The following is a 144,179-nucleotide window of genomic DNA, read 5'->3' as shown; positions in this document are numbered from 1 at the left end:
GGTCTGGGAACCATCCTGCGTATCGTGGATTCTAATTAGCCAGCCGGCCACTCCCAGCCACAGGCTCCCAAACAAAAACAACGGCGCTTTTCCCTGGAAAACAAAACTCGCCTGCCAACTTTTTGATGGCAGATTGCAGGAGCCACTTGGTACTATCAAACCAGCCCAACTTGGCACTGCTGCCACCATGGGTCTGGTCACCATCCTGCCTATCGTAGCTTTTCAGGAGCCAGCCGGTCACTCCCAGCCATAGGCCCCCAGACACAAACCTCGGCCCGTTTCCCTGGCAAACAAAAGTAAGCTGCCCCGCTTCTGGATGGCAGATTGCAGGAGCCACTTGGTACTATCAAACCAGCCTAACTTGGCAATGGTGCCACCTCTGGTCTGGGAACCAACCTGCGTATCGTGGATTCTAAGGAGCCAGCCGGCCACTCCCAGCCACAGGTCCCAAAACACAAACAATGGCGCTTTTCCCTGGAAAATGAAACTCGCCTGCCAATTTTTTGATGGCAGATTGCAGGAGCCACTTGGTACTATCAAACCAGCCCAACTTGGCACTGGTGCCACCATGGGTCTGGTCACCATCCTGTCTATCGTAGCTTTTCAGGAGCCAGCCGGTCACTCCCAGCCATAGGCCCCCAGACACAAATCTCGGCCCCTTTAACTGGCAAACAAAAGTAATCTGCCCCGTTCAGGATGGCAGATTGCAGGGGCCACTTGGTATTATCAAACCAGCCCAACTTGGCACTGGTGCCACCTCTGGTCTGGGAACCATGCTGCGTAACGTAGATTCTAAGGAGCCAGCCGGCCACTCCCAGCCACAGGCCCCCAAACACAAACAACGGCGCTTTTCCCTGGAAAACAAAAGTCGCCTGCCAACTTTTTGATGGCAGATTGCAGGAGCCACTTGGTACTATCAAACCAGCCCAACTTGGCACTGGTGCCGCCATGGGTCTGGTCACCATCCTGCCTATCGTAGCTTTTCAGGAGCCAGCCGGTCACTCCCAGCCATAGGCCCCCAGACAAAAACCTCGGCCTGTTTCCCTGGCAAACAAAAGTAAGCTACCCCGCTTCTGGATGGCAGATTGCAGGAGCCACTTTGCACCATCAAACTAGCCCGACTTGGCACTGCTGCCACCTCTGGTCTGGGTACCATCCTGCGTATCGTGGATTCTAAGGAGCCAGCCGGCCACTCCCAGCCACAGGCCCCCAAACAAAAACAACTGCGCTTTTCCCTGGAAAACAAAACTGGCCTGCACACTTTTTGATGGCAGATTGCAGGAGCCACTTGGTACTATCAAACCAGCCCAACTTGGCACTGGTGCCACCATGGGTCTGGTCACCATCCTGCCTAATGTAGCTTTTCAGGAGCTAGCCGGTCACTCCCAGCCATAGGCCCCGAGACAAAATCTCGGCCCGTTTAACTGGCAAACAAAAGTAATCTGCCCCGTTCAGGATGGCAGATTGCAGGAGCCACTTGGTATTATCAAACCAGCCCAACTTGGCACTGGTGCCACCTCTGGTCTGGGAACCATGCTGCGTAACGTAGATTCTAAGGAGCCAGCCGGCCACTCCCAGCCACAGGCCCCCAAACACAAACAACGGCGCTTTTCCCTGGAAAACAAAACTCGCCTGCCAACTTTTGGATGGCAGATTGCAGGAGCCACTTGGTACTATCAAACCAGCCCAACTTGGCACTGGTGCCAACATGGGTCTGGTAACCATCCTACCTATCGTAGCTTTTCAGGAGCCAGCCGGTCACTCCCAGCCATAGGCCCCCAGACACAAACCTCGGCCCGTTTCCCTGGCAAACAAAAGTAAGCTGCCCCGCTTCTGGATGGCAGATTGCAGGAACCACTTGGTAGTATCAAACCAGCCTGACTTGGCACTGGTGCCACCTCTGGTCTGGGAACCATCCTGCGTATCGTGGATTCTAAGGAGCCAGCCGGCCACTCCCACCCACAGGCCCCCAAACACAAACAATGGCGCTTTTCCCTGGAAAATAAAACTCGCCTGCCAACTTTTTGATGGCAGATTGCAGGAGCCACTTGGTACTATCAAATCAGCCCAACTTGGCACTGGTGCCACCATGGGTCTGGTAACCATCCTGCCTATCGTAGCTTTTCAGGAGCCAGACGGTCACTCCCAGCCATAGGCCCCCAGACACAAACCTCGGCCCGTTTCCCTTGCAAACAAAAGTAAGCTACCCCGCTTCTGGATGGCAGATTGCAGGAGCCACTTTGCACCATCAAACTGGCCCGACTTGGCACTGGTGCCACCTCTGGTCTGGGAACCGTCCTGTGTATCGTGGATTCGAATTAGCCAGCCGGCCACTCCCAGCCACAGGCCCCCAAACACAAACAATGGCGCTTTTCCCTGGAAAAAAAAACTCGCCTGCGAACTTTTTGATGGCAGATTGCAGGAGCCACTTGGTACTATCAAATCAGCCCAACTTGGCACTGGTGCCACCATGGGTCTGGTCACCATCCTGCCTATCGTAGCTTTTCACGACCGAGCCGGTCACTCCCAGCCATAGGCCCCCAGACAAAATCCTCGGCCCGTTTCACTGGCAAACAAAAGTAAGCTACACCGCTTCTGGATGGCAGATTGCAGGAGCCACTTTACACCATCAAACTGGCCCGACTTGGCTCTGGTGCCACCTCTGGTCTGGGAACCATCCCGCGTATCGTGGATTCTAAGGAGCCAGCCGGCCACTCCCAGCCACTGGCCCCCAAACACAAACAACGGTGCTTTTCCCCGGAAAACAAAACTCGCCTGCCAACATTTTGATGGCAGATTGCAGGAGCCACTTGGTACTATCAAACCAGCCCAACTTGACACTGGTGCCACCATGGGTCTGGTCACCATCCTACCTATCGTAGCTTTTCAGGAGCCAGACGGTCACTCCCAGCCATAGGCCCCCAGACACAAACCTCGGCCCGTTTCCCTGGCAAACAAAAGTAAGCTGCCCCGCTTCTGGATGGCAGATTGCAGGAGCCACTTGGTACTATCAAACCGGCCCAACTTGGCACTGGTGCCACCTCTGGTCTGGGAACCATCCTGCCTATCGTGGATTCTAAGGAGCCAGCCGGCCACTCCCAGCCACAGGCTCCCAAACACAAACAAGGGCGCTTTTCCCTGGAAAACAAAACTGGCCTGCCAAATTTTGATGGCAGATTGCAGGAGCCACTTGGTACTATCAAACCAGCCCAACTTGGCAATGGTGCCACCATGAGTCTGGTCACCATCCTGCCTATCGTAGCTTTTCAGGAGCCAGCCGTCACTCCCAGCCATAGGCCCCCAGACAAAATACTCGGCCCGTTTCCCTGGCAAACATAAGTAGGCTACCCCGCTTCTGGATGGCAGATTGCAGGAGCCACTTTACAACATCAAACTGGCCCGACTTAGCACTGGTGCCACCTCTGGTCTGGGAACCATCCTGCGTATCGTGGATTCTAAGGAGCCAGCCGGCCACTCCCAGCCACAGGACCCCAAACAAAAACAACGGCGCTTTTCCCCGGAAAACAAAACACGCCTGCCAAATTTTGATGGCAGATTGCAGGAGCCACTTGGTACTATCAAACCAGCCCAACTTGGCACTGGTGCCACCATGGGTCTGGTCACCATCCTACCTATCGTAGCTTTTCAGGACCTATCCGTTCACTCCTAGCCATAGGCCCCCAGACACAAACCTCGGCCCGTTTCCCTGGCAAAAAAAAGTAAGCTGCCCCGATTCTGGATGGCAGATTGCAGGAACCACTTGGTAGTATCAAACCAGCCCAACCTGGCACTGGTGCCACCTCTGGTCTGGGAACCATCCCGCGTATCGTGGATTCTAAGGAGCCAGCCGGCCACTCCCAGCCACAGGCTCCCAAACACAAAAAACGGTGCTTTTCCCTGGAAAACAAAAGTCGCCTGCCAACATTTTGATGGCAGATTGCAGGAGCCACTTGGTACTATCAAACCAGCCCAACTTGGCACTGGTGCCACCATGGGTCTGGTCACCATCCTGCCTATCGTAGCTTTTCAGGAGCCAGCCGGTCACTCCCAGCCATAGGCCCCCAGACAAAAACCTCGGCCCCTTTCCCTGGCAAACAAAAGTAAGCTGCCCCGCTTCTGGATGGCAGATTGCAGGACGCACTTGGTACTATCAAACCACCCTACCTTGGCGCTGGTGCCACCTCTGGTCTGGGAACCATCCTGCGTATCGTGGATTCTAAGGAGCCAGCCGGCCACTCCCAGCCACAGGCCCCCAAACACAAACAACGGCGCTTTTCCCTGGAAAACAAAACTCGCCTGACAACTTTTTGATGGCAGATTGCAGGAGCCACTTGGTACTATCAAATCAGCCCAACTTGGCACTGGTGCCACCATGGGTCTGGTCACCATCCTGCCTATCGTAGCTTTTCAGGAGCCAGCCGGTCACTCCCAGCCATAGGCCCCCATAAACAAACCTCGGCCCGTTTCCCTGGAAAACAAAAGTAAGCTGCCCCGCTTCTGGATGGGAGATTGCAGGAGCCACTTTGCACCATCAAACTGGCCCGACTTGGCACTGGTGCCACCTCTGGTCTGGGAACCGTCCTGCGTATCGTGGATTCTAATTAGCCAGCCGGCCACTCCCAGCCACAGGCCCCCAAACACAAACAACGGCGCTTTTCCCTGGAATTACAAAACTCGCCTGCCAAATTTTTGATGGCAGATTGCAGGAGCCACTTGGTACTATCAAACCAGCCCAACTTGGCACTGGTGCCACCTTGGGTCTGGTCACCATCCTGCCTATTGTAGCTTATCAGGAGCCAGCCGGTCAGTCCCAGCCATAGGCCCCCAGACACAAACCTCGGCCCGTTTCCCTGGCAAACAAAAGTAAGCTGCCCCGCTTCTGGATGGCAGATTGCAGGAGCCACTTGGTACTATCAAACTGGCCCAACTTGGCACTGATGCCACCTCTGGTCTGGGAACCATCCTGCATATCGTGGATTCTAAGGAGCCAGCCGGCCACTCCCAGCCACAGGCCCCCAAACACAAAAAACGGTGCTTTTCCCTGGAAAACAAAAGTCGCCTGCCAACATTTTGATGGCAGATTGCAGGAGCCACTTGGTACTATCAAACCAGCCCAACTTGGCACTGGTGCCACCATGGGTCTGGTCACCATCCTGCCTATCGTAGCTTTTCAGGAGCCAGCCGGTCACTCCCAGCCATAGGCCCCCAGACACAAACCTCGGCCCGTTTCCCTGGCAAACAAAAGTAAGCAGCCCGCTTCTGGATGGCAGATTGCAGGACGCACTTGGTACTATCAAACCAGCACGACTTGGCACTGGTGCCACCTCTGGTCTGGGAACCATCCTGCCTATCGTGGATTCTAAGAAGCCAGCCGGCCACTCCCAGCCACAGGCTCCCAAACACAAACAACGGCGCTTTTCCCTGGAAAACAAAACTCGCCTGCCAACTTTTTGATGGCAGATTGCATTAGCCACTTGGTACTATCAAACCAGCCCAACTTGGCACTGGTGCCACCATGGGTCTGGTCACCATCCTGCCTATCGTAGCTTTTCAGGAGCCAGCCGGTCAGTCCCAGCCATAGGCCCCCAGACACAAACCTCGGCCCCTTTCCCTGGCAAACAAAAGTAAGCTGCCCCGCTTCTGGATGGCAGATTGCAGGAGCCACTTGGTACTATCAAACCGGCCCAACTTGGCACTGATGCCACCTCTGGTCTGGGAACCATCCTGCATATCGTGGATTCTAAGGAGCCAGCCGGCCACTCCCAGCCACAGGCCCCCAAACACAAACAACGGTGCTTTTCCCTGGAAAACAAAAGTCGCCTGCCAACATTTTGATGGCAGATTGCAGGAGCCACTTGGTACTATCAAACCAGCCCAACTTGGCACTGGTGCCACCATGGGTCTGGTCACCATCCTGCCTATCGTAGCTTTTCAGGAGCCAGCCGGTCACTCCCAGCCATAGGCCCCCAGACACAAAGCTCAGCCCGTTTCCCTGGCAAACAAAAGTAAGCTGCCCCGCTTCTGGATGGCAGATTGCAGGACGCACTTTGTACTATCAAACCAGCCTACCTTGGCAATGGTGCCACCTCTGGTCTGGGAACCATCCTGCGTATCGTGGATTCTAAGGAGCCAGCCGGCCACTCCCACCCACAGGCCCCCAAACACAAACAATGGCGCTTTTCCCTGGAAAATAAACTCGCCTGCCAACTTTTTGATGGCAGATTGCAGGAGCCACTTGGTACTATCAAATCAGCCCAACTTGGCACTGGTGCCACCATGGGTCTGGTAACCATCCTGCCTATCGTAGCTTTTCAGGAGCCAGACGGTCACTCCCAGCCATAGGCCCCCAGACACAAACCTCGGCCCGTTTCCCTTGCAAACAAAAGTAAGCTACCCCGCTTCTGGATGGCAGATTGCAGGAGCCACTTTGCACCATCAAACTGGCCCGACTTGGCACTGGTGCCACCTCTGGTCTGGGAACCATCCCACGTATCGTGGATTCTAAGGAGCCAGCCGGCCACTCCCAGCCACTGGCCCCCAAACACAAACAACGGTGCTTTTCCCCGGAAAACAAAACTCGCCTGCCAACATTTTGATGGCAGATTGCAGGAGCCACTTGGTACTATCAAACCAGCCCAACTTGGCACTGGTGCCACCATGGGTCTGGTCACCATCCTGCCTATCGTAGCTTTTCAGGAGCCAGACGGTCACTCCCAGCCATAGGCCCCCAGACACAAAGCTCGGCCCGTTTCCCTGGCAAACAAAAGTAAGCTGCCCCGCTTCTGGATGGCAGATTGCAGGAGCCACTTGGTACTATCAAACCAGCCCAACTTGGCACTGGTGCCACCTCTGGTCTGGGAACCATCCTGCCTATCGTGGATTCTAAGGAGCCAGCCGGCCACTCCCAGCCACAGGCTCCCAAACACAAACAACGGCGCTTTTCCCTGGAAAACAAAACTCGCCTGCCAACTTTTTGATGGCAGATTGCAGGAGCCACTTGGTACTATCAAACCAGCCCAACTTGGCAATGGTGCCACCATGGGTCTGGTCACCATCCTGCCTATCGTAGCTTTTCAGGAGCCAGCCGGTCACTCCCAGCCATAGGCCCCCAGACAAAATACTCGGCCCGTTTCCCTGGCAAACATAAGTAGGCTACCCCGCTTCTGGATGGCAGATTGCAGGAGCCACTTTACAACATCAAACTGGCCCGACTTAGCACTGGTGCCACCTCTGGTCTGGGAACCATCCTGCGTATCGTGGATTCTAAGGAGCCAGCCGGCCACTCCCAGCCACAGGACCCCAAACAAAAACAACGGCGCTTTTCCCCGGAAAACAAAACATGCCTGCCAAATTTTGATGGCAGATTGCAGGAGCCACTTGGTACTATCAAACCAGCCCAACTTGGCACTGGTGCCACCATGGGTCTGGTCACCATCCTACCTATCGTAGCTTTTCAGGACCTATCCGTTCACTCCTAGCCATAGGCCCCCAGACACAAACCTCGGCCCGTTTCCCTGGCAAAAAAAAGTAAGCTGCCCCGCTTCTGGATGGCAGATTGCAGGAACCACTTGGTAGTATCAAACCAGCCCAACCTGGCACTGGTGCCACCTCTGGTCTGGGAACCATCCCGCGTATCGTGGATTCTAAGGAGCCAGCCGGCCACTCCCAGCCACAGGCTCCCAAACACAAAAAACGGTGCTTTTCCCTGGAAAACAAAAGTCGCCTGGCAACATTTTGATGGCAGATTGCAGGAGCCACTTGGTACTATCAAACCAGCCCAACTTGGCACTGGTGCCACCATGGGTCTGGTCACCATCCTGCCTATCGTAGCTTTTCAGGAGCCAGCCGGTCACTCCCAGCCATAGGCCCCCAGACAAAAACCTCGGCCCCTTTCCCTGGCAAACAAAAGTAAGCTGCCCCGCTTCTGGATGGGAGATTGCAGGAGCCACTTTGCACCATCAAACTGGCCCGACTTGGCACTGGTGCCACCTCTGGTCTGGGAACCGTCCTGCGTATCGTGGATTCTAATTAGCCAGCCGGCCACTCCCAGCCACAGGCCCCCAAACACAAACAACGGCGCTTTTCCCTGGAATTACAAAACTCGCCTGCCAACTTTTTGATGGCAGATTGCAGGAGCCACTTGGTACTATCAAACCAGCCCAACTTGGCACTGGTGCCACCTTGGGTCTGGTCACCATCCTGCCTATTGTAGCTTATCAGGTGCCAGCCGGTCACTCCCAGCCATAGGCCCCCAGACACAAACCTTGGCCCGTTTCCCTGGCAAACAAAAGTAAGCAGCCCGCTTCTGGATGGCAGATTGTAGGACGCACTTGGTACTATCAAACCAGCACGACTTGGCACTGGTGCCACCTCTGGTCTGGGAACCATCCTGCCTATCGTGGATTCTAAGAAGCCAGCCGGCCACTCCCAGCCACAGGCTCCCAAACACAAACAACGGCGCTTTTCCCTGGAAAACAAAACTCGCCTGCCAACTTTTTGATGGCAGATTGCATTAGCCACTTGGTACTATCAAATCAGCCCAACTTGGCACTGGTGCCACCATGGGTCTGGTCACCATCCTGCCTATCGTAGCTTTTCACGACCGAGCCTGTCACTCCCAGCCATAGGCCCCCAGACACAAAGCTCGGCCCGTTTCCCTGGCAAACAAAAGTAAGCTGCCCCGCTTCTGGATGGCAGATTGCAGGAACCACTTGGTACTATCAAACCAGCCCGACTTGGCACTGGTGCCACCTCTGGTCTGGGAACCATGCTGCGTATTGTGGATGCTAAGGAGCCAGCCGGCCACTCCCCGCCACAGGCCCCCAAACACAAACAATGGCGCTTTTCCCTGGAAAACCAAACTCGCATGCCAACTTTTTGATGGCAGATTGCAGGAGCCACTTGGTACTATCAAACCAGCCCAACTTGGCACTGGTGCCACCATGGGTCTGGTCACCATCCTGCCCATCGTAGCTTTTCACGACCGAGCCTGTCACTCCCAGCCTTACGCCCCCAGACAGAAATCTCGGCCCGTTTCCCTGGCAAACAAAAGTAAGCTACCCCGCTTCTGGATGGCAGATTGCAGGACGCACTTGGTACTATCAAACCAGCCCAACGTGGCACTGGTGCCACCTCTGGTCTGGGAACCATCCTGCGTATCGTGGATTCTAATTAGCCAGCCGGCCACTCCCAGCCACAGGCCCCCAAACACAATCAACGACGCTTTTCCCTGGAAAACAAAACTCGTCTGCCAACTTTTTGATGGCAGATTGCAGGAGCCACTTGGTACTATCAAATCAGCCCAACTTGGCACTGGTGCCACCATGGGTCTGGTCACCATCCTGCCTATCGTAGCTTTTCAGGAGCCAGCCGGTCACTCCCAGCCATAGGCCCCCAGACACAAACCTCAGCCTGTTTCCCTGGCAAACAAAAGTAAGCTGCCCCGCTTCTGGATGGCAGATTGCAGGATGCACTTGGTACTATCAAACCAGCACAACTTGGCACTGGTGCCACCTCTGGTCTGGGAACCATCCTGCGTATCGTGGATTCTAAGGACCCAGCCGGCCACTCCCAGCCACAGGCCCCCAAACACAAACAACGGCGCTTTTCCCTGGAAAACAAAACTCGTCTGCCAACTTTTGATGGCAGATTGCAGGAGCCACTTGGTACTATCAAACCAGCCCAACTTGGCACTGGTGCCACCATGGGTCTGGTCACCATCCTGCCTATCGTAGCTTTTCAGGAGCCAGCCGGTCACTCCCAGCCATAGGCCCCCAGACACAAACCTCGGCCCCTTTCCCTGGCAAACAGAAGTAAGCTGCCCCGCTTCTGGATGGCAGATTGCAGGAGCCACTTGGTACTATCAAACTGGCCCAACTTGGCACTGCTGCCACCTCTGGTCTGGGAACCATCCTGCATATCGTGGATTCTAAGGAGCCAGCCGGCCACTCCCAGCCACAGGCCCCCAAACACAAAAAACGGTGCTTTTCCCTGGAAAACAAAAGTCGCCTGCCAACATTTTGATGGCAGATTGCAGGAGCCACTTGGTACTATCAAACCAGCCCAACTTGGCACTGGTGCCACCATGGGTCTGGTCACCATCCTGCCTATCGTAGCTTTTCAGGAGCCAGCCGGTCACTCCCAGCCATAGGCCCCCAGACAAAAACCTAGGCCCGTTTCCCTGGCAAACAAAAGTAAGCTGCCCCGCTTCTGGATGGCAGATTGCAGGACGCACTTGGTACTATCAAACCAGCCTACCTTGGCACTGGTGCCACCTCTGGTCTGGGAACCATCCTGCGTATCGTGGATTCTAAGGAGCCAGCCGGCCTCTCCCAGCCACAGGCCCCCAAACACAAACAACGGCGCTTTTCCCTGGAAAACAAAACTCGCCTGCCAACTTTTTGATGGCAGATTGCAGGAGCCACTTGGTACTATCAAATCAGCCCAACTTGGCACTGGTGCCACCATGGGTCTGGTAACCATCCTGCCTATCGTAGCTTTTCAGGAGCCAGCCGGTCACTCCCAGCCATAGGCCCCCAGACACAAACCTCGGCCCGTTTCCCTGGCAAACAAAAGTAAGCTACCCCGCTTCTGGATGGCAGATTGCAGGAGCCACTTTCACCATCAAACTAGCCTGACTTGGCAGTGGTGCCACCTCTGGTCTGGGAACCATCCTGCGTATCGTGGATTCTAAGGAGCCAGCCGGCCACTCCCAGCCACAGGCCCCCAAACACAAACAACGGCGCTTTTCCCTGGAAAACAAAACTCGCCTGCCAACTTTTTGATGGCAGATTGCAGGAGCCACTTGGTACTATCAAACCAGCCCAACTTGGCACTGGTGCCACCATGGGTCTGGTCACCATCCTGCCTATCGTAGCTTTTCAGGAGCCAGCCGGTCACTCCCAGCCATAGGCCCCCAGACACAAAGCTCGGCCCGTTTCCCTGGCAAACAAAAGTAAGCTGCCCCGCTTCTGGATGGCAGATTGCAGGAGCCACTTGGTACAATCAAACCAGCCCAACTTGGCACTGGTGCCACCTCTGGTCTGGGAACCATGCTGCGTATCGTGGATGCTAAGGAGCCAGCCGGCCACTCCCAGACACAGGCCCCCAAACACAAACAACGGCGCTTTTCCCTGGAAAACAAAACTCGCCTGCCAACTTTTGGATGGCAGATTGCAGGAGCCACTTGGTACTATCAAACCAGCCCAACTTGGCACTGGTGCCACCATGGGTCTGGTCACCATCCTGCCCATCGTAGCTTTTCACGACCGAGCCTGTCACTCCCAGCCCTACGCCCCGAGACAGAAATGTCGGCCCGTTTCCCTGGCAAACAAAAGTAAGATGCCCCGCTTCTGGATGGCAGATTGCGGAAGCACTTGGTACTATCAAACCAGCCCAACGTGGCACTGGTGCCACCTCTGGTCTGGGAACCATCCTGCATATCGTGGATTCTAAGGAGCCAGCCGGCCACTCCCAGCCACAGGAGCCCAAACACAAACAACAGCGCTTTTCCCTGGAAAACAAAACTCGCCTGCCAACATTTTTATGGCAGATTGCAGGAGCCACTTGGTACTATCAAACCAGCCCAACTTGGCACTGGTGCCACCATGGGTCTCGTAACCATCCTGCCTATCGTAGCTTTTCAGGAGCCAGCCGGTCACTCCCAGCCATAGGCCCCCAGACACAAACCTCGGCCCGTTTCCCTGGCAAACAAAAGTAAGCTGCCCGCTTCTGGATGGCAGATTGCAGGACGCACTTGGTACTATCAAACCAGCCTACCTTGGCAATGGTGCCACCTCTGGTCTGGGAACCGTCCTGCGTATCGTGGATTCTAATTAGCCAGCCGGCCACTCCCAGCCACAGGCTCCCAAACACAAACAACGGCGCTTTTCCCTGGAAAACAAAACTCGCCTGACAACTTTTTGATGGCAGATTGCAGGAGCCACTTGGTACTATCAAACCAGCCCAACTTGGCACTGGTGCCACCATGGGTCTGGTCACCATCCTGCCTATCGTAGCTTTTCAGGAGCCAGCCGGTCACTCCCAGCCATAGGCCCCCAGACACAAAGCTCAGCCCGTTTCCCTGGCAAACAAAAATAAGCTGCCCCGCTTCTGGATGGCAGATTGCAGGAGCCACTTTGTACTATCAAACCAGCCTACCTTGGCAATGGTGCCACCTCTGGTCTGGGAACCATCCTGCGTATCGTGGATTCTAAGGAGCCAGCCGGCCACTCCCACCCACAGGCCCCCAAACACAAACAATGGCGCTTTTCCCTGGAAAATCAAACTCGCCTGCCAAATTTTTGATGGCAGATTGCAGGAGCCACTTGGTACTATCAAATCAGCCCAACTTGGCACTGGTGCCACCATGGGTCTGGTCACCATCCTGCCTATCGTAGCTTTTCAGGAGCCAGCCGGTCACTCCCAGCCATAGGTCCCCAGACACAATCCTCGGCCCGTTTCCCTTGCAAACAAAAGTAAGATAACCCGCTTCTGGATGGCAGATTTCAGGAGCCACTTTGCACCATCAAACTGGCCCGACTTGGGACTGGTGCCACCTCTGGTCTGGGAACCGTCCTGTGTATCGTGGATTCGAATTAGCCAGCCGGCCACTCCCAGCCATAGGCCCCCAGACACAAACCTCGGCCCGTTTCCCTGGCAAACAAAAGTAAGCAGCCCGCTTCTGGATGGCAGATTGCAGGACGCACTTGGTACTATCAAACCAGCACGACTTGGCACTGGTGCCACCTCTGGTCTGGGAACCATCCTGCCTATCGTGGATTCTAAGAAGCCAGCCGGCCACTCCCAGCCACAGGCTCCCAAACACAAACAACGGCGCTTTTCCCTGGAAAACAAAACTCGCCTGCCAACTTTTTGATGGCAGATTGCATTAGCCACTTGGTACTATCAAACCAGCCCAACTTGGCACTGGTGCCACCATGGGTCTGGTCACCATCCTGCCTATCGTAGCTTTTCAGGAGCCAGCCGGTCAGTCCCAGCCATAGGCCCCCAGACACAAACCTCGGCCCCTTTCCCTGGCAAACAAAAGTAAGCTGCCCCGCTTCTGGATGGCAGATTGCAGGAGCCACTTGGTACTATCAAACTGGCCCAACTTGGCACTGGTGCCACCTTGGGTCTGGTCACCATCCTGCCTATTGTAGCTTATCAGGAGCCAGCCGGTCAGTCCCAGCCATAGGCCCCCAGACACAAACCTCGGCCCCTTTCCCTGGCAAACAAAAGTAAGCTGCCCCGCTTCTGGATGGCAGATTGCAGGAGCCTCTTGGTACTATCAAACTGGCCCAACTTGGCACTGATGCCACCTCTGGTCTGGGAACCATCCTGCATATCGTGGATTCTAAGGAGCCAGCCGGCCACTCCCAGCCACAGGCCCCCAAACACAAAAAACGGTGCTTTTCCCTGGAAAACAAAAGTCGCCTGCCAACATTTTGATGGCAGATTGCAGGAGCCACTTGGTACTATCAAACCAGCCCAACTTGGCACTGGTGCCACCATGGGTCTGGTCACCATCCTGCCTATCGTAGCTTTTCAGGAGCCAGCCGGTCACTCCCAGCCATAGGCCCCCAGACACAAACCTCGGCCCGTTTCCCTGGCAAACAAAAGTAAGCAGCCCGCTTCTGGATGGCAGATTGCAGGACGCACTTGGTACTATCAAACCAGCACGACTTGGCACTGGTGCCACCTCTGGTCTGGGAACCATCCTGCCTATCGTGGATTCTAAGAAGCCAGCCGGCCACTCCCAGCCACAGGCTCCCAAACACAAACAACGGCGCTTTTCCCTGGAAAACAAAACTCGCCTGCCAACTTTTTGATGGCAGATTGCATTAGCCACTTGGTACTATCAAACCAGCCCAACTTGGCACTGGTGCCACCATGGGTCTGGTCACCATCCTGCCTATCGTAGCTTTTCAGGAGCCAGCCGGTCAGTCCCAGCCATAGGCCCCCAGACACAATCCTCGGCCCGTTTCCCTTGCAAACAAAAGTAAGATACCCCGCTTCTGGATGGCAGATTTCAGGAGCCACTTTGCACCATCAAACTGGCCCGACTTGGGACTGGTGCCACCTCTGGTCTGGGAACCGTCCTGTGTATCGTGGATTCGAATTAGCCAGCCGGCCACTCCCAGCCACAGGCCCCCAAACACAAACAACGGCGCTTTTCCCTGGAAAAAAAAACTCGCCTGCGAACTTTTTGATGGCAGATTGCAGGAGCCACTTGGTACTATCAAATCAGCCCAACTTGGCACTGGTGCCACCATGGGTCTGGTCACCATCCTGCCTATCGTAGCTTTTCACGACCGAGCCAGTCACTCCCAGCCATAGGCCCCCAGACAAAATCCTCGGCCCGTTTCACTGGCAAACAAAAAAAAGCTACACCGCTTCTGGATGGCAGATTGCAGGAGCCACTTTACACCATCAAACTGGCCCGACATGGCTCTGGTGCCACCTCTGGTCTGGGAACCATCCTGCGTATCGTGGATTCTAAGGAGCCAGCCGGCCACTCCCAGCCACAGGCCCCCAAACACAAACAACGGTGCTTTTCCCCGGAAAACAAAACTCGCCTGCCAACATTTTGATGGCAGATTGCAGGAGCCACTTGGTACTATCAAACCAGCCCAACTTGGCACTGGTGCCACCATGGGTCTGGTCACCATCCTACCTATCGTAGCTTTTCAGGAGCCAGACGGTCACTCCCAGCCATAGGCCCCCAGACACAAACCTCGGCCCGTTTCCCTGGCAAACAAAAGTAAGCTGCCCCGCTTCTGGATGGCAGATTGCAGGAGCCACTTGGTACTATCAAACCAGCCCAACTTGGCACTGGTGCCACCTCTGGTCTGGGAACCATCCTGCCTATCGTGGATTCTAAGGAGCCAGCCGGCCACTCCCAGCCACAGGCTCCCAAACACAAACAACGGCGCTTTCCCCTGGAAAACAAAACTCGCCTGCCAACTTTTTGATGGCAGATTGCAGGAGCCACTTGGTACTATCAAACCAGCCCAACTTGGCAATGGTGCCACCATGGGTCTGGTCACCATCCTGCCTATCGTAGCTTTTCAGGAGCCAGCCGGTCACTCCCAGCCATAGGCCCCCAGACAAAATCCTCGGCCCGTTTCCCTGGCAAACAAAAGTAGGCTACCCCGCTTCTGGATGGCAGATTGCAGGAGCCACTTTACAACATCAAACTGGCCCGACTTAGCACTGGTGCCACCTCTGGTCTGGGAACCATCCTGCGTATCGTGGATTCTAAGGAGCCAGCCGGCCACTCCCAGCCACAGGCTCCCAAACAAAAACAACGGCGCTTTTCCCTGGAAAACAAAACTCGCCTGCCAACTTTTTGATGGCAGATTGCAGGAGCCACTTGGTACTATCAAACCAGCCCAACTTGGCACTGCTGCCACCATGGGTCTGGTCACCATCCTGCCTATCGTAGCTTTTCAGGAGCCAGCCGGTCACTCCCAGCCATAGGCCCCCAGACACAAACCTCGGCCCGTTTCCCTGGCAAACAAAAGTAAGCTGCCCCGCTTCTGGATGGCAGATTGCAGGAGCCACTTGGTACTATCAAACCAGCCTAACTTGGCAATGGTGCCACCTCTGGTCTGGGAACCAACCTGCGTATCGTGGATTCTAAGGAGCCAGCCGGCCACTCCCAGCCACAGGTCCCAAAACACAAACAATGGCGCTTTTCCCTGGAAAATGAAACTCGCCTGCCAATTTTTTGATGGCAGATTGCAGGAGCCACTTGGTACTATCAAACCAGCCCAACTTGGCACTGGTGCCACCATGGGTCTGGTCACCATCCTGTCTATCGTAGCTTTTCAGGACCTAGCCGGTCACTCCCAGCCATAGGCCCCCAGACACAAATCTCTGCCCGTTTAACTGGCAAACAAAAGTAATCTGCCCCGTTCAGGATGGCAGATTGCAGGGGCCACTTGGTATTATCAAACCAGCCCAACTTGGCACTGGTGCCACCTCTGGTCTGGGAACCATGCTGCGTAACGTAGATTCTAAGGAGCCAGCCGGCCACTCCCAGCCACAGGCCCCCAAACACAAACAACGGCGCTTTTCCCTGGAAAATAAAACTCGCCTGCCAACTTTTTGATGGCAGATTGCAGGAGCCACTTGGTACTATCAAACCAGCCCAACTTGGCACTGGTGCCGCCATGGGTCTGGTCACCATCCTGCCTATCGTAGCTTTTCAGGAGCCAGCCGGTCACTCCCAGCCATAGGCCCCCAGACAAAAACCTCGGCCTGTTTCCCTGGCAAACAAAAGTAAGCTACCCCGCTTCTGGATGGCAGATTGCAGGAGCCACTTTGCACCATCAAACTAGCCCGACTTGGCACTGCTGCCACCTCTGGTCTGGGTACCATCCTGCGTATCGTGGATTCTAAGGAGCCAGCCGGCCACTCCCAGCCACAGGCCCCCAAACAAAAACAACTGCGCTTTTCCCTGGAAAACAAAACTGGCCTGCACACTTTTTGATGGCAGATTGCAGGAGCCACTTGGTACTATCAAACCAGCCCAACTTGGCACTGGTGCCACCATGGGTCTGGTCACCATCCTGCCTAATGTAGCTTTTCAGGAGCTAGCCGGTCACTCCCAGCCATAGGCCCCGAGACAAAATCTCGGCCCGTTTAACTGGCAAACAAAAGTAATCTGCCCCGTTCAGGATGGCAGATTGCAGGGGCCACTTGGTATTATCAAACCAGCCCAACTTGGCACTGGTGCCACCTCTGGTCTGGGAACCATGCTGCGTAACGTAGATTCTAAGGAGCCAGCCGGCCACTCCCAGCCACAGGCCCCCAAACACAAACAACGGCGCTTTTCCCTGGAAAACAAAACTCGCCTGCCAACTTTTGGATGGCAGATTGCAGGAGCCACTTGGTACTATCAAACCAGCCCAACTTGGCACTGGTGCCAACATGGGTCTGGTAACCATCCTACCTATCGTAGCTTTTCAGGAGCCAGCCGGTCACTCCCAGCCATAGGCCCCCAGACACAAACCTCGGCCCGTTTCCCTGGCAAACAAAAGTAAGCTGCCCCGCTTCTGGATGGCAGATTGCAGGAACCACTTGGTAGTATCAAACCAGCCTGACTTGGCACTGGTGCCACCTTGGGTCTGGTAACCATCCTGCGTATCGTGGATTCTAAGGAGCCAGCCGGTCACTCCCAGCCACAGGCCACCAAACACAAACAACGGCGCTTTTCCCTGGAAAACAAAACTCGCCTGCCAACTTTTTGATGGCAGATTGCAGGAGCCACTTGGTACTATCAAACCAGCCCAACTTGGCACTGGTGCCACCATGGGTCTGGTCACCATCCTGCCTATCGTAGCTTTTCAGGAGCCAGCCGGTCACTCCCAGCCATAGGCCCCCAGACACAAAGCTCAGCCCGTTTCCCTGGCAAACAAAAGTAAGCTGCCCCGCTTCTGGATGGCAGATTGCAGGACGCACTTTGTACTATCAAACCAGCCTACCTTGGCAATGGTGCCACCTCTGGTCTGGGAACCATCCTGCGTATCGTGGATTCTAAGGAGCCAGCCGGCCACTCCCACCCACAGGCCCCCAAACACAAACAATGGCGCTTTTCCCTGGAAAATAAAACTCGCCTGCCAACTTTTTGATGGCAGATTGCAGGAGCCACTTGGTACTATCAAATCAGCCCAACTTGGCACTGGTGCCACCATGGGTCTGGTAACCATCCTGCCTATCGTAGCTTTTCAGGAGCCAGACGGTCACTCCCAGCCATAGGCCCCCAGACACAAACCTCGGCCCGTTTCCCTTGCAAACAAAAGTAAGCTACCCCGCTTCTGGATGGCAGATTGCAGGAGCCACTTTGCACCATCAAACTGGCCCGACTTGGCACTGGTGCCACCTCTGGTCTGGGAACCGTCCTGTGTATCGTGGATTCGAATTAGCCAGCCGGCCACTCCCAGCCACAGGCCCCCAAACACAAACAATGGCGCTTTTCCCTGGAAAAAAAAACTCGCCTGCGAACTTTTTGATGGCAGATTGCAGGAGCCACTTGGTACTATCAAATCAGCCCAACTTGGCACTGGTGCCACCATGGGTCTGGTCACCATCCTGCCTATCGTAGCTTTTCACGACCGAGCCGGTCACTCCCAGCCATAGGCCCCCAGACAAAATCCTCGGCCCGTTTCACTGGCAAACAAAAGTAAGCTACACCGCTTCTGGATGGCAGATTGCAGGAGCCACTTTACACCATCAAACTGGCCCGACTTGGCTCTGGTGCCACCTCTGGTCTGGGAACCATCCCGCGTATCGTGGATTCTAAGGAGCCAGCCGGCCACTCCCAGCCACTGGCCCCCAAACACAAACAACGGTGCTTTTCCCCGGAAAACAAAACTCGCCTGCCAACATTTTGATGGCAGATTGCAGGAGCCACTTGGTACTATCAAACCAGCCCAACTTGGCACTGGTGCCACCATGGGTCTGGTCACCATCCTACCTATCGTAGCTTTTCAGGAGCCAGACGGTCACTCCCAGCCATAGGCCCCCAGACACAAACCTCGGCCCGTTTCCCTGGCAAACAAAAGTAAGCTGCCCCGCTTCTGGATGGCAGATTGCAGGAGCCACTTGGTACTATCAAACCAGCCCAACTTGGCACTGGTGCCACCTCTGGTCTGGGAACCATCCTGCCTATCGTGGATTCTAAGGAGCCAGCCGGCCACTCCCAGCCACAGGCTCCCAAACACAAACAACGGCGCTTTTCCCTGGAAAACAAAACTCGCCTGCCAACTTTTTGATGGCAGATTGCAGGAGCCACTTGGTACTATCAAACCAGCCCAACTTGGCAATGGTGCCACCATGGGTCTGGTCACCATCCTGCCTATCGTAGCTTTTCAGGAGCCAGCCGTCACTCCCAGCCATACGCCCCCAGACAAAATACTCGGCCCGTTTCCCTGGCAAACATAAGTAGGCTACCCCGCTTCTGGATGGCAGATTGCAGGAGCCACTTTACAACATCAAACTGGCCCGACTTAGCACTGGTGCCACCTCTGGTCTGGGAACCATCCTGCGTATCGTGGATTCTAAGGAGCCAGCCGGCCACTCCCAGCCACAGGACCCCAAACAAAAACAACGGCGCTTTTCCCCGGAAAACAAAACACGCCTGCCAACATTTTGATGGCAGATTGCAGGAGCCACTTGGTACTATCAAACCAGCCCAACTTGGCACTGGTGCCACCATGGGTCTGGTCACCATCCTACCTATCGTAGCTTTTCAGGACCTATCTGTTCACTCCTAGCCATAGGCCCCCAGACACAAACCTCGGCCCGTTTCCCTGGCAAAAAAAAGTAAGCTGCCCCGATTCTGGATGGCAGATTGCAGGAACCACTTGGTAGTATCAAACCAGCCCAACCTGGCACTGGTGCCACCTCTGGTCTGGGAACCATCCCGCGTATCGTGGATTCTAAGGAGCCAGCCGGCCACTCCCAGCCACAGGCTCCCAAACACAAAAAACGGTGCTTTTCCCTGGAAAACAAAAGTCGCCTGCCAACATTTTGATGGCAGATTGCAGGAGCCACTTGGTACTATCAAACCAGCCCAACTTGGCACTGGTGCCACCATGGGTCTGGTCACCATCCTGCCTATCGTAGCTTTTCAGGAGCCAGCCGGTCACTCCCAGCCATAGGCCCCCAGACAAAATCCTCGGCCCCTTTCCCTGGCAAACAAAAGTAAGCTGCCCCGCTTCTGGATGGCAGATTGCAGGACGCACTTGGTACTATCAAACCACCCTACCTTGGCGCTGGTGCCACCTCTGGTCTGGGAACCATCCTGCGTATCGTGGATTCTAAGGAGCCAGCCGGCCACTCCCAGCCACAGGCCCCCAAACACAAACAACGGCGCTTTTCCCTGGAAAACAAAACTCGCCTGACAACTTTTTGATGGCAGATTGCAGGAGCCACTTGGTACTATCAAATCAGCCCAACTTGGCACTGGTGCCACCATGGGTCTGGTCACCATCCTGCCTATCGTAGCTTTTCAGGAGCCAGCCGGTCACTCCCAGCCATAGGCCCCCATAAACAAACCTCGGCCCGTTTCCCTGGAAAACAAAAGTAAGCTGCCCCGCTTATGGATGGGAGATTGCAGGAGCCACTTTGCACCATCAAACTGGCCCGACTTGGCACTGGTGCCACCTCTGGTCTGGGAACCGTCCTGCGTATCGTGGATTCTAATTAGCCAGCCGGCCACTCCCAGCCACAGGCCCCCAAACACAAACAACGGCGCTTTTCCCTGGAATTACAAAACTCGCCTGCCAAATTTTTGATGGCAGATTGCAGGAGCCACTTGGTACTATCAAACCAGCCCAACTTGGCACTGGTGCCACCTTGGGTCTGGTCACCATCCTGCCTATTGTAGCTTATCAGGAGCCAGCCGGTCAGTCCCAGCCATAGGCCCCCAGACACAAACCTCGGCCCCTTTCCCTGGCAAACAAAAGTAAGCTGCCCCGCTTCTGGATGGCAGATTGCAGGAGCCTCTTGGTACTATCAAACTGGCCCAACTTGGCACTGATGCCACCTCTGGTCTGGGAACCATCCTGCATATCGTGGATTCTAAGGAGCCAGCCGGCCACTCCCAGCCACAGGCCCCCAAACACAAACAACGGTGCTTTTCCCTGGAAAACAAAAGTCGCCTGCCAACATTTTGATGGCAGATTGCAGGAGCCACTTGGTACTATCAAACCAGCCCAACTTGGCACTGGTGCCACCATGGGTCTGGTCACCATCCTGCCTATCGTAGCTTTTCAGGAGCCAGCCGGTCACTCCCAGCCATAGGCCCCCAGACACAAACCTCGGCCCGTTTCCCTGGCAAACAAAAGTAAGCAGCCCGCTTCTGGATGGCAGATTGCAGGACGCACTTGGTACTATCAAACCAGCACGACTTGGCACTGGTGCCACCTCTGGTCTGGGAACCATCCTGCCTATCGTGGATTCTAAGAAGCCAGCCGGCCACTCCCAGCCACAGGCTCCCAAACACAAACAACGGCGCTTTTCCCTGGAAAACAAAACTCGCCTGCCAACTTTTTGATGGCAGATTGCATTAGCCACTTGGTACTATCAAACCAGCCCAACTTGGCACTGGTGCCACCATGGGTCTGGTCACCATCCTGCCTATCGTAGCTTTTCAGGAGCCAGCCGGTCAGTCCCAGCCATAGGCCCCCAGACACAAACCTCGGCCCCTTTCCCTGGCAAACAAAAGTAAGCTGCCCCGCTTCTGGATGGCAGATTGCAGGAGCCACTTGGTACTATCAAACTGGCCCAACTTGGCACTGATGCCACCTCTGGTCTGGGAACCATCCTGCATATCGTGGATTCTAAGGAGCCAGCCGGCCACTCCCAGCCACAGGCCCCCAAACACAAAAAACGGTGCTTTTCCCTGGAAAACAAAAGTCGCCTGCCAACATTTTGATGGCAGATTGCAGGAGCCACTTGGTACTATCAAACCAGCCCAACTTGGCACTGGTGCCACCATGGGTCTGGTCACCATCCTGCCTATCGTAGCTTTTCAGGAGCCAGCCGGTCACTCCCAGCCATAGGCCCCCAGACACAAAGCTCAGCCCGTTTCCCTGGCAAACAAAAGTAAGCTGCCCCGCTTCTGGATGGCAGATTGCAGGACGCACTTTGTACTATCAAACCAGCCTACCTTGGCAATGGTGCCACCTCTGGTCTGGGAACCATCCTGCGTATCGTGGATTCTAAGGAGCCAGCCGGCCACTCCCACCCACAGGCCCCCAAACACAAACAATGGCGCTTTTCCCTGGAAAATAAACTCGCCTGCCAACTTTTTGATGGCAGATTGCAGGAGCCACTTGGTACTATCAAATCAGCCCAACTTGGCACTGGTGCCACCATGGGTCTGGTCACCATCCTGCCTATCGTAGCTTTTCAGGAGCCAGACGGTCACTCCCAGCCATAGGCCCCCAGACACAAACCTCGGCCCGTTTCCCTTGCAAACAAAAGTAAGCTACCCCGCTTCTGGATGGCAGATTGCAGGAGCCACTTTGCACCATCAAACTGGCCCGACTTGGCACTGGTGCCACCTCTGGTCTGGGAACCGTCCTGTGTATCGTGGATTCGAATTAGCCAGCCGGCCACTCCCAGCCACAGGCCCCCAAACACAAACAATGGCGCTTTTCCCTGGAAAAAAAAACTCGCCTGCGAACTTTTTGATGGCAGATTGCAGGAGCCACTTGGTACTATCAAATCAGCCCAACTTGGCACTGGTGCCACCATGGGTCTGGTCACCATCCTGCCTATCGTAGCTTTTCACGACCGAGCCGGTCACTCCCAGCCATAGGCCCCCAGACAAAATCCTCGGCCCGTTTCACTGGCAAACAAAAGTAAGCTACACCGCTTCTGGATGGCAGATTGCAGGAGCCACTTTACACCATCAAACTGGCCCGACTTGGCTCTGGTGCCACCTCTGGTCTGGGAACCATCCCACGTATCGTGGATTCTAAGGAGCCAGCCGGCCACTCCCAGCCACTGGCCCCCAAACACAAACAACGGTGCTTTTCCCCGGAAAACAAAACTCGCCTGCCAACATTTTGATGGCAGATTGCAGGAGCCACTTGGTACTATCAAACCAGCCCAACTTGGCACTGGTGCCACCATGGGTCTGGTCACCATCCTACCTATCGTAGCTTTTCAGGAGCCAGCCGGTCACTCCCAGCCATAGGCCCCCAGACAAAAACCTCGGCCCGTTTCCCTGGCAAACAAAAGTAAGCTGCCCCGCTTCTGGATGGCAGATTGCAGGAGCCACTTGGTACTATCAAACCAGCCCAACTTGGCACTGGTGCCACCTCTGGTCTGGGAACCATCCTGCCTATCGTGGATTCTAAGGAGCCAGCCGGCCACTCCCAGCCACAGGCTCCCAAACACAAACAACGGCGCTTTTCCCTGGAAAACAAAACTCGCCTGCCAACTTTTTGATGGCAGATTGCAGGAGCCACTTGGTACTATCAAACCAGCCCAACTTGGCAATGGTGCCACCATGGGTCTGGTCACCATCCTGCCTATCGTAGCTTTTCAGGAGCCAGCCGGTCACTCCCAGCCATAGGCCTCCAGACAAAATACTCGGCCCGTTTCCCTGGCAAACATAAGTAGGCTACCCCGCTTCTGGATGGCAGATTGCAGGAGCCACTTTACAACATCAAACTGGCCCGACTTAGCACTGGTGCCACCTCTGGTCTGGGAACCATCCTGCGTATCGTGGATTCTAAGGAGCCAGCCGGCCACTCCCAGCCACAGGACCCCAAACAAAAACAACGGCGCTTTTCCCCGGAAAACAAAACATGCCTGCCAAATTTTGATGGCAGATTGCAGGAGCCACTTGGTACTATCAAACCAGCCCAACTTGGCACTGGTGCCACCATGGGTCTGGTCACCATCCTACCTATCGTAGCTTTTCAGGACCTATCCGTTCACTCCTAGCCATAGGCCCCCAGACACAAACCTCGGCCCGTTTCCCTGGCAAAAAAAAGTAAGCTGCCCCGCTTCTGGATGGCAGATTGCAGGAACCACTTGGTAGTATCAAACCAGCCCAACCTGGCACTGGTGCCACCTCTGGTCTGGGAACCATCCCGCGTATCGTGGATTCTAAGGAGCCAGCCGGCCACTCCCAGCCACAGGCTCCCAAACACAAAAAACGGTGCTTTTCCCTGGAAAACAAAAGTCGCCTGCCAACATTTTGATGGCAGATTGCAGGAGCCACTTGGTACTATCAAACCAGCCCAACTTGGCACTGGTGCCACCATGGGTCTGGTCACCATCCTGCCTATCGTAGCTTTTCAGGAGCCAGCCGGTCACTCCCAGCCATAGGCCCCCAGACAAAATCCTCGGCCCGTTTCACTGGCAAACAAAAGTAAGCTACACCGCTTCTGGATGGCAGATTGCAGGAGCCACTTTACACCATCAAACTGGCCCGACTTGGCTCTGGTGCCACCTCTGGTCTGGGAACCATCCCGCGTATCGTGGATTCTAAGGAGCCAGCCGGCCACTCCCAGCCACTGGCCCCCAAACACAAACAACGGTGCTTTTCCCCGGAAAACAAAACTCGCCTGCCAACATTTTGATGGCAGATTGCAGGAGCCACTTGGTACTATCAAACCAGCCCAACTTGGCAATGGTGCCACCATGGGTCTGGTCACCATCCTGCCTATCGTAGCTTTTCAGGAGCCAGCCGTCACTCCCAGCCATACGCCCCCAGACAAAATACTCGGCCCGTTTCCCTGGCAAACATAAGTAGGCTACCCCGCTTCTGGATGGCAGATTGCAGGAGCCACTTTACAACATCAAACTGGCCCGACTTAGCACTGGTGCCACCTCTGGTCTGGGAACCATCCTGCGTATCGTGGATTCTAAGGAGCCAGCCGGCCACTCCCAGCCACAGGACCCCAAACAAAAACAACGGCGCTTTTCCCCGGAAAACAAAACACGCCTGCCAAATTTTGATGGCAGATTGCAGGAGCCACTTGGTACTATCAAACCAGCCCAACTTGGCACTGGTGCCACCATGGGTCTGGTCACCATCCTACCTATCGTAGCTTTTCAGGACCTATCCGTTCACTCCTAGCCATAGGCCCCCAGACACAAACCTCGGCCCGTTTCCCTGGCAAAAAAAAGTAAGCTGCCCCGCTTCTGGATGGCAGATTGCAGGAACCACTTGGTAGTATCAAACAAGCCCAACCTGGCACTGGTGCCACCTCTGGTCTGGGAACCATCCCGCGTATCGTGGATTCTAAGGAGCCAGCCGGCCACTCCCAGCCACAGGCTCCCAAACACAAAAAACGGTGCTTTTCCCTGGAAAACAAAAGTCGCCTGCCAACATTTTGATGGCAGATTGCAGGAGCCACTTGGTACTATCAAACCAGCCCAACTTGGCACTGGTGCCACCATGGGTCTGGTCACCATCCTGCCTATCGTAGCTTTTCAGGAGCCAGCCGGTCACTCCCAGCCATAGGCCCCCAGACAAAAACCTCGGCCCCTTTCCCTGGCAAACAAAAGTAAGCTGCCCCGCTTCTGGATGGCAGATTGAAGGACGCACTTGGTACTATCAAACCACCCTACCTTGGCGCTGGTGCCACCTCTGGTCTGGGAACCATCCTGCGTATCGTGGATTCTAAGGAGCCAGCCGGCCACTCCCAGCCACAGGCCCCCAAACACAAACAACGGCGCTTTTCCCTGGAAAACAAAACTCGCCTGACAACTTTTTGATGGCAGATTGCAGGAGCCACTTGGTACTATCAAATCAGCCCAACTTGGCACTGGTGCCACCATGGGTCTGGTCACCATCCTGCCTATCGTAGCTTTTCAGGAGCCAGCCGGTCACTCCCAGCCATAGGCCCCCATAAACAAACCTCGGCCCGTTTCCCTGGAAAACAAAAGTAAGCTGCCCCGCTTCTGGATGGGAGATTGCAGGAGCCACTTTGCACCATCAAACTGGCCCGACTTGGCACTGGTGCCACCTCTGGTCTGGGAACCGTCCTGCGTATCGTGGATTCTAATTAGCCAGCCGGCCACTCCCAGCCACAGGCCCCCAAACACAAACAACGGCGCTTTTCCCTGGAATTACAAAACTCGCCTGCCAACTTTTTGATGGCAGATTGCAGGAGCCACTTGGTACTATCAAACCAGCCCAACTTGGCACTGGTGCCACCTTGGGTCTGGTCACCATCCTACCTATCGTAGCTTATCAGGAGCCAGCCGGTCAGTCCCAGCCATAGGCCCCCAGACACAAACCTCGGCCCGTTTCCCTGGCAAACAAAAGTAAGCAGCCCGCTTCTGGATGGCAGATTGTAGGACGCACTTGGTACTATCAAACCAGCACGACTTGGCACTGGTGCCACCTCTGGTCTGGGAACCATCCTGCCTATCGTGGATTCTAAGAAGCCAGCCGGCCACTCCCAGCCACAGGCTCCCAAACACAAACAACGGCGCTTTTCCCTGGAAAACAAAACTCGCCTGCCAACTTTTTGATGGCAGATTGCATTAGCCACTTGGTACTATCAAATCAGCCCAACTTGGCACTGGTGCCACCATGGGTCTGGTCACCATCCTGCCTATCGTAGCTTTTCACGACCTAGCCTGTCACTCCCAGCCATAGGCCCCCAGACACAAAGCTCCGCCCGTTTCCCTGGCAAACAAAAGTAAGCTGCCCCGCTTCTGGATGGCAGATTGCAGGAACCACTTGGTACTATCAAACCAGCCCGACTTGGCACTGGTGCCACCTCTGGTCTGGGAACCATGCTGCGTATTGTGGATGCTAAGGAGCCAGCCGGCCACTCCCCGCCACAGGCCCCCAAACACAAACAATGGCGCTTTTCCCTGGAAAACCAAACTCGCATGCCAACTTTTTGATGGCAGATTGCAGGAGCCACTTGGTACTATCAAACCAGCCCAACTTGGCACTGGTGCCACCATGGGTCTGGTCACCATCCTGCCCATCGTAGCTTTTCACGACCGAGCCTGTCACTCCCAGCCTTACGCCCCCAGACAGAAATCTCGGCCCGTTTCCCTGGCAAACAAAAGTAAGCTACCCCGCTTCTGGATGGCAGATTGCAGGACACACTTGGTACTATCAAACCAGCCCAACGTGGCACTGGTGCCACCTCTGGTCTGGGAACCATCCTGCGTATCGTGGATTCTAATTAGCCAGCCGGCCACTCCCAGCCACAGGCCCCCAAACACAATCAACGACGCTTTTCCCTGGAAAACAAAACTCGTCTGCCAACTTTTTGATGGCAGATTGCAGGAGCCACTTGGTACTATCAAATCAGCCCAACTTGGCACTGGTGCCACCATGGGTCTGGTCACCATCCTGCCTATCGTAGCTTTTCAGGAGCCAGCCGGTCACTCCCAGCCATAGGCCCCCAGACACAAACCTCAGCCTGTTTCCCTGGCAAACAAAAGTAAGCTGCCCCGCTTCTGGATGGCAGATTGCAGGATGCACTTGGTACTATCAAACCAGCACAACTTGGCACTGGTGCCACCTCTGGTCTGGGAACCATCCTGCGTATCGTGGATTCTAAGGACCCAGCCGGCCACTCCCAGGCACAGGCCCCCAAACACAAACAACAGCGCTTTTCCCTGGAAAACAAAACTCGTCTGCCAACTTTTGATGGCAGATTGCAGGAGCCACTTGGTACTATCAAACCAGCCCAACTTGGCACTGGTGCCACCATGGGTCTGGTCACCATCCTGCCTATCGTAGCTTTTCAGGAGCCAGCCGGTCACTCCCAGCCATAGGCCCCCAGACACAAACCTCGGCCCCTTTCCCTGGCAAACAGAAGTAAGCTGCCCCGCTTCTGGATGGCAGATTGCAGGAGGCACTTGGTACTATCAAACTGGCCCAACTTGGCACTGCTGCCACCTCTGGTCTGGGAACCATCCTGCATATCGTGGATTCTAAGGAGCCAGCCGGCCACTCCCAGCCACAGGCCCCCAAACACAAAAAACGGTGCTTTTCCCTGGAAAACAAAAGTCGCCTGCCAACATTTTGATGGCAGATTGCAGGAGCCACTTGGTACTATCAAACCAGCCCAACTTGGCACTGGTGCCGCCATGGGTCTGGTCACCATCCTGCCTATCGTAGCTTTTCAGGAGCCAGCCGGTCACTCCCAGCCATAGGCCCCCAGACAAAAACCTCGGCCTGTTTCCCTGGCAAACAAAAGTAAGCTACCCCGCTTCTGGATGGCAGATTGCAGGAGCCACTTTGCACCATCAAACTAGCCCGACTTGGCACTGCTGCCACCTCTGGTCTGGGTACCATCCTGCGTATCGTGGATTCTAAGGAGCCAGCCGGCCACTCCCAGCCACAGGCCCCCAAACAAAAACAACTGCACTTTTCCCTGGAAAACAAAACTGGCCTGCACACTTTTTGATGGCAGATTGCAGGAGCCACTTGGTACTATCAAACCAGCCCAACTTGGCACTGGTGCCACCATGGGTCTGGTCACCATCCTGCCTAATGTAGCTTTTCAGGAGCTAGCCGGTCACTCCCAGCCATAGGCCCCGAGACAAAATCTCGGCCCGTTTATCTGGCAAACAAAAGTAATCTGCCCCGTTCAGGATGGCAGATTGCAGGGGCCACTTGGTATTATCAAACCAGCCCAACTTGGCACTGGTGCCACCTCTGGTCTGGGAACCATGCTGCGTAACGTAGATTCTAAGGAGCCAGCCGGCCACTCCCAGCCACAGGCCCCCAAACACAAACAACGGCGCTTTTCCCTGGAAAACAAAACTCGCCTGCCAACTTTTGGATGGCAGATTGCAGGAGCCACTTGGTACTATCAAACCAGCCCAACTTGGCACTGGTGCCAACATGGGTCTGGTAACCATCCTACCTATCGTAGCTTTTCAGGAGCCAGCCGGTCACTCCCAGCCATAGGCCCCCAGACACAAACCTCGGCCCGTTTCCCTGGCAAACAAAAGTAAGCTGCCCCGCTTCTGGATGGCAGATTGCAGGAACCACTTGGTAGTATCAAACCAGCCTGACTTGGCACTGGTGCCACCTTGGGTCTGGTAACCATCCTGCGTATCGTGGATTCTAAGGAGCCAGCCGGTCACTCCCAGCCACAGGCCACCAAACAGAAACAACGGCGCTTTTCCCTGGAAAACAAAACTCGCCTGCCAACATTTTGATGGCAGATTGCAGGAGCCACTTGGTACTATCAAACCAGCCCAACTTGGCACTGGTGCCACCATGGGTCTGGTCACCATCCTGCCTATCGTAGCTTTTCAGGAGCCAGCCGGTCACTCCCAGCCATAGGCCCCCAGACACAAAGCTCAGCCCGTTTCCCTGGCAAACAAAAGTAAGCTGCCCCGCTTCTGGATGGCAGATTGCAGGACGCACTTTGTACTATCAAACCAGCCTACCTTGGCAATGGTGCCACCTCTGGTCTGGGAACCATCCTGCGTATCGTGGATTCTAAGGAGCCAGCCGGCCACTCCCACCCACAGGCCCCCAAACACAAACAATGGCGCTTTTCCCTGGAAAATAAAACTCGCCTGCCAACTTTTTGATGGCAGATTGCAGGAGCCACTTGGTACTATCAAATCAGCCCAACTTGGCACTGGTGCCACCATGGGTCTGGTAACCATCCTGCCTATCGTAGCTTTTCAGGAGCCAGACGGTCACTCCCAGCCATAGGCCCCCAGACACAAACCTCGGCCCGTTTCCCTTGCAAACAAAAGTAAGCTACCCCGCTTCTGGATGGCAGATTGCAGGAGCCACTTTGCACCATCAAACTGGCCCGACTTGGCACTGGTGCCACCTCTGGTCTGGGAACCGTCCTGTGTATCGTGGATTCGAATTAGCCAGCCGGCCACTCCCAGCCACAGGCCCCCAAACACAAACAATGGCGCTTTTCCCTGGAAAAAAAAACTCGCCTGCGAACTTTTTGATGGCAGATTGCAGGAGCCACTTGGTACTATCAAATCAGCCCAACTTGGCACTGGTGCCACCATGGGTCTGGTCACCATCCTGCCTATCGTAGCTTTTCACGACCGAGCCGGTCACTCCCAGCCATAGGCCCCCAGACAAAATCCTCGGCCCGTTTCACTGGCAAACAAAAGTAAGCTACACCGCTTCTGGATGGCAGATTGCAGGAGCCACTTTACACCATCAAACTGGCCCGACTTGGCTCTGGTGCCACCTCTGGTCTGGGAACCATCCCGCGTATCGTGGATTCTAAGGAGCCAGCCGGCCACTCCCAGCCACTGGCCCCCAAACACAAACAACGGTGCTTTTCCCCGGAAAACAAAACTCGCCTGCCAACATTTTGATGGCAGATTGCAGGAGCCACTTGGTACTATCAAACCAGCCCAACTTGGCACTGGTGCCACCATGGGTCTGGTCACCATCCTACCTATCGTAGCTTTTCAGGAGCCAGACGGTCACTCCCAGCCATAGGCCCCCAGACACAAACCTCGGCCCGTTTCCCTGGCAAACAAAAGTAAGCTGCCCCGATTCTGGATGGCAGATTGCAGGAGCCACTTGGTACTATCAAACCGGCCCAACTTGGCACTGGTGCCACCTCTGGTCTGGGAACCATCCTGCCTATCGTGGATTCTAAGGAGCCAGCCGGCCACTCCCAGCCACAGGCTCCCAAACACAAACAACGGCGCTTTTCCCTGGAAAACAAAACTCGCCTGCCAACTTTTTGATGGCAGATTGCAGGAGCCACTTGGTACTATCAAACCAGCCCAACTTGGCAATGGTGCCACCATGGGTCTGGTCACCATCCTGCCTATCGTAGCTTTTCAGGAGCCAGCCGTCACTCCCAGCCATACGCCCCCAGACAAAATACTCGGCCCGTTTCCCTGGCAAACATAAGTAGGCTACCCCGCTTCTGGATGGCAGATTGCAGGAGCCACTTTACAACATCAAACTGGCCCGACTTAGCACTGGTGCCACCTCTGGTCTGGGAGCCATCCTGCGTATCGTGGATTCTAAGGAGCCAGCCGGCCACTCCCAGCCACAGGACCCCAAACAAAAACAACGGCGCTTTTCCCCGGAAAACAAAACACGCCTGCCAAATTTTGATGGCAGATTGCAGGAGCCACTTGGTACTATCAAACCAGCCCAACTTGGCACTGGTGCCACCATGGGTCTGGTCACCATCCTACCTATCGTAGCTTTTCAGGACCTATCCGTTCACTCCTAGCCATAGGCCCCCAGACACAAACCTCGGCCCGTTTCCCTGGCAAAAAAAAGTAAGCTGCCCCGATTCTGGATGGCAGATTGCAGGAACCACTTGGTAGTATCAAACCAGCCCAACCTGGCACTGGTGCCACCTCTGGTCTGGGAACCATCCCGCGTATCGTGGATTCTAAGGAGCCAGCCGGCCACTCCCAGCCACAGGCTCCCAAACACAAAAAACGGTGCTTTTCCCTGGAAAACAAAAGTCGCCTGCCAACATTTTGATGGCAGATTGCAGGAGCCACTTGGTACTATCAAACCAGCCCAACTTGGCACTGGTGCCACCATGGGTCTGGTCACCATCCTGCCTATCGTAGCTTTTCAGGAGCCAGCCGGTCACTCCCAGCCATAGGCCCCCAGACAAAAACCTCGGCCCCTTTCCCTGGCAAACAAAAGTAAGCTGCCCCGCTACTGGATGGCAGATTGCAGGACGCACTTGGTACTATCAAACCACCCTACCTTGGCGCTGGTGCCACCTCTGGTCTGGGAACCATCCTGCGTATCGTGGATTCTAAGGAGCCAGCCGGTCACTCCCAGCCATAGGCCCCCATAAACAAACCTCGGCCCGTTTCCCTGGAAAACAAAAGTAAGCTGCCCCGCTTCTGGATGGGAGATTGCAGGAGCCACTTTGCACCATCAAACTGGCCCGACTTGGCACTGGTGCCACCTCTGGTCTGGGAACCGTCCTGCGTATCGTGGATTCTAATTAGCCAGCCGGCCACTCCCAGCCACAGGCCCCCAAACACAAACAACAGCGCTTTTCCCTGGAATTACAAAACTCGCCTGCCAAATTTTTGATGGCAGATTGCAGGAGCCACTTGGTACTATCAAACCAGCCCAACTTGGCACTGGTGCCACCTTGGGTCTGGTCACCATCCTGCCTATTGTAGCTTATCAGGAGCCAGCCGGTCAGTCCCAGCCATAGGCCCCCAGACACAAACCTCGGCCCCTTTCCCTGGCAAACAAAAGTAAGCTGCCCCGCTTCTGGATGGCAGATTGCAGGAGCCTCTTGGTACTATCAAACTGGCCCAACTTGGCACTGATGCCACCTCTGGTCTGGGAACCATCCTGCATATCGTGGATTCTAAGGAGCCAGCCGGCCACTCCCAGCCACAGGCCCCCAAACACAAAAAACGGTGCTTTTCCCTGGAAAACAAAAGTCGCCTGCCAACATTTTGATGGCAGATTGCAGGAGCCACTTGGTACTATCAAACCAGCCCAACTTGGCACTGGTGCCACCATGGGTCTGGTCACCATCCTGCCTATCGTAGCTTTTCAGGAGCCAGCCGGTCACTCCCAGCCATAGGCCCCCAGACACAAACCTCGGCCCGTTTCCCTGGCAAACAAAAGTAAGCAGCCCGCTTCTGGATGGCAGATTGCAGGACGCACTTGGTACTATCAAACCAGCCCGACTTGGCACTGGTGCCACCTCTGGTCTGGGAACCATCCTGCCTATCGTGGATTCTAAGAAGCCAGCCGGCCACTCCCAGCCACAGGCTCCCAAACACAAACAACGGCGCTTTTCCCTGGAAAACAAAACTCGCCTGCCAACTTTTTGATGGCAGATTGCATTAGCCACTTGGTACTATCAAACCAGCCCAACTTGGCACTGGTGCCACCATGGGTCTGGTCACCATCCTGCCTATCGTAGCTTTTCAGGAGCCAGCCGGTCAGTCCCAGCCATAGGCCCCCAGACACAAACCTCGGCCCCTTTCCCTGGCAAACAAAAGTAAGCTGCCCCGCTTCTGGATGGCAGATTGCAGGAGCCACTTGGTACTATCAAACTGGCCCAACTTGGCACTGATGCCACCTCTGGTCTGGGAACCATCCTGCATATCGTGGATTCTAAGGAGCCAGCCGGCCACTCCCAGCCACAGGCCCCCAAACACAAAAAACGGTGCTTTTCCCTGGAAAACAAAAGTCGCCTGCCAACATTTTGATGGCAGATTGCAGGAGCCACTTGGTACTATCAAACCAGCCCAACTTGGCACTGGTGCCACCATGGGTCTGGTCACCATCCTGCCTATCGTAGCTTTTCAGGAGCCAGCCGGTCACTCCCAGCCATAGGCCCCCAGACACAAAGCTCAGCCCGTTTCCCTGGCAAACAAAAGTAAGCTGCCCCGCTTCTGGATGGCAGATTGCAGGACGCACTTTGTACTATCAAACCAGCCTACCTTGGCAATGGTGCCACCTCTGGTCTGGGAACCATCCTGCGTATCGTGGATTCTAAGGAGCCAGCCGGCCACTCCCACCCACAGGCCCCCAAACACAAACAATGGCGCTTTTCCCTGGAAAATAAACTCGCCTGCCAACTTTTTGATGGCAGATTGCAGGAGCCACTTGGTACTATCAAATCAGCCCAACTTGGCACTGGTGCCACCATGGGTCTGGTAACCATCCTGCCTATCGTAGCTTTTCAGGAGCCAGACGGTCACTCCCAGCCATAGGCCCCCAGACACAAACCTCGGCCCGTTTCCCTTGCAAACAAAAGTAAGCTACCCCGCTTCTGGATGGCAGATTGCAGGAGCCACTTTGCACCATCAAACTGGCCCGACTTGGCACTGGTGCCACCTCTGGTCTGGGAACCGTCCTGTGTATCGTGGATTCGAATTAGCCAGCCGGCCACTCCCAGCCACAGGCCCCCAAACACAAACAATGGCGCTTTTCCCTGGAAAAAAAAACTCGCCTGCGAACTTTTTGATGGCAGATTGCAGGAGCCACTTGGTACTATCAAATCAGCCCAACTTGGCACTGGTGCCACCATGGGTCTGGTCACCATCCTGCCTATCGTAGCTTTTCACGACCGAGCCGGTCACTCCCAGCCATAGGCCCCCAGACAAAATCCTCGGCCCGTTTCACTGGCAAACAAAAGTAAGCTACACCGCTTCTGGATGGCAGATTGCAGGAGCCACTTTACACCATCAAACTGGCCCGACTTGGCTCTGGTGCCACCTCTGGTCTGGGAACCATCCCACGTATCGTGGATTCTAAGGAGCCAGCCGGCCACTCCCAGCCACTGGCCCCCAAACACAAACAACGGTGCTTTTCCCTGGAAAACAAAACTCGCCTGCCAACATTTTGATGGCAGATTGCAGGAGCCACTTGGTACTATCAAACCAGCCCAACTTGGCACTGGTGCCACCATGGGTCTGGTCACCATCCTACCTATCGTAGCTTTTCAGGAGCCAGACGGTCACTCCCAGCCATAGGCCCCCAGACACAAACCTCGGCCCGTTTCCCTGGCAAACAAAAGTAAGCTGCCCCGCTTCTGGATGGCAGATTGCAGGAGCCACTTGGTACTATCAAACCAGCCCAACTTGGCACTGGTGCCACCTCTGGTCTGGGAACCATCCTGCCTATCATGGATTCTAAGGAGCCAGCCGGCCACTCCCAGCCACAGGCTCCCAAACACAAACAACGGCGCTTTTCCCTGGAAAACAAAACTCGCCTGCCAACTTTTTGATGGCAGATTGCAGGAGCCACTTGGTACTATCAAACCAGCCCAACTTGGCAATGGTGCCACCATGGGTCTGGTCACCATCCTGCCTATCGTAGCTTTTCAGGAGCCAGCCGGTCACTCCCAGCCATAGGCCCCCAGACAAAATACTCGGCCCGTTTCCCTGGCAAACATAAGTAGGCTGCCCCGCTTCTGGATGGCAGATTGCAGGAGCCACTTTACAACATCAAACTGGCCCGACTTAGCACTGGTGCCACCTCTGGTCTGGGAACCATCCTGCGTATCGTGGATTCTAAGGAGCCAGCCGGCCACTCCCAGCCACAGGCCCCCAAACAAAAACAACGGCGCTTTTCCCCGGAAAACAAAACATGCCTGCCAAATTTTGATGGCAGATTGCAGGAGCCACTTGGTACTATCAAACCAGCCCAACTTGGCACTGGTGCCACCATGGGTCTGGTCACCATCCTACCTATCGTAGCTTTTCAGGACCTATCCGTTCACTCCTAGCCATAGGCCCCCAGACACAAACCTCGGCCCATTTCCCTGGCAAAAAAAAGTAAGCTGCCCCGCTTCTGGATGGCAGATTGCAGGAACCACTTGGTAGTATCAAACCAGCCCAACCTGGCACTGGTGCCACCTCTGGTCTGGGAACCATCCCGCGTATCGTGGATTCTAAGGAGCCAGCCGGCCACTCCCAGCCACAGGCTCCCAAACACAAAAAACGGTGCTTTTCCCTGGAAAACAAAAGTCGCCTGCCAACATTTTGATGGCAGATTGCAGGAGCCACTTGGTACTATCAAACCAGCCCAACTTGGCACTGGTGCCACCATGGGTCTGGTCACCATCCTGCCTATCGTAGCTTTTCAGGAGCCAGCCGGTCACTCCCAGCCATAGGCCCCCAGACAAAAACCTCGGCCCCTTTCCCTGGCAAACAAAAGTAAGCTGCCCCGCTTCTGGATGGCAGATTGCAGGACGCACTTGGTACTATCAAACCACCCTACCTTGGCGCTGGTGCCGCCTCTGGTCTGGGAACCATCCTGCGTATCGTGGATTCTAAGGAGCCAGCCGGCCACTCCCAGCCACAGGCCCCCAAACACAAACAACGGCGCTTTTCCCTGGAAAACAAAACTCGCCTGACAACTTTTTGATGGCAGATTGCAGGAGCCACTTGGTACTATCAAATCAGCCCAACTTGGCACTGGTGCCACCATGGGTCTGGTCACCATCCTGCCTATCGTAGCTTTTCAGGAGCCAGCCGGTCACTCCCAGCCATAGGCCCCCATAAACAAACCTCGGCCCGTTTCCCTGGAAAACAAAAGTAAGCTGCCCCGCTTCTGGATGGGAGATTGCAGGAGCCACTTTGCACCATCAAACTGGCCCGACTTGGCACTGGTGCCACCTCTGGTCTGGGAACCGTCCTGCGTATCGTGGATTCTAATTAGCCAGCCGGCCACTCCCAGCCACAGGCTCCCAAACACAAACAACGGCGCTTTTCCCTGGAAAACAAAACTCGCCTGCCAACTTTTTGATGGCAGATTGCAGGAGCCACTTGGTACTATCAAACCAGCCCAACTTGGCAATGGTGCCACCATGGGTCTGGTCACCATCCTGCCTATCGTAGCTTTTCAGGAGCCAGCCGGTCACTCCCAGCCATAGGGCCCCAGACAAAATACTCGGCCCGTTTCCCTGGCAAACATAAGTAGGCTGCCCCGCTTCTGGATGGCAGATTGCAGGAGCCACTTTACAACATCAAACTGGCCCGACTTAGCACTGGTGCCACCTCTGGTCTGGGAACCATCCTGCGTATCGTGGATTCTAAGAAGCCAGCCGGCCACTCCCAGCCACAGGCCCCCAAACAAAAACAACGGCGCTTTTCCCCGGAAAACAAAACATGCCTGCCAAATTTTGATGGCAGATTGCAGGAGCCACTTGGTACTATCAAACCAGCCCAACTTGGCACTGGTGCCACCATGGGTCTGGTCACCATCCTACCTATCGTAGCTTTTCAGGACCTATCCGTTCACTCCTAGCCATAGGCCCCCAGACACAAACCTCGGCCCGTTTCCCTGGCAAAAAAAAGTAAGCTGCCCCGCTTCTGGATGGCAGATTGCAGGAACCACTTGGTAGTATCAAACCAGCCCAACCTGGCACTGGTGCCACCTCTGGTCTGGGAACCATCCCGCGTATCGTGGATTCTAAGGAGCCAGCCGGCCACTCCCAGCCACAGGCTCCCAAACACAAAAAACGGTGCTTTTCCCTGGAAAACAAAAGTCGCCTGCCAACATTTTGATGGCAGATTGCAGGAGCCACTTGGTACTATCAAACCAGCCCAACTTGGCACTGGTGCCACCATGGGTCTGGTCACCATCCTGCCTATCGTAGCTTTTCAGGAGCCAGCCGGTCACTCCCAGCCATAGGCCCCCAGACAAAAACCTCGGCCCCTTTCCCTGGCAAACAAAAGTAAGCTGCCCCGCTTCTGGATGGCAGATTGCAGGACGCACTTGGTACTATCAAACCACCCTACCTTGGCGCTGGTGCCACCTCTGGTCTGGGAACCATCCTGCGTATCGTGGATTCTAAGGAGCCAGCCGGCCACTCCCAGCCACAGGCCCCCAAACACAAACAACGGCGCTTTTCCCTGGAAAACAAAACTCGCCTGACAACTTTTTGATGGCAGATTGCAGGAGCCACTTGGTACTATCAAATCAGCCCAACTTGGCACTGGTGCCACCATGGGTCTGGTCACCATCCTGCCTATCGTAGCTTTTCAGGAGCCAGCCGGTCACTCCCAGCCATAGGCCCCCATAAACAAACCTCGGCCCGTTTCCCTGGAAAACAAAAGTAAGCTGCCCCGCTTCTGGATGGGAGATTGCAGGAGCCACTTTGCACCATCAAACTGGCCCGACTTGGCTCTGGTGCCACCTCTGGTCTGGGAACCGTCCTGCGTATCGTGGATTCTAATTAGCCAGCCGGCCACTCCCAGCCACAGGCCCCCAAACACAAACAACGGCGCTTTTCCCTGGAATTACAAAACTCGCCTGCCAACTTTTTGATGGCAGATTGCAGGAGCCACTTGGTACTATCAAACCAGCCCAACTTGGCACTGGTGCCACCTTGGGTCTGGTCACCATCCTGCCTATTGTAGCTTATCAGGAGCCAGCCGGTCACTCCCAGCCATAGGCCCCCAGACACAAACCTCGGCCCGTTTCCCTGGCAAACAAAAGTAAGCAGCCCGCTTCTGGATGGCAGATTGTAGGACGCACTTGGTACTATCAAACCAGCACGACTTGGCACTGGTGCCACCTCTGGTCTGGGAACCATCCTGCCTATCGTGGATTCTAAGAAGCCAGCCGGCCACTCCCAGCCACAGGCTCCCAAACACAAACAACGGCGCTTTTCCCTGGAAAACAAAACTCGCCTGCCAACTTTTTGATGGCAGATTGCATTAGCCACTTGGTACTATCAAATCAGCCCAACTTGGCACTGGTGCCACCATGGGTCTGGTCACCATCCTGCCTATCGTAGCTTTTCACGACCGAGCCTGTCACTCCCAGCCATAGGCCCCCAGACACAAAGCTCGGCCCGTTTCCCTGGCAAACAAAAGTAAGCTGCCCCGCTTCTGGATGGCAGATTGCAGGAACCACTTGGTACTATCAAACCAGCCCGACTTGGCACTGGTGCCACCTCTGGTCTGGGAACCATGCTGCGTATTGTGGATGCTAAGGAGCCAGCCGGCCACTCCCCGCCACAGGCCCCCAAACACAAACAATGGCGCTTTTCCCTGGAAAACCAAACTCGCATGCCAACTTTTTGATGGCAGATTGCAGGAGCCACTTGGTACTATCAAACCAGCCCAACTTGGCACTGGTGCCACCATGGGTCTGGTCACCATCCTGCCCATCGTAGCTTTTCACGACCGAGCCTGTCACTCCCAGCCTTACGCCCCCAGACAGAAATCTCGGCCCGTTTCCCTGGCAAACAAAAGTAAGCTACCCCGCTTCTGGATGGCAGATTGCAGGACACACTTGGTACTATCAAACCAGCCCAACGTGGCACTGGTGCCACCTCTGGTCTGGGAACCATCCTGCGTATCGTGGATTCTAATTAGCCAGCCGGCCACTCCCAGCCACAGGCCCCCAAACACAATCAACGACGCTTTTCCCTGGAAAACAAAACTCGTCTGCCAACTTTTTGATGGCAGATTGCAGGAGCCACTTGGTACTATCAAATCAGCCCAACTTGGCACTGGTGCCACCATGGGTCTGGTAACCATCCTGCCTATCGTAGCTTTTCAGGAGCCAGCCGGTCACTCCCAGCCATAGGCCCCCAGACACAAACCTCAGCCTGTTTCCCTGGCAAACAAAAGTAAGCTGCCCCGCTTCTGGATGGCAGATTGCAGGATGCACTTGGTACTATCAAACCAGCACAACTTGGCACTGGTGCCACCTCTGGTCTGGGAACCATCCTGCGTATCGTGGATTCTAAGGACCCAGCCGGCCACTCCCAGGCACAGGCCCCCAAACACAAACAACGGCGCTTTTCCCTGGAAAACAAAACTCGTCTGCCAACTTTTGATGGCAGATTGCAGGAGCCACTTGGTACTATCAAACCAGCCCAACTTGGCACTGGTGCCACCATGGGTCTGGTCACCATCCTGCCTATCGTAGCTTTTCAGGAGCCAGCCGCTCACTCCCAGCCATAGGCCCCCAGACACAAACCTCGGCCCCTTTCCCTGGCAAACAGAAGTAAGCTGCCCCGCTTCTGGATGGCAGATTGCAGGAGCCACTTGGTACTATCAAACTGGCCCAACTTGGCACTGCTGCCACCTCTGGTCTGGGAACCATCCTGCATATCGTGGATTCTAAGGAGCCAGCCGGCCACTCCCAGCCACAGGCCCCCAAACACAAAAAACGGTGCTTTTCCCTGGAAAACAAAAGTCGCCTGCCAACATTTTGATGGCAGATTGCAGGAGCCACTTGGTACTATCAAACCAGCCCAACTTGGCACTGGTGCCACCATGGGTCTGGTCACCATCCTGCCTATCGTAGCTTTTCAGGAGCCAGCCGGTCACTCCCAGCCATAGGCCCCCAGGCAAAAACCTAGGCCCGTTTCCCTGGCAAACAAAAGTAAGCTGCCCCGCTTCTGGATGGCAGATTGCAGGACGCACTTGGTACTATCAAACCAGCCTACCTTGGCACTGGTGCCACCTCTGGTCTGGGAACCATCCTGCGTATCGTGGATTCTAAGGAGCCAGCCGGCCTCTCCCAGCCACAGGCCCCCAAACACAAACAACGGCGCTTTTCCCTGGAAAACAAAACTCGCCTGCCAACTTTTTGATGGCAGATTGCAGGAGCCACTTGGTACTATCAAATCAGCCCAACTTGGCACTGGTGCCACCATGGGTCTGGTAACCATCCTGCCTATCGTAGCTTTTCAGGAGCCAGCCGGTCACTCCCAGCCATAGGCCCCCAGACACAAACCTCGGCCCGTTTCCCTGGCAAACAAAAGTAAGCTACCCCGCTTCTGGATGGCAGATTGCAGGAGCCACTTTCACCATCAAACTAGCCTGACTTGGCAGTGGTGCCACCTCTGGTCTGGGAACCATCCTGCGTATCGTGGATTCTAAGGAGCCAGCCGGCCACTCCCAGCCACAGGCCCCCAAACACAAACAACGGCGCTTTTCCCTGGAAAACAAAACTCGCCTGCCAACTTTTTGATGGCAGATTGCAGGAGCCACTTGGTACTATCAAACCAGCCCAACTTGGCACTGGTGCCACCATGGGTCTGGTCACCATCCTGCCTATCGTAGCTTTTCAGGAGCCAGCCGGTCACTCCCAGCCATAGGCCCCCAGACACAAAGCTCGGCCCGTTTCCCTGGCAAACAAAAGTAAGCTGCCCCGCTTCTGGATGGCAGATTGCAGGAGCCACTTGGTACAATCAAACCAGCCCAACTTGGCACTGGTGCCACCTCTGGTCTGGGAACCATGCTGCGTATCGTGGATGCTAAGGAGCCAGCCGGCCACTCCCAGACACAGGCCCCCAAACACAAACAACGGCGCTTTTCCCTGGAAAACAAAACTCGCCTGCCAACTTTTGGATGGCAGATTGCAGGAGCCACTTGGTACTATCAAACCAGCCCAACTTGGCACTGGTGCCACCATGGGTCTGGTCACCATCCTGCCCATCGTAGCTTTTCACGACCGAGCCTGTCACTCCCAGCCCTACGCCCCCAGACAGAAATGTCGGCCCGTTTCCCTGGCAAACAAAAGTAAGATGCCCCGCTTCTGGATGGCAGATTGCGGAAGCACTTGGTACTATCAAACCAGCCCAACGTGGCACTGGTGCCACCTCTGGTCTGGGAACCATCCTGCATATCGTGGATTCTAAGGAGCCAGCCGGCCACTCCCAGCCACAGGAGCCCAAACACAAACAACAGCGCTTTTCCCTGGAAAACAAAACTCGCCTGCCAACATTTTGATGGCAGATTGCAGGAGCCACTTGGTACTATCAAACCAGCCCAACTTGGCACTGGTGCCACCATGGGTCTGGTAACCATCCTGCCTATCGTAGCTTTTCAGGAGCCAGCCGGTCACTCCCAGCCATAGGCCCCCAGACACAAACCTCGGCCCGTTTCCCTGGCAAACAAAAGTAAGCTGCCCGCTTCTGGATGGCAGATTGCAGGACGCACTTGGTACTATCAAACCAGCCTACCTTGGCAATGGTGCCACCTCTGGTCTGGGAACCGTCCTGCGTATCGTGGATTCTAATTAGCCAGCCGGCCACTCCCAGCCACAGGCCCCCAAACACAAACAACGGCGCCTTTCCCTGGAAAACAAAACTCGCCTGACAACATTTTGATGGCAGATTGCAGGAGCCACTTGGTACTATCAAACCAGCCCAACTTGGCACTGCTGCCACCATGGGTCTGGTCACCATCCTGCCTATCGTAGCTTTTCAGGAGCCAGCCGGTCACTCCCAGCCATAGGCCCCCAGACACAAAGCTCAGCCCGTTTCCCTGGCAAACAAAAGTAAGCTGCCCCGCTTCTGGATGGCAGATTGCAGGACGCACTTTGTACTATCAAACCAGCCTACCTTGGCAATGGTGCCACCTCTGGTCTGGGAACCATCCTGCGTATCGTGGATTCTAAGGAGCCAGCCGGCCACTCCCACCCACAGGCCCCCAAACACAAACAATGGCGCTTTTCCCTGGAAAATAAAACTCGCCTGCCAAATTTTTGATGGCAGATTGCAGGAGCCACTTGGTACTATCAAATCAGCCCAACTTGGCACTGGTGCCACCATGGGTCTGGTCACCATCCTGCCTATCGTAGCTTTTCAGGAGCCAGCCGGTCACTCCCAGCCATAGGCCCCCAGACACAAACCTCGGCCCGTTTCCCTTGCAAACAAAAGTAAGATACCCCGCTTCTGGATGGCAGATTTCAGGAGCCACTTTGCACCATCAAACTGGCCCGACTTGGCACTGGTGCCACCTCTGGTCTGGGAACCGTCCTGTGTATCGTGGATTCGAATTAGCCAGCCGGCCACTCCCAGCCACAGGCCCCCAAACACAAACAACGGCGCTTTTCCCTGGAAAAAAAAACTCGCCTGCGAACTTTTTGATGGCAGATTGCAGGAGCCACTTGGTACTATCAAATCAGCCCAACTTGGCACTGGTGCCACCATGGGTCTGGTCACCATCCTGCCTATCGTAGCTTTTCACGACCGAGCCAGTCACTCCCAGCCATAGGCCCCCAGACAAAATCCTCGGCCCGTTTCACTGGCAAACAAAAGTAAGCTACACCGCTTCTGGATGGCAGATTGCAGGAGCCACTTTACACCATCAAACTGGCCCGACTTGGCTCTGGTGCCACCTCTGGTCTGGGAACCATCCTGCGTATCGTGGATTCTAAGGAGCCAGCCGGCCACTCCCAGCCACAGGCCCCCAAACACAAACAACGGTGCTTTTCCCCGGAAAACAAAACTCGCCTGCCAACATTTTGATGGCAGATTGCAGGAGCCACTTGGTACTATCAAACCAGCCCAACTTGGCACTGGTGCCACCATGGGTCTGGTCACCATCCTACCTATCGTAGCTTTTCAGGAGCCAGCCGGTCACTCCCAGCCATAGGCCCCCAGACACAAACCTCGGCCCGTTTCCCTGGCAAACAAAAGAAAGCTGCCCCGCTTCTGGATGGCAGATTGCAGGAGCCACTTGGTACTATCAAACCAGCCCAACTTGGCACTGGTGCCACCTCTGGTCTGGGAACCATCCTGCCTATCGTGGATTCTAAGGAGCCAGCCGGCCACTCCCAGCCACAGGCTCCCAAACACAAACAACGGCGCTTTCCCCTGGAAAACAAAACTCGCCTGCCAACTTTTTGATGGCAGATTGCAGGAGCCACTTGGTACTATCAAACCAGCCCAACTTGGCAATGGTGCCACCATGGGTCTGGTCACCATCCTGCCTATCGTAGCTTTTCAGGAGCCAGACGGTCACTCCCAGCCATAGGCCCCCAGACAAAATCCTCGGCCCGTTTCCCTGGCAAACAAAAGTAGGCTACCCCGCTTCTGGATGGCAGATTGCAGGAGCCACTTTACAACATCAAACTGGCCCGACTTAGCACTGGTGCCACCTCTGGTCTGGGAACCATCCTGCGTATTGTGGATTCTAAGGAGCCAGCCGGCCACTCCCAGCCACAGGCTCCCAAACAAAAACAACGGCGCTTTTCCCTGGAACACAAAACTCGCCTGCCAACATTTTGATGGCAGATTGCAGGAGCCACTTGGTACTATCAAACCAGCCCAACTTGGCACTGCTGCCACCATGGGTCTGGTCACCATCCTGCCTATCGTAGCTTTTCAGGAGCCAGCCGGTCACTCCCAGCCATAGGCCCCCAGACACAAACCTCGGCCCGTTTCCCTGGCAAACAAAAGTAAGCTGCCCCGCTTCTGGATGGCAGATTGCAGGAGCCACTTGGTACTATCAAACCAGCCTAACTTGGCAATGGTGCCACCTCTGGTCTGGGAACCAACCTGCGTATCGTGGATTCTAAGGAGCCAGCCGGCCACTCCCAGCCACAGGTCCCAAAACACAAACAATGGCGCTTTTCCCTGGAAAATGAAACTCGCCTGCCAATTATTTGATGGCAGTTGGCAGGAGCCACTTGGTACTATCAAACCAGCCCAACTTGGCACTGGTGCCACCATGGGTCTGGTAACCATCCTGCCTATCGTAGCTTTTCAGGAGCCAGCTGGTCACTCCCAGCCATAGGCCCCCAGACACAAACCTCGGCCCGTTTCCCTGGCAAACAAAAGTAAGCTACACCGCTTCTGGATGGCAGATTGCAGGAGCCACTTTACACCATCAAACTAGCCCGACTTGAGACTGGTGCCACCTCTGGTCTGGGAACCATCCTGCCTATCGTGGATTCTAAGGAGCCAGCCGGCCACTCCCAGCCACAGGCCCCCAAACAAAAACAACGGCGCTTTTCCCTGGAAAACAAAACTCGTCTGCCAACTTTTTGATGGCAGATTGCAGGAGCCACTTGGTACTATCAAACCAGCCCAAATTGGCACTGGTGCCACCATGGGTCTGGTCACCATCCTGCCTATCGTAGCTTTACAGAAGCCAGCTGGTCACTTGCAGCCATAGGCCCCCAGACAAAATCCTCAGCCCGTTTCCCTGGCAAACAAAAGTAAGCTGCCCCGCTTCTGGATGGCAGATTGCAGGACGCACTTGGTACTATCAAACCAGCCCAACTTGGCACTGGTGCCACCTCTGGTCTGGGAACCATCCTGCGTATCGTGGATTCTAAGGAGCCAGCCGGTCACCCCCAGCCACAGGACACCAAACAAAAACAATGGCACTTTTCCCTGGAAAACAAAACTCACCTGCCAACTTTTTGATGGCAGATTGCAGGAGCCACTTGGTACAATCAAACCAGCCCAACTTGGCACTGGTGCCACCTCTGGTCTGGGAACCATGCTGCGTATCGTGGATGCTAAGGAGCCAGCCGGCCACTCCCAGACACAGGCCCCCAAACACAAACAACGGCGCTTTTCCCTGGAAAACAAAACTCGCCTGCCAACTTTTGGATGGCAGATTGCAGGAGCCACTTGGTACTATCAAACCAGCCCAACTTGGCACTGGTGCCACCATGGGTCTGGTCACCATCCTGCCCATCGTAGCTTTTCACGACCGAGCCTGTCACTCCCAGCCCTACGCCCCCAGACAGAAATGTCGGCCCGTTTCCCTGGCAAACAAAAGTAAGATGCCCCGCTTCTGGATGGCAGATTGCGGAAGCACTTGGTACTATCAAACCAGCCCAACGTGGCACTGGTGCCACCTCTGGTCTGGGAACCATCCTGCATATCGTGGATTCTAAGGAGCCAGCCGGCCACTCCCAGCCACAGGAGCCCAAACACAAACAACAGCGCTTTTCCCTGGAAAACAAAACTCGCCTGCCAACATTTTGATGGCAGATTGCAGGAGCCACTTGGTACTATCAAACCAGCCCAACTTGGCACTGGTGCCACCATGGGTCTGGTAACCATCCTGCCTATCGTAGCTTTTCAGGAGCCAGCCGGTCACTCCCAGCCATAGGCCCCCAGACACAAACCTCGGCCCGTTTCCCTGGCAAACAAAAGTAAGCTGCCCGCTTCTGGATGGCAGATTGCAGGACGCACTTGGTACTATCAAACCAGCCTACCTTGGCAATGGTGCCACCTCTGGTCTGGGAACCGTCCTGCGTATCGTGGATTCTAATTAGCCAGCCGGCCACTCCCAGCCACAGGCCCCCAAACACAAACAACGGCGCCTTTCCCTGGAAAACAAAACTCGCCTGACAACATTTTGATGGCAGATTGCAGGAGCCACTTGGTACTATCAAACCAGCCCAACTTGGCACTGCTGCCACCATGGGTCTGGTCACCATCCTGCCTATCGTAGCTTTTCAGGAGCCAGCCGGTCACTCCCAGCCATAGGCCCCCAGACACAAAGCTCAGCCCGTTTCCCTGGCAAACAAAAGTAAGCTGCCCCGCTTCTGGATGGCAGATTGCAGGACGCACTTTGTACTATCAAACCAGCCTACCTTGGCAATGGTGCCACCTCTGGTCTGGGAACCATCCTGCGTATCGTGGATTCTAAGGAGCCAGCCGGCCACTCCCACCCACAGGCCCCCAAACACAAACAATGGCGCTTTTCCCTGGAAAATAAAACTCGCCTGCCAAATTTTTGATGGCAGATTGCAGGAGCCACTTGGTACTATCAAATCAGCCCAACTTGGCACTGGTGCCACCATGGGTCTGGTCACCATCCTGCCTATCGTAGCTTTTCAGGAGCCAGCCGGTCACTCCCAGCCATAGGCCCCCAGACACAAACCTCGGCCCGTTTCCCTTGCAAACAAAAGTAAGATACCCCGCTTCTGGATGGCAGATTTCAGGAGCCACTTTGCACCATCAAACTGGCCCGACTTGGCACTGGTGCCACCTCTGGTCTGGGAACCGTCCTGTGTATCGTGGATTCGAATTAGCCAGCCGGCCACTCCCAGCCACAGGCCCCCAAACACAAACAACGGCGCTTTTCCCTGGAAAAAAAAACTCGCCTGCGAACTTTTTGATGGCAGATTGCAGGAGCCACTTGGTACTATCAAATCAGCCCAACTTGGCACTGGTGCCACCATGGGTCTGGTCACCATCCTGCCTATCGTAGCTTTTCACGACCGAGCCAGTCACTCCCAGCCATAGGCCCCCAGACAAAATCCTCGGCCCGTTTCACTGGCAAACAAAAGTAAGCTACACCGCTTCTGGATGGCAGATTGCAGGAGCCACTTTACACCATCAAACTGGCCCGACTTGGCTCTGGTGCCACCTCTGGTCTGGGAACCATCCTGCGTATCGTGGATTCTAAGGAGCCAGCCGGCCACTCCCAGCCACAGGCCCCCAAACACAAACAACGGTGCTTTTCCCCGGAAAACAAAACTCGCCTGCCAACATTTTGATGGCAGATTGCAGGAGCCACTTGGTACTATCAAACCAGCCCAACTTGGCACTGGTGCCACCATGGGTCTGGTCACCATCCTACCTATCGTAGCTTTTCAGGAGCCAGCCGGTCACTCCCAGCCATAGGCCCCCAGACACAAACCTCGGCCCGTTTCCCTGGCAAACAAAAGAAAGCTGCCCCGCTTCTGGATGGCAGATTGCAGGAGCCACTTGGTACTATCAAACCAGCCCAACTTGGCACTGGTGCCACCTCTGGTCTGGGAACCATCCTGCCTATCGTGGATTCTAAGGAGCCAGCCGGCCACTCCCAGCCACAGGCTCCCAAACACAAACAACGGCGCTTTCCCCTGGAAAACAAAACTCGCCTGCCAACTTTTTGATGGCAGATTGCAGGAGCCACTTGGTACTATCAAACCAGCCCAACTTGGCAATGGTGCCACCATGGGTCTGGTCACCATCCTGCCTATCGTAGCTTTTCAGGAGCCAGACGGTCACTCCCAGCCATAGGCCCCCAGACAAAATCCTCGGCCCGTTTCCCTGGCAAACAAAAGTAGGCTACCCCGCTTCTGGATGGCAGATTGCAGGAGCCACTTTACAACATCAAACTGGCCCGACTTAGCACTGGTGCCACCTCTGGTCTGGGAACCATCCTGCGTATTGTGGATTCTAAGGAGCCAGCCGGCCACTCCCAGCCACAGGCTCCCAAACAAAAACAACGGCGCTTTTCCCTGGAACACAAAACTCGCCTGCCAACATTTTGATGGCAGATTGCAGGAGCCACTTGGTACTATCAAACCAGCCCAACTTGGCACTGCTGCCACCATGGGTCTGGTCACCATCCTGCCTATCGTAGCTTTTCAGGAGCCAGCCGGTCACTCCCAGCCATAGGCCCCCAGACACAAACCTCGGCCCGTTTCCCTGGCAAACAAAAGTAAGCTGCCCCGCTTCTGGATGGCAGATTGCAGGAGCCACTTGGTACTATCAAACCAGCCTAACTTGGCAATGGTGCCACCTCTGGTCTGGGAACCAACCTGCGTATCGTGGATTCTAAGGAGCCAGCCGGCCACTCCCAGCCACAGGTCCCAAAACACAAACAATGGCGCTTTTCCCTGGAAAATGAAACTCGCCTGCCAATTATTTGATGGCAGTTGGCAGGAGCCACTTGGTACTATCAAACCAGCCCAACTTGGCACTGGTGCCACCATGGGTCTGGTAAACATCCTGCCTATCGTAGCTTTTCAGGAGCCAGCTGGTCACTCCCAGCCATAGGCCCCCAGACACAAACCTCGGCCCGTTTCCCTGGCAAACAAAAGTAAGCTACACCGGTTCTGGATGGCAGATTGCAGGAGCCACTTTACACCATCAAACTAGCCCGACTTGAGACTGGTGCCACCTCTGGTCTGGGAACCATCCTGCCTATCGTGGATTCTAAGGAGCCAGCCGGCCACTCCCAGCCACAGGCCCCCAAACAAAAACAACGGCGCTTTTCCCTGGAAAACAAAACTCGTCTGCCAACTTTTTGATGGCAGATTGCAGGAGCCACTTGGTACTATCAAACCAGCCCAAATTGGCACTGGTGCCACCATGGGTCTGGTCACCATCCTGCCTATCGTAGCTTTACAGAAGCCAGCTGGTCACTTGCAGCCATAGGCCCCCAGACAAAATCCTCAGCCCGTTTCCCTGGCAAACAAAAGTAAGCTGCCCCGCTTCTGGATGGCAGATTGCAGGACGCACTTGGTACTATCAAACCAGCCCAACTTGGCACTGGTGCCACCTCTGGTCTGGGAACCATCCTGCGTATCGTGGATTCTAAGGAGCCAGCCGGTCACCCCCAGCCACAGGACACCAAACAAAAACAATGGCACTTTTCCCTGGAAAACAAAACTCACCTGCCAACTTTTTGATGGCAGATTGCAGGAGCCACTTGGTACTATCAAACCAGCCCAACTTGGCAATGGTGCCACCATGGGTCTGGTCACCATCCTGCCTATCGTAGCTTTTCAGGAGCCAGCCGGTCACTCCCAGCCATAGGCCCCCAGACAAAATACTCGGCCCGTTTCCCTGGCAAACATAAGTAGGCTACCCCGCTTCTGGATGGCAGATTGCAGGAGCCACTTTACAACATCAAACTGGCCCGACTTAGCACTGGTGCCACCTCTGGTCTGGGAACCATCCTGCGTATCGTGGATTCTAAGGAGCCAGCCGGCCACTCCCAGCCACAGGACCCCAAACAAAAACAACGGCGCTTTTCCCCGGAAAACAAAACACGCCTGCCAAATTTTGATGGCAGATTGCAGGAGCCACTTGGTACTATCAAACCAGCCCAACTTGGCACTGGTGCCACCATGGGTCTGGTCACCATCCTGCCTATCGTAGCTTTTCAGGAGCCAGCCGGTCACTCCCAGCCATAGGCCCCCAGACAAAAACCTCGGCCCCTTTCCCTGGCAAACAAAAGTAAGCTGCCCCGCTTCTGGATGGCAGATTGCAGGACGCACTTGGTACTATCAAACCACCCTACCTTGGCGCTGGTGCCACCTCTGGTCTGGGAACCATCCTGCGTATCGTGGATTCTAAGGAGCCAGCCGGCCACTCCCAGCCACAGGCCCCCAAACACAAACAACGGCGCTTTTCCCTGGAAAACAAAACTCGCCTGACAACTTTTTGATGGCAGATTGCAGGAGCCACTTGGTACTATCAAATCAGCCCAACTTGGCACTGGTGCCACCATGGGTCTGGTCACCATCCTGCCTATCGTAGCTTTTCAGGAGCCAGCCGGTCACTCCCAGCCATAGGCCCCCATAAACAAACCTCGGCCCGTTTCCCTGGCAAACAAAAGTAAGCTGCCCCGCTTTTGGATGGGAGATTGCAAAAGCCACTTTGCACCATCAAACTGGCCCGACTTGGCACTGGTGCCACCTCTGGTCTGGGAACCGTCCTGCGTATCGTGGATTCTAATTAGCCAGCCGGCCACTCCCAGCCACAGGCCCCCAAACACAAACAACGGCGCTTTTCCCTGGAATTACAAAACTCGCCTGCCAACTTTTTGATGGCAGATTGCAGGAGCCACTTGGTACTATCAAACCAGCCCAACTTGGCACTGGTGCCACCATGGGTCTGGTAACCATCCTGCCTATTGTAGCTTATCAGGAGCCAGCCGGTCACTCCCAGCCATAGGCCCCCAGACACAAACCTCGGCCCGTTTCCCTGGCAAACAAAAGTAAGCTGCCCGCTTCTGGATGGCAGATTGCAGGACGCACTTGGTACTATCAAACCAGCACGACTTGGCACTGGTGCCACTTCTGGTCTGGGAACCATCCTGCCTATCGTGGATTCTAAGAAGCCAGCCGGCCACTCCCAGCCACAGGCTCCCAAACACAAACAACGGCGCTTTTCCCTGGAAAACAAAACTCGCCTGCCAACTTTTTGATGGCAGATTGCATTAGCCACTTGGTACTATCAAATCAGCCCAACTTGGCACTGGTGCCACCATGGGTCTGGTCACCATCCTGCCTATCGTAGCTTTTAACGACCAAGCCTGTCACTCCCAGCCATAGGCCCCCAGACACAAAGCTCGGCCCGTTTCCCTGGCAAACAAAAGTAAGCTACCCCGCTTCTGGATGGCAGATTGCAGGAACCACTTGGTACTATCAAACCAGCCCGACTTGGCACTGGTGCCACCTCTGGTCTGGGAACCATCCTGCGTATTGTGGATGCTAAGGAGTCAGCCGGCCACTCCCCGCCACAGGCCCCCAAACACAAACAATGGCGCTTTTCCCTGGAAAACCAAACTCGCATGCCAACTTTTTGATGGCAGATTGCAGGAGCCACTTGGTACTATCAAACCAGCCCAACTTGGCACTGGTGCCACCATGGGTCTGGTAACCATCCTGCCTATCGTAGCTTTTCAGGAGCCAGCCGGTCACTCCCAGCCATAGGCCCCCAGACACAAACCTCAGCCTGTTTCCCTGGCAAACAAAAGTAAGCTGCCCCGCTTCTGGATGGCAGATTGCAGGATGCACTTGGTACTATCAAACCAGCACAACTTGGCACTGGTGCCACCTCTGGTCTGGGAACCATCCTGCGTATCGTGGATTCTAAGGACCCAGCCGGCCACTCCCAGGCACAGGCCCCCAAACACAAACAACGGTGCTTTTCCCTGGAAAACAAAACTCGTCTGCCAACTTTTGATGGCAGATTGCAGGAGCCACTTGGTACTATCAAACCAGCCCAACTTGGCACTGGTGCCACCATGGGTCTGGTCACCATCCTGCCTATCGTAGCTTTTCAGGAGCCAGCCGGTCACTCCCAGCCATAGGCCCCCAGACACAAACCTCGGCCCCTTTCCCTGGCAAACAAAAGTAAGCTGCCCCGCTTCTGGATGGCAGATTGCAGGAGCCACTTGGTACTATCAAACTGGCCCAACTTGGCACTGCTGCCACCTCTGGTCTGGGAACCATCCTGCATATCGTGGATTCTAAGGAGCCAGCCGGCCACTCCCAGCCACAGGCCCCCAAACACAAAAAACGGTGCTTTTCCCTGGAAAACAAAAGTCGCCTGCCAACATTTTGATGGCAGATTGCAGGAGCCACTTGGTACTATCAAACCAGCCCAACTTGGCACTGGTGCCACCATGGGTCTGGTCACCATCCTGCCTATCGTAGCTTTTCAGGAGCCAGCCGGTCACTCCCAGCCATAGGCCCCCAGACAAAAACCGAGGCCCGTTTCCCTGGCAAACAAAAGTAAGCTGCCCCGCTTCTGGATGGCAGATTGCAGGACGCACTTGGTACTATCAAACCAGCCTACCTTGGCACTGGTGCCACCTCTGGTCTGGGAACCATCCTGCGTATCGTGGATTCTAAGGAGCCAGCCGGCCTCTCCCAGCCACAGGCCCCCAAACACAAACAACGGCGCTTTTCCCTGGAAAACAAAACTCGCCTGCCAACTTTTTGATGGCAGATTGCAGGAGCCACTTGGTACTATCAAATCAGCCCAACTTGGCACTGGTGCCACCATGGGTCTGGTAACCATCCTGCCTATCGTAGCTTTTCAGGAGCCAGCCGGTCACTCCCAGCCATAGGCCCCCAGACACAAACCTCGGCCCGTTTCCCTGGCAAACAAAAGTAAGCTACCCCGCTCCTGGATGGCAGATTGCAGGAGCCACTTTCACCATCAAACTAGCCTGACTTGGCAGTGGTGCCACCTCAGGTCTGGGAACCATCCTGCGTATCGTGGATTCTAAGGAGCCAGCCGGCCACTCCCAGCCACAGGCCCCCAAACACAAACAACGGCGCTTTTCCCTGGAAAACAAAACTCGCCTGCCAACTTTTTGATGGCAGATTGCAGGAGCCACTTGGTACTATCAAACCAGCCCAACTTGGCACTGGTGCCACCATGGGTCTGGTCACCATCCTGCCTATCGTAGCTTTTCAGGAGCCAGCCGGTCACTCCCAGCCATAGGCCCCCAGACACAAAGCTCGGCCCGTTTCCCTGGCAAACAAAAGTAAGCTGCCCCGCTTCTGGATGGCAGATTGCAGGACGCACTTGGTACAATCAAACCAGCCCAACTTGGCACTGGTGCCACCTCTGGTCTGGGAACCATGCTGCGTATCGTGGATGCTAAGGAGCCAGCCGGCCACTCCCAGACACAGGCCCCCAAACACAAACAACGGCGCTTTTCCCTGGAAAACAAAACTCGCCTGCCAACTTTTGGATGGCAGATTGCAGGAGCCACTTGGTACTATCAAACCAGCCCAACTTGGCACTGGTGCCACCATGGGTCTGGTCACCATCCTGGCCATCGTAGCTTTTCACGACCGAGCCTGTCACTCCCAGCCCTACGCCCCCAGACAGAAATGTCGGCCCGTTTCCCTGGCAAACAAAAGTAAGATGCCCCGCTTCTGGATGGCAGATTGCGGAAGCACTTGGTACTATCAAACCAGCCCAACGTGGCACTGGTGCCACCTCTGGTCTGGGAACCATCCTGCGTATCGTGGATTCTAAGGAGTCAGCCGGCCACTCCCAGCCACAGGAGCCCAAACACAAACAACAGCGCTTTTCCCTGGAAAACAAAACTCGCCTGCCAACATTTTGATGGCAGATTGCAGGAGCCACTTGGTACTATCAAACCAGCCCAACTTGGCACTGGTGCCACCATGGGTCTGGTAACCATCCTGCCTATCGTAGCTTTTCAGGAGCCAGCCGGTCACTCCCAGCCATAGGCCCCCAGACACAAACCTCGGCCCGTTTCCCTGGCAAACAAAAGTAAGCTACCCCACTTCTGGATGGCAGATTGCAGGACGCACTTGGTACTATCAAACCAGCCTGCCTTGGCAATGGTGCCACCTCTGGTCTGGGAACCGTCCTGCGTATCGTGGATTCTAATTAGCCAGCCGGCCACTCCCAGCCACAGGCCCCCAAACACAAACAACGGCGCTTTTCCCTGGAAAACAAAACTCGCCTGCGAACTTTTTGATGGCAGATTGCAGGAGCCACTTGGTACTATCAAACCAGCCCAACTTGGCACTGGTGCCACCATGGGTCTGGTCACCATCCTGCCTATCGTAGCTTTTCAGGAGCCAGCCGGTCACTCCCAGCCATAGGCCCCCAGACACAAAGCCCAGCCCGTTTCCCTGGCAAACAAAAGTAAGCTGCCCCGCTTCTGGATGGCAGATTGCAGGACGCACTTTGTACTATCAAACAAGCCTACCTTGGCAATGGTGCCACCTCTGGTCTGGGAACCATCCTGCGTATCGTGGATTCTAAGGAGCCAGCCGGCCACTCCCACCCACAGGCCCCCAAACAAAAACAATGGCGCTTTTCCCTGGAAAATAAAACTCGCCTGCCAAATTTTTGATGGCAGATTGCAGGAGCCACTTGGTACTACCAAATCAGCCCAACTTGGCACTGGTGCCACCATGGGTCTGGTCACCATCCTGCCTATCGTAGCTTTTCAGGAGCCAGCCGGTCACTCCCAGCCATAGGCCCCCAGACACAAACCTCGTCCCGTTTCCCTTGCAACCAAAAGTAAGCTGCCCCGCTTCTGGATGGCAGATTTCAGGAGCCACTTTGCACCATCAAACTGGCCCGACTTGGCACTGGTGCCACCTCTGGTCTGGGAACCGTCCTGTGTATCGTGGATTCGAATTAGCCAGCCGGCCACTCCCAGCCACAGGCCCCCAAACAAAAACCACGGCCCTTTACTCGGGCAAACAAAACTCAGCTGCCCACCTTCTGGGTGGAAGATTGCAGGAGCCAATTCGTACCATCAAACCAGTCCGACTTGGCACTGGTGCCACCTTGGCTCTGGGAACCATCCTGCGTATCGTGGATTCTAAGGAGCCAGCCGCTCACTCCCAGCCATAGGCCCCCAGACACAAAGCTCTGCCCGTTTCCCTGGCAAACAAAAGTAAGCTGCCCCGCTACTGGATGGCAGATTGCAGGAGCCACTTTGCACCATCAAACTAGCCCGACTTGGCACTGGTGCCACCTTGGGTCTGGGAACCAAGCTGCGTATTGTGGATTCTAAGGAGCCAGCCGGCCACTCCCAGCCACAGGCACCCAAACACAAACAACGGCGCTTTTCCCTGGAAAACAAAACTCATCTGCCAATAATTTGATGGCAGATTGCAGGAGCCACTTGGTACTATCAAACCAGCCCGACTTGGCACTGGTGCCACCATGGGTCTGGTCACCATCCTGCCTATCGTAGCTTTTCAGGAGCCAGCCCGTCACTCCCAGCCTTAGGCCCCCAGACAAAAAGCTCGGCTCGTTTCCCTGGCAAACAAAAGTAAGCCGCCCCGCTTCTGGATGGCAGATTGCAGGAGTTATTTAGTACTATCAAACCAGCCAGACGTGGCACTGGTGCCACCCTGGCTCTGGGAACCATCTTGCCTATCGTGGATTTTAAGGAGCCAGCCGGCCTCTCTCAGCCATATTCCCCACAACACAAACCACGGCCCTTTTCTCTGGCAAACAAAACTCAACTGCCCCTCTTCTGGACGGCAAAATGCAGGACGCACTTGGTACTACGAAAACAGCCCGACTTGGCAGTGATGCCACCTTGGGTCTGGGAACCATCCTGCGTATCGAGCTTTTTAAGGATCCAGCCGGCCACTCCCAGCCATATACCGCCAAAAACAAACCAGGGAACTTTTCTCTTGCAAACAAAAATCCACTGCCCCGCGTCTGGATGGCAGATTGCAGGAGCCACTTTGCACCATCAAACCAGCCCGACTAGGCACTGGTGCCACCTTGGATCTGGGAACCATTCTGACTATCGTGGATTTTCAGGGGCCAGCCGGCCACTCTCAGCCATAGGCCACCAAACACAAACCACGGCCCTTTACTCTGGTAAACAAAACTCAACGCCCCTCTTCTGGATGGCAAATTGCAGAATGCACTTGGTACTACCAAACCAGCCCGACTTAGCACTGGTGCCACCATGGGTCTGGTCACCATCCTGCGTATCGTGCATTTTAAGGAGCCAGCTGGACACTCCCACCCATATGACCCCAAACACATCCCACGGCCCTTTTCTCTGGCAAACAAAACTCAGCTGCCCAGCTTCTGGATGGCAGATTGCAGGAGCCACTTCGTACTAACAAACCAGCCCAACTTGGCACTGTTGCCACCTTGGCTCTGGGAACCATCCTGCCTATCGTGGATTCTAAGGAGCCAGCCGGCCACTCCCAGCCACAGGCCCCCAAACACAAACAACGGCGCTTTTCCCTGGAAAACAAAACTCGCCTGCCAAATTTTTGATGGCAGATTGCAGGAGCCACTTGGTACTATCAAATCAGCCCAACATGGCACTGGTGCCACCATGGGTCTGGGAACCATCCTGCCTATCGTAGCTTTTCAGGAGCCAGCCCGTCACTCCCAGCCATAGGGCCACAGACAAAAACCTCGGCCCGTTTCCCTGGCAAACCAAAGTAAGCTGCCCCGCTTCTGGATGGCAGATTGCAGGACGCACTTGGTACTATCAAACCAGCCCGACTTGGCACTGGTGCCACCTTGGCTCTGGGAACCATGCTGCGTAACGTAGATTCTAAGGCGCCTGGCGGCCACTCCCAGCCACAGGCCCCCAAACACAAACAACGGCGCTTTTCCCTGGAAAACAAAACTCGCCTGCCAACTTTTTGATGGCAGATTGCAGGAGCCACTTGGTACTATCAAACCAGCCCAACTTGGCACTGGTGCCGCCTTGGCTCTGGGAACCATCCTGCCTATCGTGGATTTTCAGGGGCCAGCCGGCCACTCCCAGCCATATGCCCCCAAACAAACCATGGCCCTTTTCACTGGCAAACAAAACTCATCTGCCCCTCTTCTGGATGGTAAATTGCAGGACGCACTTGGTACTACCAAACCAGCCCGACTTGGCACTGATGCCACCTTGGGTCTGGGAACCATCCTGCGTATGGAGCTTTTTAAGGAGCCAGCCGGCCACTCCCTGCCATATACCCCCAAAAACAAGCCACGGACCTTTTCTCTTGCAAACAAAAATCCACTGCCCCGCGTCTGGATGGTAAATTGCAGGACGCAGTTGGTACTACCAAACCAGCCCGACTTGGCACTGATGCCACCTTGGGTCTGGGAACCATCCTGCGTATCGAGCTTTTTAAGGAGCCAGCCGGCCACTCCCTGCTATATACCCCCAAAAACAAGCCACGGAACTTTTCTCTTGCAAACAAAAATCCACTGCCCCGCGTCTGGATGGCAGATTGCAGGAGCCACTTTGAACCATCAAACCAGCCCGACTTGGCACTGGTGCCATCTTGGATCTGGGAACCATCCTGCCTATTGTGGATTTTCAGGGGCCAGCCGGTCACTCCCAGCCCTAGGCCCCCAAACACAAACCACGGCCCTTTACTCTGGCAAACAAAACTCAGCTGCCCACCTTCTGGGTGGAAGATTGCAGGAGCCAATTCGTACCATCAAACCACCCCGACTTGGCACTGGTGCCACCTTGGCTCTGGGAACCATCCTGCGTATCGTGGATTCTAAGGAGCCAGCCGCTCACTCCCAGCCATAGGCCCCCAGACACAAAGCTCTGCCCGTTTCCCTGGCAAAAAAAAGTAAGCTGCCCCGCTACTGGATGGCAGATTGCAGGAGCCACTTTGCACCATTAAACTAGCCCGAATTGGCACTGGTGCCACCATGGGTCTGGGAACCATGCTGCGTATCGTGGATTCTAAGGAGCCAGCCGGCCACTCCCAGCCACCGGCCCCCAAACACAAACAACGGCACTTTTCCCTGGAAAACAAAACTCGCCTGCCAAATTTTTGATGGCAAATTGCAGGAGCCACTTGGTACGATCAAACCAGCCCGACTTGGCACTGGTGCCACCATGGGTCTGGTCACCATCCTGCCTATCGTAGCTTTTCAGGAGCCAGACGGTCACTCCCAGCGATAGGGCCCCAGACAAAACCTCGGCCCGTTTCCCTGGCAAACAAAAGTAAGCTGCCCCGCTTCTGGATGGCAGATTGCAGGAGCCACTTTGCACCATCAAACCAGCCCGACTTGGCACTGGTGCCACCTCTGGTCTGGGAACCATCCTGCGTATCGTGGATTCTAATTAGCCAGCCAGCCACTCCCAGCCACAGGCCCCCAAACACAAACAACGGCGCTTTTCCCTGGAAAACAAAACTCGCCTGCCAGCATTTGGATGGCAGATTGCAGGAGCCACTTGGTACTATCAAACCAGCCCAACTTGGCACTGCTGCCACCATGGGTCTGGTCACCATCCTGCCTATCGTAGCTTTTCAGGAGCCAGCCGGTCACTCCCAGCCATAGGCCCCAAGACACAAACCTCGGCCTGTTTCCCTGGCAAACAAAATTAAGCTACCCCGCTTCTGGATGGCAGATTGCAGGAGCCCCTTGGTACTATCAAAGCAGCCCAACTTGGCACTGGTGCAACCCCAGGTCTGGGAAACATCCTGCGTATCGTGGATTCTAACGAGCCAGCCGGCCACTCCCAGCCACAGGCCCCCAAACACTAACAACGGCGCTTTTCGCCGGAAAACAAAACTCGCCTGCCAACATTTTGATGGCAGATTGCAGGAGCCACTTGGTACTATCAAACCAGCCCAACTTGGCACTGGTGCCACCATGGGTCTGGTCACCATCCTGCCTATCGTAGCTTTTCAGGAGCCAGCCGGTCACTCCCAGCCATAGGCCCCAAGACTCAAACCTCGGCCCGTTTCCCTGGCAAACAAAAGTAAGCTACCCTGCTTCTGGATGGCAGATTGCAGGACGCACTTGGTACTATCAAACCAGCCTACCTTGGCACTGGTGCCACCTCTGGCCTGGGAACCATCCTGCGTATCGTGGATTCTAAGGAGCCAGCCGGCCACTCCCAGCCACAGGCCCCCAAACACAAACAACGGCGCTTTTCCCTGGAAAACAAAACTCGCCTGCCAACTTTTTGATGGCAGATTGCAGGAACCACTTTGTACTATCAAACCAGCCCGACTTGGCACTGGTGCCACCTTGGCTCTGGGAACCATCCTGCGTATCGTGCATTCTAAGGAGCCAGCCGGCCACTCCCAGCCACAGGCCCCCCAACACAAACAACGGCGCTTTTCCCTGGAAAACAAAACTCGCCTGCCAACTTTTGATGGCAGATTGCAGGAGCCACTTGGTACTATCAAACCAGCCCCACTTGGCACTGGTGCCACCATGGGTCTGGTTACCATCCTGCCTATCGTAGCTTTTCAGGAGCCAGCCAGTCACCCCCAGCCATAGGCCCCCAGAGAAATATTTCGGCCCGTTTCCCTGGCAAATAAAAGTAAGCTGCCCCGCTTCTGGATGGCAGATTGCAGGAGCCACTTTGCACCATCAAACCAGCCCAACTTGGCACTGGTGCCACCTCTGGCCTGGGAACCATCCTGCGTATCGTGGATTCTAAGCAGCCCCTCGGCAACTCCCAGCCACAGGCCGCCAAACACAAACAACGGCGCTTTTCCCTGGAAAACAAAACTCGCCTGCCAAATTTTTGATGGCAGATTGCAGGAGCCACTTGGTACTATCAAGCCAGCCCAACTTGGCACTGGTGCCACCATGGGTCTGGTCACCATCCTGACTATCGTAGCTTTTCAGGAGCCAGCCTGTCATTCCCAGCCATAGACCCCCAGACACAAAGCTCAGCCCGTTTCCCTGGCAAACAAAAGTAAGCTGCCATGCTACTGGATGGCAGATTGCAGGAGCCACTTGGTGCTATCAAACCAGCCCGACTTGGCACTGGTGCCACCTTGGCTCTGGGAACCATGCTGCGTAACGTAGATTCTGAGAAGACAGGCGGCCACTCCCAGCCACAGGCCTCCAAACAAAATCAATGGTGCTTTACCCTGGAAAACAAAACTCGCCTGCCAACTTTTTGATGGCCGATTGCAGGAGCCACTTGGTACTATCAAACCAGCCCAACTTGGCACTGGTGCCAAGTTTGGTCTGGTCACCATCCTGCCTAACGTAGCTATTCAGGAGCCAGCCGGTCACTCCCAGCCATGGGCGCCCAGAAAACATTTTGGTCCGTTTCCCTGGCAAACAAAAGTAAGCTACCCCACTTCTGGATGGCAGATTGCAGGAGCCACTTTGCACCATCAACCCAGCCCAACTTGGCACTGGTGCCACCTCTGGTCTGGTCACCATCCTGCCTATCGTAGCTTTTCAAGAGCCAGCCGGTCAGTCCCAGACATATGCCCAGAGACACAAACCTCGGACCGTTTCCCTGGGAAAAAAAAGTAAGCTACCCCGCTTCCGGATGGCAGATTGCAGGAGCCACTTTGCACCATCAAAGCAGCCCGACTTGGCACTGGTGCCACCTCTGGTCTGGGAACCATCCTGCCTATCGTGGATTCTAAGGAGCCAGCTGGCCACTGCAGCCACATGCCGCCAAACACAAACAACGGCGCTTTTCCCTGGAAAACAAAACTCGCCTGCCAACTTTTTGATGGCAGATTGCAGGAGCCACTTGGTACTATCAAACCAGCCCATCTTTGCGCTGGTGCCACCTTGGCTCTGGGAACCATGCTGCGTAACGTAGATTCTAAGATGCCAGGGGGCCACTCCCAGCCACAGGCCCCCAAACACAAACAACGGCTCTTTTCCCTGGAAAACAAAACTCGCCTGCAAACTTTTTGATGGCAGATATCAGGAGCCTCTTGGTATTATCAAATCAGCCCAACTTGGCAGTGGTACCACCATGGGTCTGGTCACCGTCCTGCCTATCGTAGCTTTTCAGGAGCCAGCCGGCCACTCCCAGCCATAGGCCCCCAGACAAAATTCTCTGCCTGTTTCCCTGGCAAACAAAATTAAACTACCCCGCTTCTGGATGGCAGATTGCAGGAGCCACTTGGTACTATCAAAACAGCCCAACTTGGCAGTGGTGCAACCTCTGGTCTGGGAACCATCCTGCGTATCGTGGATTCTAAGGAGCCAGCCGCTCACTCCCAGCCACAGGCCCCCAGACACAAATCTCTGCCCGTTTCCCTGGCAAACAAAAGTAAGCTGCCCCGCTACTGGATGGCAGATTGCAGGAGCCACTTTGCACCATCAAACTGGCCCGACTTGGCACTGGTGCCACCATGGGTCTAGGAACCATGCTGCGTATTGTGGATTCTAAGGAGCCAGGCGGCCACTCCCAGCCACAGGCCCCCAAACACAAACAACGGCGCTTTTCCCTGGAAAACAAAACTCGTCTGCCAACATTTTGATGGCAGATTGCAGGAGACACTTGGTACTATCAAACCAGCCCAACTTGGCACTGGTGCCACCATGGGTCTGGTCACCATCCTGCCTATCGTAGCTTTTCAGGAGCCAGCCGGTAAGTCCCAGCCATAGGCCCCAAGACACAAACCTCGGCCTGTTTCCCTGGCAAACAAAATTAAGCTACCCCGCTTCAGGATGGCAGATTGCAGGACGCACTTGGTACTATCAAACCAGCCCGACTTGGCACTGGTGCCACCTTGGCTCTGGGAACCATGCTGCGTAACGTACATTCTAAGGCGCCTGGCGGCCACTCCCAGCCACAGGCCCCCAAACAAAATCAACGGCGCTTTACCCTGGAAAACAAAACTCGCCTGCCAACTTTTTGATGGCAGATTGCAGGAGCCACTTGGTACTATCAAACCAGCCCAACTTGGCACTGGTGCCGCCTTGGCTCTGGGAACCATCCTGCCTATCGTGGATTTTCAGGGGCCAGCCAGCCACTCTCAGCCATATGCCCCCAAACAAAAACCACGGCCCTTTTCTCTGGCAAACAAAACTCAACTGCCCCTCTTCTGGATGGTAAATTGCAGGACGCACTTGGTACTACCAAACCAGCCCGACTTGGCACTGATGCCACCTTGGGTCTGGGAACCATCCTGCGTATCGAGCTTTTTAAGGAGCCAGCCGGCCACTCCCTGCCATATACCCCCAAAAACAAGCCACGGACCTTTTCTCTTGCAAACAAAAATCCACTGCCCCGCGTCTGGATGGTAAATTGCAGGACGCAGTTGGTACTACCAAACCAGCCCGACTTGGCACTGGTGCCACCTTGGATCTGGGAACCATCCTGCCTATTGTGGATTTTCAGGGGCCAGCCGGCCACTCTCAGCCCTAGGCCCCCAAACAAAAACCACGGCCCTTTACTCGGGCAAACAAAACTCAGCTGCCCACCTTCTGGGTGGAAGATTGCAGGAGTCAATTCGTACCATCAAACCAGTCCGACTTGGCACTGGTGCCACCTTGGCTCTGGGAACCATCCTGCGTATCGTGGATTCTAAGGAGCCAGCCGCTCACTCCCAGCCATAGGCCCCCAGACACAAAGCTCTGCCCGTTTCCCTGGCAAACAAAAGTAAGCTGCCCCGCTACTGGATGGCAGATTGCAGGAGCCACTTTGCACCATCAAACTAGCCCGACTTGGCACTGGTGCCACCTTGGGTCTGGGAACCAAGCTGCGTATTGTGGATTCTAAGGAGCCAGCCGGCCACTCCCAGCCACAGGCACCCAAACACAAACAACGGCGCTTTTCCCTGGAAAACAAAACTCATCTGCCAATAATTTGATGGCAGATTGCAGGAGCCACTTGGTACTATCAAACCAGCCCGACTTGGCACTGGTGCCACCATGGGTCTGGTCACCATCCTGCCTATCGTAGCTTTTCAGGAGCCAGCCCGTCACTCCCAGCCTTAGGCACCCAGACAAAAAGCTCGGCTCGTTTCCCTGGCAAACAAAAGTAAGCCGCCCCGCTTCTGGATGGCAGATTGCAGGAGTTATTTAGTACTATCAAACCAGCCAGACGTGGCACTGGTGCCACCCTGGCTCTGGGAACCATCTTGCCTATCGTGGATTTTAAGGAGCCAGCCGGCCTCTCTCAGCCATATGCCCCACAACACAAACCACGGCCCTTTTCTCTGGCAAACAAAACTCAACTGCCCCTCTTCTGGACGGCAAAATGCAGGACGCACTTGGTACTACGAAAACAACCCGACTTGGCAGTGATGCCACCTTGGGTCTGGGAACCATCCTGCGTATCGAGATTTTTAAGGATCCAGCCGGCCACTCCCAGCCATATACCGCCAAAAACAAACCAGGGAACTTTTCTCCAGCAAACAAAAATCCGCTGCCTCGCGTCTGGATGGCAGATTGCAGGAGCCACTTTGCACCATCAAACCAGCCCGACTAGGCACTGGTGCCACCTTGGATCTGGGAACCATTCTGACTATCGTGGATTTTCAGGGGCCAGCCGGCCACTCTCAGCCATAGGCCACCAAACACAAACCACAGCCCTTTACTCTGGTAAACAAAACTCAACGCCCCTCTTCTGGATGGCAAATTGCAGAATGCACTTGGTACTACCAAACCAGCCCGACTTAGCACTGGTGCCACCATGGGTCTGGTCACCATCCTGCGTATCGTGCATTTTAAGGAGCCAGCTGGACACTCCCACCCATATGACCCCAAACACATCCCACGGCCCTTTTCTCTGGCAAACAAAACTCAGCTGCCCAGCTTCTGGATGGCAGATTGCAGGAGCCACTTCGTACTAACAAACCAGCCCAACTTGGCACTGTTGCCACCTTGGCTCTGGGAACCATCCTGCCTATCGTGGATTCTAAGGAGCCAGCCGGCCACTCCCAGCCACAGGCCCCCAAACACAAACAACGGCGCTTTTCCCTGGAAAACAAAACTCGCCTGCCAAATTTTTGATGGCAGATTGCAGGAGCCACTTGGTACTATCAAATCAGCCCAACTTGGCACTGGTGCCACCATGGGTCTGGGAACCATCCTGCCTATCGTAGCTTTTCAGGAGCCAGCCGGTCACTCCCAGCCATAGGGCCACAGACAAAAACCTCGGCCCGTTTCCCTGGCAAACCAAAGTAAGCTGCCCCGCTTCTGGATGGCAGATTGCAGGACGCACTTGGTACTATCAAACCAGCCCGACTTGGCACTGGTGCCACCTTGGCTCTGGGAACCATGCTGCGTAACGCAGATTCTAAGGCGCCTGGCGGCCACTCCCAGCCACAGGCCCCCAAACACAAACAACGGCGCTTTTCCCTGGAAAACAAAACTCGCCTGCCAACTTTTTGATGGCAGATTGCAGGAGCCACTTGGTACTATCAAACCAGCCCAACTTGGCACTGGTGCCGCCTTGGCTCTGGGAACCATCCTGCCTATCGTGGATTTTCAGGGGCCAGCCGGCCACTCCCAGCCATATGCCCCCAAACAAACCATGGCCCTTTTCACTGGCAAACAAAACTCATCTGCCCCTCTTCTGGATGGTAAATTGCAGGACGCACTTGGTACTACCAAACCAGCCCGACTTGGCACTGATGCCACCTTGGGTCTGGGAACCATCCTGCGTATCGAGATTTTTAAGGAGCCAGCCGGCCACTCCCTGCCATATACCCCCAAAAACAAGCCACGGACCTTTTCTCTTGCAAACAAAAATCCACTGCCCCGCTTCTGGATGGTAAATTGCAGGACGCAGTTGGTACTACCAAACCAGCCCGACTTGGCACTGATGCCACCTTGGGTCTGGGAACCATCCTGCGTATCGAGCTTTTAAGGAGCCAGCCGGCCACTGCCTGCTATATACCCCCAAAAACAAGCCACGGAACTTTTCTCTTGCAAACAAAAATCCACTGCCCCGCGTCTGGATGGCAGATTGCAGGAGCCACTTTGAACCATCAAACCAGCCCGACTTGGCACTGGTGCCATCTTGGATCTGGGAACCATCCTGCCTATTGTGGATTTTCAGGGGCCAGCCGGCCACTCTCAGCCCTAGGCCCCCAAACACAAACCACGGCCCTTTACTCTGGCAAACAAAACTCAGCTGCCCACCTTCTGGGTGGAAGATTGCAGGAGCCAATTCGTACCATCAAACCACCCCGACTTGGCACTGGTGCCACCTTGGCTCTGGGAACCATCCTGCGTATCGTGGATTCTAAGGAGCCAGCCGCTCACTCCCAGCCATAGGCCCCCAGACACAAAGCTCTGCCGTTTCCCTGGCAAAAAAAAGTAAGCTGCCCCGCTACTGGATGGCAGATTGCAGGAGCCACTTTGCACCATCAAACTAGCCTGACTTGGCACTGGTGCCACCATGGGTCTGGGAACCATGCTGCGTATCGTGGATTCTAAGGAGCCAGCCGGCCACTCCCAGCCACCGGCCCCCAAACACAAACAACGGCACTTTTCCCTGGAAAACAAAACTCGCCTGCCAAATTTTTGATGGCAAATTGCAGGAGCCACTTGGTACTATCAAACCAGCCCGACTTGGCACTGGTGCCACCATGGGTCTGGTCACCATCCTGCCTATCGTAGCTTTTCAGGAGCCAGCCGGTCACTCCCAGCGATAGGGCCCCAGACAAAACCTCGGCCCGTTTCCCTGGCAAACAAAAGTAAGCTGCCCCGCTTCTGGATGGCAGATTGCAGGAGCCACTTTGCACCATCAAACCAGCCCGACTTGGCACTGGTGCCACCTCTGGTCTGGGAACCATCCTGCGTATCGTGGATTCTAATTAGCCAGCCAGCCACTCCCAGCCACAGGCCCCCAAACACAAACAACGGCGCTTTTCCCTGGAAAACAAAACTCGCCTGCCAGCATTTGGATGGCAGATTGCAGGAGCCACTTGGTACTATCAAACCAGCCCAACTTGGCACTGCTGCCACCATGGGTCTGGTCACCATCCTGCCTATCGTAGCTTTTCAGGAGCCAGCCGGTCACTCCCAGCCATAGGCCCCAAGACACAAACCTCGGCCTGTTTCCCTGGCAAACAAAATTAAGCTACCCCGCTTCTGGATGGCAGATTGCAGGAGCCCCTTGGTACTATCAAAGCAGCCCAACTTGGCACTGGTGCAACCCCAGGTCTGGGAAACATCCTGCGTATCGTGGATTCTAACGAGTCAGCCGGCCACTCCCAGCCACAGGCCCCCAAACACTAACAACGGCGCTTTTCGCCGGAAAACAAAACTCGCCTGCCAACATTTTGATGGCAGATTGCAGGAGCCACTTGGTACTATCAAACCAGCCCAACTTGGCACTGGTGCCACCATGGGTCTGGTCACCATCCTGCCTATCGTAGCTTTTCAGGAGCCAGCCGGTCACTCCCAGCCATAGGCCCCAAGACTCAAACCTCGGCCCGTTTCCCTGGCAAACAAAAGTAAGCTACCCCGCTTCTGGATGGCAGATTGCAGGACGCACTTGGTACTATCAAACCAGCCCAACTTGGCACTGGTGCCACCTCTGGCCTGGGAACCATCCTGCGTATCGTGGATTCTAAGGAGCCAGCCGGCCACTCCCAGCCACAGGCCCCCAAACACAAACAACGGCGCTTTTCCCTGGAAAACAAAACTCGCCTGCCAACTTTTTGATGGCAGATTGCAGGAACCACTTTGTACTATCAAACCAGCCCGACTTGGCACTGGTGCCACCTTGGCTCTGGGAACCATCCTGCGTATCGTGGATTCTAAGGAGCCAGCCGGCCACTCCCAGCCACAGGCCCCCCAACACAAACAACGGCGCTTTTCCCTGGAAAACAAAACTCGCCTGCCAACTTTTTGATGGCAGATTGCAGGAGCCACTTGGTACTATCAAATCAGCCCAACTTGGCACTGCTGCCACCATGGGTCTGGTCACCATCCTGCCTATCGTAGCTTTTCAGGAGCCAGCCGGTCACTCCCAGCCATAGGGCCCCAGACAAAACCTCGGCCCGTTTCCCTGGCAAACAAAAGTAAGCTGCCCCGCTTCTGGTTGGCAGATTGCAGGACGCACTTGGTACTATCAAACCAGCCCGACTTGGCACTGGTGCCACCTTGGCTCTGGGAACCATGCTGCGTAACGTACATTCTAAGGCGCCTGGCGGCCACTCCCAGCCACAGGCCCCCAAACAAAATCAACGGCGCTTTTCCCTGGAAAACAAAACTCGCCTGCCAACTTTTTGATGGCAGATTGCAGGAGCCACTTGGTACTATCAAACCAGCCCAACTTGGCACTGGTGCCGCCTTGGCTCTGGGAACCATCCTGCCTATCGTGGATTTTCAGGGGCCAGCCAGCCACTCTCAGCCATATGCCCCCAAACAAAAACCACGGCCCTTTTCTCTGGCAAACAAAACTCAACTGCCCCTCTTCTGGATGGTAAATTGCAGGACGCACTTGGTACTACCAAACCAGCCCGACTTGGCACTGATGCCACCTTGGGTCTGGGAACCATCCTGCGTATGGAGCTTTTTAAGGAGCCAGCCGGCCACTCCCTGCCATATACCCCCAAAAACAAACCACGGACCTTTTCTCTTGCAAACAAAAATCCACTGCCCCGCGTCTGGATGGCAGATTGCAGGAGCCACTTTGCACCATCAAACCAGCCCGATTTGGCACTGGTGCCACCTTGGATCTGGGAACCATCCTGCCTATTGTGGATTTTCAGGGGCCAGCCGGCCACTCTCAGCCCTAGGCCCCCAAACAAAAACCACGGCCCTTTACTCGGGCAAACAAAACTCAGCTGCCCACCTTCTGGGTGGAAGATTGCAGGAGCCAATTCGTACCATCAAACCAGCCCGACTTGGCACTGGTGCCACCTTGGCTCTGGGAACCATCCTGCCTATCGTGGATTCTAAGGAGCCAGCTGGCCACTGCAGCCACATGCCGCCAAACCCAAACAACGGCGCTTTTCCCTGGAAAACAAAACTCGCCTGCCAACTTTTTGATGGCAGATTGCAGGAGCCACTTGGTACTATCAAACCAGCCCATCTTTGCGCTGGTGCCACCTTGGTACTGGGAACCACGCTGCGTAACGTAGATTCTAAGACGCCAGGGGGCCACTCCCAGCCACAGGCCCCCAAACACAAACAACGGCGCTTTTCCCTGGAAAACAGAACTCGCCTGCCAACATTTTGATGGCAGATTTCAGGAGCCTCTTGGTATTATCAAATCAGCCCAACTTGGCAGTGGTACCACCATGGGTCTGGTCACCATCCTGCCTATCGTAGCTTTTCAGGAGCCAGCCGGTCACTGCCAGCCATAGGCCCCCAGACAAAAACCTCGGCCCGTTTCCCTGGCAAACAAAAGTAAGCTGCCCCGCTTCTGGATGGCAGATTGCAGGAGCCACTTTGCACCATCAAACTAGCCCGACTTGGCACTGGTGCCACCTCAGGTCTGGGAACCATGCTGCGTATCGTGGATTCTAATTAGCCAGCCGGCCACTCCCAGCCACAGGCCCCCAAACACAAACAACGGCGCTTTTCCCTGGAAAACAAAACTCGCCAGCCAATTTTTGATGGCAGATTGCAGGAGTCACTTGGTACTATCAAACCAGCCCGACTTGGCACTGGTGCCACCATGGGTCTGGTCACCATCCTGCCTATCGTAGCTTTTCAGGAGCCAGCCGGTCACTCCCAGCCATAGGACCCCAGACAAAATTCTCTGCCTGTTTCCCTGGCAAACAAAATTAAACTACCCCGCTTCTGGATGGCAGCTTGCAGGAGCCACTTGGTACTATCAAAACAGCCCAACTTGGCAGTGGTGCAACCTCTGGTCTGGGAACCATCCTGCGTATCGTGGATTCTAACGAGCCAGCCGGCCACTCCCAGCCACAGGCCCCCAAACACTAACAACGGCGCTTTTCGCCGGAAAACAAAACTCGCCTGCCAACATTTTGATGGCAGATTGCAGGAGCCACTTGGTACTATCAAACCAGCCCAACTTGGCACTGGTGCCACCATGGGTCTGGTCACCATCCTGCCTATCGTAGCTTTTCAGGAGCCAGCCGGTCACTCCCAGCCATAGGCCCCAAGACACAAACCTCGGCCCGTTTCCCTGGCAAACAAAATTAAGCTACCCCGCTTCTGGATGGCAGATTGCAGGACGCACTTGGCACTATCAAACCAGCCCAACTTGGCACTGTTGCCACCTCTGGCCTGGGAACAATCCTGCGTATCGTGGATTCTAAGGAGCCAGCCGGCCACTCCCAGCCACAGGTCCCCAAACACAAACAACGGCGCTTTTCCCTGGAAAACAAAACTCGCCTGCCAACTTTTTGATGGCAGATTGCAGGACGCACTTGGTACTATCAAACCAGCCCGACTTGGCACTGGTGCCACCTTGGCTCTGGGAACCATGCTGCGTATCGTGGATTCTAAGGATCCAGCCGGCCACTCCCAGCCACAGGCCCCCAAACACAAACAACGGCGCTTTTCCCTGGAAAACAAAACTCGCCTGCCAAATTTTTGATGGCAGATTGCAGGAGCCACTTGGTACTATCAAATCAGCCCAACTCGGCACTGGTGCCACCATGGGTCTGGTCACCATCCGGCCTATCGTAGCTTTTAAGGAGCCAGCCGGTCACTCCCAGCCATAGGGCCACAGACAAAAACCTCGGCCCGTTTCCCAGGCAAACCAAAGTAAGCTGCCCCGCTTCTGGATGGCAGATTGCAGGACGCACTTGGTACTATCAAACCAGCCCGACTTGGCACTGGTGCCACCTTGGCTCTGGGAACCATGCTGCGTAACGTAGATTCTAAGGCGCCTGGCGCCACTCCCAGCCACAGGCCCCCAAACACAAACAACGGCGCTTTTCCCTGGAAAACAAAACTCGCCTGCCAACTTTTTGATGGCAGATTGCAGGAGCCACTTGGTACTATCAAACCAGCCCAACTTGGCACTGGTGCCGCCTTGGCTCTGGGAACCATCCTGCCTATCGTGGATTTTCAGGGGCCAGCCGGCCACTCCCAGCCATATGCCCCCAAACAAACCATGGCCCTTTTCACTGGCAAACAAAACTCAACTGCCCCTCTTCTGGATGGTAAATTGCAGGACGCACTTGGTACTACCAAACCAGCCCGACTTGGCACTGATGCCACCTTGGGTCTGGGAACCATCCTGCGTATCGAGCTTTTTAAGGAGCCAGCCGGCCACTCCCTGCCATATACCCCCAAAAACAAGCCACGGACCTTTTCTCTTGCAAACAAAAATCCACTGCCCCACGTCTGGATGGCAGATTGCCGGAGACACTTAGAACCATCAAACCAGCCCAACTTGGCACTGGTGCCACCTTGGATCTGGGAACCATCCTGCCTATTGTGGATTTTCAGGGGCCAGCCGGCCACTCTCAGCCCTAGGCCCCCAAACAAAAACCACGGCCCTTTACTCTGGCAAACAAAACTCAGCTGCCCACCTTCTGGGTGGAAGATTGCAGGAGCCAATTCGTACCATCAAACCAGCCCGACTTGGCACTGGTGCCACCTTGGCTCTGGGAACCATCCTGCGTATCGTGGATTCTAAGGAGCCAGCCGCTCACTCCCAGCCATAGGCCCCCAGACACAAAGCTCTGCCCGTTTCCCTGGCAAACAAAAGTAAGCTGCCCCGCTACTGGATGGCAGATTGCAGGAGCCACTTTGCACCATCAAACCAGCCCGACTTGGCACTGGTGCCACCTTGGCTCTGGGAACCATCCTGCGTATCGTGGATTCTAAGGAGCCAGCCGGCCACTCCCAGCCACAGGCCCCCAACACAAACAACGGCGCTTTTCCCTGGAAAACAAAACTCGCCTGCCAACTTTTTGATGGCAGATTGCAGGAGCCACTTGGTACTATCAAATCAGCCCAACTTGGCACTGGTGCCACCATGGGTCTGGTCACCATCCTGCCTATCGTAGCTTTTCAGGAGCCAGCCGGTCACTCCCAGCCATAGGGCCCCAGACAAAACCTCGGCCCGTTTCCCTGGCAAACAAAAGTAAGCTGCCCCGCTTCTGGTTGGCAGATTGCAGGACGCACTTGGTACTATCAAACCAGCCCGACTTGGCACTGGTGCCACCTTGGCTCTGGGAACCATGCTGCGTAACGTAGATTCTAAGGCGCCTGGCGGCCACTCCCAGCCACAGGCCCCCAAACAAAATCAACGGCGCTTTACCCTGGAAAACAAAACTCGCCTGCCAACTTTTTGATGGCAGATTGCAGGAGCCACTTGGTACTATCAAACCAGCCCAACTTGGCACTGGTGCCGCCTTGGCTCTGGGAACCATCCTGCCTATCGTGGATTTTCAGGGGCCAGCCAGCCACTCTCAGCCATATGCCCCCAAACAAAAACCACGGCCCTTTTCTCTGGCAAACAAAACTCAACTGCCCCTCTTCTGGATGGTAAATTGCAGGACGCACTTGGTACTACCAAACCAGCCCGACTTGGCACTGATGCCACCTTGGGTCTGGGAACCATCCTGCGTATCGAGCTTTTTAAGGAGCCAGCTGGCCACTCCCTGCCATATACCCCCAAAAACAAGCCACGGACCTTTTCTCTTGCAAACAAAAATCCACTGCCCCGCGTCTGGATGGCAGATTGCAGGAGCCACTTTGCACCATCAAACCAGCCCGACTTGGCACTGGTGCCACCTTGGATCTGGGAACCATCCTGCCTTTTGTGGATTTTCAGGGGCCAGCCGGCCACTCTCAGCCCTAGGCCCCCAAACAAAAACCACGGCCCTTTACTCGGGCAAACAAAACTCAGCTGCCCACCTTCTGGGTGGAAGATTGCAGGAGCCAATTCGTACCATCAAACCAGTCCGACTTGGCACTGGTGCCACCTTGGCTCTGGGAACCATCCTGCGTATCGTGGATTCTAAGGAGCCAGCCGCTCACTCCCAGCCATAGGCCCCCAGACACAAAGCTCTGCCCGTTTCCCTGGCAAACAAAAGTAAGCTGCCCCGCTACTGGATGGCAGATTGCAGGAGCCACTTTGCACCATCAAACTAGCCCGACTTGGCACTGGTGCCACCTTGGGTCTGGGAACCAAGCTGCGTATTGTGGATTCTAAGGAGCCAGCCGGCCACTCCCAGCCACAGGCCCCCAAACACAAACAACGGCGCTTTTCCCTGGAAAACAAAACTCATCTGCCAATAATTTGATGGCAGATTGCAGGAGCCACTTGGTACTATCAAACCAGCCCGACTTGGCACTGGTGCCACCATGGGTCTGGTCACCATCCTGCCTATCGTAGCTTTTCAGGAGCCAGCCCGTCACTCCCAGCCTTAGGCCCCCAGACAAAAAGCTCGGCTCGTTTCCCTGGCAAACAAAAGTAAGCCGCCCCGCTTCTGGATGGCAGATTGCAGGAGTTATTTAGTACTATCAAACCAGCCAGACGTGGCACTGGTGCCACCCTGGCTCTGGGATCCATCTTGCCTATCGTGGATTTTAAGGAGCCAGCCGGCCTCTCTCAGCCATATGCCCCACAACAGAAACCACGGCCCTTTTCTCTGGCAAACAAAACTCAACTGCCCCTCTTCTGGACGGCAAAATGCAGGACGCACTTGGTACTACGAAAACAGCCCGACTTGGCAGTGATGCCACCTTGGGTCTGGGAACCATCCTGCGTATCGAGCTTTTTAAGGAGCCAGCCGGCCACTCCCAGCCATATACCGCCAAAAACAAACCAGGGAACTTTTCTCCAGCAAACAAAAATCCGCTGCCTCGCGTCTGGATGGCAGATTGCAGGAGCCACTTTGCACCATCAAACCAGCCCGACTAGGCACTGGTGCCACCTTGGATCTGGGAACCATTCTGACTATCGTGGATTTTCAGGGGCCAGCCGGCCACTCTCAGCCATAGGCCACCAAACACAAACCACGGCCCTTTACTCTGGTAAACAAAACTCAACGCCCCTCTTCTGGATGGCAAATTGCAGAATGCACTTGGTACTACCAAACCAGCCCGACTTAGCACTGGTGCCACCATGGGTCTGGTCACCATCCTGCGTATCGTGCATTTTAAGGAGCCAGCTGGACACTCCCACCCATATGACCCCAAACACATCCCACGGCCCTTTTCTCTGGCAAACAAAACTCAGCTGCCCAGCTTCTGGATGGCAGATTGCAGGAGCCACTTCGTACTAACAAACCAGCCCAACTTGGCACTGTTGCTACCTTGGCTCTGGGAACCATCCTGCCTATCGTGGATTCTAAGGAGCCAGCCGGCCACTCCCAGCCACAGGCCCCCAAACACAAACAACGGCGCTTTTCCCTGGAAAATAAAACTCGCCTGCCAAATTTTTGATGGCAGATTGCAGGAGCCACTTGGTACTATCAAATCAGCCCAACTTGGCACTGGTGCCACCATGGGTCTGGGAACCATCCTGCCTATCGTAGCTTTTCAGGAGCCAGCCGGTCACTCCCAGCCATAGGGCCACAGACAAAAACCTCGGCCCGTTTCCCTGGCAAACCAAAGTAAGCTGCCCCGCTTCTGGATGGCAGATTGCAGGACGCACTTGGTACTATCAAACCAGCCCGACTTGGCACTGGTGCCACCTTGTCTCTGGGAACCATGCTGCGTAACGTAGATTCTAAGGCGCCTGGCGGCCACTCCCAGCCACAGGCCCCCAAACACAAACAACGGCGCTTTTCCCTGGAAAACAAAACTCGCCTGCCAACTTTTTGATGGCAGATTGCAGGAGCCACTTGGTACTATCAAACCAGCCCAACTTGGCACTGGTGCCGCCTTGGCTCTGGGAACCATCCTGCCTATCGTGGATTTTCAGGGGCCAGCCGGCCACTCCCAGCCATATGCCCCCAAACAAACCATGGCCCTTTTCACTGGCAAACAAAACTCATCTGCCCCTCTTCTGGATGGTAAATTGCAGGACGCACTTGGTACTACCAAACCAGCCCGACTTGGCACTGATGCCACCTTGGGTCTGGGAACCATCCTGCGTATGGAGCTTTTTAAGGAGCCAGCCGGCCACTCCCTGCCATATACCCCCAAAAACAAGCCACGGACCTTTTCTCTTGCAAACAAAAATCCACTGCCCCGCGTCTGGATGGTAAATTGCAGGACGCAGTTGGTACTACCAAACCAGCCCGACTTGGCACTGATGCCACCTTGGGTCTGGGAACCATCCTGCGTATCGAGCTTTTTAAGGAGCCAGCCGGCCACTCCCTGCCATATACCCCCAAAAACAAGCCACGGAACTTTTCTCTTGCAAACAGAAATCCACTGCCCCGCGTCTGGATGGCAGATTGCAGGAGCCACTTTGAACCATCAAACCAGCCCGACTTGGCACTGGTGCCATCTTGGATCTGGGAACCATCCTGCCTATTGTGGATTTTCAGGGGCCAGCCGGTCACTCTCAGCCCTAGGCCCCCAAACACAAACCACGGCCCTTTACTCTGGCAAACAAAACTCAGCTGCCCACCTTCTGGGTGGAAGATTGCAGGAGCCAATTCGTACCATCAAACCAGCCCGACTTGGCACTGGTGCCACCTTGGCTCTGGGAACCATCCTGCGTATCGTGGATTCTAAGGAGCCAGCCGCTCACTCCCAGCCATAGGCCCCCAGACACAAAGCTCTGCCCGTTTCCCTGGCAAAAAAAAGTAAGCTGCCCCGCTACTGGATGGCAGATTGCAGGAGCCACTTTGCACCATCAAACTAGCCCGACTTGGCACTGGTGCCACCATGGGTCTGGGAACCATGCTGCGTATCGTGGATTCTAAGGAGCCAGCCGGCCACTCCCAGCCACAGGCCCCCAAACAAAAACAACAGCGCTTTTCCCTGGAAAACAAAACTCGCCTGCCAACTTTTTGATGGCAGATTGCAGGAGCCACTTGGTACTATCAAATCAGCCCAACTTGGCACTGGTGCCACCATGGGTCTGGTCACCATCCTGCCTATCGTAGCTTTTCAGGAGCCAGCCGGTCACTCCCAGCCATAGGGCCCCAGACAAAACCTCGGCCCGTTTCCCTGGCAAACAAAAGTAAGCTGCCCCGCTTCTGGTTGGCAGATTGCAGGACGCACTTGGTACTATCAAACCAGCCCGACTTGGCACTGGTGCCACCTTGGCTCTGGGAACCATGCTGCGTAACGTACATTCTAAGGCGCCTGGCGGCCACTCCCAGCCACAGGCCCCCAAACAAAATCAACGGCGCTTTACCCTGGAAAACAAAACTCGCCTGCCAACTTTTTGATGGCAGATTGCAGGAGCCACTTGGTACTATCAAACCAGCCCAACTTGGCACTGGTGCCGCCTTGGCTCTGGGAACCATCCTGCCTATCGTGGATTTTCAGGGGCCAGCCGGCCACTCTCAGCCATATGCCCCCAAACAAAAACCACGGCCCTTTTCTCTGGCAAACAAAACTCAACTGCCCCTCTTCTGGATGGTAAATTGCAGGACGCACTTGGTACTACCAAACCAGCCCGACTTGGCACTGATGCCACCTTGGGTCTGGGAACCATCCTGCGTATCGAGCTTTTTAAGGAGCCAGCCGGCCACTCCCTGCCATATACCCCCAAAAACAAGCCACGGACCTTTTCTCTTGCAAACAAAAATCCACTGCCCCGCGTCTGGATGGCAGATTGCAGGAGCCACTTTGCACCATCAAACCAGCCCGACTTGGCACTGGTGCCACCTTGGATCTGGGAACCATCCTGCCTATTGTGGATTTTCAGGGGCCAGCCGGCCACTCTCAGCCCTAGGCCCCCAAACAAAAACCACGGCCCTTTACTCGGGCAAACAAAACTCAGCTGCCCACCTTCTGGGTGGAAGATTGCAGGAGCCAATTCGTACCATCAAACCAGTCCGACTTGGCACTGGTGCCACCTTGGCTCTGGGAACCATCCTGCGTATCGTGGATTCTAAGGAGCCAGCCGCTCACTCCCAGCCATAGGCCCCCAGACACAAAGCTCTGCCCGTTTCCCTGGCAAACAAAAGTAAGCTGCCCCGCTACTGGATGGCAGATTGCAGGAGCCACTTTGCACCATCAAACTAGCCCGACTTGGCACTGGTGCCACCTTGGGTCTGAGAACCAAGCTGCGTATTGTGGATTCTAAGGAGCCAGCCGGCCACTCCCAGCCACAGGCACCCAAACACAAACAACGGCGCTTTTCCCTGGAAAACAAAACTCATCTGCCAATAATTTGATGGCAGATTGCAGGAGCCACTTGGTACTATCAAACCAGCCCGACTTGGCACTGGTGCCACCATGGGTCTGGTCACCATCCTGCCTATCGTAGCTTTTCAGGAGCCAGCCTGTCACTCCCAGCCTTAGGCCCCCAGACAAAAAGCTCGGCTCGTTTCCCTGGCAAACAAAAGTAAGCCACCCCGCTTCTGGATGGCAGATTGCAGGAGTTATTTAGTACTATCAAACCAGCCAGACGTGGCACTGGTGCCACCCTGGCTCTGGGAACCATCTTGCCTATCGTGGATTTTAAGGAGCCAGCCGGCCTCTCTCAGCCATATGCCCCACAACACAAACCACGGCCCTTTTCTCTGGCAAACAAAACTCAACTGCCCCTCTTCTGGACGGCAAAATGCAGGACGCACTTGGTACTACGAAAACAGCCCGACTTGGCAGTGATGCCACCTTGGGTCTGGGAACCATCCTGCGTATCGAGCTTTTTAAGGAGCCAGCCGGCCACTCCCAGCCATATACCGCCAAAAACAAACCAGGGAACTTTTCTCCAGCAAACAAAAATCCGCTGCCTCGCGTCTGGATGGCAGATTGCAGGAGCCACTTTGCACCATCAAACCAGCCCGACTAGGCACTGGTGCCACCTTGGATCTGGGAACCATTCTGACTATCGTGGATTTTCAGGGGCCAGCCGGCCACTCTCAGCCATAGGCCACCAAACACAAACCACGGCCCTTTACTCTGATAAACAAAACTCAACGCCCCTCTTCTGGATGGCAAATTGCAGAATGCACTTGGTACTACCAAACCAGCCCGACTTAGCACTGGTGCCACCATGGGTCTGGTCACCATCCTGCGTATCGTGCATTTTAAGGAGCCAGCTGGACACTCCCACCCATATGACCCCAAACACATCCCACGGCCCTTTTCTCTGGCAAACAAAACTCAGCTGCCCAGCTTCTGGATGGCAGATTGCAGGAGCCACTTCGTACTAACAAACCAGCCCAACTTGGCACTGGTGCCACCTTGGCTCTGGGAACCATCCTGCCTATCGTGGATTCTAAGGAGCCAGCCGGCCACTCCCAGCCACAGGCCCCCAAACACAAACAACGGCGCTTTTCCCTGGAAAATAAAACTCGCCTGCCAAATTTTTGATGGCAGATTGCAGGAGCCACTTGGTACTATCAAATCAGCCCAACTTGGCACTGGTGCCACCATGGGTCTGGGAACCATCCTGCCTATCGTAGCTTTTCAGGAGCCAGCCGGTCACTCCCAGCCATAGGGCCACAGACAAAAACCTCGGCCCGTTTCCCTGGCAAACCAAAGTAAGCTGCCCCGCTTCTGGATGGCAGATTGCAGGACGCACTTGGTACTATCAAACCAGCCCGACTTGGCACTGGTGCCACCTTGGCTCTGGGAACCATGCTGCGTAACGTAGATTCTAAGGCGCCTGGCGGCCACTCCCAGCCACAGGCCCCCAAACACAAACAACGGCGCTTTTCCCTGGAAAACAAAACTCGCCTGCCAACTTTTTGATGGCAGATTGCAGGAGCCACTTGGTACTATCAAACCAGCCCAACTTGGCACTGGTGCCGCCTTGGCTCTGGGAACCATCCTGCCTATCGTGGATTTTCAGGGGCCAGCCGGCCACTCCCAGCCATATGCCCCCAAACAAACCATGGCCCTTTTCACTGGCAAACAAAACTCATCTGCCCCTCTTCTGGATGGTAAATTGCAGGACGCACTTGGTACTACCAAACCAGCCCGACTTGGCACTGATGCCACCTTGGGTCTGGGAACCATCCTGCGTATGGAGCTTTTTAAGGAGCCAGCCGGCCACTCCCTGCCATATACCCCCAAAAACAAGCCACGGACCTTTTCTCTTGCAAACAAAAATCCACTGCCCCGCGTCTGGATGGTAAATTGCAGGACGCAGTTGGTACTACCAAACCAGCCCGACTTGGCACTGATGCCACCTTGGGTCTGGGAACCATCCTGCGTATCGAGCTTTTTAAGGAGCCAGCCGGCCACTCCCTGCTATATACCCCCAAAAACAAGCCACGGAACTTTTCTCTTGCAAACAAAAATCCACTGCCCCGCGTCTGGATGGCAGATTGCAGGAGCCACTTTGAACCATCAAACCAGCCCGACTTGGCACTGGTGCCATCTTGGATCTGGGAACCATCCTGCCTATTGTGGATTTTCAGGGGCCAGCCGGTCACTCTCAGCCCTAGGCCCCCAAACACAAACCACGGCCCTTTACTCTGGCAAACAAAACTCAGCTGCCCACCTTCTGGGTGGAAGATTGCAGGAGCCAATTCGTACCATCAAACCAGCCCGACTTGGCACTGGTGCCACCTTGGCTCTGGGAACCATCCTGCGTATCGTGGATTCTAAGGAGCCAGCCGCTCACTCCCAGCCATAGGCCCCCAGACACAAAGCTCTGCCCGTTTCCCTGGCAAAAAAAAGTAAGCTGCCCCGCTACTGGATGGCAGATTGCAGGAGCCACTTTGCACCATCAAACTAGCCCGACTTGGCACTGGTGCCACCATGGGTCTGGGAACCATGCTGCGTATCGTGGATTCTAAGGAGCCAGCCGGCCACTCCCAGCCACAGGCCCCCAAACAAAAACAACGGCGCTTTTCCCTGGAAAACAAAACTCGCCTGCCAACTATTTGATGGCAGATTGCAGGAGCCACTTGGTACTATCAAATCAGCCCAACTTGGCACTGGTGCCACCATGGGTCTGGTCACCATCCTGCCTATCGTAGCTTTTCAGGAGCCAGCCGGTCACTCCCAGCCATAGGCCCCAAGACACAAACCTCGGCCTGTTTCCCTGGCAAACAAAATTAAGCTACCCCGCTTCTGGATGGCAGATTGCAGGAGCCCCTTGGTACTATCAAAGCAGCCCAACTTGGCACTGGTGCAACCTCTGGTCTGGGAAACATGCTGCGTATCGTGGATTCTAACGAGCCAGCCGGCCACTCCCAGCCACAGGCCGCCAAACACTAACAACGGCGCTTTTCGCCGGAAAACAAAACTCGCCTGCCAACATTTTGATGGCAGATTGCAGGAGCCACTTGGTACTATCAAACCAGCCCAACTTGGCACTGGTGCCACCATGGGTCTGGTCACCATCCTGCCTATCGTAGCTTTTCAGGAGCCAGCCGGTCACTCCCAGCCATAGGCCCCAAGACTCAAACCTCGGCCCGTTTCCCTGGCAAACAAAAGTAAGCTACCCCGCTTCTGGATGGCAGATTGCAGGACGCACTTGGTACTATCAAACCAGCCCAACTTGGCACTGGTGCCACCTCTGGCCTGGGAACCATCCTGCGTATCGTGGATTCTAAGGAGCCAGCCGGCCACTCCCAGCCACAGGCCCCAAAACACAAACAACGGCGCTTTTCCCTGGAAAACAAAACTCGCCTGCCAACTTTTTGATGGCAGATTGCAGGAACCACTTTGTACTATCAAACCAGCCCGACTTGGCACTGGTGCCACCTTGGCTCTGGGAACCATCCTGCGTATCGTGGATTCTAAGGAGCCAGCCGGCCACTCCCAGCCACAGGCCCCCAACACAAACAACGGCGCTTTTCCCTGGAAAACAAAACTCGCCTGCCAACATTTTGATGGCAGATTGCAGGAGCCACTTGGTACTATCAAATCAGCCCAACTTGGCACTGGTGCCACCATGGGTCTGGTCACCATCCTGCCTATCGTAGCTTTTCAGGAGCCAGCCGGTCACTCCCAGCCATAGGGCCCCAGACAAAACCTCGGCCCGTTTCCCTGGCAAACAAAAGTAAGCTGCCCCGCTTCTGGTTGGCAGATTGCAGGACGCACTTGGTACTATCAAACCAGCCCGACTTGGCACTGGTGCCACCTCTGCTCTGGGAACCATGCTGCGTAACGTACATTCTAAGGCGCCTGGCGGCCACTCCCAGTCACAGGCCCCCAAACAAAATCAACGGCGCTTTTCCCTGGAAAACAAAACTCGCCTGCCAACTTTTTGATGGCAGATTGCAGGAGCCACTTGGTACTATCAAACCAGCCCAACTTGGCACTGGTGCCGCCTTGGCTCTGGGAACCATCCTGCCTATCGTGGATTTTCAGGGGCCAGCCAGCCACTCTCAGCCATATGCCCCCAAACAAAAACCACGGCCCTTTTCTCTGGCAAACAAAAGTAAACTGCCCCTCTTCTGGATGGTAAATTGCAGGACGCACTTGGTACTACCAAACCAGCCCGACTTGGCACTGATGCCACCTTGGGTCTGGGAACCATCCTGCGTATGGAGCTTTTTAAGGAGCCAGCCGGCCACTCCCTGCCATATACCCCCAAAAACAAACCACGGACCTTTTCTCTTGCAAACAAAAATCCACTGCCCCGCGTCTGGATGGCAGATTGCAGGAGCCACTTTGCACCATCAAACCAGCCCGACTTGGCACTGGTGCCACCTTGGATCTGGGAACCATCCTGCCTATTGTGGATTTTCAGGGGCCAGCCGGCCACTCTCAGCCATAGGCCCCCAAACAAAAACCACGGCCCTTTACTCGGGCAAACAAAACTCAGCTGCCCACCTTCTGGGTGGAAGATTGCAGGAGCCAATTCGTACCATCAAACCAGCCCGACTTGGCACTGGTGCCACCTTGGCTCTGGGAACCATCCTGCCTATCGTGGATTCTAAGGAGCCAGCTGGCCACTGCAGCCACATGCCGCCAAACACAAACAACGGCGCTTTTCCCTGGAAAACAAAACTCGCCTGCCAACTTTTTGATGGCAGATTGCAGGAGCCACTTGGTACTATCAAACCAGCCCATCTTTGCGCTGGTGCCACCTTGGCTCTGGGAACCATGCTGCGTAACGTAGATTCTAAGACGACAGGGGGCCACTCCCAGCCACAGGCCCCCAAACACAAACAACGGCGCTTTTCCCTGGAAAACAGAACTCGCCTGCCAACTTTTTGATGGCAGATTTCAGGAGCCTCTTGGTATTATCAAATCAGCCCAACTTGGCAGTGGTACCACCATGGGTCTGGTCACCATCCTGCCTATCGTAGCTTTTCAGGAGCCAGCCGGTCGCTGCCAGCCATAGGCCCCCAGACAAAAACCTCGGCCCGTTTCCCTGGCAAACAAAAGTAAGCTGCCCCGCTTCTGGATGGCAGATTGCAGGAGCCACTTTGCACCATCAAACTAGCCCGACTTGGCACTGGTGCCACCTCTGGTCTGGGAACCATGCTGCGTATCGTGGATTCTAATTAGTTAGCCGGCCACTCCCAGCCACAGGCCCCCAAACACAAACAACGGCGCTTTTCCCTGGAAAACAAAACTCGCCAGCCAATTTTTGATGGCAGATTGCAGGAGCCACTTGGTACTATCAAACCAGCCCGACTTGGCACTGGTGCCACCATGGGTCTGGTCACCATCCTGCCTATCGTACCTTTTCAGGAGCCAGCCGGTCACTCCCAGCCATAGGACACCAGACAAAATTCTCTGCCTGTTTCCCTGGCAAACAAAATTAAACTACCCCGCTTCTGGATGGCAGCTTGCAGGAGCCACTTGGTACTATCAAAACAGCCCAACTTGGCAGTGGTGCAACCTCTGGTCTGGGAACCATCCTGCGTATCGTGGATTCTAACGAGCCAGCCGGCCACTCCCAGCCACAGGCCCCCAAACACTAACAACGGCGCTTTTCGCCGGAAAACAAAACTCGCCTGCCAACATTTTGATGGCAGATTGCAGGAGCCACTTGGTACTATCAAACCAGCCCAACTTGGCACTGGTGCCACCATGGGTCTGGTCACCATCCTGCCTATCGTAGCTTTTCAGGAGCCAGCCGGTCACCCCCAGCCATAGGCCCCAAGACACAAACCTCGGCCCGTTTCCCTGGCAAACAAAATTAAGCTACCCCGCTTCTGGATGGCAGATTGCAGGACGCACTTGGCACTATCAAACCAGCCCAACTTGGCACTGTTGCCACCTCTGGCCTGGGAACAATCCTGCGTATCGTGGATTCTAAGGAGCCAGCCGGCCACTCCCAGCCACAGGTCCCCAAACACAAACAACGGCGCTTTTCCCTGGAAAACAAAACTCGCCTGCCAACTTTTTGATGGCAGATTGCAGGACGCACTTGGTACTATCAAACCAGCCCGACTTGGCACTGGTGCCACCTTGGCTCTGGGAACCATGCTGCGTATCGTGGATTCTAAGGAGCCAGCCGGCCACTCCCAGCCACAGGCCCCCAAACACAAACAACGGCGCTTTTCCCTGGAAAACAAAACTCGCCTGCCAAATTTTTGATGGCAGATTGCAGGAGCCACTTGGTACTATCAAATCAGCCCAACTTTGCACTGGTGCCACCATGGGTCTGGTCACCATCCGGCCTATCGTAGCTTTTCAGGAGCCAGCCGGTCACTCCCAGCCATAGGGCCACAGACAAAAACCTCGGCCCGTTTCCCAGGCAAACCAAAGTAAGCTGCCCCGCTTCTGGATGGCAGATTGCAGGACGCACTTGGTACTATCAAACCAGCCCGACTTGGCACTGGTGCCACCTTGGCTCTGGGAACCATGCTGCGTAACGTAGATTCTAAGGCGCCTGGCGCCACTCCCAGCCACAGGCCCCCAAACACAAACAACGGCGCTTTTCCCTGGAAAACAAAACTCGCCTGCCAACTTTTTGATGGCAGATTGCAGGAGCCACTTGGTACTATCAAACCAGCCCAACTTGGCACTGGTGCCGCCTTGGCTCTGGGAACCATCCTGCCTATCGTGGATTTTCAGGGGCCAGCCGGCCACTCCCAGCCATATGCCCCCAAACAAACCATGGCCCTTTTCACTGGCAAACAAAACTCAACTGCCCCTCTTCTGGATGGTAAATTGCAGGACGCACTTGGTACTACCAAACCAGCCCGACTTGGCACTGATGCCACCTTGGGTCTGGGAACCATCCTGCGTATCGAGCTTTTTAAGGAGCCAGCCGGCCACTCCCTTCCATATACCCCCAAAAACAAGCCACGGAACTTTTCTCTTGCAAACAAAAATCCACTGCCCCACGTCTGGATGGCAGATTGCCGGAGACACTTAGAACCATCAAACCAGCCCGACTTGGCACTGGTGCCACCTTGGATCTGGGAACCATCCTGCCTATTGTCTATTTTCAGGGGCCAGCCGGCCACTCTCAGCCCTAGGCCCCCAAACAAAAACCACGGCCCTTTACTCTGGCAAACAAAACTCAGCTGCCCACCTTCTGGGTGGAAGATTGCAGGAGCCAATTCGTACCATCAAACCAGCCCGACTTGGCACTGGTGCCACCTTGGCTCTGGGAACCATCCTGCGTATCGTAGCTTTTCAGGAGCCAGCCGGTCACTCCCAGCCATAGGCCCCAAGACACAAACCTCGGCCTGTTTCCCTGCCAAACAAAATTAAGCTACCCCGCTTCTGGATGGCAGATTGCAGGAGCCCCTTGGTACTATCAAAGCAGCCCGACTTGGCACTGGTGCCACCTTGGGTCTGGGAACCATGCTGCGTATCGTGGATTCTAACGAGCAAGCCGGCCACTCCCAGCCACAGGCCCCCAAACACTAACAACGGCGCTTTTCCCTGGAAAACAAAACTCGCCTGCCAACATTTTGATGGCTGATTGCAGGAGCCACTTGGTACTATCAAACCAGCCCAACTTGGCACTGGTGCCACCATGGGTCTGGTCACCATCCCGCCTATCGTAGCTTTTCAGGAGCCAGCCGGTCACTCCCAGCCATAGGCCCCAAGACTCAAACCTCGGCCCGTTTCCCTGGCAAACAAAAGTAAGCTACCCCGCTTCTGGATGGCAGATTGCAGGACGCACTTGGTACTATCAAACCAGCCAAACCTGGCACTGGTGCCACCTCTGGCCTGGGAACCATCCTGCGTAACGTGGATTCTAAGGAGCCAGCCGGCCACTCCCAGCCATATGCCCCACAACACAAACCACGGCCCTTTTCTCCGGCAAACAAAACTCAACTGCCCCTCTTCTGGACGGCAAAATGCAGGACGCACTTGGTACTACAAAAACAGCCCGACTTGGCAGTGATGCCACCTTGGGTCTGGGAACCATCCTGCGTATCGAGCTTTTTAAGGAGCCAGCCGGCCACTCCCTGCCATATACCGCCAAAAACAAACCAGGGAACTTTTCTCCAGCAAACAAAATTCCGCTGCCCCGCGTCTGGATGGCAGATTGCAGGAGCCACTTTGCACCATCAAACCAGCCCGACTAGGCACTGGTGCCACCTTGGATCTGGGAACCATTCTGACTATCGTGGATTTTCAGGGGCCAGCCGGCCACTCTCAGCCATAGGCCACCAAACACAAACCACGGCCCTTTACTCTGGTAAACAAAACTCAACTGCCCCTCTTCTGGATGGCAAATTGCAGAATGCACTTGGTACTAAAAAACCAGCCCGACTTAGCACTGGTGCCACCATGGGCCTGGTCACCATCCTGCGTATCATGCATTTTAAGGAGCCAGCTGGACACTCCCACCCATATGACACCAAACACATCCCACGGCCCTTTTCTCTGGCAAACAAAACTCAGCTGCCCAGCTTCTGGATGGCAGATTGCAGGAGCCACTTCGTACTAACAAACCAGCCCAACTTGGCACTGTTGCCACCTTGGCTCTGGGAACCATCCTGCCTATCGTGGATTCTAAGGAGCCAGCCGGCCACTCCCAGCCACAGGACCCCAAACACAAACAACGGCACTTTTCCCTGGAAAACCAAACTCGCCTGCCAACTTTTTGATGGCAGATTGCAGGAGCCACTTGGTACTATCAAACCAGCCCGACTTGGCACTGGTGCCACCATGGGTCTGGTAACCATCCTGCCTATCGTAGCTTTTCAGGAGCCAGCCAGTCACCCCCAGCCATAGGCCCCCAGAGAAATTTTTCGGCCCGTTTCCCTGGCAAATAAAAGTAAGCTGCCCCGCTTCTGGATGGCAGATTGCAGGAGCCACTTTGCACCATCAAACCAGCCCAACTTGGCACTGGTGCCACCTCTGGCCTGGGAACCATCCTGCGTATCGTGGATTCTAAGCAGCCCCCGGGCCACTCCCAGCCACAGGCCCCCAAACACAAACAACGGCGCTTTTCCCTGGAAAACAAAACTCGCCTGCCAAATTTTTGATGGCAGATTGCAGGAGCCACTTGGTACTATCAAACCAGCCCGACTTGGCACTGGTGCCACCATGGGTCTGGTCACCATCCTGCCTATCGTAGCTTTTCAGGAGCCAGCCTGTCATTCCCAGCCATAGACCCCCACACACAAACCACGGCCCGTTTCCCTGGCAAACAAAAGTAAGCTGCCCCGCTACTGGATGGCAGATTGCAGGACGCACTTGGTGCTATCAAACCAGCCCGACTTGGCCCTGGTGCCACCTTGGCTCTGGGAACCATGCTGCGTAACGTAGATTCTGAGAAGACAGGCGGCCACTCCCAGCCACAGGCCTCCAAACAAAATCAATGGTGCTTTACCCTGGCAAACAAAACTCGCCTGCCAACTTTGTGATGGCAGATTTCAGGAGCCACTTGGTACTATCAAACCAGCCCAACTTGGCACTGGTGCCAAGTTGGGTCTGGTCACCATCCTGCCTAACGTAGCTTTTCAGGAGCCAGCCGGTCACTCCCAGCCATGGGCGCCCAGAAAAAATTTTGGCCCGTTTCCCTGGCAAACAAAAGTAAGCTACCCCACTTCTGGATGGCAGATTGCAGGAGCCACTTTGCACCATCAACCCAGCCCAACTTGGCACTGGTGCCACCTCTGGTCGGGTCACCATCCTGCCTATCGTAGCTTTTCAAGAGCCAGCCGGTCAGTCCCAGACATATGCCCAGAGACACAAACCTCGGACAGTTTCCCTGGGAAACAAAAGTAAGCTACCCCGCTTCCGGATGGCAGATTGCAGGAGCCACTTTGCACCATCAAACCAGCCCGACTTGGCACTGGTGCCACCTCTGGTCTGGGAACCATCCTGCCTATCGTGGATTCTAAGGAGCCAGCTGGCCACTGCAGCCACATGCCGCCAAACACAAACAACGGCGCTTTTCCCTGGAAAACAAAACTCGCCTGCCAACTTTTTGATGGCAGATTTCAGGAGCTACTTGGTACTATCAAACCAGCCCATCTTTGCGCTGGTGCCACCTTGGCTCTGGGAACCATGCTGCGTAACGTAGATTCTAAGGCGCCAGGCGGCCACTCCCAGCCACAGGCCCCCAAACACAAACAACGGCGCTTTTCCCTGGAAAACAGAACTCGCCTGCCAACTTTTTGATGGCAGATTTCAGGAGCCTCTTGGTATTATCAAATCAGCCCAACTTGGCACTGGTGCCACCATGGGTCTGGTCACCATCCTGCCTATCGTAGCTTTTCAGGAGCCAGCCGGTCACTGCCAGCCATAGGCCCCCAGACACAAACCTCGGCCCGTTTCCCTGGCAAAAAAAAGTAAGCTGCCCCGCTTCTGGATGGCAGATTGCAGGAGCCACTTTGCACCATCAAACTAGCCCGACTTGGCACTGGTGCCACCTCAGGTCTGGGAACCATGCTGCGTATCGTGGATTCTAATTAGCCAGCCGGCCACTCCCAGCCACAGGCCCCCAAACACAAACAACGGCGCTTTTCCCTGGAAAACAAAACTCGCCAGCCAATTTTTGATGGCAGATTGCAGGAGCCACTTGGTACTATCAAACCAGCCCAACTTGGCACTGGTGCCACCATGGGTCTGGTCACCATCCTGCCTATCGTACCTTTTCAGGAGCCAGCCGGTCACCCCCAGCCATAGGCCCCCAGACAAAATTCTCTGCCGGTTTCCCTGGCAAAAAAAATTAAACTACCCCGCTTCTGGATGGCAGATTGCAGGAGCCACTTGGTACTATCAAAACAGCCCAACTTGGCAGTGGCGCAACCTCTGGTCTGGGAACCATCCTGCGTATCTTGGATTCTAACGAGCCAGCCGGCCACTCCCAGCCACAGGCCCCCAAACACAAACAACGGCGCTTTTCGCCGGAAAACAAAACTCGCCTGCCAACATTTTGATGGCAGATTGCAGGAGCCACTTGGTACTATCAAATCAGCCCAACTTGGCACTGGTGCCACCATGTGTCTGGTCACCATCCTGCCTATCGTAGCTTTTCAGGAGCCAGCCGGCCACTCCCAGCCATAGGCCCCAAGACACAAACCTCGGCCCGTTTCCCTGGCAAACAAAATTAAGCTACCCCGCTTCTGGATGGCAGATTGCAGGACGCACTTGGTACTATCAAACCAGCCCAACTTGGCACTGGTGCCACCTCTGGTCTGGGAATCATCCTGCGTATCGTGGATTCTAAGGAGCCAGCCGGCCACTCCCAGCCACAGGTCCCCAAACACAAACAACGGCGCTTTTCCCTGGAAAACAAAACTCGCCTGCCAACTTTTTGATGGCAGATTGCAGGAGCCACTTGGTACTATCAAACCAGCCCAACTTGGCACTGGTGCCGCCTTGGCTCTGGGAACCATCCTGCCTATCGTGGATTTTCAGGGGCCAGCCGGCCACTCCCAGCCATATGCCCCCAAACAAACCATGGCCCTTTTCACTGGCAAACAAAACTCAACTGCCCCTCTTCTGGATGGTAAATTGCAGGACGCACTTGGTACTACCAAACCAGCCCGACTTGGCACTGATGCCACCTTGGGTCTGGGAACCATCCTGCGTATCGAGCTTTTTAAGGAGCCAGCCGGCCACTCCCTGCCATATACCCCCAAAAACAAGCCACGGACCTTTTCTCTTGCAAACAAAAATCCACTGCCCCGAGTCTGGATGGCAGATTGCAGGAGCCACTTTGAACCATCAAACCAGCCCGACTTGGCACTGGTGCCACCTTGGATCTGGGAACCATCCTGCCTATTGTGGATTTTCAGGGGCCAGCCGGCCACTCTCAGCCCTAGGCCCCCAAACACAAACCACGGCCCTTTACTCTGGCAAACAAAACTCAGCTGCCCACCTTCTGGGTGGAAGATTGCAGGAGTCAATTCGTACCATCAAACCACCCCGACTTGGCACTGGTGCCACCTTGGCTCTGGGAACCATCCTGCGTATCGTGGATTCTAAGGAGCCAGCCGCTCACTCCCAGCCATAGGCCCCCAGACACAAAGCTCTGCCCGTTTCCCTGGCAAACAAAAGTAAGCTGCCCCGCTACTGGATGGCAGATTGCAGGAGCCACTTTGCACCATCAAACTAGCCCGACTTGGCACTGGTGCCACCATGGGTCTGGGAACCATGCTGCGTATTGTGGATTCTAAGGAGCCAGCCGGCCACTCCCAGCCACAGGCACCCAAACACAAACAACGGCGCTTTTCCCTGGAAAACAAAACTCGCCTGCCAACATTTTGATGGCAGATTGCAGGAGCCACTTGGTACTATCAAACCAGCCCGACTTGGCACTGGTGCCACCTTGGGTCTGGTCACCATCCTGCCTATCGTAGCTTTTCAGGAGCCAGCCGGTCACTCCCAGCCATAGGGCCCCAGACAAAAACCTCGGCCCGTTTCCCTGGAAAACAAAAGTAAGCTGCCCCGCTTCTGGATGGCAGATTGCAGGAGCCACTTTACACCATCAAACCAGCCCGACTTGGCACTGGTGCCACCTCTGGTCTGGGAACCATCCTGTGTATCGTGGATTCTAATTAGCCAGCCAGCCACTGCCAGCCACAGGCCCCCAAACACAAACAACGGCGCTTTTCCCTGGAAAACAAAACTCGCCTGCCAACATTTGGATGGCAGATTGCAGGAGACACTTGGTACTATCAAACCAGCCCAACTTGGCACTGGTGCCACCATGGGTCTGGTCACCATCCTGCCTATCGTAGCTTTTCAGGAGCCAGCCGGTCACTCCCAGCCATAGGCCCCAAGACACAAACCTCGGCCTGTTTCCCTGGCAAACAAAATTAAGCTACCCCGCTTCTGGATGGCAGATTGCAGGAGCCCCTTGGTACTATCAAAGCAGCCCAACTTGGCACTGGTGCAACCCCTGGTCTGGGAACCATCCTGCGTATCGTGGATTCTAACGAGCCAGCCGGCCACTCCCAGCCACAGGCCCCCAAACACTAACAACGGCGCTTTTCGCCGGAAAACAAAACTCGCTTGCCAACATTTTGATGGCAGATTGCAGGAGCCACTTGGTACTATCAAACCAGCCCAACTTGGCACTGGTGCCTCCATGGGTCTGGTCACCATCCTGCCTATCGTAGCTTTTCAGGAGCCAGCCGGCCACTCCCAGCCATAGGCCCCAAGACACAAACCTCGGCCCGTTTCCCTGGCAAACAAAATTAAGCTACCCCGCTTCTGGATGGCAGATTGCAGGACGCACTTGGTACTATCAAACCAGCCCAACTTGGCACTGGTGCCACCTCTGGCCTGGGAACCATCCTGCGTATCGTGGTTTCTAAGGAGCCAGCCGGCCACTCCCAGCCACAGGCCCCCAAACACAAACAACGGCGCTTTTCCCTGGAAAACAAAACTCGTCTGCCAAATATTTGATGGCAGATTGCAGGAGCCACTTGGTACTATCAAACCAGCCCAGCTCGGCACTGGTGCCACCATGGGTCTGGTCACTTTCCTGCCTATCGTAGCTTTTCTGGACCTAGCCGGTCACTCCCACCCATAGGCCCCCAGACACAAAGCTCTGCCCGTTTCCCTGGCAAACAAAAGTAAGCTGCCCCGCTTCTGGATGGCAGATTGCAGGAACCACTTGGCACTATCAAACCAGCCCGACTTGGCACTGGTGCCACCTTGGGTCTGGGAACCATGCTGCGTATCGTGGATTCTAAGGATCCAGCCGGCCACTGCCAGCCACAGGCCCCCAAACACAAACAACGGCGCTTTTCCCTGGAAAACAAAACTCGCCAGCCAACATTTTGATGGCAGATTGCAGGAGCCACTTGGTACTATCAAACCAGCCCAACTTGGCACTGGTGCCACCATGGGTCTGGTCACCATCCTGCCTATCGTAGCTTTACAGGAGCCAGCCGGTCACTCCCAGCCATAGGCCCCGAGACACAAACCTCGGCCCGTTTCCCTGGCAAACAAAAGTAAGCTGCCCCGCTTCTGGATGGCAGATTGCAGGAGCCACTTGGTAGCATCAAACAGGCCCGACTTGGCACTGGTGCCACCTCTGGTCTGGGAACCATCCTGCGTATCGTGGATTCTAATTAGCCAGCCGGCCACTCCCAGCCACACGCCCCCAAACACAAACAACGGCGCTTTTCCCTGGAAAACAAAACTCGCCTGCCAACTATTTGATGGCAGATTGCAGGAGCCACTTGGTACTATCAAACCAGCCCAACTTGGCACTGCTGCCACCATGGGTCTGGTCACCATCCTGCCTATCGTAGCTTTTCAGGAGCCAGCCGGTCACTCCCAGCCATAGGCCCCCAGACACAAAGCTCGGCCCGTTTCCCTGGCAAACAAAAGTAAGCTGCCCCGCTTCAGGATGGCAGATTGCAGGAGCCACTTTGCACCATCAAACCAGCCCAACTTGGCACTGGTGCCACCTTGGGCCTGAGAACCATCCTGCGAATCGTGGATTCTAATTAGCCAGCCGGCCACTCCCAGCCACAGGCCCCCAAACACAAACAACGGCGCTTTTCCCTGGAAAACAAAACTCGCCTGCCAACTTTTTGATGGCAGATTGCAGGAGCCACTTGGTACTATCAAATCAGCCCAACTTGGCACTGGTGCCACCATGGCTCTGGTCACCATCCTGCCTATCGTAGCTTTTCAGGAGCCAGACGGTCACTCCCAGCCATAGGCCCCCAGACACAAACCTCGGCCCGTTTCCCTGGCAAACAAAAGTAAGCTACCCCGCTTCTGGATGGCAGATTGCAGGAGCCACTTTGTACCATCAAACCAGCCCGACTTGGCACTGGTGCCACCTCTGGTCTGGGAACCATGCTGCGTATCGTGGATTCTAATTAGCCAGCCGGCCACTCCCAGCCACAGGCCCCCAAACACAAACAACGGCGCTTTTCCCTGGAAAACAAAACTCGCCTGCCAACTTTTTGATGGCAGATTGCAGGAGCCACTTGGTACTATCAAACCAGCCCAACTTGGCACTGCTGCCACCATGGGTCTGGTCACCATCCTGCCTATCGTAGCTTTTCAGGAGCCAGCCGGTCACTCCCAGCCATAGGCCCCCAGACACAAATCTCGGCCCGTTTCCCTGGCAAACAAAAGTAAGCTGCCCCGCTTCTGGATGGCAGATTGCAGGAACCACTTGGTACTATCAAACCAGCCCGACTTGGCTATGGTGCCACCTCTGGTCTGGGAACCATCCTGCGTATCGTGGATTCTAAGGAGCCAGCCGGCCACTCCCAGCCACAGGCCCCCAAACACAAACAACGGCGCTTTTCCCTGGAAAACAAAACTCGCCTGCCAAATTTTTGATGGCAGATTGCAGGAGCCACTTGGTACTATCAAACCAGCCCAACTTGGCACTGGTGCCACCATGGGTCTGGTCACCATCCTGCCTATCGTAGCTTTTCAGGAGTCAGCCGGTCACTCCCAGCCATAGGCCCCCAGACACAAAGCTCGGCCCGTTTCCCTGGCAAACAAAAGTAAGCTACCTCGCTTCTGGATGGCAGATTACTGGAACCACGTGGAACTATCAAACCAGCCCGACTTGGCTATGGTGCCCCCTCTGGTCTGGGAACCATGCTGCGTATTGTGGATTCTAAGGAGCCAGCCGGCCACTCCCAGCCACAGGCCCCCAAACACAAACAACGGCGCTTTTCCCTGGAAAACAAAACTCGTCTGCCAACTTTTTGATGCCTGATTGCAGGAGCCACTTGGTACTATCAAACCAGCCCAACTTGGCACTGGTGCCACCATGGGTCTGGTCACCATCCTGCCTATCGTAGCTTTTCTGGACCTAGACGGTCACTCCCAACCATAGGCCCCCAGACACAAAGCTCTGCCCGTTTCCCTGGCAAACAAAAGTAAGCTGCCCCGCTTCTGGATGGCAGATTGCAGGAACCACTTGGTACTCTCAAACCAGCCTGACTTGGCACTGGTGCCACCTTGGGTCTGGGAACCATGCTGCGTATCGTGGATTCTAAGGATCCAGCCGGCCACTGCCAGCCACAGGCCCCCAAACACAAACAACGGCGCTTTTCCCTGGAAAACAAAACTCGCCTGCCAACATTTTGATGGCAGATTGCAGGAGCCACTTGGTAGTATCAAACCAGCCCAACTTGGCACTGGTGCCACCATGGGTCTGGTAACCATCCTGCCTATCGTAGCTTTTCAGGAGCCAGCCGGTCACTCCCAGCCATAGGCCCCCAGACACAAACCTCGGCCCGTTTCCCTGGCAAACAAAATAAGCTACCCCACTTCTGGATGGCAGATTGCAGGAACCACTTGGTACCATCAAACAGGCCCGACTTGGCACTGGTGCCACCCTGGCTCTGGGAACCATCCTGCGTATCGTGGATTCTAATTAGCCAGCCGGCCACTCCCAGCCTCAGGCCCCCAAACACAAACAATGGCGCTTTTCCCTGGAAAACAAAACTCGCCTGCCAACATTTTGATGGCAGATTGCAGGAGCCACTTGGTACTATCAAATCAGCCCAACTTGGCACTGGTGCCACCATGGGTCTGGTCACCATCCTGCCTATCGTAGCTTTTCAGGAGCCAGCCGGTCACTCCCAGCCATAGGCCCCCAGACACAAACCTCGGCCCGTTTCCCTGGCAAACAAAAGTAAGCTGCCCCGATTCTGGATGGCAGATTGCAGGAGCCACTTTGCACCATCAAACCAGCCCAACTTGGCACAGGTGCCACTTTGGGCCTGAGAAACATCCTGCGTATCGTGGATTCTAATTAGCCAGCCGGCCACTCCCAGCCACAGGCCCCCAAACACAAACAACGGCGCTTTTCCCTGGAAAACAAAACTCGCCTGCCAACTTTTTGATGGCAGATTGCAGGAGCCACTTGGTACTATCAAATCAGCCCAACTTTGCACTGGTGCCACCATGGGTCTGGTCACCATCCTGCCTATCGGAGCTTTTCAGGAGCCAGCCGGTCAGTCCCAGCCATAGGCCCCCAGACACAAACCTCGGCCCGTTTCCTTGGCAAACAAAAGTAAACCGCCCTGCTTCTGGATGGCTGATTGCAGGAACCACTTGGTACTATCAAACCAGCCCGACTTGGCACTGGTTCCACCTCTGGTCTGGGAACCATCCTGCGTATCGTGGATTCTAAGGAGCCAGCCGGCCACTCCCAGCCACAGGCCCCCAAACTCAAACAACGGCGCTTTTCCCTGGAAAACAAAACTCGCCTGCCAACTTTTTGATGGGAGATTGCAGGAGCCACTTGGTACTATCAAACCAGCCCGACTTGGCACTGGTGCCACCTCTGGTCTGGGAACCATCCTGCGTATCGTGGATTCTAATTAGCCAGCCGGCCATTCCCAGCCACAGGCCCCCAAACACAAAATCCCGACATTTTCTCTTGCAAACAAAATTCCGCTGCCCCGCGTCTGGATGGCAGATTGCAGGAGCCACTTTGCACCATCAAACCAGCCCGACTTGGCACTGGTGCCACCTTGGATCTGGGAACCATTCTGCCTATCGTGGATTTTCAGGTGCCAGCCGGCCACTCTCAGCCATAGGCCCCCAAACACAAACCACGGACCATTACTCTGGTAAACAAAACTCAACTGCCCCTCTTCGGGATGGCAGATTGCAGGAGCCACTTCGTACTATCAAATCAGCCCGACTTGGCACTGGTGCCACCTCTGGTCTGGGAACCATCCTGTGTATCGTGGATTCTAATTAGCCAGCCGGCCACTCCCAGCCACAGGCCCCCAAACACAAACAACGGCGCTTTTCCCTGGAAAACAAAACTCGCCTGCCAACTTTTTGATGGCAGATTGCAGGAGCCACTTGGTACTATCAAATCAGCCCAACTTGGCACTGGTGCCACCATGGCTCTGGTCACCATCCTGCCTATCGTAGCTTTTCAGGAGCCAGACGGTCACTCCCAGCCATAGGCCCCCAGACACAAACCTCGGCCCGTTTCCCTGGCAAACAAAAGTAAGCTACCCCGCTTCTGGATGGCAGATTGCAGGAGCCACTTTGTACCATCAAACCAGCCCGACTTGGCACTGGTGCCACCTCTGGTCTGGGAACAATCCTGCGTATCGTGGATTCTAATTAGCCAGCCGGCCACTCCCAGCCACAGGCCCCCAAACACAAACAACGGCGCTTTTCCCTGGAAAACAAAACTCGCCTGCCAACTTTTTGATGGCAGATTGCAGGAGCCACTTGGTACTATCAAACCAGCCCAACTTGGCACTGGTGCCACCATGGGTCTGGTCACCATCCTGCCTATCGTAGCTTTTCAGGAGCCAGCCGGTCACTCCCAGCCATAGGCCCCCAGACACAAATCTCGGCCCGTTTCCCTGGCAAACAAAAGTAAGCTGCCCCGCTTCTGGATGGCAGATTGCAGGAACCACTTGGTACTATCAAACCAGCCCAACTTGGCACTGGTGCCACCTTGGGCCTGGGAACCATCCTGCGTATCGTGGATTCTAAGGAGCCAGCCGGCCACTCCCAGCCACAGGCCCCCAAACACAAACAACGGCGCTTTTCCCTGGAAAACAAAACTCTCCTGCCAACTATTTGATGGCAGATTGCAGGAGCCACTTGGTACTATCAAATCAGCCCAACTTGGCACTGGTGCCACCATGGGTCTGGTCACCATCCTGCCTATCGTAGCTTTTCAGGAGCCAGACGGTCACTCCCAGCCATAGGCCCCAAGACACAAACCTCGGCCCGTTTCCCTGGCAAAAAAAAGTAAGCTGCCCCGCTTCTGGATGGCAGATTGCAGGAACCACTTGGTACTATCAAACCAGCCCGACTTGGCTATGGTGCCACCTCTGGTCTGGGAACCATGCTGCGTAACGTAGATTCTAAGGCGCCTGGCGGCCACTCCCAGCCACAGGCCCCCAAACAAAATCAACGGCGCTTTTCCCTGGAAAACAAAACTCGCCTGCCAACTTTTTGATGGCAGATTGCAGGAGCCACTTGGTACTATCAAACCAGCCCAACTTGGCACTGGTGCCGCCTTGGCTCTGGGAACCATCCTGCCTATCGTGGATTTTCAGGGGCCAGCCAGCCACTCTCAGCCATATGCCCCCAAACAAAAACCACGGCCCTTTTCTCTGGCAAACAAAACTCAACTGCCCCGCTTCTGGATGGTAAATTGCAGGACGCACTTGGTACTACCAAACCAGCCCAACTTGGCACTGATGCCACCTTGGGTCTGGGAACCATCCTGCGTATCGAGCTTTTTAAGGAGCCAGCCGGCCACTCCCTGCCATATACCGCCAAAAACAAGCCACGGACTTTTTCTCTTGCAAACAAAAATCCACTGCCCCGCGACTGGATGGCAGATTGCAGGAGCCACTTTGCACCATCAAACCAGCCCGACTTGGCACTGGTGCCACCATGGGCCTGGTCACCATCCTGCGTATCGTGCATTTTAAGGAGCCACCTGGACACTCCCAGCCATATGACCCCAAACACATCCCACGGCCCTTTTCTCTGGCAAACAAAACTCAGCTGCCCAGCTTCTGGATGGCAGATTGCAGGAGCCACTTCGTACTAACAAACCAGCCCAACTTGGCACTGTTGCCACCTTGGCTCTGGGAACCATCCTGCCTATCGTGGATTCTAAGGAGCCAGCCGGCCACTCCCAGCCACAGGACCCCAAACACAAACAACGGCACTTTTCCCTGGAAAACCAAACTCGCCTGCCAACTTTTTGATGGCAGATTGCAGGAGCCACTTGGTACTATCAAACCAGCCCGACTTGGCACTGGTGCCACCATGGGTCTGGTAACCATCCTGCCTATCGTAGCTTTTCAGGAGCCAGCCAGTCACCCCCAGCCATAGGCCCCCAGAGAAATTTTTCGGCCCGTTTCCCTGGCAAATAAAAGTAAGCTGCCCCGCTTCTGGATGGCAGATTGCAGGAGCCACTTTGCACCATCAAACCAGCCCAACTTGGCACTGGTGCCACCTCTGGCCTGGGAACCATCCTGCATATCGTGGATTCTAAGCAGCCCCCCGGCCACTCGCAGCCACAGGCCCCCAAACACAAACAACGGCGCTTTTCCCTGGAAAACAAAACTCGCCTGCCAAATTTTTGATGGCAGATTGCAGGAGCCACTTGGTACTATCAAACCAGCCCAACTTGGCACTGGTGCCACCATGGGTCTGGTCACCATCCTGCCTATCGTAGCTTTTCAGGAGCCAGCCTGTCATTCCCAGCCATAGACCCCCACACACAAACCACGGCCCGTTTCCCTGGCAAACAAAAGTAAGCTGCCCCGCTACTGGATGGCAGATTGCAGGAGCCACTTGGTGCTATCAAACCAGCCCGACTTGGCCCTGGTGCCACCTTGGCTCTGGGAACCATGCTGCGTAACGTAGATTCTGAGAAGACAGGCGGCCACTCCCAGCCACAGGCCTCCAAACAAAATCAATGGTGCTTTACCCTGGCAAACAAAACTCGCCTGCCAACTTTGTGATGGCAGATTGCAGGAGCCACTTGGTACTATCAAACCAGCCCAACTTGGCACTGGTGCCAAGTTGGGTCTGGTCACCATCCTGCCTAACGTAGCTTTTCAGGAGCCAGCCGGTCACTCCCAGCCATGGGCGCCCAGAAAAAATTTTGGCCCGTTTCCCTGGCAAACAAAAGTAAGCTACCCCACTTCTGGATGGCAGATTGCAGGAGCCACTTTGCACCATCAACCCAGCCCAACTTGGCACTGGTGCCACCTCTGGTCGGGTCACCATCCTGCCTATCGTAGCTTTTCAAGAGCCAGCCGGTCAGTCCCAGACATATGCCCAGAGACACAAACCTCGGACAGTTTCCCTGGGAAACAAAAGTAAGCTACCCCGCTTCCGGATGGCAGATTGCAGGAGCCACTTTGCACCATCAAACCAGCCCGACTTGGCACTGGTGCCACCTCTGGTCTGGGAACCATCCTGCCTATCGTGGATTCTAAGGAGCCAGCTGGCCACTGCAGCCACATGCCGCCAAACACAAACAACGGCGCTTTTCCCTGGAAAACAAAACTCGCCTGCCAACTTTTTGATGGCAGATTGCAGGAGCTACTTGGTACTATCAAACCAGCCCATCTTTGCGCTGGTGCCACCTTGGCTCTGGGAACCATGCTGCGTAACGTAGATTCTAAGGCGCCAGGCGGCCACTCCCAGCCACAGGCCCCCAAACACAAACAACGGCGCTTTTCCCTGGAAAACAGAACTCGCCTGCCAACTTTTTGATGGCAGATTTCAGGAGCCTCTTGGTATTATCAAATCAGCCCAACTTGGCACTGGTGCCACCATGGGTCTGGTCACCATCCTGCCTATCATAGCTTTTCAGGAGCCAGCCGGTCACTGCCAGCCATAGGCCCCCAGACAAAAACCTCGGCCCGTTTCCCTGGCAAAAAAAAGTAAGCTGCCCCGCTTCTGAATGGCAGATTGCAGGAGCCACTTTGCACCATCAAACTAGCCCGACTTGGCACTGGTGCCACCTCAGGTCTGGGAACCATGCTGCGTATCGTGGATTCTAATTAGCCAGCCGGCCACTCCCAGCCACAGGCCCCCAAACACAAACAACAACGCTTTTCCCTGGAAAACAAAACTCGCCAGCCAATTTTTGATGGCAGATTGCAGGAGCCACTTGGTACTATCAAACCAGCCCAACTTGGCACTGGTGCCACCATGGGTCTGGTCACCATCCTGCCTATCGTACCTTTTCAGGAGCCAGCCGGTCACCCCCAGCCATAGGCCCCCAGACAAAATTCTCTGCCGGTTTCCCTGGCAAAAAAAATTAAACTACCCCGCTTCTGGATGGCAGATTGCAGGAGCCACTTGGTACTATCAAACCAGCCCAACTTGGCAGTGGCGCAACCTCTGGTTTGGGAACCATCCTGCGTATCTTGGATTCTAACGAGCCAGCCGGCCACTCCCAGCCACAGGCCCCCAAACACAAACAACGGCGCTTTTCGCCGGAAAACAAAACTCGCCTGCCAACATTTTGATGGCAGATTGCAGGAGCCACTTGGTACTATCAAATCAGCCCAACTTGGCACTGGTGCCACCATGTGTCTGGTCACCATCCTGCCTATCGTAGCTTTTCAGGAGCCAGCCGGCCACTCCCAGCCATAGGCCCCAAGACACAAACCTCGGCCCGTTACCCTGGCAAACAAAATTAAGCTACCCCGCTTCTGGATGGCAGATTGCAGGACGCACTTGGTACTATCAAACCAGCCCAACTTGGCACTGGTGCCACCTCTGGTCTGGGAACCATCCTGCGTATCGTGGATTCTAAGGAGCCAGCCGGCCACTCCCAGCCACAGGTCCCCAAACACAAACAACGGCGCTTTTCCCTGGAAAACAAAACTCGCCTGCCAACTTTTTGATGGCAGATTGCAGGAGCCACTTGGTACTATCAAACCAGCCCAACTTGGCACTGGTGCCGCCTTGGCTCTGGGAACCATCCTGCCTATCGTGGATTTTCAGGGGCCAGCCGGCCACTCCCAGCCATATGCCCCCAAACAAACCATGGCCCTTTTCACTGGCAAACAAAACTCAACTGCCCCTCTTCTGGATGGTAAATTGCAGGACGCACTTGGTACTACCAAACCAGCCCGACTTGGCACTGATGCCACCTTGGGTCTGGGAACCATCCTGCGTATCGAGCTTTTTAAGGAGCCAGCCGGCCACTCCCTGCCATATACCCCCAAAAACAAGCCACGGACCTTTTCTCTTGCAAACAAAAATCCACTGCCCCGAGTCTGGATGGCAGATTGCAGGAGCCACTTTGAACCATCAAACCAGCCCGACTTGGCACTGGTGCCACCTTGGATCTGGGAACCATCCTGCCTATTGTGGATTTTCAGGGGCCAGCCGGCCACTCTCAGCCCTAAGCCCCCAAACACAAACCACGGCCCTTTACTCTGGCAAACAAAACTCAGCTGCCCACCTTCTGGGTGGAAGATTGCAGGAGTCAATTCGTACCATCAAACCACCCCGACTTGGCACTGGTGCCACCTTGGCTCTGGGAACCATCCTGCGTATCGTGGATTCTAAGGAGCCAGCCGCTCACTCCCAGCCATAGGCCCCCAGACACAAAGCTCTGCCCGTTTCCCTGGCAAACAAAAGTAAGCTGCCCCGCTACTGGATGGCAGATTGCAGGAGCCACTTTGCACCATCAAACTAGCCCGACTTGGCACTAGTGCCACCATGGGTCTGGGAACCATGCTGCGTATTGTGGATTCTAAGGAGCCAGCCGGCCACTCCCAGCCACAGGCACCCAAACACAAACAACGGCGCTTTTCCCTGGAAAACAAAACTCGCCTGCCAACATTTTGATGGCAGATTGCAGGAGCCACTTGGTACTATCAAACCAGCCCGACTTGGCACTGGTGCCACCTTGGGTCTGGTCACCATCCTGCCTATCGTAGCTTTTCAGGAGCCAGCCGGTCACCACCAGCGATAGGGCCCCAGACAAAAACCTCGGCCCATTTCCCTGGAAAACAAAAGTAAGCTGCCCCGCTTCTGGATGGCAGATTGCAGGAGCCACTTTGCACCATCAAACCAGCCCGACTTGGCACTGGTGCCACCTCTGGTCTGGGAACCATCCTGCGTATCGTGGATTCTAATTAGCCAGCCAGCCACTGCCAGCCACAGGCCCCCAAACACAAACAACGGCGCTTTTCCCTGGAAAACAAAACTCGCCTGCCAACATTTGGATGGCAGATTGCAGGAGACACTTGGTACTATCAAACCAGCCCAACTTGGCACTGGTGCCACCATGGGTCTGGTCACCATCCTGCCTATCGTAGCTTTTCAGGAGCCAGCCGGTCACTCCCAGCCATAGGCCCCAAGACACAAACCTCGGCCTGTTTCCCTGGCAAACAAAATTAAGCTACCCCGCTTCTGGATGGCAGATTGCAGGAGCCCCTTGGTACTATCAAAGCAGCCCAACTTGGCACTGGTGCAACCCCTGGTCTGGGAACCATCCTGCGTATCGTGGATTCTAACGAGCCAGCCGGCCACTCCCAGCCACAGGCCCCCAAACTCTAACAACGGCGCTTTTCGCCGGAAAACAAAACTCGCTTGCCAACATTTTGATGGCAGATTGCAGGAGCCACTTGGTACTATCAAACCAGCCCAACTTGGCACTGGTGCCTCCATGGGTCTGGTCACCATCCTGCCTATCGTAGCTTTTCAGGAGCCAGCCGGTCACTCCCAGTCATAGGCCCCAAGACTCAAACCTCGGCCCGTTTCCCTGGCAAACAAAAGTAAGCTACCCCGCTTCTGGATGGCAGATTGCAGGACGCACTTGGTACTATCAAACCAGCCCAACTTGGCACTGGTGCCACCTCTGGCCTGGGAACCATCCTGCGTATCGTGGTTTCTAAGGAGCCAGCCGGCCACTCCCAGCCACAGGCCCCCAAACACAAACAACGGCGCTTTTCCCTGGAAAACAAAACTCGTCTGCCAAATATTTGATGGCAGATTGCAGGAGCCACTTGGTACTATCAAACCAGCCCAGCTCGGCACTGGTGCCACCATGGGTCTGGTCACTTTCCTGCCTATCGTAGCTTTTCTGGACCTAGCCGGTCACTCCCACCCATAGGCCCCCAGACACAAAGCTCTGCCCGTTTCCCTGGCAAACAAAAGTAAGCTGCCCCGCTTCTGGATGGCAGATTGCAGGAACCACTTGGCACTATCAAACCAGCCCGACTTGGCACTGGTGCCACCTTGGGTCTGGGAACCATGCTGCGTATCGTGGATTCTAAGGATCCAGCCGGCCACTGCCAGCCACAGGCCCCCAAACACAAACAACGGCGCTTTTCCCTGGAAAACAAAACTCGCCAGCCAACATTTTGATGGCAGATTGCAGGAGCCACTTGGTACTATCAAACCAGCCCAACTTGGCACTGGTGCCACCATGGGTCTGGTCACCATCCTGCCTATCGTAGCTTTACAGGAGCCAGCCGGTCACTCCCAGCCATAGGCCCCGAGACACAAACCTCGGCCCGTTTCCCTGGCAAACAAAAGTAAGCTGCCCCGCTTCTGGATGGCAGATTGCAGGAGCCACTTGGTAGCATCAAACAGGCCCGACTTGGCACTGGTGCCACCTCTGGTCTGGGAACCATCCTGCGTATCGTGGATTCTAATTAGCCAGCCGGCCACTCCCAGCCACACGCCCCCAAACACAAACAACGGCGCTTTTCCCTGGAAAACAAAACTCGCCTGCCAACTATTTGATGGCAGATTGCAGGAGCCACTTGGTACTATCAAACCAGCCCAACTTGGCACTGCTGCCACCATGGGTCTGGTCACCATCCTGCCTATCGTAGCTTTTCAGGAGCCAGCCGGTCACTCCCAGCCATAGGCCCCCAGACACAAAGCTCGGCCCGTTTCCCTGGCAAACAAAAGTAAGCTGCCCCGCTTCAGGATGGCAGATTGCAGGAGCCACTTTGCACCATCAAACCAGCCCAACTTGGCACTGGTGCCACCTTGGGCCTGAGAACCATCCTGCGAATCGTGGATTCTAATTAGCCAGCCGGCCACTCCCAGCCACAGGCCCCCAAACACAAACAACGGCGCTTTTCCCTGGAAAACAAAACTCGCCTGCCAACATTTTGATGGCAGATTGCAGGAGCCACTTGGTACTATCAAATCAGCCCAACTTGGCACTGGTGCCACCATGGGTCTGGTCACCATCCTGCCTATCGTAGCTTTTCAGGAGCCAGACGGTCACTCCCAGCCATAGGCCCCCAGACACAAACCTCGGCCCGTTTCCCTGGCAAACAAAAGTAAGCTACCCCGCTTCTGGATGGCAGATTGCAGGAGCCACTTTGTACCATCAAACCAGCCCGACTTGGCACTGGTGCCACCTCTGGTCTGGGAACAATCCTGCGTATCGTGGATTCTAATTAGCCAGCCGGCCACTCCCAGCCACAGGCCCCCAAACACAAACAACGGCGCTTTTCCCTGGAAAACAAAACTCGCCTGCCAACTTTTTGATGGCAGATTGCAGGAGCCACTTGGTACTATCAAACCAGCCCAACTTGGCACTGCTGCCACCATGGGTCTGGTCACCATCCTGCCTATCGTAGCTTTTCAGGAGCCAGCCGGTCACTCCCAGCCATAGGCCCCCAGACACAAATCTCGGCCCGTTTCCCTGGCAAACAAAAGTAAGCTGCCCCGCTTCTGGATGGCAGATTGCAGGAACCACTTGGTACTATCAAACCAGCCCGACTTGGCTATGGTGCCACCTCTGGTCTGGGAACCATCCTGCGTATCGTGGATTCTAAGGAGCCAGCCGGCCACTCCCAGCCACAGGCCCCCAAACACAAACAACGGCGCTTTTCCCTGGAAAACAAAACTCGCCTGCCAAATTTTTGATGGCAGATTGCAGGAGCCACTTGGTACTATCAAACCAGCCCAACTTGGCACTGGTGCCACCATGGGTCTGGTCACCATCCTGCCTATCGTAGCTTTTCAGGAGTCAGCCGGTCACTCCCAGCCATAGGCCCCCAGACACAAAGCTCGGCCCGTTTCCCTGGCAAACAAAAGTAAGCTACCTTGCTTCTGGATGGCAGATTACTGGAACCACGTGGAACTATCAAACCAGCCCGACTTGGCTATGGTGCCCCCTCTGGTCTGGGAACCATGCTGCGTATTGTGGATTCTAAGGAGCCAGCCGGCCACTCCCAGCCACAGGCCCCCAAACACAAACAACGGCGCTTTTCCCTGGAAAACAAAACTCGTCTGCCAACATTTTGATGGCAGATTGCAGGAGCCACTTGGTAGTATCAAACCAGCCCAACTTGGCACTGGTGCCACCATGGGTCTGGTAACCATCCTGCCTATCGTAGCTTTTCAGGAGCCAGCCGGTCACTCCCAGCCATAGGCCCCCAGACACAAACCTCGGCCCGTTTCCCTGGCAAACAAAATAAGCTACCCCACTTCTGGATGGCAGATTGCAGGAACCACTTGGTACCATCAAACAGGCCCGACTTGGCACTGGTGCCACCCTGGCTCTGGGAACCATCCTGCGTATCGTGGATTCTAATTAGCCAGCCGGCCACTCCCAGCCTCAGGCCCCCAAACACAAACAATGGCGCTTTTCCCTGGAAAACAAAACTCGCCTGCCAACATTTTGATGGCAGATTGCAGGAGCCACTTGGTACTATCAAATCAGCCCAACTTGGCACTGGTGCCACCATGGGTCTGGTCACCATCCTGCCTATCGTAGCTTTTCAGGAGCCAGCCGGTCACTCCCAGCCATAGGCCCCCAGACACAAACCTCGGCCCGTTTCCCTGGCAAACAAAAGTAAGCTGCCCCGATTCTGGATGGCAGATTGCAGGAGCCACTTGGTACTATCAAACCAGCCCGACTTGGCACTGGTGCCACCTCTGGTCTGGGAACCATCCTGCGTATCGTGGATTCTAATTAGCCAGCCGGCCATTCCCAGCCACAGGCCCCCAAACACAAAATCCCGACATTTTCTCTTGCAAACAAAATTCCGCTGCCCCGCGTCTGGATGGCAGATTGCAGGAGCCACTTTGCACCATCAAACCAGCCCGACTTGGCACTGGTGCCACCTTGGATCTGGGAACCATTCTGCCTATCGTGGATTTTCAGGTGCCAGCCGGCCACTCTCAGCCATAGGCCCCCAAACACAAACCACGGACCATTACTCTGGTAAACAAAACTCAACTGCCCCTCTTCGGGATGGCAGATTGCAGGAGCCACTTCGTACTATCAAATCAGCCCGACTTGGCACTGGTGCCACCTTGGCTCTGGGAACCATCCTGCGTAATGTGGATTGTCAGGAGCCAGCCGACCACTCTCGGCCACAGACCCCAATCAAAAACAACGGCCCGTTTCACAGGCGAAAAAAACTCAGATGCCCCGCTTCTGGATGGCAGATTGCAGGACGCACTTGGTACTATCAAATCAGCCTAACTTGGCACTGGTGCCACCTCTGGTATGGGAACCATCCCTCGTAACGTGGATTCTAAGGAGCCAGCTGGCCACTCCCAGCCACAGGCCCCCAAACGCAAACAACGGCGCTTTTCCCTGGAAAACAAAACTCGCCTGCCAACATTTTGATGGCAGATTGCAGGAGCCACTTGGTACTATCAAACCAGCCCAACTTGGCACTGGTGCCACCATGGGTCTGGTCACCATCCTGCCTATCGTAGCTTTTCAGGAGCCAGCCGGTCACTCCCAGCCATAGGCCCCCAGACACAAAGCTCGGCCAGTTTCCCTGGCAAACAAAAGTAAGCTGCCCCGCTTCTGGATGGCAGATTGCAGGAGCCACTTTGCACCATCAAACCAGCCCAACTTGGCACTGGTGCCACCTTGGGCCTGAGAACCATCCTGCGAATCGTGGATTCTAAGGAGCCAGCCGGCCACTCCCAGCCACAGGCCCCCAAACACAAACAACGGCGCTTTTCCCTGGAAAACAAAACTCGTCTGCCAACTATTTGATGGCAGATTGCAGGAGCCACTTGTTACTATCAAATCAGCCCAACTTGGCACTGGTGCCACCATGGGTCTGGTCACCATCCTGCCTATCGTAGCTTTTCAGGAGCCAGCCGGTCACTCCCAGCCATAGGCCCCCAGACACAAACCTCGGCCCATTTCCCTGGCAAACAAAAGTAAGCTGCCCCGCTTCTGGATGGCAGATTGCAGGAGCCACTTGGTACCATCAAACAGGCCCGACTTGGCACTGGTGCCACCTCTGGTCTGGGAACCATCCTGTGTATCGTGGATTCTAATTAGCCAGCCGGCCACTCCCAGCCACAGGCCCCCAAACACAAACAACGGCGCTTTTCCCTGGAAAACAAAACTCGCCTGCCAACATTTTGATGGCAGATTGCAGGAGCCACTTGGTACTATCAAATCAGCCCAACTTGGCACTGGTGCCACCTCTGGTATGGGAACCATCCCTCGTAACGTGGATTCTAAGGAGCCAGCTGGCCACTCCCAGCCACAGGCCCCCAAACACTAACAACGGCGCTTTTCCCTGGAAAACAAAACTCGCCTGCCAACTTTTTGATGGCAGATTGCAGGAGCCACTTGGTACTATCAAACCAGCCCAACTTGGCACTGGTGCCACCATGGGTCTGGTCACCATCCTGCCTATCGTAGCTTTTCAGGAGCCAGCCGGTCACTCCCAGCCATAGGCCCCCAGACACAAAGCTCGGCCCGTTTCCCTGGCAAACAAAAGTAAGCTGCCCCGCTTCAGGATGGCAGATTGCAGGAGCCACTTTGCACCATCAAACCAGCCCAACTTGGCACTGGTGCCACCTTGGGCCTGAGAACCATCCTGCGAATCGTGGATTCTAAGGAGCCAGCCGGCCACTCCCAGCCACAGGCCCCCAAACACAAACAACGGCGCTTTTCCCTGGAAAACAAAACTCGTCTGCCAACTATTTGATGGCAGATTGCAGGAGCCACTTGTTACTATCAAATCAGCCCAACTTGGCACTGGTGCCACCATGGGTCTGGTCACCATCCTGCCTATCGTAGCTTTTCAGGAGCCAGCCGGTCACTCCCAGCCATAGGCCCCCAGACACAAACCTCGGCCCATTTCCCTGGCAAACAAAAGTAAGCTGCCCCGCTTCTGGATGGCAGATTGCAGGAGCCACTTGGTACCATCAAACAGGCCCGACTTGGCACTGGTGCCACCTCTGGTCTGGGAACCATCCTGTGTATCGTGGATTCTAATTAGCCAGCCGGCCACTCCCAGCCACAGGCCCCCAAACACAAACAACGGCGCTTTTCCCTGGAAAACAAAACTCGCCTGCCAACATTTTGATGGCAGATTGCAGGAGCCACTTGGTACTATCAAATCAGCCCAACTTGGCACTGGTGCCACCATGGCTCTGGTCACCATCCTGCCTATCGTAGCTTTTCAGGAGCCAGACGGTCACTCCCAGCCATAGGCCCCCAGACACAAACCTCGGCCCGTTTCCCTGGCAAACAAAAGTAAGCTACCCCGCTTCTGGATGGCAGATTGCAGGAGCCACTTTGTACCATCAAACCAGCCCGACTTGGCACTGGTGCCACCTCTGGTCTGGGAACAATCCTGCGTATCGTGGATTCTAATTAGCCAGCCGGCCACTCCCAGCCACAGGCCCCCAAACACAAACAACGGCGCTTTTCCCTGGAAAACAAAACTCGCCTGCCAACTTTTTGATGGCAGATTGCAGGAGCCACTTGGTACTATCAAACCAGCCCAACTTGGCACTGGTGCCACCATGGGTCTGGTCACCATCCTGCCTATCGTAGCTTTTCAGGAGCCAGCCGGTCACTCCCAGCCATAGGCCCCCAGACACAAATCTCGGCCCGTTTCCCTGGCAAACAAAAGTAAGCTGCCCCGCTTCTGGATGGCAGATTGCAGGAACCACTTGGTACTATCAAACCAGCCCGACTTGGCACTGGTGCCACCTTGGGCCTGGGAACCATCCTGCGTATCGTGGATTCTAAGGAGCCAGCCGGCCACTCCCAGCCACAGGCCCCCAAACACAAACAACGGCGCTTTTCCCTGGAAAACAAAACTCGCCTGCCAACTATTTGATGGCAGATTGCAGGAGCCACTTGGTACTATCAAACCAGCCCAACTTGGCACTGGTGCCACCATGGGTCTGGTCACCATCCTGCCTATCGTAGCTTTTCAGGAGTCAGCCGGTCACTCCCAGCCATAGGCCCCCAGACACAAAGCTCGGCCCGTTTCCCTGGCAAACAAAAGTAAGCTACCTCGCTTCTGGATGGCAGATTACTGGAACCAGGTGGAACTATCAAACCAGCCCGACTTGGCTATGGTGCCCCCTCTGGTCTGGGAACCATGCTGCGTATTGTGGATTCTAAGGAGCCAGCCGGCCACTCCCAGCCACAGGCCCCCAAACACAAACAACGGCGCTTTTCCCTGGAAAACAAAACTCGTCTGCCAACTTTTTGATGCCTGATTGCAGGAGCCACTTGGTACTATCAAACCAGCCCAACTTGGCACTGGTGCCACCATGGGTCTGGTCACCATCCTGCCTATCGTAGCTTTTCTGGACCTAGACGGTCACTCCCAACCATAGGCCCCCAGACACAAAGCTCTGCCCGTTTCCCTGGCAAACAAAAGTAAGCTGCCCCGCTTCTGGATGGCAGATTGAAGGAACCACTTGGTACTATCAAACCAGCCCGACTTGGCACTGGTGCCACCTTGGGTCTGGGAACCATGCTGCGTATCGTGGATTCTAAGGATCCAGCCGGCCACTCCCAGCCACAGGCCCCCAAACACAAACAACGGCGCTTTTCCCTGGAAAACAAAACTCGCCTGCCAACATTTTGATGGCAGATTGCAGGAGCCACTTGGTAGTATCAAACCAGCCCAACTTGGCACTGGTGCCACCATGGGTCTGGTCACCATCCTGCCTATCGTAGCTTTTCAGGAGCCAGCCGGTCACTCCCAGCCATAGGCCCCCAGACAAAAACCTCGGCCCGTTTCCCTGGCAAACAAAATAAGCTACCCCACTTCTGGATGGCAGATTGCAGGAACCACTTGGTACCATCAAACAGGCCCGACTTGGCACTGGTGCCACCCTGGCTCTGGGAACCATCCTGCGTATCGTGGATTCTAATTAGCCAGCCGGCCACTCCCAGCCTCAGGCCCCCAAACACAAACAATGGCGCTTTTCCCTGGAAAACAAAACTCGCCTGCCAACTTTTTGATGGCAGATTGCAGGAGCCACTTGGTACTATCAAACCAGCCCAACTTGGCACTGGTGCCACCATGGGTCTGGTCACCATCCTGCCTATCGTAGCTTTTCAGGAGCCAGCCGGTCACTCCCAGCCATAGGCCCCCAGACACAAACCTCGGCCCGTTTCCCTGGCAAACAAAAGTAAGCTGCCCCGATTCTGGATGGCAGATTGCAGGAGCCACTTTGCACCATCAAACCAGCCCAACTTGGCACAGGTGCCACCTTGGGCCTGAGAAACATCCTGCGTATCGTGGATTCTAATTAGCCAGCCGGCCACTCCCAGCCACAGGCCCCCAAACACAAACAACGGCGCTTTTCCCTGGAAAACAAAACTGGCCTGCCAACTTTTTGATGGCAGATTGCAGGAGCCACTTGGTACTATCAAATCAGCCCAACTTGGCACTGGTGCCACCATGGGTCTGGTCACCATCCTGCCTATCGTAGCTTTTCAGGAGCCAGCCGGTCACTCCCAGCCATAGGCCCCCAGACACAAACCTCGGCCCGTTTCCTTGGCAAACAAAAGTAAACCGCCCTGCTTCTGGATGGCAGATTGCAGGAACCACTTGGTACTATCAAACCAGCCCGACTTGGCACTGGTTCCACCTCTGGTCTGGGAACCATCCTGCCTATCGTGGATTCTAAGGAGCCAGCCGGCCACTCCCAGCCACAGGCCCCCAAACACAAACAACGGCGCTTTTCCCTGGAAAACAAAACTCGCCTGCCAACTTTTTGATGGCAGATTGCAGGAGCCACTTGGTACTATCAAACCAGCCCGACTTGGCACTGGTGCCACCTCTGGTCTGGGAACCATCCTGCGTATCATGGATTCTAATTAGCCAGCCGGCCATTCCCAGCCACAGGCCCCCAAACACAAAAACCCGACATTTTCTCTTGCAAACAAAAATCCGCTGCCCTGCGTCTGGATGGCAGATTGCAGGAGCCACTTGTTACTATCAAACCAGCCCGACTTGGCACTGGTGCCACCTCTGGTCTGGGAACCATCCTGCGTATCGTGGATTCTAATTAGCCAGCCGGCCATTCCCAGCCACAGGCCCCCAAACACAAAAACCCGACATTTTCTCTTGCAAACAAAAATCCGCTGCCCTGCGTCTGGATGGCAGATTGCAGGAGCCACTTTGCACCATCAAACCAGCCCGACTTGGCACTGGTGCCACCTTGGATCTGGGAACCATTCTGCCTATCGTGGATTTTCAGGGGCCAGCCGGCCACTCTCAGCCATAGGCCCCCAAACACAAACCACGGACCATTACTCTGGTAAACAAAACTCAACTGCCCCTCTTCGGGATGGCAGATTGCAGGAGCCACTTCGTACTATCAAATCAGCCCGACTTGGCACTGGTGCCACCTTGGCTCTGGGAACCATCCTGCGTAATGTGGATTGTCAGGAGCCAGCCGACCACTCTCGGCCACAGACCCCAATCAAAAACAACGGCCCGTTTCACAGGCGAAAAAAACTCAGCTGCCCCGCTTCTGGATGGCAGATTGCAGGACGCACTTGGTACTATCAAATCAGCCTAACTTGGCACTGGTGCCACCTCTGGTATGGGAACCATCCCTCGTAACGTGGATTCTAAGGAGCCAGCTGGCCACTCCCAGCCACAGGCCCCCAAACACAAACAACGGCGCTTTTCCCTGGAAAACAAAACTCGCCTGCCAACATTTTGATGGCAGATTGCAGGAGCCACTTGGTACTATCAAACCAGCCCAACTTGGCACTGGTGCCACCATGGGTCTGGTCACCATCCTGCCTATCGTAGCTTTTCAGGAGCCAGCCGGTCACTCCCAGCCATAGGCCCCCAGACACAAACCTCGGCCCGTTTCCCTGGCAAACAAAAGTAAGCTGCCCCGCTTCTGGATGGCAGATTGCAGGAGCTATTTAGTACTATCAAACCAGCCCGACTTGGCACTGGTGCCACCATGGGTCTGGTCACCATCCTGCCTATCGTAGCTTTTCAGGAGCCAGCCGGTCACTCCCAGCCATAGGCCCACAGACACAAACCTCGGCCCGTTTCACTGGCAAACAAAAGTAAGCTGCCCCGCTTCTGGATGGCAGATTGCAGGAGCCACTTGGTACTATCAAACCAGCCCGACTTGGCACTGGTGCCACCTTGGGTCTGGGAACCATGCTGCGTATCGTGGATTCTAAGGAGCCAGCCGGCCACTCCCAGCCACAGGCCCCCAAACACAAACAACGGCGCTTTAACCCTGGAAAACAAAACTCGCCTGCCAAATTTTTGATGGCCGATTGCAGGAGCCACTTGGTACTATCAAATCAGCCCGACTTGGCACTGCTGCCTCCTCTGGTCTGAAAACCATCCTGCGTATCGTGGATTCTAACGAGCCAGCCGGCCACTCCCAGCCACAGGATCCCAAACACAAGCAACGGCACTTTTGGCTGGAAAACAAAACTCGCCTGCCAAATTTTTGATGCCAGATTGCAGGAGCCACTTGGTACTATCAAACCAGCCCAACTTGGCACTGGTGCCACCATGGGTCTGGTCACCATCCTGCCTATCGTAGCTTTTCAGGAGCCAGCCGGTCACTCTCAGCCAGAGGACCCCAGACACAAACCTCGGCCCGTTTCCCTGGCAAACAAAAGTAAGCTGCCCCGCTTCTGGATGGCAGATTGCAGGAGACACTTTGTACTATCAAACCAGCCCGACTTGGCACTGGTGCCACCTTGGGTCTGGTCACCATCCTGCGTATCGTGGATTCAAAGGATCCAGCCGGCCACTCCCAGCCACAGGCCCCCAAACACAAACAACGCCGCTTTTCCCCGGAAAACAAAACTCGCCTGCCAACATTTTGATGGCAGAGTGCAGGAGCCACTTGGTACTATCAAATCAGCCCAACTTGGCACTGGTGCCACCATGGGTCTGGTCACCATCCTGCCTATCGTAGCTTTTCAGGACCTAGCCGGTCACTCCCAGCCCTAGGCCCCCAGACACAAAGCTCGGCCCGTTTCCCTGGCAAACAAAAGTAAGCTGCCCCGCTTCTGGATGGCAGATTGCAGGAGCCACTTGGTACTATCAAATCAGCCCAACTTGGCACAGGTGCCACCATGGGTCTGGTCACCATCCTGCCTATCGTAGCTTTTCAGGAGCCAGCTGGCCACTCCCAGCCACAGGCCCCCAAACACAAACAACGGCGCTTTTCCCTGGAAAACAAAACTCGCCTGCCAACATTTTGATGGCAGATTGCAGGAGCCACTTGGTACTATCAAATCAGCCCAACTTGGCACTGGTGCCACCTCTGGTATGGGAACCATCCCTCGTAACGTGGATTCTAAGGAGCCAGCTGGCCACTCCCAGCCACAGGCCCCCAAACACAAACAACGGCGCTTTTCCCTGGAAAACAAAACTCGCCTGCCAACTTTTTGATGGCAGATTGCAGGAGCCACTTGGTACTATCAAACCAGCCCAACTTGGCACTGGTGCCACCATGGGTCTGGTCACCATCCTGCCTATCGTAGCTTTTCAGGAGCCAGCCGGTCACTCCCAGCCATAGGCCCCCAGACACAAAGCTCGGCCCGTTTCCCTGGCAAACAAAAGTAAGCTGCCCCGCTTCAGGATGGCAGATTGCAGGAGCCACTTTGCACCATCAAACCAGCCCAACTTGGCACTGGTGCCACCTTGGGCCTGAGAACCATCCTGCGAATCGTGGATTCTAAGGAGCCAGCCGGCCACTCCCAGCCACAGGCTCCCAAACACAAACAACGGCGCTTTTCCCTGGAAAACAAAACTCGTCTGCCAACTATTTGATGGCAGATTGCAGGAGCCACTTGTTACTATCAAATCAGCCCAACTTGGCACTGGTGCCACCATGGGTCTGGTCACCATCCTGCCTATCGTAGCTTTTCAGGAGCCAGCCGGTCACTCCCAGCCATAGGCCCCCAGACACAAACCTCGGCCCATTTCCCTGGCAAACAAAAGTAAGCTGCCCCGCTTCTGGATGGCAGATTGCAGGAGCCACTTGGTACCATCAAACAGGCCCGACTTGGCACTGGTGCCACCTCTGGTCTGGGAACCATCCTGTGTATCGTGGATTCTAATTAGCCAGCCGGCCACTCCCAGCCACAGGCCCCCAAACACAAACAACGGCGCTTTTCCCTGGAAAACAAAACTCGCCTGCCAACATTTTGATGGCAGATTGCAGGAGCCACTTGGTACTATCAAATCAGCCCAACTTGGCACTGGTGCCACCATGGCTCTGGTCACCATCCTGCCTATCGTAGCTTTTCAGGAGCCAGACGGTCACTCCCAGCCATAGGCCCCCAGACACAAACCTCGGCCCGTTTCCCTGGCAAACAAAAGTAAGCTACCCCGCTTCTGGATGGCAGATTGCAGGAGCCACTTTGTACCATCAAACCAGCCCGACTTGGCACTGGTGCCACCTCTGGTCTGGGAACAATCCTGCGTATCGTGGATTCTAATTAGCCAGCCGGCCACTCCCAGCCACAGGCCCCCAAACACAAACAACGGCGCTTTTCCCTGGAAAACAAAACTCGCCTGCCAACTTTTTGATGGCAGATTGCAGGAGCCACTTGGTACTATCAAACCAGCCCAACTTGGCACTGGTGCCACCATGGGTCTGGTCACCATCCTGCCTATCGTAGCTTTTCAGGAGCCAGCCGGTCACTCCCAGCCATAGGCCCCCAGACACAAATCTCGGCCCGTTTCCCTGGCAAACAAAAGTAAGCTGCCCCGCTTCTGGATGGCAGATTGCAGGAACCACTTGGTACTATCAAACCAGCCCGACTTGGCACTGGTGCCACCTTGGGCCTGGGAACCATCCTGCGTATCGTGGATTCTAAGGAGCCAGCCGGCCACTCCCAGCCACAGGCCCCCAAACACAAACAACGGCGCTTTTCCCTGGAAAACAAAACTCGCCTGCCAACTATTTGATGGCAGATTGCAGGAGCCACTTGGTACTATCAAATCAGCCCAACTTGGCACTGGTGCCACCATGGGTCTGGTCACCATCCTGCCTATCGTAGCTTTTCAGGAGCCAGCCGGTCACTCCCAGCCATAGGCCCCCAGACACAAACCTCGGCCCGTTTCCCTGGCAAAAAAAAGTAAGCTGCCCCGCTTCTGGATGGCAGATTGCAGGAACCACTTGGTACTATCAAACCAGCCCGACTTGGCTATGGTGCCACCTCTGGTCTGGGAACCATCCTGCGTATCGTGGATTCTAAGGAGCCAGCCGGCCACTCCCAGCCACAGGCCCCCAAACACAAACAACGGCGCTTTTCCCTGGAAAACAAAACTCGCCTGCCAAATTTTTGATGGCAGATTGCAGGAGCCACTTGGTACTATCAAACCAGCCCAACTTGGCACTGGTGCCACCATGGGTCTGGTCACCATCCTGCCTATCGTAGCTTTTCAGGAGTCAGCCGGTCACTCCCAGCCATAGGCCCCCAGACACAAAGCTCGGCCCGTTTCCCTGGCAAACAAAAGTAAGCTACCTCGCTTCTGGATGGCAGATTACTGGAACCAGGTGGAACTATCAAACCAGCCCGACTTGGCTATGGTGCCCCCTCTGGTCTGGGAACCATGCTGCGTATTGTGGATTCTAAGGAGCCAGCCGGCCACTCCCAGCCACAGGCCCCCAAACACAAACAACGGCGCTTTTCCCTGGAAAACAAAACTCGTCTGCCAACTTTTTGATGCCTGATTGCAGGAGCCACTTGGTACTATCAAACCAGCCCAACTTGGCACTGCTGCCACCATGGGTCTGGTCACCATCCTGCCTATCGTAGCTTTTCTGGACCTAGACGGTCACTCCCAACCATAGGCCCCCAGACACAAAGCTCTGCCCGTTTCCCTGGCAAACAAAAGTAAGCTGCCCCGCTTCTGGATGGCAGATTGCAGGAACCACTTGGTACTATCAAACCAGCCCGACTTGGCACTGGTGCCACCTTGGGTCTGGGAACCATGCTGCGTATCGTGGATTCTAAGGATCCAGCCGGCCACTCCCAGCCACAGGCCCCCAAACACAAACAACGGCGCTTTTCCCTGGAAAACAAAACTCGCCTGCCAACATTTTGATGGCAGATTGCAGGAGCCACTTGGTAGTATCAAACCAGCCCAACTTGGCACTGGTGCCACCATGGGTCTGGTCACCATCCTGCCTATCGTAGCTTTTCAGGAGCCAGCCGGTCACTCCCAGCCATAGGCCCCCAGACACAAACCTCGGCCCGTTTCCCTGGCAAACAAAATAAGCTACCCCACTTCTGGATGGCAGATTGCAGGAACCACTTGGTACCATCAAACAGGCCCGACTTGGCACTGGTGCCACCCTGGCTCTGGGAACCATCCTGCGTATCGTGGATTCTAATTAGCCAGCCGGCCACTCCCAGCCTCAGGCCCCCAAACACAAACAATGGCGCTTTTCCCTGGAAAACAAAACTCGCCTGCCAACTTTTTGATGGCAGATTGCAGGAGCCACTTTGTACTATCAAACCAGCCCAACTTGGCACTGGTGCCACCATGGGTCTGGTCACCATCCTGCCTATCGTAGCTTTTCAGGAGCCAGCCGGTCACTCCCAGCCATAGGCCCCCAGACACAAACCTCGGCCCGTTTCCCTGGCAAACAAAAGTAAGCTGCCCCGATTCTGGATGGCAGATTGCAGGAGCCACTTTGCACCATCAAACCAGCCCAACTTGGCACAGGTGCCACCTTGGGCCTGAGAAACATCCTGCGTATCGTGGATTCTAATTAGCCAGCCGGCCACTCCCAGCCACAGGCCCCCAAACACAAACAACGGCGCTTTTCCCTGGAAAACAAAACTGGCCTGCCAACTTTTTGATGGCAGATTGCAGGAGCCACTTGGTACTATCAAATCAGCCCAACTTGGCACTGGTGCCACCATGGGTCTGGTCACCATCCTGCCTATCGTAGCTTTTCAGGAGCCAGCCGGTCACTCCCAGCCATAGGCCCCCAGACACAAACCTCGGCCCGTTTCCTTGGCAAACAAAAGTAAACCGCCCTGCTTCTGGATGGCAGATTGCAGGAACCACTTGGTACTATCAAACCAGCCCGACTTGGCACTGGTTCCACCTCTGGTCTGGGAACCATCCTGCCTATCGTGGATTCTAAGGAGCCAGCCGGCCACTCCCAGCCACAGGCCCCCAAACACAAACAACGGCGCTTTTCCCTGGAAAACAAAACTCGCCTGCCAACTTTTTGATGGCAGATTGCAGGAGCCACTTGTTACTATCAAACCAGCCCGACTTGGCACTGGTGCCACCTCTGGTCTGGGAACCATCCTGCGTATCGTGGATTCTAATTAGCCAGCCGGCCATTCCCAGCCACAGGCCCCCAAACACAAAAACCCGACATTTTCTCTTGCAAACAAAAATCCGCTGCCCTGCGTCTGGATGGCAGATTGCAGGAGCAACTTTGCACCATCAAACCAGCCCGACTTGGCACTGGTGCCACCTTGGATCTGGGAACCATTCTGCCTATCGTGGATTTTCAGGGGCCAGCCGGCCACTCTCAGCCATAGGCCCCCAAACACAAACCACGGACCATTACTCTGGTAAACAAAACTCAACTGCCCCTCTTCGGGATGGCAGATTGCAGGAGCCACTTCGTACTATCAAATCAGCCCGACTTGGCACTGGTGCCACCTTGGCTCTGGGAACCATCCTGCGTAATGTGGATTGTCAGGAGCCAGCCGACCACTCTCGGCCACAGACCCCAATCAAAAACAACGGCCCGTTTCACAGGCGAAAAAAACTCAGCTGCCCCGCTTCTGGATGGCAGATTGCAGGACGCACTTGGTACTATCAAATCAGCCTAACTTGGCACTGGTGCCACCTCTGGTATGGGAACCATCCCTCGTAACGTGGATTCTAAGGAGCCAGCTGGCCACTCCCAGCCACAGGCCCCCAAACACAAACAACGGCGCTTTTCCCTGGAAAACAAAACTCGCCTGCCAACATTTTGATGGCAGATTGCAGGAGCCACTTGGTACTATCAAACCAGCCCAACTTGGCACTGGTGCCACCATGGGTCTGGTCACCATCCTGCCTATCGTAGCTTTTCAGGAGCCAGCCGGTCACTCCCAGCCATAGGCCCCCAGACACAAACCTCGGCCCGTTTCCCTAGGAAACAAAAGTAAGCTGCCCCGCTTCTGGATGGCAGATTGCAGGAGCTATTTAGTACTATCAAACCAGCCCGACTTGGCACTGGTGCCACCATGGGTCTGGTCACCATCCTGCCTATCGTAGCTTTTCAGGAGCCAGCCGGTCACTCCCAGCCATAGGCCCACAGACACAAACCTCGGCCCGTTTCACTGGCAAACAAAAGTAAGCTGCCCCGCTTCTGGATGGCAGATTGCAGGAGCCACTTGGTACTATCAAACCAGCCCGACTTGGCACTGGTGCCACCTTGGGTCTGGGAACCATGCTGCGTATCGTGGATTCTAAGGAGCCAGCCGGCCACTCCCAGCCACAGGCCCCCAAACACAAACAACGGCGCTTTAACCCTGGAAAACAAAACTCGCCTGCCAAATTTTTGATGGCCGATTGCAGGAGCCACTTGGTACTATCAAATCAGCCCGACTTGGCACTGCTGCCTCCTCTGGTCTGAAAACCATCCTGCGTATCGTGGATTCTAACGAGCCAGCCGGCCACTCCCAGCCACAGGATCCCAAACACAAGCAACGGCACTTTTGGCTGGAAAACAAAACTCGCCTGCCAAATTTTTGATGCCAGATTGCAGGAGCCACTTGGTACTATCAAACCAGCCCAACTTGGCACTGGTGCCACCATGGGTCTGGTCACCATCCTGCCTATCGTAGCTTTTCAGGAGCCAGCCGGTCACTCTCAGCCAGAGGACCCCAGACACAAACCTCGGCCCGTTTCCCTGGCAAACAAAAGTAAGCTGCCCCGCTTCTGGATGGCAGATTGCAGGAGACACTTTGTACTATCAAACCAGCCCGACTTGGCACTGGTGCCACCTTGGGTCTGGTCACCATCCTGCGTATCGTGGATTCAAAGGATCCAGCCGGCCACTCCCAGCCACAGGCCCCCAAACACAAACAACACCGCTTTTCCCCGGAAAACAAAACTCGCCTGCCAACATTTTGATGGCAGAGTGCAGGAGCCACTTGGTACTATCAAATCAGCCCAACTTGGCACTGGTGCCACCATGGGTCTGGTCACCATCCTGCCTATCGTAGCTTTTCAGGACCTAGCCGGTCACTCCCAGCCATAGGCCCCCAGACACAAAGCTCGGCCCGTTTCCCTGGCAAACAAAAGTAAGCTGCCCCGCTTCTGGATGGCAGATTGCAGGAGCTATTTAGTACTATCAAACCAGCCCGACTTGGCACTGGTGCCACCATGGGTCTGGTCACCATCCTGCCTATCGTAGCTTTTCAGGAGCCAGCCGGTCACTCCCAGCCATAGGCCCACAGACACAAACCTCGGCCCGTTTCACTGGCAAACAAAAGTAAGCTGCCCCGCTTCTGGATGGCAGATTGCAGGAGCCACTTGGTACTATCAAACCAGCCCGACTTGGCACTGGTGCCACCTTGGGTCTGGGAACCATGCTGCGTATCGTGGATTCTAAGGAGCCAGCCGGCCACTCCCAGCCACAGGCCCCCAAACACAAACAACGGCGCTTTAACCCTGGAAAACAAAACTCGCCTGCCAAATTTTTGATGGCCGATTGCAGGAGCCACTTGGTACTATCAAATCAGCCCGACTTGGCACTGCTGCCTCCTCTGGTCTGAAAACCATCCTGCGTATCGTGGATTCTAACGAGCCAGCCGGCCACTCCCAGCCACAGGATCCCAAACACAATCAACGGCACTTTTGGCTGGAAAACAAAACTCGCCTGCCAAATTTTTGATGCCAGATTGCAGGAGCCACTTGGTACTATCAAACCAGCCCAACTTGGCACTGGTGCCACCATGGGTCTGGTCAACATCCTGCCTATCGTAGCTTTTCAGGAGCCAGCCGGTCACTCTCAGCCAGAGGACCCCAGACACAAACCTCGGCCCGTTTCCCTGGCAAACAAAAGTAAGCTGCCCCGCTTCTTGATGGCAGATTGCAGGAGACACTTTGTACTATCAAACCAGCCCGACTTGGCACTGGTGCCACCTTGGGTCTGGTCACCATCCTGCGTATCGTGGATTCAAAGGATCCAGCCGGCCACTCCCAGCCACCGGCCCCCAAACACGAACAACGCCGCTTTTCCCCGGAAAACAAAACTCGCCTGCCAACTTTTTGATGGCAGAGTGCAGGAGCCACTTGGTACTATCAAATCAGCCCAACTTGGCACTGGTGCCACCATGGGTCTGGTCACCATCCTGCCTATCGTAGCTTTTCAGGACCTAGCCGGTCATTCCCTGCCATAGGCCCCCAGACACAAAGCTCGGCCCGTTTCCCTGGCAAGCAAAAGTAAGCTGCCCCGCTTCTGGATGGCAGATTGCAGGAGCCACTTGGTACTATCAAATCAGCCCAACTTGGCACAGGTGCCACCATGGGTCTGGTCACCATCCTGCCTATCGTAGCTTTTAAGGAGCCAGCTGGCCACTCCCAGCCACAGGCCCCCAAACACAAACAACGGCGCTTTTCCCTGGAAAACAAAACTCGCCAGCCAACATTTTGATGGCAGATTGCAGGAGCCACTTGGTACTATCAAACCAGCCCGACTTGGCACTGGTGCCACCTCTGGTCTGGGAACCATCCTGCGTATCGTGGATTCTAATTAGCCAGCCGGCCATTCCCAGCCACAGGCCCCCAAACACAAAAAACCGATATTTTCTCTTGCAAACAAAAATCCGCTGCCCCGCGTCTGGATGGCAGATTGCAGGAGCCACTTTGCACCATCAAACCAGCCCGTCTTGGCACTGGTGCCACCTTGGATCTGGGAACCATTCTGCCTATCGTGGATTTTCAGGGGCCAGCCGGCCACTCTCAGCCATAGGCCCCCAAACACAAACCACGGACCATTACTCTGGTAAACAAAACTCAACTGCCCCTCTTCGGGATGGCAGATTGCAGGAGCCACTTCGTACTATCAAATCAGCCCGACTTGGCACTGGTGCCACCTTGGCTCTGGGAACCATCCTGCGTAATGTGGATTGTCAGGAGCCAGCCGACCACTCTCGGCCACAGACCCCAATCAAAAACAACGGCCCGTTTCACAGGCGAAAAAAACTCAGCTGCCCCGCTTCTGGATGGCAGATTGCAGGACGCACTTGGTACTATCAAATCAGCCTAACTTGGCACTGGTGCCACCTCTGGTATGGGAACCATCCCTCGTAACTTGGATTCTAAGGAGCCAGCTGGCCACTCCCAGCCACAGGCCCCCAAACACAAACAACGGCGCTTTTCCCTGGAAAACAAAACTCGCCTGCCAACATTTTGATGGCAGATTTCAGGAGCCACTTGGTACTATCAAACCAGCCCAACTTGGCACTGGTGCCACCATGGGTCTGGTCACCATCCTGCCTATCGTAGCTTTTCAGGAGCCAGCCGGTCACTCCCAGCCATAGGCCCCCAGACACAAACCTCGGCCCGTTTCCCTGGCAAACAAAAGTAAGCTGCCCCGCTTCTGGATGGCAGATTGCAGGAGCTATTTAGTACTATCAAACCAGCCCGACTTGGCACTGGTGCCACCATGGGTCTGGTCACCATCCTGCCTATCGTAGCTTTTCAGGAGCCAGCCGGTCACTCCCAGCCATAGGCCCACAGACACAAACCTCGGCCCGTTTCACTGGCAAACAAAAGTAAGCTGCCCCGCTTCTGGATGGCAGATTGCAGGAGCCACTTGGTACTATCAAACCAGCCCGACTTGGCACTGGTGCCACCTTGGCTCTGGGAACCATCCTGCGTATCGTGGATTCTAAGGAGCCAGCCGGCCACTCCCAGCCACAGGCCCCCAAACACAAACAACGGCGCTTTAACCCTGGCAAACAAAACTCGCCTGCCAAATTTTTGATGGCCGATTGCAGGAGCCACTTGGTACTATCAAATCAGCCCGACTTGGCACTGCTGCCTCCTCTGGTCTGAAAACCATCCTGCGTATCGTGGATTCTAACGAGCCAGCCGGCCACTCCCAGCCACAGGATCCCAAACACAAGCAACGGCACTTTTGGCTGGAAAACAAAACTCGCCTGCCAAATTTTTGATGCCAGATTGCAGGAGCCACTTGGTACTATCAAACCAGCCCAACTTGGCACTGGTGCCACCATGGGTCTGGTCACCATCCTGCCTATCGTAGCTTTTCAGGAGCCAGCCGGTCACTCTCAGCCAGAGGACCCCAGACACAAACCTCGGCCCGTTTCCCTGGCAAACAAAAGTAAGCTGCCCCGCTTCTGCATGGCAGATTGCAGGAGACACTTTGTACTATCAAACCAGCCCGACTTGGCACTGGTGCCACCTTGGGTCTGGTCACCATCCTGCGTATCGTGGATTCAAAGGATCCAGCCGGCCACTCCCAGCCACCGGCCCCCAAACACGAACAACGCCGCTTTTCCCCGGAATACAAAACTCGCCTGCCAACTTTTTGATGGCAGAGTGCAGGAGCCACTTGGTACTATCAAATCAGCCCAACTTGGCGCTGGTGCCACCATGGGTCTGGTCACCATCCTGCCTATCGTAGCTTTTCAGGACCTAGCCGGTCACTCCCAGCCATAGGCCCCCAGACACAAAGCTCGGCCCGTTTCCCTGGCAAACAAAAGTAAGCTGCGCCGCTTCTGGATGGCAGATTGCAGGAGCCACTTGGTACTATGAAATCAGCCCAACTTGGCACAGGTGCCACCATGGGTCTGGTCACAATCCTGCCTATCGTAGCTTTTCAGGAGGCAGCCGGTCACTCCCAGCCATAGGCCCCAAGACACAAACCTCGGCCCGTTCCCCTGGCAAACAAAAGTAAGCTGCCCCGCTTCTGGATGGCAGTTTGCAGTAGCTATTTTGTACTATCAAACCAGCCCGACTTGGCACTGGTGCCACCATGGGTCTGGTCACCATCCTGCCTATCGTAGCTTTTCAGGAGCCAGCCGGTCACTCCCAGCCATAGGCCCCCAGACACAAACCTCGGCCCGTTTCCCTGGCAAACAAAAGTAAGCTGCCCCGCTTCTGGATGGCAGATTGCAGGAGCCACTTTGAACCATCAAACCAGCCCGACTTGGCACTGGTGCCACCTCTGGTCTGGGAACCATCCTGCCTATCGTGGATTCTAAGGAGCCAGCCGGCCACTCCCAGCCACAGGCTTCCAAACACAAACAACGGCGCTTTTCCCTGGAAAACAAAACTCGCCTGCCAACATTTTGATGGCAGATTGCAGGAGCCACTTGGTACTATCAAATCAGCCCAACTTGGCACTGGTGCCACCATGGGTCTGGTCACCATCCTGCCTATCGTAGCTTTTCAGGAGCCAGCCGGTCACTCCCAGCCATAGGCCCCCAGACACAAAGCTCGGCCCGTTTCCCTGGCAAACAAAAGTAAGCTGCCCCGCTTCTGGATGGCAGATTGCAGGAACCACTGGGAACTATCAAACCAGCCCGACTTGGCACTGGTGCCACCTCTGGTCTGGGAACCATCCTGCGTATCGTGGATTCTAAGGAGCCAGCCGGCCACTCCCAGCCACAGGCCCCCAAACACAAACAACGGCGCTTTTCCCTGGAAAACAAAACTCGCCTGCCAACATTTTGATGGCAGATTGCAGGAGCCACTTGGTACTATCAAACCAGCCCAACTTGGCACTGGTGCCACCATGGGTCTGGTCACCATCCTGCCTATCGTAGCTTTTCAGGAGCCAGCCGGTCACTCCCAGCCATAGGCCCCCAGACACAAAGCTCGGCCCGTTTCCCTGGCAAACAAAAGTAAGCTGCCCCGCTTCTGGATGGCAGATTGCAGGAGCCACTTTGAACCATCAAACCAGCCCGACTTGGCACTGGTGCCACCTCTGGTCTGGGAACCATCCTGCCTATCGTGGATTCTAAGGAGCCAGCCGGCCACTCCCAGCCACAGGCTTCAAACACAAACAACGGCGCTTTTCCCTGGAAAACAAAACTCGCCTGCCAACATTTTGATGGCAGATTGCAGGAGCCACTTGGTACTATCAAATCAGCCCAACTTGGCACTGGTGCCACCATGGGTCTGGTCACCATCCTGCCTATCGTAGCTTTTCAGGAGCCAGCCGGTCACTCCCAGCCATAGGCCCCCAGACACAAACCTCGGCCCGTTTCCCTGGCAAACAAAAGTAAGCTGCCCCGCTTCTGGATGGCAGATTGCAGGAACCACTTGGAACTATCAAACCAGCCCGACTTGGCACTGGTTCCACCTCTGGTCTGGGAACCATCCTGCGTATCGTGGATTCTAAGGAGCCAGCCGGCCACTCCCAGCCACAGGCCCCCAAACACAAACAACGGCGCTTTTCCCTGGAAAACAAAACTCGCCTGCCAACATTTTGATGGCAGATTGCAGGAACCACGTGGATCTATCAAACCAGCCCGACTTGGCTCTGGTGCAACCTTGGGTCTGGGAACCATCCTGCGTATTGTGGATTCTAAGCAGCCAGCCGGCCACTCCCAGCCACAGGCCGCCAAACACAAACAACGGCGCTTTTCCCTGGAAAACAAAACTCGTCTGCCAAATATTTGATGGCAGATTACAGGAGCCACTTGGTACTATCAAACCAGCCCAGCTTGGCACTGGTGCCACCATGGGTCTGGTCACTTTCCTGCCTATCATAGCTTTTCTGCACCTAGGCGGTCACTCCCAGCCATAGGCCCCCAGACACAAACCTCGGCCCGTTTCCCTGGCAAACAAAAGTAAGCTGCCCCGCTTCTGGATGGCAGATTGCAGGAACCACTTGCTACTATCAAACCAGCCCGACTTGGCACTGGTGCCACCTTGGGTCGGGGAACCATCCCTCGTAACGTAGATTCTAAGGAGCCAGCTGGCCACTCCCAGCCACAGGCCCCCAAACACAAACAACGGCGCTTTTCCCTGGAAAACAAAACTCGCCTGCCAACATTTTGATGGCAGATTGCAGGAGCCACTTGGTACTATCAAACCAGCCCAACTTGGCACTGGTGCCACCATGGGTCTGGTCACCATCCTGCCTATCGTAGCTTTTCAGGAGCCAGCCGGTCACTCCCAGCCATAGGCCCCCAGACACAAACCTCGGCCCGTTTCCCTGGCAAACAAAAGTAAGCTGCCCCGCTTCTGGATGGCAGATTGCAGGAGCTATTTAGTACTATCAAACCAGCCCGACTTGGCACTGGTGCCACCATGGGTCTGGTCACCATCCTGCCTATCGTAGCTTTTCAGGAGCCAGCCGGTCACTCCCAGCCATAGGCCCACAGACACAAACCTCGGCCCGTTTCACTGGCAAACAAAAGTAAGCTGCCCCGCTTCTGGATGGCAGATTGCAGGAGCCACTTGGTACTATCAAACCAGCCCGACTTGGCACTGGTGCCACCTTGGGTCTGGGAACCATGCTGCGTATCGTGGATTCTAAGGAGCCAGCCGGCCACTCCCAGCCACAGGCCCCCAAACACAAACAACGGCGCTTTAACCCTGGAAAACAAAACTCGCCTGCCAAATTTTTGATGGCCGATTGCAGGAGCCACTTGGTACTATCAAATCAGCCCGACTTGGCACTGCTGCCTCCTCTGGTCTGAAAACCATCCTGCGTATCGTGGATTCTAACGAGCCAGCCGGCCACTCCCAGCCACAGGATCCCAAACACAAGCAACGGCACTTTTGGCTGGAAAACAAAACTCGCCTGCCAAATTTTTGATGCCAGATTGCAGGAGCCACTTGGTACTATCAAACCAGCCCAACTTGGCACTGGTGCCACCATGGGTCTGGTCACCATCCTGCCTATCGTAGCTTTTCAGGAGCCAGCCGGTCACTCTCAGCCAGAGGACCCCAGACACAAACCTCGGCCCGTTTCCCTGGCAAACAAAAGTAAGCTGCCCCGCTTCTGGATGGCAGATTGCAGGAGACACTTTGTACTATCAAACCAGCCCGACTTGGCTCTGGTGCCACCTTGGGTCTGGTCACCATCCTGCGTATCGTGGATTCAAAGGATCCAGCCGGCCACTCCCAGCCACCGGCCCCCAAACACGAACAACGCCGCTTTTCCCCGGAAAACAAAACTCGCCTGCCAACTTTTTGATGGCAGAGTGCAGGAGCCACTTGGTACTATCAAATCAGCCCAACTTGGCACTGGTGCCACCATGGGTCTGGTCACCATCCTGCCTATCGTAGCTTTTCAGGACCTAGCCGGTCACTCCCAGCCATAGGCCCCCAGACACAAACCTCGGCCCGTTTCCCTGGCAAACAAAAGTAAGCTGCCCCGCTTCTGGATGGCAGATTGCAGGAGCCACTTGGTACTATGAAATCAGCCCAACTTGGCACAGGTGCCACCATGGGTCTGGTCACAATCCTGCCTATCGTAGCTTTTCAGGAGGCAGCCGGTCACTCCCAGCCATAGGCCCCAAGACACAAACCTCGGCCCGTTCCCCTGGCAAACAAAAGTAAGCTGCCCCGCTTCTGGATGGCAGTTTGCAGTAGCTATTTTGTACTATCAAACCAGCCCGACTTGGCACTGGTGCCACCATGGGTCTGGTCACCATCCTGCCTATCGTAGCTTTTCAGGAGCCAGCCGGTCACTCCCAGCCATAGGCCCCCAGACACAAACCTCGGCCCGTTTCCCTGGCAAACAAAAGTAAGCTGCCCCGCTTCTGGATGGCAGATTGCAGGAACCACTTGGAACTATCAAACCAGCCCGACTTGGCACTGGTGCCACCTCTAGTCTGGGAACCATCCTGCGTATCGTGGATTCTAAGGAGCCAGCCTGCCACTCCCAGCCACAGGCCCCCAAACACAAACAACGGCGCTTTTCCCTGGAAAACAAAACTCGCCTGCCAACATTTTGATGGCAGATTGCAGGAGCCACTTGGTACTATCAAATCAGCCCAACTTGGCACTGGTGCCACCATGGGTCTGGTCACCATCCTGCCTATCGTAGCTTTTCAGGAGCCAGCCGGTCACTCCCAGCCATAGGACCCCAGACACAAACCTCGGCCCGTTTCCCTGGCAAACAAAAGTAAGCTGCCCCGCTTCTGGATGGCAGATTGCAGGAACCACTTGGAACTATCAAACCAGCCCGACTTGGCACTGGTGCCACCTCTGGTCTGGGAACCATCCTGCGTATCGTGGATTCTAACGAGCCAGCCGGCCACTCCCAGCCACAGGCCCCCAAACACAAACAACGGCGCTTTTCCCTGGAAAACAAAACTCGCCTGCCAACATTTTGATGGCAGATTGCAGGAGCCACTTGGTACTATCAAACCAGCCCAACTTGGCACTGGTGCCACCATGGGTCTGGTCACCATCCTGCCTATCGTAGCTTTTCAGGAGCCAGCCGGTCACTCCCAGCCATAGGCCCCCAGACACAAACCTCGGCCCGTTTCCCTGGCAAACAAAAGTAAGCTGCCCCGCTTCTGGATGGCAGATTGCAGGAACCACGTGGAACTATCAAACCAGCCCGACTTGGCTCTGGTGCAACCTTGGGTCTGGGAACCATCCTGCGTATTGTGGATTCTAAGGAGCCAGCCGGCCACTCCCAGGCACAGGCCGCCAAACACAAACAACGGCGCTTTTCCCTGGAAAACAAAACTCGTCTGCCAAATATTTGATGGCAGATTACAGGAGCCACTTGGTACTATCAAACCAGCCCAGCTTGGCACTGGTGCCACCATGGGTCTGGTCACTTTCCTGCCTATCATAGCTTTTCTGCACCTAGGCGGTCACTCCCACCCATAGGCCCCCAGACACAAACCTCGGCCCGTTTCCCTGGCAAACAAAAGTAAGCTGCCCCGCTTCTGGATGGCAGATTGCAGGAACCACTTGGTACTATCAAACCAGCCCGACTTGGCACTGGTGCCACCTTGGGTCTGGGAACCATGCTGCGTATCGTGGATTCTAAGGATCCAGCCGGCCACTCCCAGCCACAGGACCCCAAACACAAACAACGGCGCTTTTACCTGAAAAACAAAACTCGCCTGCCAACTTTTTGATGGCAGATTGCCGGAGCCACTTGGTACTATCAAACCAGCCCAACTTGGCACTGGTGCCACCATGGGTCTGGTAACCATCCTGCCTATCGTAGCTTTTCAGGAGCCAGCCGGTCACTCCCAGCCATAGGCCCCGAGACACAAATCTCGGCCCGTTTCCCTGGCAAACAAAAGTAAGCTGCCCCGCTTCTGGATGGCAGATTGCAGGAGCCACTTGGTAGCATCAAACAGGCCCGACTTGGCACTGCTGCCACCTCTGGTCTGGGAACCATCCTGCGTATCGTGGATTCTAACGAGCCAGCCGGCCACTCCCAGCCACAGGACCCCAAACACAAACAACGGCGCTTTTCCCTGGAAAACAAAACTCGCCTGCCAACTTTTTGATGGCAGATTGCAGGAGCCACTTGGTACTATCAAACCAGCCCAACTTGGCACTGGTGCCACCATGGGTCTGGTCACCATCCTGCCTATCGTAGCTTTTCAGGAGCCAGCCGGTCACTCCCAGCCATAGGCCCCCAGACACAAACCTCGGCCCGTTTCCCTGGCAAACAAAAGTAAGCTGCCCCGCTTCTGGATGGCAGATTGCAGGAGCCACTTTGCACCATCAAACCAGCCCAACTTGGCACTGGTGCCACCTTGGGCCTGAGAACCATCCTGCGAATCGTGGATTCTAATTAGCCAGCCGGCCACTCCCAGCCACAGGCCCCCAAACACAAACAACGGCGCTTTTCCCTGGAAAACAAACCTCGCCTGACAACTTTTTGATGGAAGATTGCAGGAGCCACTTGGTACTATCAAACCAGCCCAACTTGGCACTGGTGCCACCATGGGTCTGGTAACCATCCTGCCTATCGTAGCTTTTCAGGAGCCAGCCGGTCACTCCCAGCCATAGGCCCCCAGACACAAATCTCGGCCCGTTTCCCTGGCAAACAAAAGTAAGCTGCCCCGCTTCTGGATGGCAGATTGCAGGAACCACTTGGTACTATCAAACCAGCCCAACTTGGCACTGGTGCCACCTTGGGCCTGGGAACCATCCTGCGTATCGTGGATTCTAAGGAGCCAGCCGGCCACTCCCAGCCACAGGCCCCCAAACACAAACAACGGTGCTTTTCCCTGGAAAACAAAACTCGCCTGCCAACATTTTGATGGCAGATTGCAGGAGCCACTTGGTACTATCAAATCAGCCCAACTTGGCACTGGTGCCACCATGGGTCTGGTCACCATCCTGCCTATCGTAGCTTTTCAGGAGCCAGACGGTGACTCCCAGCCATAGGCCCCCAGACACAAAGCTCTGCCCGTTTCCCTGGCAAACAAAAGTAAGCTGCCCCGCTTCTGGATGGCAGATTGCAGGAACCACTTGGTACTATCAAACCAGCCCGACTTGGCACTGGTGCCACCTTGGGTCTGGTCACCATCCTGCGTATCGTGGATTCAAAGGATCCAGCCGGCCACTCCCAGCCACAGGCCCCCAAACACAAACAACGGCGCTTTTCCCTGGAAAACAAAACTCGCCTGCCAACATTTTGATGGCAGATTGCAGGAGCCACTTGGTACTATCAAACCAGCCCAACTTGGCACTGGTGCCACCATGGGTCTGGTCACCATCCTGCCTATCGTAGCTTTTCAGGAGTCAGCCGGTCACTCCCAGCCATAGGCCCCCAGACACAAACCTCGGCCCGTTTCCCTGGCAAACAAAAGTAAGCTACCGCGCTTCTGGATGGCAGATTACTGGAACCACGTGGAACTATCAAACCAGCCCCACTTGGCTATGGTGCCACCTCTGGTCTGGGAACCATCCTGCGTATCGTGGATTCTAATTAACCAGCCGGCCACTCCCAGCCACAGGCCCCCAAACACAAACAACGGCGCTTTTCCCTGGAAAACAAAACTCGCCTGCCAACATTTTGATGGCAGATTGCAGGAGCCACTTGGTACTATCAAATCAACCCAACTTGGCACTGGTGCCACCATGGGTCTGGTCACCATCCTGCCTATCGTAGCTTTTCAGGAGCCAGCCGGTCACTCCCAGCCATAGGCTCCCAGACACAAACCTCGGCCCGTTTCCTTGGCAAACAAAAGTAAACTGCCCTGCTTCTGGATGGCAGATTGCAGGAACCACTTGGTACTATCAAACCAGCCCGACTTGGCACTGGTTCCACCTCCGGTCTGGGAACCATCCTGCGTATCGTGGATTCTAAGGAGCCAGCCGGCCACTCCCAGCCACAGGCCCCCAAACACAAACAACGGCGCTTTTCCCTGGAAAACAAAACTCGCCTGCCAACTTTTTGATGCCAGATTGCAGGAGCCACTTGGTACTATCAAACCAGCCCAACTTGGCACTGCTGCCACCATGGGTCTGGTCACCATCCTGCCTATCGTAGCTTTTCAGGAGCCAGCCGGTCACTCCCAGCCATAGGCCCCCAGACACAAACCTCGGCCCGTTTCCCTGGCAAACAAAAGTAAGCTGCCCCGCTTCTGGATGGCAGATTGCAGGAACCACTTGGTACTATAAAACCACCCCAACTTGGCACTGGTGCCACCTTGGGTCTGGGAACCATGCTGCGTATCGTGGATTCTAAGGAGCCAGCTGGCCACTCCCAGCCACAGGCCCCCAAACACAAACAACGGCGCTTTTCCCTGGAAAACAAAACTCGCCTGCCAACATTTTGATGGCAGATTGCAGGAGCCACTTGGTACTATCAAACCAGCCCGACTTGGCACTGGTGCCACCTCTGGTCTGGGAACCATCCTGCGTATCGTGGATTCTAATTAGCCAGCCGGCCATTCCCAGCCACAGGCCCCCAAACACAAAAAACCGACATTTTCTCTTGCAAACAAAAATCCGCTGCCCCGCGTCTGGATGGCAGATTGCAGGAGCCACTTTGCACCATCAAACTAGCCCGACTTGGCACTGGTGCCACCTTGGATCTGGGAACCATTCTGCCTATCGTGGATTTTCAGGGGCCAGCCGGCCACTCTCAGCCATAGGCCCCCAAACACAAACCACGGCACTTTACTCTGGTAAACAAAACTCAACTGCCCCTCTTCGGGATGGCAGATTGCAGGAGCCACTTCGTACTATCAAATCAGCCCGACTTGGCACTGGTGCCACCTTGGCTCTGGGAACCATCCTGCGTAATGTGGATTGTCAGGAGCCAGCTGACCACTCTCGGCCACAGACCCAATCAAATACAACGGCCCGTTTCACAGGCGAAAAAAACTCAGCTGCCCCGCTTCTGGATGGCAGATTGCAGGACGCACTTGGTACTATCAAATCAGCCTAACTTGGCACTGGTGCCACCTCTGGTATGGGAACCATCCCTCGTAACGTGGATTCTAAGGAGCCAGCTGGCCACTCCCAGCCACAGGCCCCCAAACACAAACAACGGCGCTTTTCCCTGGAAAACAAAACTCGCCTGCCAACATTTTGATGGCAGATTGCAGGAGCCACTTGGTACTATCAAACCAGCCCAACTTGGCACTGCTGCCACCATGGCTCTGGTCACCATCCTGCCTATCGTAGCTTTTCAGGAGCCAGCCGGTCACTCCCAGCCATAGGCCCCCAGACACAAACCTCGGCCCGTTTCCCTGGCAAACAAAAGTAAGCTGCCCCGCTTCTGGATGGCAGATTGCAGGAGCTATTTAGTACTATCAAACCAGCCCGACTTGGCACTGGTGCCACCTTGGGTCTGGTCACCATCCTGCCTATCGTAGCTTTTCAGGAGCCAGCCGGTCACTCCCAGCCATAGGCCCCCAGACACAAACCTCGGCCCGTTTCACTGGCAAACAAAAGTAAGCTGCCCCGCTTCTGGATGGCAGATTGCAGGAGCCACTTGGTGCTATCAAACCAGCCCGACTTGGCACTGGTGCCACCTTGGGTCTGGGAACCATGCTGCGTATCGTCGATTCTAAGGAGCCAGCCGGCCACTCCCAGCTACAGGCCCCCAAACACAAACAACGGACCTTTACTCTGGTAAACAAAACTCAACTGCCAAATTTTTGATGGCCGATTGCAGGAGCCACTTGGTACTATCAAATCAGCCCAACTTGGCACTGGTGCCACCATGGGTCTGGTAACCATCCTGCCTATTGTAGCTTTTCAGGAGCCAGCCGGTCACTCCCAGCCATAGGCCTCCAGACAAAAACCTCGGCCTGATTCCCTGGCAAACAAAAGTAAGCTGCCCCGCTTCTGGATGGCAGATTGCAGGAGCCACTTTGCACCATCAAACTAGCCCGACTTGGCACTGCTGCCTCCTCTGGTCTGAAAACCATCCTGCGTATCGTGGATTCTAAGGAGCCAGCCGGCCACTCCCAGCCACAGGATCCCAAACACAAGCAACGGCACTTTTGGCTGGAAAACAAAACTCGCCTGCCAAATTTTTGATGCCAGATTGCAGGAGCCACTTGGTACTATCAAACCAGCCCAACTTGGCACTGGTGCCACCATGGGTCTGGTCACCATCCTGCCTATCGTAGCTTTTCAGGAGCCAGCCGGTCACTCTCAGCCAGAGGACCCCAGACACAAACCTCGGCCCGTTTCCCTGGCAAACAAAAGTAAGCTGCCCCGCTTCTGGATGGCAGATTGCAGGAGACACTTTGTACTATCAAACCAGCCCGACTTGGCACTGGTGCCACCTTGGGTCTGGGAACCATCCTGCGTATCGTGGATTCTAAGGAGGCAGCCGGCCACTCCCAGCCACAGGCCCCCAAACACGAACAACGCCGCTTTTCCCTGGAAAACAAAACTCGCCTGCCAACGTTTTGATGGCAGAGTGCAGGAGCCACTTGGTACTATCAAATCAGCCCAATTTGGCACTGGTGCCACCATGGGTCTCGTCACCATCCTGCCTATCGTAGCTTTTCAGGACCTAGCCGGTCACTCCCAGCCATAGGCCCCCAGACACAAAGCTCGGCCCGTTTCCCTGGCAAACAAAAGTAAGCTGCCCCGCTTCTGGATGGCAGATTGCAGGAGCCACTTGGTAGCATCAAACAGGCCCGACTTGGCACTGGTGCCGCCTCTGGTCTGGGAACCATCCTGCGTATCGTGGATTCTAATTAGCCAGCCGGCCACTCCCAGCCACACGCCCCCAAACACAAACAACGGCGCTTTTCCCTGGAAAACAAAACTCGCCTGCCCACATTTTCATGGCAGATTGCAGGAGCCACTTGGTACTATCAAACCAGCCCAACTTGGCACTGCTGCCACCATGGCTCTGGTCACCATCCTGCCTATAGTAGCTTTTCAGGAGCCAGCCGGTCACTCCCAGCCATAGGCCCCCAGACACAAACCTCGGCCCGTTTCCCTGGCAAACAAAAGTAAGCTGCCCCGCTTCTGGATGGCAGATTGCAGGAGCCACTTTGCACCATCAAACCAGCCCAACTTGGCACTGGTGCCACCTTGGGCCAGAGAACCATCCTGCGTATCGTGGATTCTAATTAGCCAGCCGGCCACTCCCAGCCACAGGCCCCCAAACACAAACAACGGCGCTTTTCCCTGGAAAACAAAACTCGCCTGCCAACATTTTGATGGCAGATTGCAGGAGCCACTTGGTACTATCAAATCAACCCAACTTGGCACTGGTGCCACCATGGGTCGGGTCACCATCCTGCCTATCGTAGCTTTTCAGGAGCCAGCCGGTCACTCCCAGCCATAGGCCCCCAGACACAAACCTCGGCCCGTTTCCTTGGCAAACAAAAGTAAACTGCCCTGCTTCTGGATGGCAGATTGCAGGAACCACTTGGTACTATCAAACCAGCCCGACTTGGCACTGGTTCCACCTCCGGTCTGGGAACCATCCTGCGTATCGTGGATTCTAAGGAGCCAGCCGGCCACTCCCAGCCACAGGCCCCCAAACACAAACAACGGCGCTTTTCCCTGGAAAACAAAACTCGCCTGCCAACTTTTTGATGGCAGATTGCAGGAGCCACTTGGTACTATCAAACCACCCCAACTTGGCACTGCTGCCACCATGGCTCTGGTCACCATCCTGCCTATCGTAGCTTTTCAGGAGCCAGCCGGTCACTCCCAGCCATAGGCCCCCAGACACAAACCTCGGCCCGTTTCCCTGGCAAACAAAAGTAAGCTGCCCCGATTCTGGATGGCAGATTGCAGGAGCCACTTTGCAACATCAAACCAGCCCAACTTGGCACTGGTGCCACCTTGGTCCTGAGAACCATCCTGCGTATCGTGGATTCTAATTAGCCAGCCGGCCACTCCCAGCCACAGGCCCCCAAACACAAACAACGGCGCTTTTCCCTGGAAAACAAAACTCGCCTGCCAACATTTTGATGGCAGATTGCAGGAGCCACTTGGTACTATCAAATCAGCCCAACTTGGCACTGGTGCCACCATGGGTCGGGTCACCATCCTGCCTATCGTAGCTTTTCAGGAGCCAGCCGGTCACTCCCAGCCATAGGCCCCCAGACACAAACCTCGGCCCGTTTCCTTGGCAAACAAAAGTAAACTGCCCTGCTTCTGGATGGCAGATTGCAGGAACCACTTGGTACTATAAAACCACCCCAACTTGGCACTGGTGCCACCTTGGGTCTGGGAACCATGCTGCGTATCGTGGATTCTAAGGGGCCAGCTGGCCACTCCCAGCCACAGGCCCCCAAACACAAACAACGGCGCTTTTCCCTGGAAAACAAAACTCGCCAGCCAACATTTTGATGGCAGATTGCAGGAGCCACTTGGTACTATCAAACCAGCCCGACTTGGCACTGGTGCCACCTCTGGTCTGGGAACCATCCTGCGTATCGTGGATTCTAATTAGCCATCCGGTCATTCCCAGCCACAGGCACCCAAACACAAAAAACCGACATTTTCTCTTGCAAACAAAAATCCGCTGCCCCGCGTCTGGATGGCAGATTGCAGGAGCCACTTTGCACCATCAAACCAGCCCGACTTGGCACTGGTGCCACCTTGGATCTGGGAACCATTCTGCCTATCGTGGATTTTCAGGGGCCAGCCGGCCACTCTCAGCCATAGGCCCCCAAACACAAACCACGGACCTTTACTCTGGTAAACAAAACTCAACTGCCCCTCTTCGGGATGGCAGATTGCAGGAGCCACTTCGTACTATCAAATCAGCCCGACTTGGCACTGGTGCCACCTTGGCTCTGGGAACCATCCTGCGTAATGTGGATTGTCAGGAGCCAGCCGACCACTCTCGGCCACAGACCCGAATCAAAAACAACGGCCCGTTTCACAGGCGAAAAAAACTCAGCTGCCCCGCTTCTGGATGGCAGATTGCAGGACGCACTTGGTACTATCAAATCAGCCTAACTTGGCACTGGTGCCACCTCTGGTATGGGAACCATCCCTCGTAACGTGGATTCTAAGGAGCCAGCTGGCCACTCCCAGCCACAGGCCCCCAAACACAAACAACGGCGCTTTTCCCTGGAAAACAAAACTCGCCTGCCAACTTTTTGATGGCAGATTTCAGGAGCCACTTGGTACTATCAAACCAGCCCAACTTGGCACTGCTGCCACCATGGGTCTGGTCACCATCCTGCCTATCGTAGCTTTTCAGGAGCCAGCCGGTCACTCCCAGCCATAGGCCCCCAGACACAAACCTCGGCCCGTTTCCCTGGCAAACAAAAGTAAGCTGCCCCGCTTCTGGATGGCAGATTGCAGGAGCTATTTAGTACTATCAAACCAGCCCGACTTGGCACTGGTGCCACCTTGGGTCTGGTCACCATCCTGCCTATCGTAGCTTTTCAGGAGCCAGCCGGTCACTCCCAGCCATAGGCCCACAGACACAAACCTCGGCCCGTTTCACTGGCAAACAAAAGTAAGCTGCCCCGCTTCTGGATGGCAGATTGCAGGAGCCACTTGGTACTATCAAACCAGCCCGACTTGGCACTGGTGCCACCTTGGGTCTGGGAACCATGCTGCGTATCGTGGATTCTAAGGAGCCAGCCGGCCACTCCCAGCCACAGGCCCCCAAACACAAACAACGGCGCTTTTCCCTGGAAAACAAAAGTCGCCTGCCAACATTTTGATGGCAGATTGCAGGAGCCACTTGGTACTATCAAATCAGCCCAACTTGGCACTGGTGCCACCATGGGTCTGGTAACCATCCTGCCTATCGTAGCTTTTCAGGAGCCAGCCGGTCACTCCCAGCCATAGGCCTCCAGACAAAAACCTCGGCCTGATTCCCTGGCAAACAAAAGTAAGCTGCCCCGCTTCTGGATGGCAGATTGCAGGAGCCACTTTGCACCATCAAACTAGCCCGACTTGGCACTGCTGCCTCCTCTGGTCTGAAAACCATCCTGCGTATCGTGGATTCTAAGGAGCCAGCCGGCCACTCCCAGCCACAGGATCCCAAACACAAACAACGGCACTTTTGGCTGGAAAACAAAACTCGCCTGCCAAATTTTTGATGCCAGATTGCAGGAGCCACTTGGTACTATCAAACCAGCCCAACTTGGCACTGGTGCCACCATGGGTCTGGTCACCATCCTGCCTATCGTAGCTTTTCAGGAGCCAGCCGGTCACTCTCAGCCAGAGGACCCCAGACACAAACCTCGGCCCGTTTCCCTGGCAAACAAAAGTAAGCTGCCCCGCTTCTGGATGGCAGATTGCAGGAGACACTTTGTACTATCAAACCAGCCCGACTTGGCACTGGTGCCACCTTGGGTCTGGTCACCATCCTGCGTATCGTGGATTCAAAGGATCCAGCCGGCCACTCCCAGCCACAGGCCCCCAAACACGAACAACGCCGCTTTTCCCCGGAAAACAAAACTCGCCTGCCAACATTTTGATGGCAGATTGCAGGAGCCACTTGGTACTATCAAATCAGCCCAACTTGGCACTGGTGCCACCATGGGTCTGGTCACCATCCTGCCTATCGTAGCTTTTCAGGACCTAGCCGGTCACTCCCAGCCATAGGCCCCCAGACACAAAGCTCGGCCCCTTTCCCTGGCAAACAAAAGTAAGCTGCCCCGCTTCTGGATGGCAGATTGCAGGAGCCACTTGGTACTATCAAATCAGCCCAACTTGGCACAGGTGCCACCATGGGTCTGGTCACAATCCTACCTATCGTAGCTTTTCAGGAGCCAGCCGGTCACTCCCAGCCATAGGCCCCCAGACACAAACCTCGGCCCGTTCCCCTGGCAAACAAAAGTAAGCTGCCCCGCTTCTGGATGGCAGTTTGCAGTAGCTATTTTGTACTATCAAACCAGCCCGACTTGGCACTGGCGCCACCTCTGGTCTGGGAACCATGCTGCCTAACGTTGATTTTCAGGGGCCAGGCGGCCACTCTCAGCCATATTCCGCCAAACACAAACCATGGCCCTTTTCTCTGGCAAAGAAAACTCAACTCCCCCTCTTCTGGATGGCAAATTGCAGGACGCACTTGGTACTACAAAACCAGCCCGACTTGGCACTGGTGCCACCTTGGATCTGGTCACCATCCTGCGTATGGTGCATTTTAAGGAGCCAGCTGGCCACTCCCAGCCATATGCCCCAAAACACAACCCTCGGCCCTTTACTCTGGCAAACAAAATTCCGCTGCCCCGCGTCTGGATGGCAGATTGCAGGAGCCACTTTGCACCATCAAACCAGCCCGACTTGGCACTGGTGCCACCTTGGATCTGGGAACCATTCTGCCTATCGTGGATTTTCAGGGGCCAGCCGGCCACTCTCAGCCATAGGCCCCCAAACACAAACCACGGACCTTTACTCTGGTAAACAAAACTCAACTGCCCCTCTTCGGGATGGCAGATTGCAGGAGCCACTTCGTACTATCAAATCAGCCCGACTTGGCACTGGTGCCACCTTGGCTCTGGGAACCATCCTGCGTAATGTGGATTGTCAGGAGCCAGCCGACCACTCTCGGCCACAGACCCGAATCAAAAACAACGGCCCGTTTCACAGGCGAAAAAAACTCAGCTGCCCCGCTTCTGGATGGCAGATTGCAGGACGCACTTGGTACTATCAAATCAGCCTAACTTGGCACTGGTGCCACCTCTGGTATGGGAACCATCCCTCGTAACGTGGATTCTAAGGAGCCAGCTGGCCACTCCCAGCCACAGGCCCCCAAACACAAACAACGGCGCTTTTCCCTGGAAAACAAAACTCGCCTGCCAACATTTTGATGGCAGATTTCAGGAGCCACTTGGTACTATCAAACCAGCCCAACTTGGCACTGCTGCCACCATGGGTCTGGTCACCATCCTGCCTATCGTAGCTTTTCAGGAGCCAGCCGGTCACTCCCAGCCATAGGCCCCCAGACACAAACCTCGGCCCGTTTCCCTGGCAAACAAAAGTAAGCTGCCCCGCTTCTGGATGGCAGATTGCAGGAGCTATTTAGTACTATCAAACCAGCCCGACTTGGCACTGGTGCCACCTTGGGTCTGGTCACCATCCTGCCTATCGTAGCTTTTCAGGAGCCAGCCGGTCACTCCCAGCCATAGGCCCACAGACACAAACCTCGGCCCGTTTCACTGGCAAACAAAAGTAAGCTGCCCCGCTTCTGGATGGCAGATTGCAGGAGCCACTTGGTACTATCAAACCAGCCCGACTTGGCACTGGTGCCACCTTGGGTCTGGGAACCATGCTGCGTATCGTGGATTCTAAGGAGCCAGCCGGCCACTCCCAGCCACAGGCCCCCAAACACAAACAACGGCGCTTTAACTCTGGAAAACAAAACTCGCCTGCCAAATTTTTGATGGCCGATTGCAGGAGCCACTTGGTACTATCAAATCAGCCCAACTTGGCACTGCTGCCACCATGGCTCTGGTCACCATCCTGCCTATCGTAGCTTTTCAGGAGCCAGCCGGTCACTCCCAGCCATAGGCCTCCAGACAAAAACCTCGGCCTGATTCCCTGGCAAACAAAAGTAAGCTGCCCCGCTTCTGGATGGCAGATTGCAGGAGCCACTTTGCACCATCAAACTAGCCCGACTTGGCACTGCTGCCTCCTCTGGTCTGAAAACCATCCTGCGGATCGTGGATTCTAAGGAGCCAGCCGGCCACTCCCAGCCACAGGATCCCAAACACAAACAACGGCACTTTTGGCTGGAAAACAAAACTCGCCTGCCAAATTTTTGATGCCAGATTGCAGGAGCCACTTGGTACTATCAAACCAGCCCAACTTGGCACTGGTGCCACCATGGGTCTGGTCACCATCCTGCCTATCGTAGCTTTTCAGGAGCCAGCCGGTCACTCTCAGCCAGAGGACCCCAGACACAAACCTCGGCCCGTTTCCCTGGCAAACAAAAGTAAGCTGCCCCGCTTCTGCATGGCAGATTGCAGGAGACACTTTGTACTATCAAACCAGCCCGACTTGGCACTGGTGCCACCTTGGGTCTGGTCACCATCCTGCGTATCGTGGATTCAAAGGATCCAGCCGGCCACTCCCAGCCACAGGCCCCCAAACACGAACAACGCCGCTTTTCCCCGGAAAACAAAACTCGCCTGCCAACATTTTGATGGCAGATTGCAGGAGCCACTTGGTACTATCAAATCAGCCCAACTTGGCACTGGTGCCACCATGGGTCTGGTCACCATCCTGCCTATCGTAGCTTTTCAGGACCTAGCCGGTCACTCCCAGCCATAGGCCCCCAGACACAAAGCTCGGCCCCTTTCCCTGGCAAACAAAAGTAAGCTGCCCCGCTTCTGGATGGCAGATTGCAGGACGCACTTGGTACTATCAAATCAGCCCAACTTGGCACAGGTGCCACCATGGGTCTGGTCACAATCCTACCTATCGTAGCTTTTCAGGAGCCAGCCGGTCACTCCCAGCCATAGGCCCCCAGACACAAACCTCGGCCCGTTCCCCTGGCAAACAAAAGTAAGCTGCCCCGCTTCTGGATGGCAGTTTGCAGTAGCTTTTTTGTACTATCAAACCAGCCCGACTTGGCACTGCTGCCACCTCTGGTCTGGGAACCATGCTGCCTAACGTTGATTTTCAGGGGCCAGGCGGCCACTCTCAGCCATATTCCGCCAAACACAAACCATGGCCCTTTTCTCTGGCAAAGAAAACTCAACTCCCCCTCTTCTGGATGGCAAATTGCAGGACGCACTTGGTACTACAAAACCAGCCCGACTTGGCACTGGTGCCACCTTGGATCTGGTCACCATCCTGCGTATGGTGCATTTTAAGGAGCCAGCTGGCCACTCCCAGCCATATGCCCCAAAACACAACCCTCGGCCCTTTTCTCTGGAAAACAAAATTCCGCTGCCCCGCGTCTGGATGGCAGATTGCAGGAGCCACTTTGCACCATCAAACCAGCCCGACTTGGCACTGGTGCCACCTTGGATCTGGGAACCATTCTGCCTATCGTGGATTTTCAGGGGCCAGCCGGCCACTCTCAGCCATAGGCCCCCAAACACAAACCACGGACCTTTACTCTGGTAAACAAAACTCAACTGCCCCTCTTCGGGATGGCAGATTGCAGGAGCCACTTCGTACTATCAAATCAGCCCGACTTGGCACTGGTGCCACCTTGGCTCTGGGAACCATCCTGCGTAATGTGGATTGTCAGGAGCCAGCCGACCACTCTCGGCCACAGACCCGAATCAAAAACAACGGCCCGTTTCACAGGCGAAAAAAACTCAGCTGCCCCGCTTCTGGATGGCAGATTGCAGGACGCACTTGGTACTATCAAATCAGCCTAACTTGGCACTGGTGCCACCTCTGGTATGGGAACCATCCCTCGTAACGTGGATTCTAAGGAGCCAGCTGGCCACTCCCAGCCACAGGCCCCCAAACACAAACAACGGCGCTTTTCCCTGGAAAACAAAACTCGCCTGCCAACATTTTGATGGCAGATTTCAGGAGCCACTTGGTACTATCAAACCAGCCCAACTTGGCACTGGTGCCACCATGGGTCTGGTCACCATCCTGCCTATCGTAGCTTTTCAGGAGCCAGCCGGTCACTCCCAGCCATAGGCCCCCAGACACAAACCTCGGCCCGTTTGCCTGGCAAACAAAAGTAAGCTGCCCCGCTTCTGGATGGCAGATTGCAGGAGCTATTTAGTACTATCAAACCAGCCCGACTTGGCACTGGTGCCACCTTGGGTCTGGTCACCATCCTGCCTATCGTAGCTTTTCAGGAGCCAGCCGGTCACTCCCAGCCATAGGCCCACAGACACAAACCTCGGCCCGTTTCACTGGCAAACAAAAGTAAGCTGCCCCGCTTCTGGATGGCAGATTGCAGGAGCCACTTGGTACTATCAAACCAGCCCGACTTGGCACTGGTGCCGCCTTTGGTCTGGGAACCATCCTGCGTATCGTGGATTCTAAGGAGCCAGCCGGCCACTCCCAGCCACAGGCCCCCAAACACAAACAACGGCGCTTTAACTCTGGAAAACAAAACTCGCCTGCCAAATTTTTGATGGCCGATTGCAGGAGCCACTTGGTACTATCAAATCAGCCCAACTTGGCACTGGTGCCACCATGGGTCTGGTAACCATCCAGCCTATCGTAGCTTTTCAGGAGCCAGCCGGTCACTCCCAGCCATAGGCCTCCAGACAAAAACCTCGGCCTGATTCCCTGGCAAACAAAAGTAAGCTGCCCCGCTTCTGGATGGCAGATTGCAGGAGCCACTTTGCACCATCAAACTAGCCCGACTTGGCACTGCTGCCTCCTCTGGTCTGAAAACCATCCTGCGTATCGTGGATTCTAAGGAGCCAGCCGGCCACTCCCAGCCACAGGATCCCAAACACAAACAACGGCACTTTTGGCTGGAAAACAAAACTCGCCTGCCAAATTTTTGATGCCAGATTGCAGGAGCCACTTGGTACTATCAAACCAGCCCAACTTGGCACTGGTGCCACCATGGGTCTGGTCACCATCCTGCCTATCGTAGCTTTTCAGGAGCCAGCCGGTCACTCTCAGCCAGAGGACCCCAGACAGAAACCTCGGCCCGTTTCCCTGGCAAAAAAAAGTAAGCTGCCCCGCTTCTGGATGGCAGATTGCAGGAGACACTTTGTACTATCAAACCAGCCCGACTTGGCACTGGTGCCACCTTGGGTCTGGTCACCATCCTGCCTATCGTGGATTCTAAGGAGCCAGCCGGCCACTCCCAGCCACAGGCCCCCAAACACGAACAACGCCGCTTTTCCCCGGAAAACAAAACTCGCCTGCCAAATTTTGATGGCAGAGTGCAGGAGCCACTTGGTACTATCAAATCAGCCCAACTTCGCACTGGTGCCACCATGGGTCTGGTAACCATCCTGCCTATCGTAGCTTTTCAGGACCTAGCCGGTCACTCCCAGCCATAGGCCCCCAGACACAAAGCTCGGCCCGTTTCCCTGGCAAACAAAAGTAAGCTGCCCCGCTTCTGGATGGCAGATTGCAGGAGCCACTTGGTACTATCAAATCAGCCCAACTTGGCACAGGTGCCACCATGGGTCTGGTCACAATCCTACCTATCGTAGCTTTTCAGGAGCCAGCCGGTCACTCCCAGCCATAGGCCCCCAGACACAAACCTCGGCCCGTTCCCCTGGCAAACAAAAGTAAGCTGCCCCGCTTCTGGATGGCAGTTTGCAGTAGCTATTTTGTACTATCAAACCAGCCCGACTTGGCACTGGCGCCACCTCTGGTCTGGGAACCATGCTGCCTAACGTTGATTTTCAGGGGCCAGGCGGCCACTCTCAGCCATATTCCGCCAAACACAAACCATGGCCCTTTTCTCTGGCAAAGAAAACTCAACTCCCCCTCTTCTGGATGGCAAATTGCAGGACGCACTTGGTACTACAAAACCAGCCCGACTTGGCACTGGTGCCACCTTGGATCTGGTCACCATCCTGCGTATGGTGCATTTTAAGGAGCCAGCTGGCCACTCCCAGCCATATGCCCCAAAACACAACACACGGCCCTTTTCTCTGGCAAACAAAACTCAGCTGCCCAGCTTCTGGATGGCAGATTGCAGGAGCCACTTCGTACTATCAAATCAGTCCGACTTGGCACTGGTGCCACCTCTGGTCTGGGAACCATCCTGCGTAATGTGGATTTTCAGGAGCCAGCCGACCACTCTCGGCCACAGACCCCAATCAAATACAACGGCCCGTTTCACAGGCGAAAAAAACTCAGCTGCCCCGCTTCTGGATGGCAGATTGCAGGACGCCCTTGGTACTATCAAATCAGCCTAATTTGGCACTGGTGCCACCTCTGGTATGGGAACCATCCCTCGTAACGTAGATTCTAAGGAGCCAGCTGGCCACTCCCAGCCACAGGCCCCCAAACACAAACAACGGCGCTTTTCCCTGGAAAACAAAACTCGCCTGCCAACATTTTGATGGCAGATTGCAGGAGCCACTTGGTACTATCAAACCAGCCCAACTTGGCACTGCTGCCACCATGGGTCTGGTAACCATCCTGCCTATCGTAGCTTTTCAGGAGCCAGCCGGTCACTCCCAGCCATAGGCCCCCAGACACAAACCTCGGCCCGTTTCCCTGGCAAACAAAAGTGGGCTGCCCCGCTTCTGGATGGCAGATTGCAGGAGCTATTTAGTACTATCAAACCAGCCCGACTTGGCAATGGTGCCACCATGGGTCTGGTCACCATCCTGCCTATCGTAGCTTTTCAGGAGCCAGCCGGTCACTCCCAGCCATAGGCCCCCAGACACAAAGCTCGGCCCGTTTCCCTGGCAAACAAAAGTAAGCTGCCCCGCTTCTGGATGGCAGATTGCAGGAGCCACTTTGCACCATCAAACTGGCCCGACTTGGCACTGGTGCCACCTCTGGTCTGGGAACCATGCTGCGTATCGTGGATTCTAAGGAGCCAGCCGGCCACTCCCAGCCACAGGCCCCCAAACACAAACAACGGCGCTTTAACCCTGGAAAACAAAACTCGCCTGCCAAATTTTTGATGGCAGATTGCAGGAGCCACTTGGTACTATCAAATCAGCCCAACTTGGCACTGGTGCCACCATGGGTCTGGTAACCATCCTGCCTATCGTAGCTTTTCAGGAGCCAGCCGGTCACTCCCAGCCATAGGCCTCCAGACAAAAACCTCGGCCTGATTCCCTGGCAAACAAAAGTAAGCTGCCCCGCTTCTGGATGGCAGATTGCAGGAGCCACTTTGCACCATCAAACTAGCCCGACTTGGCACTGCTGCCTCCTCTGGTCTGAAAACCATCCTGCGTATCGTGGATTCTAAGGAGCCAGCCGGCCACTCCCAGCCACAGGCCCCCAAACACAATCAACGGCAATTTGGCTGGAAAACAAAACTCCCCTGCCAAATTTTTGATGCCAGATTGCAGGAGCCACTTGGTACTATCAAATCAGCCCAACTTGGCACTGGTGCCACCATGGGTCTGGTCACCATCCTGCCTATCATAGCTTTTCAGGAGCCAGCCCGTCACTCTCAGCCAGAGGCCCCCAGACACAAAGCTCGGCCCGTTTCCCTGGCAAACAAAAGTAAGCTACCCCGCTTCTGGATGGCAGATTGCAGGAGCCACTTGGTACTATCAAACCAGCCCGACTTGGCACTGGTGCCACCTTGGGTCTGGGAACCATGCTGCGTTACGTAGATTCTAAGGCGCCAGGCGGCCACTCCCAGCCACAGGCCCCCAAACACAAACAACGGCGCTTTTCCCTGGAAAACAAACTCGCCTGCCAACTTTTTGATGGCAGATTGCAGGAGCCACTTGGTACTATCAAACAAGCCCAACTTGCACTGCTCCCACCATGGGTCTGGTCAACATCCGGCCTATCGTAGCTTTTCAGGAGCCAGTCGGTCACTCCCAGCCATAGGCCCCCAGACACAAAGCTCGGCCCGTTTCCCTGGCAAACAAAAGTAAGCTGCCCCGCTTCTGGATGGCAGATTGCAGGAACCACTTGGTACTATCAAACCAGCCCGACTTGGCACTGGTGCCACCTTGGGTCTGGGAACCATCCTGCGTATCGTGGATTCTAAGGAGCCAGCCGGCCACTCCCAGCCACAGGCCCCCAAACACAAACAACGCCGCTTTTCCCTGAAAAACAAAACTCGCCTGCCAACTTTTTGATGGCAGATTGCAGGAGCCACCTGGTACTATCAAATCAGCCCAACTTCGCACTGGTGCCACCATGGGTCTGGTCACCATCCTGCCTATCGTAGCTTTTCAGGAGCCAGTCGGTCACTCCCAGCCATAGGCCCCCAGACACAAACCTCGGCCCGTTTCCCTGGCAAACAAAAGTAAGCTGCCCCGCTTCTGGATGGCAGATTGCAGGACGCACTTGGTACTATCAAACCAGCCCGACTTGGCACTGGTGCCACCTCTGGTCTGGGAACCATCCTGCGTATCGTGGATTCTAATTAGCCAGTCGGCCATTCCCAGCCACAGGCCCCCAAACACAAAAAACCGACATTTTCTCTTGCAAACAAAAATCCGCTGCCCCGCGTCTGGATGGCAGATTGCAGGAGCCACTTTGCACCATTAAACCAGCCCGACTTGGCACTGGTGCCACCTTGGATCTGGGAACCATTCTGCCTATCGTGGATTTTCAGGGGCCAGCCGGCCACTCTCAGCCATAGGCCCCCAAACACAAACCACGGACCTTTACTCTGGTAAACAAAACTCAACTGCCCCTCTTCGGGATGGCAGATTGCAGGAGCCACTTCATACTATCAAATCAGCCCGACTTGGCACTGGTGCCACCTAGCTCTGGGAACCATCCTGCGTAATGTGGATTGTCAGGAGCCAGCCGACCACTCTCGGCCACAGACCCGAATCAAAAACAACGGCCCGTTTCACAGGCGAAAAAAACTCAGCTGCCCCGCTTCTGGATGGCAGATTGCAGGACGCACTTGGTACTATCAAATCAGCCTAACTTGGCACTGGTGCCACCTCTGGTATGGGAACCATCCCTCGTAACGTGGATTCTAAGGAGCCAGCTGGCCACTCCCAGCCACAGGCCCCCAAACACAAACAACGGCGCTTTTCCCTGGAAAACAAAACTCGCCTGCCAACATTTTGATGGCAGATTTCAGGAGCCACTTGGTACTATCAAACCAGCCCAACTTGGCACTGCTGCCACCATGGGTCTGGTCACCATCCTGCCTATCGTAGCTTTTCAGGAGCCAGCCGGTCACTCCCAGCCATAGGCCCCCAGACACAAACCTCGGCCCGTTTCCCTGGCAAACAAAAGTAAGCTGCCCCGCTTCTGGATGGCAGATTGCAGGAGCTATTTAGTACTATCAAACCAGCCCGACTTGGCACTGGTGCCACCTTGGGTCTGGTCACCATCCTGCCTATCGTAGCTTTTCAGGAGCCAGCCGGTCACTCCCAGCCATAGGCCCACAGACACAAACCTCGGCCCGTTTCACTGGCAAACAAAAGTAAGCTGCCCCGCTTCTGGATGGCAGATTGCAGGAGCCACTTGGTACTATCAAACCAGCCCGACTTGGCACTGGTGCCACCTTGGGTCTGGGAACCATGCTGCGTATCGTGGATTCTAAGGAGCCAGCCGGCCACTCCCAGCCACAGGCCCCCAAACACAAACAACGGCGCTTTAACTCTGGAAAACAAAACTCGCCTGCCAAATTTTTGATGGCCGATTGCAGGAGCCACTTGGTACTATCAAATCAGCCCAACTTGGCACTGGTGCCACCATGGGTCTGGTAACCATCCTGCCTATCGTAGCTTTTCAGGAGCCAGCCGGTCACTCCCAGCCATAGGCCTCCAGACAAAAACCTCGGCCTGATTCCCTGGCAAACAAAAGTAAGCTGCCCCGCTTCTGGATGGCAGATTGCAGGAGCCACTTTGCACCATCAAACTAGCCCGACTTGGCACTGCTGCCTCCTCTGGTCTGAAAACCATCCTGCGTATCGTGGATTCTAAGGAGCCAGCCGGCCACTCCCAGCCACAGGATCCCAAACACAAACAACGGCACTTTTGGCTGGAAAACAAAACTCGCCTGCCAAATTTTTGATGCCAGATTGCAGGAGCCACTTGGTACTATCAAACCAGCCCGACTTGGCACTGGTGCCACCTTGGGTCTGGTCACCATCCTGCGTATCGTGGATTCAAAGGATCCAGCCGGCCACTCCCAGCCATAGGGCCCCCAAACACGAACAACGCCGCTTTTCCCCGGAAAACAAATCTCGCCTGCCAAATTTTGATGGCAGATTTCAGGAGCCACTTGGTACTATCAAATCAGCCCAACTTGGCACTGGTGCCACCATGGGTCTGGTAACCATCCTGCCTATCGTAGCTTTTCAGGACCTAGCCGGTCACTCCCAGCCATAGGCCCCCAGACACAAAGCTCGGCCCGTTTCCCTGGCAAACAAAAGTAAGCTGCCCCGCTTCTGGATGGCAGATTGCAGGAGCCACTTGGTACTATCAAATCAGCCCAACTTGGCACAGGTGCCACCATGGGTCTGGTCACAATCCTACCTATCGTAGCTTTTCAGGAGCCAGCCGGTCACTCCCAGCCATAGGCCCCCAGACACAAACCTCGGCCCGTTCCCCTGGCAAACAAAAGTAAGCTGCCCCGCTTCTGGATGGCAGTTTGCAGTAGCTATTTTGTACTATCAAACCAGCCCGACTTGGCACTGGCGCCACCTCTGGTCTGGGAACCATGCTGCCTAACTTTGATTTTCAGGGCCCAGGCGGCCACTCTCAGCCATATTCCGCCAAACACAAACCATGGCCCTTTTCTCTGGCAAAGAAAACTCAACTCCCCCTCTTCTGGATGGCAAATTGCAGGACGCACTTGGTACTACAAAACCAGCCCGACTTGGCACTGGTGCCACCTTGGATCTGGTCACCATCCT

This window comes from Melospiza georgiana, chromosome 3 (assembly GCF_028018845.1).
Source record: "Melospiza georgiana isolate bMelGeo1 chromosome 3, bMelGeo1.pri, whole genome shotgun sequence".
Lineage (NCBI taxonomy): Eukaryota > Metazoa > Chordata > Aves > Passeriformes > Passerellidae > Melospiza > Melospiza georgiana.
Note: the sequence above shows the minus strand (reverse complement) of the source record.